Source organism: Cavia porcellus, unplaced genomic scaffold (assembly GCF_034190915.1).
Source record: "Cavia porcellus strain 051 isolate PalLab524CR breed Dunkin Hartley unplaced genomic scaffold, mCavPor4.1 scaffold_11, whole genome shotgun sequence".
Classification (NCBI taxonomy): Eukaryota; Metazoa; Chordata; class Mammalia; order Rodentia; family Caviidae; genus Cavia; species Cavia porcellus.
This window is the reverse complement of record NW_026947494.1, coordinates 80964919-81109097: the sequence shown is the minus strand read 5'-3', so window position 1 is coordinate 81109097 and position 144179 is coordinate 80964919. Positions and strand designations below refer to the sequence as shown.

General features: G+C 42.1%; 1 protein-coding gene and 1 long non-coding RNA gene across 2 annotated transcripts; one reads left to right on the top strand and one right to left on the bottom strand.

Moving 5' to 3' along the window:
* Positions 1 to 58998: 58998 nt before the first annotated feature.
* LOC100721500 (histidine--tRNA ligase, mitochondrial-like) lies at positions 58999 to 61132 on the bottom strand. Its single transcript, XM_063258527.1, is given in 3 exon segments — positions 58999 to 60130; positions 60132 to 60976; positions 60979 to 61132. Coding segments are annotated over 3 exon segments (1383 nt in total). The 5' UTR covers positions 61112 to 61132; the 3' UTR covers positions 58999 to 59725.
* A 24175-nt stretch (positions 61133 to 85307) lies between these two features.
* Positions 85308 to 121370, top strand: LOC134478030 (uncharacterized). Its single transcript, XR_010050371.1, has 3 exons — positions 85308 to 85457; positions 102584 to 102737; positions 121250 to 121370. It is a non-coding gene; the product is annotated as an uncharacterized LOC134478030 (long non-coding RNA).
* The last annotated feature ends 22809 nt before the right edge of the window (positions 121371 to 144179 follow it).

Genomic DNA, 144179 nt, shown 5'->3' with positions numbered 1-144179 from the left:
TTTGCTTTCTGTGTATGCTTTGTTTTTTATTTCTGTTTTTCTTTTTTTCCTGTGAGTTACCCTTTTTAGAATGCCATTTTGATTTTATATATAGTGTTTTTAAACATCTCTTTGCATTATTTCTTTTAGTGTTTTACTCTGTGTATTGTATCCCAAACTGATCATAATTTACTGGTTCTTTTGCCAATTGGAATGACTTGTAGAAGGCTTATCTCCAGTTACATCGCTTGCAATATACTTTGTTATGGTTGTCAGGTGGATGTCCCCCCAAAGCCTCATGTAGTCATGGGGACAGGCTTTTTCAAAGGTAGCTAAATCGAGACTTTGTGACTGGTTCACAATGCAATGGTGGAGTTAAGGGTGCTGGGATTAAGGCTGGATGATTGCTGGATCACTCCACTCATTGGATTGGCATCACTGTAATCTCAGCATTCTGGGTAAGATAAAAGGGATTGAAAAGAGACGTGCCTCTCCCTTTTGCTCTTGTTGCTTTTGATATCTTCTGTGGCCATGAACCATTGCCCCTCTGCCATGCCACCCTGCCTTTGAGCCAGCTGGTTATAGACTGAAACTGCTACAAACTGTGAGCTAAATAAACCTCTCCTCCTTAATCTTGGGCATTGGGTATTTTGTTCAGCAATGAGAAAAGCAACTAAGACACACCTGTTTTTTTAAAATTTAATTTAAAGAAAGACTAAACAAAACAGAAAATGGGTAGAAATAATACATAATTTCAAAGAAAAAATAAACAGTAAGAAATCACTAGATGATGATTACAGATTGTCTTCTTACAAATAGTTATTCAAGATTCTAAAGTGTAACATATAAAGTGGGGATTCAAACAGTGAGATTGCAACCAGTTCTGTTCAACTACCCAACAAAAACTTAGAAATATGGTTATCAATCCTGTACACTTAAACATACATGCAGTTATCCGTAGCTTCAATTACGTTGAAATTGAATAAACCCAAGCAGGCTAAGATCACTCTGAACAAAGAATAACACTATTGCTGGGTTTCACATTAGACACTCCTGGATCGGCACTGGGTATTTTAGTGTCTCTTTTTCTTCAAAGTATCTGTTCATTTCGTCATGGGTCATAAGACACACCTGTTTTAAACATTTCCCTTGCAAATGTTAAGAGCCTATCTGGCTGTTATCATTTTTGTTTTAATTGTCCTGTACAATCTAGAAAACTCATGGGAGAAAGAAGGTCTATTATATTTACCCGTATGTTTGGTTACTGTGATTTTTCTTTCCCGCTATCATTTACTTTCTGGTCAGGAAACTTCTTTCAGTCATTCCTTTAGAGTGGTCTATTAGTGGCAAATCCTTGTCCTTATTCTTTATCTAAGGATATTTTGACTTCATTCCTTGAGAATATTTCCACCGAACACAGGTTTTTTGTTTGGCACCTCTTTTCCTTCAGCACTTGGATCATGCTGTGCCATTTCCTCTGGTATCTGTGGTTTCTGATGAGAAATCAGCGATGTTTTGAATTATTTTTCCTTACAGATGAGGTGTTTTTCTTTTGGTTCTTTCAGGAATAAATTTGCTTTTATTTCTCAGAAGTATAATTATGATGTATATTGATGCTGATTTCTTTGGTTTTCTCCTGTTTGGAGATTCATTTAACACTTTTTTTTCTTTTGAAAAATTTACGAAATTTTTGCCATTACTTAGTTGGTTTCTTTTCAGGGATGCCCATTTTGTCCTCTCCAGCTAAGACTCCAGTAACACAAATATTAGATGCTTGATCCCACATGTCTAAGATCTGTTTATTATTTAATTGGCCTACTTTCTCTGTTAATCAAATTAAGTAATTTTTAAAATCTATTTGCGTAAGTCACTGAATCTTTCCCCTGTCCCTTTCACTGAGTTTTAAAATTCTGGTTATAGTCCTTCAGTTCTAAAATTTCCAAATGGTTCTTTTATTTTACTTCTTATGGAGACTACGTATTTGCTAACACTGTCTTTTCAGTTGTCCTATGCATGTTTGCATCTGTTCATTGAAGTGCTTTTATGTTAGCTGCCTTAAATATTCATCAATATTCTAATATCTGTATCACCTAAGTATTTGCATGCCCTGATTTTCTTTTTCATTCAGTGTAACATTCTCCTGAGTCTTGGTATGGTAAGTGATTTAAGACTGACAGTGAACATCTGAGTATATGTTCTGAAACTCGAAATTTCACTGAAAGCTTTGCTTCAGTCAGCTTCCTCTGGCATTATTTTGGCAGTGGGATGGGAAGGTGCTGTCTGTTCCTGCAGCTGAGGTAGCAGTCCAGGTTCTTCACTAATAGCCGTTGATCTCATTGCTCAGGGGTGTGCATTGTGTGTGTTGGGAGCTCCATCTCCCGCTAGTCAGACCTGATGGTCCTAACTGTGAGGGGTAGATCCACTCCTCAGATTGTCTTCACTGACTCATCACATTGAGCCATAGTGAAGGTCCTGATTGCCCATGAGGTCTCCTCTGATACCACCTCTGCTGATGGGGAAAGGGTAACTCATTAGTGTCAGGGGTGAGTGGGAGTCTAGTCCCTCAGTGATACCACTTTGGTGGTACGATGGGCAGAGTGACAGGACACTTTTCTATAGCCTGGGGAGGGCAGAGGTTTGGGCTCCCAAGCTGGCCTTTTTTGGCTTGGCATAGGATGAGGACATGACCAGTTTTTTTCTATGGTGTTTGATGGGAGTCAAGTGGTTATTTTCTAAAAGTTTTCTATCTGGAGAAACTGCCCCTTTCCTTAAGCTTTTTTAGGGGTCTTTTGGTCAGCACCCACTGGCATTTCCAGGTTGCCATATTCTGTAGCTACAAGTCTCAGTTCTACAATGGAAAGAGGAAATCTAGGATATGCAATATCATGTAATTCCTCAGACCCTAACGTCTGCAGTCAGAAGTTTGGCTTCTCTGTGTCTTTCTGTGTTTCATACATGAAACTGAGCAGTTCAGTTGCACTTGGTAAGAGAAGTGAGGGAAAGGACACCTCCTCTGTCTCCCAACAGGCGGAAGTCCTGTCACTAACTTTTAAATGCTTTTGCCAAAAACATATAAAAACAAATGGCCAGCAAAACATCTCAGACTTTGTTTGCAAATTCACTCCAGCAAGATCATCTCCAGAGAAGACTTTGAATTTCTTTCTCATTGTTTGTAGTGCCTCGCTTGTTAACATTTTCTTGAAGTAGGTGTCATCTAATCCTTAGAAACTTATTTTATATTAGGTTATTCTAGGACCATTGTGTTAAATTTTCTAAGGAGAGCCGAGGGGAACAAGTGCAGATTTATTAACCCACAGTCACTTAAAAGTGAATCCAAATGCTGATGTGCCTAACATTCTGGGGTGGGGGTCTCTGATCATCAAGGCTCTGGGACTGGTAGGGTCTGAGTGTTGAACTCAGACTTTATGGTTCACATTGTCAAGTACTGATGAATTTAAGTGACTGTTCTTGGACAAGACACATGAGTAGGTTTCCTGTAGCAGTTCATAATGAGCAGTTAATTTTAGACTGCTCAAAAGAGAAAGGAGTCCTCCCTGGCTTTCCAGCCCAGTTTTCAGGGAATCACTATAGTGACGAATGCTGTTATAAAGTATACAGAGGAAAGCAATTAATAAGTGCCCACCGATGATGATGTGTTGCCAGACTTCCTGTGAAATGGAGAAGTGGTGTGAAGACCAGGCCATCTATTGGCCTCTCTTGTAATTAATGATTAATGTGCTTTTGAGTCCAACTTTTCCATTTGTACGTTGTTTCTAACTAGGGGTAGAAATGGAAACTATTTATTTTTGGATCTGGACCCTAGACACATTCAGGGTTTGAGAATTCATAAAAGGAAGACTAAGACCTGATTGAAAAACTTTAAAAATGTAGATTATTTTAGAAGTTACTGATCCATTTGACCCAGAAGAAAACATTATCTTCCAAATTACAAAGAACTCTAAAACAGCAATTGAGTTTCACCAGATCCTCCACTTTTGCATTTTACCCATCAAAAAATTCATCCTTGGCAAGTAAACATCTTGATGTCTTAGTCTGAGCCCTACTTGTTTGTGACATGGAATTGATTTTTCTGACTGTCAGTTACTTTGGTGTTCCAGGGCCTGGCCCAGTGTCTGGCCCAGGATAGGTGCTTGACAAACGTTTATTGACTGAGTTGGCCATAGGGGATATCTATGCTCCATGTCTCCAAAGGAAAAGGAAGTTTGGACTTAGTTTCAACTTGGCCCTTGAAGTTGGGCTGGATTTCAGATGAGTAAAGACATTCATTTAAACTCAGGGTTCCAAGATTCTTTGTTAATAAGACTTGAGCTTTGGAAACAGCCATGGATTAGTACAGATCTTATAGCATTATCTTGCAGAAACATTATATTGTCAATAAAACAAATGTGTATCTGTATGTCTATCTATGCCTATGTCTATCTACACTTGGCTCTGTGACTGTAAGTTTTTATATTCCCTGATTCAACCAACAACAGATTGAAAATATTTTTTAAAATTATGCCTGCCCTAAATATGTACAGGCTCTTTTTCCTGTCATTACTCTTTAAATAATACACTATAACTCTTAGATAACTTTTATATTATACTGGATATTATAAATGATTTAGAGATGATTTAAATTACTGAACATGAGAGGTTCTATAATCCCAGCATTTGGGAGGCTGAGGCAAGAGGATTATTGCAAGTTCCAGACCAGCCTTTGATACACAGTGATTTCAATGCCAGCCTGCATTACAAAATGAGATCTTGTCTTACCCATCAAAAATAGAAGTGTATGAGAGGCAATGTATAAGCTATGAGTAAATATAAATGATATGCCATTTCATATAAAAGAGATGAAGCAGCTGCAGATCTGAGTATCTGTTAGGATATCTCAATTCTTCTTGGATACTTAAGGAATCTCTCTCTGTCTATACACACATACACACACACACACACACATGCACACAGATGCAAAACATACACATACTAGTATTCCTTTCAACTTCTAGGTATGTGTCACTGATTGGGGTGGCACACTGAAAGTTGATCTTGTCATATTTTAGCATTTCTCAGGGTAACAATCTTTTATGGTTGCCTCTGAAATATGCTTTATAGAGATAAGTACCAACTCAGTTTTTGTCAGTTAGGATGTGCCTGGTTGTATACAAAAGTCACATAACCTTGAAGTGTCAGAGGACTATACTTTCCTGGAACAGAGCCTGGAGGAGGAGAGTGTCTTTAAAATAGGCATGTTGCTGCCCTGACAAAATGATTATGTTGCTAGAAAAGAAAACAAAGAGAATGAATATTTGACAGTCTATATTTTCTTCCATATCGCTAAACTATGTAGTTGTATTCAGTTATTTACCTTGTACTGGGAAGTTTCCCAGCATTAATTTCTCAGTGCTTATTAGCATGAAAACACAACGACACACTCACAGGTCTTTTTGTTTGTTTTTGTTTTTTGTTCAGGCTGGCAAGAACGTCTGTGACCTTGTTTTTCTGGCCAAATCAGTCAATCAAGATGGGAATATTAATTTGTTTGAACAGTTGTATGCTGACATTGTATGGGAAGAAAGGATCATTGTAACACATATTCTTAGAGAAAAGGAATGAAATTAGGCAGTAAGAAGTGAGCCTCCGTAGATTAGAAACGATATCAGAGTGCTCAGCTATGACGGAGGTTCTAGACTCTGCTGACCACACAATTCCCCAGGACAATGCAGGATTCTTACATTGCCTTACGGTGGAAATGGGCTGAAAACAAGCTCTGCCCCCAGTCATCCACCTGGGCTGAGCTTGGGAGCTGCTTGTACCTATCAAAGCATCATTTTTAGAACCGGATGTCCTCTTCTTCTGTATTTTCATTCCCTCTCATCTACTTTGATTTCTCTTCTTTTTGATACCTTTCATTTTTTTACCTCAAGCAAACCATCCTACTATATAAACACTTAAACCCACAAAAGAAGAAGTCAGGAAAGTGTTTAAGTTTTACTACTGCCATCAACCTCTCGGCCCCATGTTCTTTCATATGAGAAGAAAAGGAACTCTTTTTATTGTTCACCAACTTTCTGTCACTCAGCTGCCCCTTTTCAGCAACTATGTCTTCCCTGTGAAAAGAGATGGCTCAAGTTATTTACTATAGATGAAAGCATTCTTGGCTAATGAATTAGAAACATTTGTTGAAATTGCCTATTTTAAAAAATGCTATTATCTCTACTTGGTTTTAAGGAATAAAAGCAATATTATTATTCTTTTACTAATTTCAGATTTGTATTTTAGATATTTTAAAATTGCTACTGTAGACTATAATACTTGCTCATTCTTCTTGAGCACTTAATATATGCCAGTTGAAACATTTAAATGTGATATCAGAATTTGTCAGCTGAAAAATCTACTTCAAAAATTAGTATTATATTTAAAGAAGAAAAAAAAAAGAAAAAGAAAAAATTGGTATTATGAACTGCATGTTTATGTTTCCTCCAAAATTTGTATGCTGGAGTTCTCACACCCAGTGTGATATTGAAAGTGTTTAACTTTCTTTTCTTTTATACAAGGGATCACAGCTAAGAGTTTATCTTAAATGTCTGAGGAGGCTTTAGACTTGGACTTTTCAGCAGTGCTGAAACTGTTAGGATTTTGGCAATTGTTGGAGATGAACTAAATTCATTTTGCATACAGGGATGTGCACAAGTCCTGCAAGTCTATGACAAAATATGAACTCCAAAGGGCATGGGTGGCTCTGCACCTAATGGCACTGTGCGTGGTTGAAGCTCTCACAGTTTCTCTCCTGTCCCCTTTACTCATTACTTGTGAATTTCCTCACATGATCCACATTCCTGGCTTCTACAACCTTCTAGGGTCTCCATTGCACATTTGGTTTCACATTCAAATCTTCACAAACTCCCCTCCTAGAAGCACACTGCCTGGCCTCCCAGGCCTTCTGATATCAAGGCAGAAGCTTTCCTGACCCCACAACTCTTTCATTCTGCATGCACCTAAAATCAGCATTGCAAGGATGATGGCAAGGTTTGCTTCCAGCTGGAGCACTATTCAAGCTTCCTTTTCTCTTGGTGGTAGGAGTCAAGTACAGCCTGAGATAATTAAAACAGAAACTTGAACCAAGAACCATTCATCACTGACCTTGAATCTTTAGGATAAAGGGCCTGGCTTGGCTGATCCTGCTCATACATTTGAGGCCAACTGGTGTATTGCCTGACACTGGTGGGTCTAAGAGGGCTTTACTCAGTCAGATACCTAGTGATTAGTTAACTGAAGGTTGAGTCATAATAACTGGGCTACCTATCTCTCTTCATCTAATAGACTGGCATCATTTTATTGAAAGACTACATGAGGGGTCCAAGAAGGAACATAAGAGAGTGCATAGCCTCCTGAAGTGAAGCTCAGATCTAGCTATGTCTGCCATATTCTATTGGCTAGAAAACCACAGGGCCAGCTCAGATTAAAGACTATGAGAAGGGCTGCAAATTCGTCAAGGGGGTTGGTGATAAAAGGCAGGGTGGGGAACTGTGACCATTTTTGCAAAGTATCTCACAGGGATGCTTAATTCAAAAATCCTATGAAGCAATTTTTCTTATGACCACTTTCTTCAATAGGAACCTGAGGCTTACAGGGGCTAAGAAACTTTGCTCCAAATCACATCATTCTAAAATGAGAGACCTAGAATGCAAACTCACACTCTTAGAATTTGTTTCCCTATGACTTTAAACTGGGCACCAAAGTCAATTCAGATAGATTTCATCATATAGTGAAATTCTAGATAGCAGTAGAGAAATAGAACAAGTATTGGTGTACAACCAATAAAAGTATTTTGAGGAGAGTTGGTATTGTAGATGGATGGTATCTGCCTCCTTAGGGCAATGAGGTTTCATGGGTTCCTGTGACTGTGCTGTTTTCCCTCTCATGCTTCCTCAGAAGCACTACCAAACATGGCTGTGTGCTGGGAAAAAAGCGATGATGCAAACTGCCAAGGCCCCTGAATGTGTGTTTGTGGTTTTCCCCAGGGAATGTGCTCCCAGATTTTTTCAGATGTTGCTAATTTGATCATAGAGAACCCTGTGGACAGAGATTTGAGAACTTAATTCCCAATTGCAACTAGTCTGAGGTTCCTCAGAGTAGAGAAGACATTCCAGGGAGAAGGTGATAAAAGATGATAGCAGAGGAGTAAGCATTTACATCAGGTATACCTGCTCATGATTTAGGCTCCTGGGACACTGCCTTGTTTCACAAATGTTGTCAGCCTCAAGACCTTGATAGTACAACAAACATAAGGACACCCAAATCTGCTGGTGGCTCCACAGAAAACAGAAAAGAATCTATTTCTTGAATGGCTGTGAAGTCAGTAGATCTCAGCCAGTAATGTTCAGCAGAGTGAAAGGAATATGTGCCCAATTTTACATGGATCATGAAGTCTTAAAGAAGAAACATTAACTTTCCTATTCCCAAACTCCTCCTCCCTGACTCCAGGCCTGGAATCCCCAGAATGAGAAGTTTTACGATATTTGAAAGTGGCTGAGGGAGGAATAATGGGGCTCTGGCAGGGATGGAAGCATTGTTTATGCTTTCCTGGTGAAGGAGTTAGAGGTAGAAGGGATCCCAACCCTTGGCACATCATCTGGAGTAACGAGTAATCTGGCACATCCTGAAAAGAGTAGATTTTCTACATAACAATAATCATCTTCCTAGGAAGTGACTAAAGCTGAGGGCACGTCCTTCAGAAGAGTCTCTGTGTCACAGTGAGATTGTGTACCTCCTGGTCAATAACCACACGTTGCTGATGGGCAATTATGCTGAGACTTTCTTTCTACACTCACAAGAAAAGAAAACAGTAAAAGAAAGAAAAACAGTAAAATTTTCAAAGCATATAGAGGAAATGCCAATGAGCAAATTTGGCAACGCCGAGAAGAATGCAGACAGTGATCACATTAAGATTGCTGAAGTTGCCGTTAGCAAGGGACAGAGAAACTTTACTGTGCTTTGCATCCCAGCCTAAGACGTGCCTCCTGGTTAGAGCTGCTGTGTAGTGCACGTTACCTACACTCCATCCAAAATAGTGATGGCATGAGTGGACCGTCTCCAGTGTTTTCACACACCTCCTCTCCTGTTACCATGAAGTTTAGGCAGAAAGGATATGGCCACTTTCCTTTCACCACTGAGGAAACAAGGGCAAAGCAGGCCAGTTTTGAGACAGGTCTAAGGTGTCTGCACTTTTTGGATTTTTTGGCCTCAAAATCAACATTTTCCCAGTTGTGTTTTGAAACACAAGCAGCTTGGAATTGTACCAGAGTAGCCAATAACCCAGAAAGGCAACAATGAATTGATTAAAGGTTGTATTTGTGGACAAGACACACTCACAAAACATGAGGAAGTGGAGACAGACTTCCTGGATCAGAGTCTCAGGCAACATCAAATTAGGAGCGTAGAGGGAGAGGGCTGTCGTGTGAATCACCAAAAGGCTGTAGAAATGAAATAATTTCAAGTGGGAGAGGGTACTTTGCATATTTTTCCAGCCAGAGATCCCATACCTAATAAATCAGCAGCACCTTCTCTTTTCCCTTCTCGAAGAACAAATGCAAGGACAAACTGTTCTCTAGCTCACTAAAGGCCAAATGAGCATGCTATATAATTCTTTAAAATGTGTGTTACCGGGGCTGAGGATTTAGCTCAGCGGCATAAGCACCTGCCTTGCAAGGAGGCAGTCGTGAGTTCGATCCCCGGTACTGATAAAAAGGAAAAAGACAAAATAAAAAAATAAAATAAAATGTGTGTTACCAATACTCTGTGTTCATCTTACCAGTGTTCACCTTGTTCAGTGTCCCGATGCTTCCATGTGCACTGGAATAGGGAGATCCCAGGGAAGAGGCAAGCTGCATGTCTCACGCGAAGCTCCCCCCATGCACCTATTTAGCTAAGTCAGGGCCAGGGAAAGCAGGGCAGACAGCAGTATTGTGAGACCTTCGCCTTGGTTAAACTTGCAACTGCAATGCTAAAAGATGTGAATATTGGATCTCCAAGCAGAAAGAGCTTTTATTTAAAGCCATGAATTTCATTGTAGAGTTAGGTGACATATCTCACTGAAGATATAAACAGATGGGCAGTCGTGTATATGTTTTCTGGAGGTGTTATACCAAAGAAGCTCTGTAGCAATGTGTACTTGGGGAATTTTGCATTAAACTGAGTAAGTTTCCTTGCTATAGGATTTCCCAGGGTAATTTTACCGAATAGGCATTGTGAGTCTCCAAGAGAGGAATACAATATGCAGAAGCCCCCAAATTCCTCTAGTTATGAGTGTCCTGTTTTTCTTTTTCTGAATCCTATAGAATGAGTATTGCATGCTGTAAGCTTCTCAGAATTTGAGTAGGACTGCCACTTAGCATTGCTAACATCCTTTTGCCTGAAATGATTGTTTTCGGTTGGTCTAATTAGAGGAATGCTTAAGAAGTTTCTTTGATGACTCAGAGGACATTCTTTATTAGCTGGGTGCAGTGCCGTATACCTGGAGTTCCAGTGACTTGTGAGGTTGGGGAAAGAGGATCTCCTGAGTCCAGGAGTTTGAGGCCAGGCTGATGACACAGAGAGGCTGATGGTGTCTCTTAAAAAATGAAGGCGAGGGGAGGAGAATAGCGGGGGGAGGAAGTTCCTTTGGATGTGAGTGATCACTGTGTGTGTGTTGGATGTGGAATTGTGCTAGATAACTTATTCTAATGATATTGTAATACGGTGAGTCATCTTGGGGAAGAAGCATATGCCTGGAGGACAGCAGGGCACAGGTAATGCCCGGGTAATCCTCGGCTGAAGTCTGAGTCTCCCCTGGACTTTATCACCCAGGAGAACTCAAATCCCTTTTACCTTAAATAAGTCTGAGTAAGATCTTCTGTGACTGGCTGTCTACATCCTCTCCACTGCTGGAGTGAGAAGCTAAAGAAGCCCAGGAGGCAGCATGTGCTCTGGGAACAGCTCCAGGCTACCGAAGCGACCTCAGCTCTGCAGTGATTGTGAGACACCTTAGACTGTCTCAAAACTGGCCTGCTTTGCCCTTGTTTTCTCAGTGGTGAAAGGAAGGTGGCCATATCCTTTCTGCCTAAACTTCATGGTAACAGGAGATAAGGTGTGTGAAAACACAGGAGACGATCTGCTGTACGAATGTGAAGCAGAAATATTTATAGCAATTGCGGAAACCTGACCACTTCTCGATTTAAAGGTGTTACAGTGTGGTGATACAAGATATTTGGCTAATGCTGAAGTAGTAACATGAAAGCCAGCTGTCAAAATATTATAATTGGTTTCTGTCTAACCCAAAGATGCTATAACTTTAAGAGCTTATCTGTGGATTTCTGCCATTCGGTAATACTCTATCACAGTTAAAATGTACTCTTGGGTATTTCGAAAGGGACTCTGGAAAGTACTGTACTAATGTATAAACAAGAAATCCCACATTTTAGTTTAAAAATTTCCATCCTATGTAAAATACCAGTCTTCACTCATCCTCATTTGTAATTTGACCAAACTGGAGTACTACTTAATAAATGGTACTGAAGTTTTACTTCCTTCTACAAAAAGAAATAGTTTGGTAGAAAGTTAGAAAAAGAAATTACAAAAATCAAGACGAAGGAAATTTTGCAATGACTTTAATGAATCTGGAACTTCAAATTATTATCCCGTCTTTATTAGGGGAAGTTCTGTAGGGGTTTCTTGTACTTCTAGAAGTCTCTCTGGGCTTTCTAACAAAGCAAAGTTTTGATTGCTCTTGACCTGGGCCATTTTTTGTGGCTGACTTTGCAGTGAGAAAACTTGAAGAACAGGGACGAAGTTTCCCTCCAAGATAAAGTGTGAGCTTGTTTACTGCTTGCTGTAAAAATGGTGGGTTCTTGCAGCTCAGAATTCCCCAGATGTGACTTAAATCCAGATTGTGTGGTGTGTGTGTGTGTGTGTGTGTGTGTGTGTGTGTGTGTGTGTGTGTAAAACATGTATTTGGGCTCCTCCATGAGTCCTGTGAGAATTAGAGCAAGGGAACTGGCATATTCATGCTGTGCTCTAAGTGATAAAATCTGTTTCTCTGATTCAAGAGTCTTGTGTCTTTTGCCAGAAATCATGGAATACAGACTGTGCATTCATTATCTTTCTGCCACTGTACTGAAATATCTGAGACGATCAGTTTACATGCAGAAAAGGTGTTTTTTAGCTTATAGAATTGGAGGCTTCATTCCACGATTCATTGGCCCCATTTTAGAAGCTCAGAGTGAAGTAGTACATCATGCCAGGAACATATGGTGGAGCAAAATGGCTCACTTTGTGGTCAGGAAACAGACAGAGAGAGAGAGAGAGAGAGAGAGAGAGAGAGAGAGAGAGAGAGAGAGAGAGAGAGAGAGAGACAGACACAGACAGAGACAGACAGAGACAGACAGAGAGACAGACAGACAGACAGACAGACAGAGAGACAGAGAGATTGACGGAGACGCCGGGGTCTTAGGATTCCCTGGGTGGGCACCCTCACTGACCTAAAGATCTCACCTGAGTCCTCACCTCTTAAGGGTTCCACCTCCTCCCAATAGCACCACTCATATCACCAAACCTTTGACAATGAGCCTTTGGGGGACACTTACAATACAAAGTATAGCTTAGGCTAATTGATTAGCTTAGAAAGAGGGTGAAAACCAGCTCCCAGACTCTTCAAGAGTCTTGACATTTTTGGTGATTTTGTGTTAGCTTCGTTTTCTGGATAAATTTTGCCAGTGCTTCATACCTATTCTTTGTGGGCGATTGGCAATTTGACTCACCGGCAGAGGGAGCCCGTGCTAATTAGTTACATGCAGGCTAGTTCTTGAGGTAACAAGTGTTAGAGTACCTCACAGAATAAAATCCACTTAGTTCTCATGCTGGTGGCAAAGCACAGGGAAACATGCAGGGTATGAAACAGTAGTATCATTTGCTTTGGTTTCAGGGCATCAAAGGTAAAGATATATTACATTTCCTAAAGGGACTTCCCAGGTAGGAGGAAGTTAGAGCGTGTTTATTGCTGACCCTCAAGTCGTTGAAATAAGTATTTTCTAAAGAACGCATTTAACATTGGGTCTTGTGAAAGGAGACATCATGAATATAATAAAATATTCATCTTTGGAACTCTAGGACTCCGTATTTCTTTTCTGCTATGCAGGTTATTAAAGAAATGTGATCCTAATTTAAAAATTATCTGACATTTACTATACTGAAAAGCTATTTATAAGTAACTTGCATAAATGCGTGTATATATGTACTAATATGTACTTTGTGTTTGTATCTTTTCTTACCAGTACCTCAAGCTGTACACAGACACATTCAGAGCTACTAGAGATGACCTTCAGCCAGGGGCTGGCTGAGATCCCTGAGCAAGATTCTACATCGGTACTTGACAGATTCATAATCCCCTGCTTTCTAAAATCTATAAAATAAAGCTCCTCTCGATCATTTTTTCCTCTGGATTGAAGCACAGAATGTATTCATTAAGGAGGCAATCAATTATAATTCAAAATTACATTTTAAGGATTGCCACACAAAAGAAAACCAAATTGAATATTATTAATGATAAGGCTGATGACAATAAAAATATGTACATAGTCTCTGTTGTCACTTTGAATTTTATTCTGAAATGTGGGCCTTCTATGTGTTATATAGTCACATTTTTCCACCTCTGAATCTGACTTTTTATTTCTACCTTCTAGTGGGTTTGGGAAAGTGGTCATTTTACTTGTGTATTTTTCATTTCATCATTAAATTTTTTTTCTTGCAAGAGCTATTTTGTTTAGAAACACCTTAGAAAATGTAAATGGTAAAAGAATAAGCATAAGACTGTTTTTCAAATCTAGTTAGTCCTTAAGGCAGGCTGTGCTCTTACAAGAAGCTGTGTGAGAGGAAGTGATGTAAGTCAGATCTAATTTTCTCATGCAGTGGTGTGAGTCAAGGGTTATTTTCTTAAACAAAGATTTAAGGCTTTGACTTTAAAGGGATAATTTAAATACCATATTGACTCAACTGCAAACGTCTACTGTAGAACTTTCTGGGGGCACATGCAAATTGGTTAAAAGGTCAATTAAGAAGTTGGTTTCATATTATTTATTATTTAGTTGATGTAAGAGAACCCCAGAAATGGAACAGATAAGGCTGGGTGATTGCAACCTAGGAGCCTTTAGAAATTTAAGAAGAGGCTGCCAGAAAAGAGTAGACAATGCAGTCACAAAGAAGAATAAGGAGGCTTGATGATTTCTGGGCTTCTCAAAAATAGGCACAATTAGGCATGAGTCACAGGAGTGACTTCCACAAGTTGGAGGATAGGAGAGTCGGTGCTTTTATCCTCTTGTTGAAGCAATAATTTGAGAGGCACCTAGAGACAAAGGTGTCTAGTGTCTCAGTGTGAGCTTTGGGATCCAGTAGAAAACTGTAAAATTTTGTGGAGCCTAAGACTGAGGAGGGCCATTTGAAGAAGGCAAAACTTTACACTGATGGGAAGCCTAGCAACTGTGATCTTGGTTACAGTCACAGCCTAAAACCCTGTGACTTGTTCTAGCCCTGCCTGACCTTGGTATGGGCATCAGCACCAGATGCCCAGCCAAAGGACCTAGAAAGAATCTGCACATCTGTGCCTCTATGGACAGGCTGCCAATGTCAGTCCAGTCTTTTGTTATGAAACAGCAGCTTGTAAACCAGCTAACATCCCTCTGAGTTTGAGAGTAGTACTGGCCTTTCAAGGAATGGTGGGTTAAATAAAGAAATTTGCTCCTCTCTGTGTTCCCATCAGTAGGCCGTCTGTCCTGAGTCCTGAAGCAGAACTGGGTGCAGCCTTGTGACTTGATTTAGCTCCCCTCAGCTGTGGTCTGGGACACACTCAGAGACTTGCCCCCACTGGTCCAGCTAGAGCGCTTTCAGGACCTAGCAGAAATCATACCTATTCATGCAACAGAAATACAACATTGCAAAACTTGTGGGATGCAGAAAACACAGTCCTAAGAGAGAAATTTTATAGTGAAAAATGCCTGCATTATGGAGGTAAGATCTCAAATGAACAATGAACACTCCAAAGTACCAGGAAAAGAATGAACCCAGTTTAAATTTAGCAGAAGAAAGGAATTAGTATAGATTATACTAGAAATAAATGAAGTAGTTGAAAACATCAAAACCAAGATTTGCATTTTGGAAAGATAAACAAAATTGTCGAAGCTTTAGCGAGAAGAGAGGGCTCTAGTAAATCATATATGAAAGAAGAGATAACTGACACTACAATAATAAAAAAGATCATGAGACTATTGTAAAAATTACAAGCTAAGACTCGGATAACCTAGAAGAACTGGGCACATTCAAAGACACAGGCAACTTTTAAAGCTGAATAATGAAGAAATAGAAACCCTAATAACGAGGAAGGAGATTGAAACAGTGATCAACATCTTTGCAACTAAGAAAGTCTCAGCACCAGATAGCTTCACTGATTATTCTACCAAGCATTTAAAGATGAATTAATGATAAGCTTTCTCAAATTTTTTCCAAATAATTTGAACAGGAGATATCACTTCCAGATTCATTTTATGAGACCAGCATTACCATGATATGAAATCCAAATAAAGACATTACAAGAAAAAATAGGCTAATGGCGATGAAAAATATTTAATGAAGTGCTGACCAGTAAGCCCAATGATACTTTAAAAGTATCATACGCTATGAGCAAGTGAGACGTATTCTTGGAATGCAAGGATAGTTCAACATATGAAAATCAATTAGTGTGATTCCTCACATTAAGAGAATGAAGAATAAAAATTGCATGATCCTCTCAATAGATGCAGCTAAATCACTCAGCAAAATTCAACACCTACTTAAGAAAGCATCTCAACTATTTAGGTACAGAAGAAATATATATCTTAATATACCAAAGGCCATATAGTACAGGCCTATGGTTAACATATTCTTCAGTATGAATTTCATTTCTTCACAGCTTTTCTTGTAAGATCAGACACTAGACAAAGATGTCCTTTCTCACCACTGCTTTTCAATATAGTGCTGGAATTTTTTTTTTACCAGAACAATTATCTAACAAAAAGAATTAAAAAGCATCCAACTCAGGGAGAAATTAAATTGTGTCTTTTTGCAATTATCACAGTCTTTTTTATTTTTATCGGTACCAGGGATCGAACTCACGACCGCCTGCTTGCAAGGCAGGTGCTTATGCCGCTGAGCTAAATCCCCAGCCTCTTACCACAGTCTTATAATGTAGAAAGCCCAAAGACTCCAGCAAATATGTAAAATTAATAAATGAATATAGTAAAATTTCAGGGTAACAAAATCAGCATGTAAAATTTAGCAACAATATATACTGCAAATAATGACTGCATATAAAATAATTATGAAAATAATGTTAATTACAATAGCATCCAAAATAGTAAAACACTTAGGAAAAATTTAACTAAGGAGGTGAAAGTTCTGTACACTAGACCTGTAAAAGATTGGTGAAAGAAATTAAGAATGATGCAAATAAAGGAAAAGTGATCCTATGTCCATGGATTGAAAGAATTAATAGTATTAAAATGTCCCTACTACCCAAAGTGATCTGCAGATTCAATGAAATTCTTGTCACAATTCCAATATCATTTTTCACAGAAACAGAAAAAAAATTTTAAATTTGGATGGAGTAACAAAATACTCTCAATGGTCAAATCAGTATTGGATAAGAAGAACCAAGCCCAAAACAGAACAGAACAGAACGGAACATAGCAGAGCAAAACAAAACAAAAGAACAAAGCTGAAAATATATTTCTTGATTTCAAATTGTATTTCAAAACTATCATGTTCAAAACATCATAGTACTGCTATTAAGACACATATTTAAAGCAATGAAACAGAACAGAGAGGCCAGAAATAGACTTACACAGATATGACCAACTAATTCTTTTTTTTAAATTTTATTTGAAGAAAAACAAAACAAAACAAAACAGTAAAAGGGTACAAGTAATACAGAATTTCAAAAAAAAATAAACACTAAGGAATCACTAGTTAATAGGTTACATATTATCATCTTAGAAATATTTGTTCAAGTTATAAAATTAAAGCATACAAAGTGGACATTCAAACAGTGAGACTGCAAACAGTTGTGTTCAACGATCCAACAAAAACTTAGTAATATGATGACCAACTAATTCTATATTTATTTGGTGGTAACGGAGATCAAACTCATGACCTCATTCATGCCTGCCAGTTAGGCGCTTAGGCCACTGAATTAACTCACTACCCTGATCAACTAACTTTAGATAAGGACACTTGGAATATACACTAGGGAAAGGAGAGGTCTTTAATAAAAGGTGTTGAGAATATTTGCTTACAAATGAAATGGGAGCCTTCATGTAGACAGTGGTGACATTCCTATCTGTTACACATGTGTAACAGCTGATTGTTATCATTGAACACTCTAAAAGATTCACCATCACTGACTTAGGCCATACACAAAAATAACTGGAAGTGAATTAAAAATTTAAGCTTGAGATTTAAACCTATAAAAGTCCTAGAAGAAAATACAGGGAAAAGCTTCCAGACTTTGGTCTTGGCATTGATTTTTAAAGATGACATTAGAATCACAAAGGCACCAAAGGCAAAAATACAAAAGCAGGATTATCTCAAACTATAAAGTTTTAGTACAGTAAAGAAAATAATCACTAAAATTAAGATAAGTGACAAAATAATAAAATATTTGCATAATTTATTCAAATAAGGAAAGGGTAAATATCCAAAATATGTAAGGTATCTATACAACTCAAAATAGAAATAAGCCCATTAAAAACAGGTCAAGGATTTGAAAGGACATTTATCCTAGGGAGACATACAAATGCTAACAGATATATGAGAATGTGTTTTATGCATTATCTACACATTAGAGAAATTCAAGTACAAACATCAGGTACCACCTCACACCACTCAGAAAGACTGTTGTAAAGGAAAGACAAATTTCAACAAATGTTGATGAGTGTCTAGACAAAAGGAAGCCATTGCAAGCTCTTGGTAAGAGTATAAACTTGTGTAACATGGAAAACAGTATGGTGTTTTATCAAAACTTACAACTATCATACAATCTGCCTTCTCAAAGGAAAAAAAATCAGAGGTAAAAGGGACGGCTACACTCCTATATTCCCTGCAGCACTACCCAAAATAATAAAAACATGGAAGCAACCTACGTGCCCATCATTGGGTGACTGGGTAAATGGAATATGCCGGGCATCTGGTAGTTGTCATGGTGGCTGTAGTTAATAGTATCGCATCATATATTTGAACTGTGTTAAGATAATAGATCTAAACTATTTTTGTCACACACATGCACACACACACACACACAAGCACACACAAACTCTGTGATGCCATAGAGTGTCCATAAACATGGTTGTGGTAATCATTTCAAAATGTATATGTATATTAAATAACTGGGTTGCAGATCTTTTTTTTTTTTTTGGTCTTTTTGTTATCGGTACCAGGGATCGAACTCACAACCACACACTTGCAAGGCAGGTGCTTATGCTGCTGAGCTAATCCCCAGCCCCTGGGTTGCAGATGTTGATGTATACAATTTTATTTGTCAATTATACCTCAGTAAGGTTGGAAAGAAGAATTTGAAGGTACAGGGAGGCTGATTTTTGTGAAGAGCAAGAAGGGGTCCAGCTCAGTCTGTCAAAGAAGGCAGGAAGTCCCTGGTCTATGGAGGTAAAAGATTCTTACTACTTATTTTCTTTCAGTCCTGAGGATTGAACACAGGTCCTCACATATACTGGGGAAGTGTCTGTCACTGAATTATACCATCAGGCCTTTTCTTAAGGATTCTTGATGGGGATGGTTGAGGCGAATGGAGCATTCTTCAAACATACTTTAAGGAACAGCTCCATCTCTTGCTCTTTGGCCCTCATCCTCCCCCTCAGGTGGAGAGGAAAGATGTGACTGTCCTGGACCAGTGCTGGTGAACCCATGCACACACGTTGCAGCAGGCTGTTTGCATCATTGCAAGCTCTGAAAGGTTTTCTGTCACTGTAGACTTCAGTGCTGTGCCTGTAGCTAACTAAACTCCGCTGCTCCGTTCACCTTGAGCTCATTATTTCTTGTTTGGCATTGGCAATGATGTTATTGGTACATGATGATATTTGCCGCTAGGTTTCTTTCTTTCCACCTCTTTTTCCCCTCTTAAGTTTTGTGTGCCCCAAAACATTGCAACATTCAGAAAAATGGAAATGAGGAAAAATGATTTAATGACCTGAAATCTTGCCCCACGCCTGGATCCCTACTGCATCTCAGCCCTCTAGTAGGTCCACTCAGTACTTTGAGATCCTTGTCTCTGGGGCAGAGAACTTTTCCTTCCAGACTCTACATGGAGACAGGCAGGCTCTGGCGGCAGTTCAGCAGCTCACTGTAGCTTGTCTGAATTTTAGATTTGGCACTTTGAAGTCTGACGTGGGTTAGTGCAGCGGTGGGAAGGCCAATTGGCTATCACACGATGTGCCAGGGAGGGTCTTGTAAAGTCTCCCTGCAGCCCAGCTACCACAACAGTGCTGACCCATAAATGACAGGGCAGGCACCACAGAGTCCTATTCATAAACTCCTGTTTTTGGAAGAAAGGTCCAGAGACTCTAAAAATGAGTAGTGAGACAGTGACATCATAATGGTATTTATTATTTCAGGTTAGACTGGCACCTCCTAAATCATTAAGGCCACAGGTAGGTTTTTCCACTTGAGGGAAGTCTTCTTTTTCCCCCCTAAAGCTGGATTACTGAGAGGCGTGAAGCACACACGTTCCTCCGAGCGCCAGTGTGGGTGAAATAAAGCCCCAAGTGATTCCATTCCGTTTTATTTTTACACATTCCCCACCCCAGTAGTTGAGCGGATTAGTTTTTATAGATCCCAGACTGGGTCAGGCTTGCATACAGCCGTCCTGGCTGTAGTCTCTGGTCAGTGTGGTCCTGAGTCAAGGATATCTCAAATGTCTTGTCCCAAAATGCCTTCTTTTGGGCTGAAATTACCACCTCACTTAGGCCTTAAGATCAAGCTTTCAAGAGTCCTAGTGACATAAATCAACATATCAGAAATACATAACAAATACAATTACTTGCATTTTATTACAGGTTAATTTGTCACATTAGTTTAACCTAGAAATTTCTGAGGGAATGGGACTGATAAATTTAGTGGGGGAAGAAGGAGTGAGTGAGTGAAGGGGGCTCTGCCCAGGGGGTGCCCAGTGTACACACAGACATAGATGTGTACATAGGCACGCATCTGTATACATGTGTGTACATGCGGGTATGTGCATATGTATATGCGAATGGGTGCACACCTACACGTATGCACTTATGTATCCATATGTATGTGTGCAGAGTAGTTGAGGTGAATGTGGGGGAAGATGGACGTTGCATCAGGTTATGAGCTGGCTAGATGTAGGTTAGGACTGGAGAAATTAATCTAGAAAGCACGAGAGAGGTTAAGATAGATCATCTGAGTACTCAAATTCCATTGTAGGTATGGGAAAATTCTAAGGGCCTTAGGCATTTATGAAATCTTTATTTTATTCCCTATGGAGGGGAAGGCTGGTCGTGGCTGGGAGATGCCAGAGAAACACAACTTTCCGAGCTCAGGAATTAGCTGGGCTTGCCAAGGCGGGGAGCTTTATTATATTTTATTTTTTTATTCTGGGACTGTGATTTTCCTCACATTCAGTTTCTATCCCTGTCTCACAGCAGCTGCATCATTACAGTAACCCGGTGCTTGAAAAGAAGGGTAAATCTATGCCTAGATTAATGATAATGCACTTAAATTTACATAACACGTCAAGCCCAGAAGGATCCCAAAGTACCATGTAAACCTCCTAGAAGGGCTGGAACGCGTCAGGCTTCCTCGGAAACCTCACAGTGCTGTGCAGGTGGAACAAACAGCGACTCAACTTCCGTTTTCTAACCGTGGTAGCTACAGCAGCAGGACCTCAGACTGGACCATTAAGAAAGGACAAAAGGGCTGGGGATTTAGCGCAGTGGCATAAGCGCCTGCCTTACAAACAGGCAGTCATGACTTTGATCCCTGGTACTGATTAAAAAAATAAGAAAGGACAAAATGGTCCACCAATGTTTCTGTTTTATGGTTGTTAGGCTTTTTAGCACTCCAACTCAGCAACCTAGAAGAAGCGGATTTCTTTCCATTTTGTGGAGAATCTGCCTGCATAGTTGAGGGCAAGAAGAGAAGCTGGAAGAACTTCCTTGGGCACCCTGCCTTTTCTTTGCTCCTCCAGTTTACCAAGCTCATTCCGCCTTGTGCACCTTGGATTTCTTTGCCCTGTACCTGAGGTTGCTGTTGCTCCAGGGTTACTGGCTAAAGTCAGAGGGATAAGAAGGGTTCCCGTGGTACCCCTGAGCTCACTGGCCCATAGTCAGTCACCCAAGTGGTGTTGGTTTTTATGATATCTCATCTCGATCAGAGGTTATAGTCCATTTTTGGCTGTACGATGTTTATTGTCTGTCTCCCCAGATGGAATATGAGAGTTGCATGAGCCAGGAAAGTTCCATTCCCTGCTCCATGCTAGGTGCCGAGGACAGGGCCTGAGACACCGAAACGTTCCATGAGATGCTGCAGATGACAAACTGTATGAAATGTCTGCAACCCTTACATCGTTCTCCTGTAGGCTGGGTCTTTGGGCACAGCCAGGGAGAGCCCTGTCTGTTGGTATTTGGATGAACAGCAACCAGAGTACGTCTAGATTCAGCTCACCTGCCACATAATCCTGTGGTTTGTGTAGAGTTGACATTTGTTGAATTAAACAGAATTCATCTTTCAGAGAGACCTCCGTTTAGTTAAGCTGAGCATTTTTGACATGTTGGACCTAGGAAGATCAAAGCTTTTTTTCCCCTTTTCCTTTTCTAAAGGAGTTTTGATACATACAAAGGCCATTGCAACAGCTTGGTGCTTTGGACTTTTTCCACTGGAAGAAAATGAAGGAATTGAGGTAGTCTTCCAAATGAAGGTAGAGCCCAACCTTCAAGAACCCTGTAACTTTTGGGCAAAGACAAAGTAACCAGAAGCCACAGTATGACCAGATATGAGGTGCTATGAAGCACAGTGCAGGTGGAGGGTGTTGTTGGTGGGGGTTTTCTCTGGTGGAGGGAAGAAAAGGGACATTATAGCAGGGGGAACAGGATGAGCAGACCCAAAATGAAAGAGCTTGTAGAAGGAAGGGAGTAGAGAGGAGCCATGGTTGTTGGAGTCAGAGTCTGGGGAGGCGATCCACACCCAACCCTGGGATATGATCTCATTACCTATGCAGGACCAGGCCTGGGCCAGCATTTTGGAAGAAGACCTCCCAGGAAAACCATGGCATTATAGAGATTGATGCTGGTGATTCACTGAATGGCAAATCCTTCTTCTGAGTCATTCCTCGAGTGTTGTTCTAGCAGGTATATTTGTGTGTGTGTGTGTGTGTGTGTGTGTGTGTGGTTGTTTGTATGAATTGTGTGTGATAATAGAGACGTCCCTGTCTTCTGGAGGAGGAAAGACTGAACCCCTTGAATCTCTAGGGAACTCTCACAGACAGGCATCCTCCTGAGGTTTCCTTCTTCCCAGTTTTCCACTTTTTGAAAAGATGCAAGTCTCATGTGTCCTGAGATACTTCTGCTACTTTTATATCAAGGGAAAATGCACACACAGAGGCTGTTTAGTGACTTAGTGTAGTGGGTGCTTCTAATATAACCTTGTTAGCCAAGTGATGATATCCAGATCCCTCCAGGGCAGGGAGGATCCATACTGGCAGCTGTCCCTGGGAAGAAGACGTGCTGCATGAAGAATCCAGATTCACTAACCAACCTGCCAATGGTCAGTGGGTCCCACCCTCGAGCACCCACTGTGTCCTGTACTAGGTCAACTATGGATCTGCTAATCTTGGATTTGAGCTGAGTGTACTGTTGCAACACATCTTCTACGTTAAGTAATTATTTCTTAATTACTTTGGTCCAAATGATGATGGTTCCAGTAAGAAAGCTCATTGTGCTTCTTAAGCAGGTGGCCCTCTGCTATAGGCTCAGCTTCTGTGCTTCCCTATCCTGGACAAGGGGCTCCTGGGGCTTGGCTCGGGGTGGGTACAAGGCATACCTGCTGCTTGCTAGGTGACAGTGTATGGGAATCCACGGTCCACTTGGGCTATAAGCCTACCCACTCGGTTGTTCCCAACAACAGGTGACTGGGAAGGAGTGGAGAAAACTGACTTAAGATCTGTGAAGTGGACACCTTTGTGTTTTAACTAAGGGAAAAGGGCACAGATCTAAATGGAAACCCTTTCTTGACCTTATCTGTAACAGGCAGTTTTTTCTTTTTCTCTCTTAAATAAATACAGATTTTTACCGCTTTATTAAGAAATAGTTTGACATGCTTTTTGCCAGTATTCTTGTAACTAAGACAGACCAGTAGTAAGTTTTAGAATGATTTAAAAGATACTTTGTGTAGGATGTGATTGGTGTACTTGTAATTCCAACACTCTGGAGGCTGAGGCAGGAGGATCATGGTGAGTTTGAGGCCCACCTGGGCTATGTAAGAGTTCAAGGCCAGCCTGCACTACCGGACCTTGTCTTAAAAAAAAAAAAAAAAAAAAAAAAAAGATATGTCTTGGTAGCTGGAGGTGGGGTGCTGCCAGTCCCTGGGAGGATGGATGGCACCAGTGCCCCATAGTGAATTGTTTTGCTTCTATGAGACCAAAGCCTCAAAACTGAGATCACAAAACGTGACATCAAGACACCATCTATGTTCCAGCATATGCAGGTCAGTTCACTGGTGCAAACACAAGCTTTGGCTGTGAAGTTACTACGTGGTATATAGATACAGGAATTTGATAGTTTCCTGCATGATTTCCACTTTGATTTTAAGATGCCAAGTATGCACAAGCCATGTTTGTGGGTTGGTAGTTAAAAGATGAGTTTTTACATCTGCTGACTCTTACATTTGAATTATAAACTATATGATGAATATTCTCACCCATATGGAGAAACATCAAGAATCCTCCATGTGGTAACTGAGCAAATGTATCCAAACTGTCTGGCGTACCCGAGTTGGAAATGTACACTGTGAAGCCTTGCCCTGGCGGTTCCGAATCTATTTCTGCATTTTCACTCAATATTGTGACTTCGCCGACTCTGAAGGTACAGCCTCCTTGCTTATCTCCGCCAGATTCCTGGCAACGCAACTCAACTGGGAAATGCTGGTCAGTGTAGGGAGGAGTCCCCTAAGTTCCAAACTGCGGCTCTCGTCATCTGAGAAGAATGAAGCCCCCCCCCCCAGCCGATGACTGGTGCCTAATCATTCCCTATACGCGCTTTATTAGCAGCAGATTCCTTCCTGTGTGGTTGTCTCTGACGTGCTCAGGCCTGCGCGTTGACTCTCACCCCTCGGACCTGCACCAAGCTGACACCCGCCTGCTTCAGCGGAAGGTTTACTGCCTCCAGCGAAGGTGTTTTGGCAGGCAAGGAGCTGGAGGAAAATGCCAAACCAAACAAGGTCTTCAGCATAAAACACCAAAGTGAGGTCCAGATAGTGCCTTTCTGAGCCCTTAATAGTCTTGAGAAACTGCTCGGCACTGAGGCTGCGCGTGGCACGGGTTTCTAAACTTCTGCCCCTGCTCCTTACACATGGGGGTGGGGTGGGGTGGAGTGTGGGGAAGCCTTCGTTAAATCCGATACCGTAGTGGACCACTAGATGTCACTGCCTTCAATCTCTTCCTCGAGCTGCCTGTAGGCTCTCAGGAGCAGGCCACTCTTCACAACAGGCCAGAAGAGCCCTCAAAGCAAGCATTGTTCTTAGGGTGAGAGGAACTAAAGGGATCCTCTGACAGCTTCAAAGTGAAGGTAGACAGAGTTGTGGATGGGAGCTCGCGTTCAGGTGCCCGTCCCAAGGGCGCTGGGCCAGAAGGGCCCACAGAGCTCAGCGTGTCCTGGGCCACCTGTCTGCACAGATGCCCACAGTGCCTGTCTGCCTGCCTCCCCTTTGCAGGGAAGGAAGCGGAGACAAGGTGCCAGAGACAGACACAGGAGCTGCTTTTCCTCCCCAGATGAGGAAGATGTGTGTGATGGCCACCGAGGGGCAGCTGCTTCCTGGGTAGAGGGACACGCAGCTTCAGGGGGAGGTTCTCAGGCCTAGGATGGAGAGGCCTTAAAACCCACAACTAATGCTACAGTTGCGGGAGGCACAAACCCCACAGAGACTCTCCTGGAAGAATCAATATGGAGAGGTAGTTCTCTAAGACAAAGATGACACTTTAGGGAAGAAGGCTGATTCCTTGGTTGAAATTGCCCAGGGCTTGTTTATTTTTCTGATAATAGTTTTGTGTTTCTCGATTCTATCAGTTGTTTTGCAGTGTTCCAGTTTTAACATCCATTTCTATTGTGTACAATTAAACTCATCTGAAGTTCGTATTGGACTGGATAATGTGAGTACCAGGGGAAGCAATCTCCATTAGTCAGTCTATATAACCCAGCTACAATGAGAAAGCAGGATGCCTACAAGAACGAGGCTTACCCTAAAGTTGCAGGTTCCACATTTTTCTTTATGTAAATGAATATGAGAGCATTTGGTACCGTGACTGAGATCTGAGCCTGTCCTTTTCCTATTTTCTAGTTCAGGATGATGAGGTAGTCTGTCAGGTGTTCAGAGAACCTGTATGTGTTCCTCTGGGAACAAACCTTTTCGCTGAGGTGAACACATAGTTAAGCCGCCTGCACAGCTAGGCTCCTGGGTGGACGAAAATTCCTTCCACTAGGGGCACCTGTGGACAGATTCCAGCGTTTCTGTTTCTACCTGAAGGAGTTAGCTGGGTGATGGATTCAAGGGTTTATCTACAGCTGCTGTTTGGCTTGTGGCTAAGATAGTTCTAAGTGGGCCAATAAGGATCCTGCCTTGCAAAGGTGGGCAGGAGCTGTGTGTTACAGTCCTGGGCAGGGCACTGTGCAGTCCATCAAATGGGGCACGTTCACAGGAGAAAAAGACGAGTTCAGCCAGGGGGAGCACACTCAAAGTAAACCTGGGATTCAGTCACCCAGTAAACATGGAGCCCAGGCTACTTTAGGCTGGGGGTGCATCAGGGAACGCAAGGAAATATGGAACATTCCTTCTATTGGGAAGAGACACAAAACAAGCCAAAGAAGCAAATGATGTATGTGGATCAGAAGAGAAGTGCCCAGGAAAAAATAAAGGAGGAAAAGGGATAAGGAGTGCAGTGTGGGACATTGAGGGAGCCTAATGGGACAATGACGTTCATGGGGATGTGAGGGAACAGAGGCAGAGGTGGCAAGGAACAGCGTCCAGGTTGCAGGTCCTGAGGTCAGAGGCTCCTGGTGTGTCTGGGGAACAGTGAGAAGGCTGTGAGACTGAAGAAGTATCCAGGAAGAGTGCTGAGATGGTTAGAGAGTCCCGCCCGGTGTGCATCTTTCAGTGGGAACTCTCTGAGGGAGTGGGAGGGGAAGAGGGGCTGGGCTCTGATTTCTGTTTAAAGAGGTTAAAGGGGGAAAGGGCTGGGCAGAGGCAAGGCGGTCAGTTGTGATGATTGTAGAGGTTGAGGCCTGGGAGATTTCGGGGGTGGTGGTAAGAAGCAGTCAGCTTCTGGATATATTTGGACTCTCTGTGGCATGGTCCATGGATGTGTTAGAACTGGCTCAGGAGAGTGGGTTGTTTAGTATTCAGAGCTTGGCCACCTGGTGGCTGAATTATCTGTGGTTTGAAATCAACCATTATGGCAATATTTACGCCATGGAAATGAACAACTGGACCCAGCAGAACTCTTTTCTCTCCTTTCTAATTGGGAGAGGAGATGCAGGGTGGCTGTGGACAGGGCAGTCATTTTTGCTGGGTTAAATTGCACTAAGCCAATGGACTCTAAGTTGATGGGCTCCAGGCGGCTACTGTGTTCCGGCTAGTCGAAATATTCTGCTGTCTGTGAAATTAGTTCCTCACTGAGTGGTCAACTTTTGTTCAGGTTGATTATATCCATTGCATGCCTTCCTCGAAGAAAATAGGTAGGAAATGTACCATATGATTAAAAGTAATCATGTATTTCAGACCACATTCTGTCTCCTTAAGATACTAGGTGGGGACTGGACCATGATTCTTAAGTTTTGTCAGATGAGCCTGAGATAGTCTGACCTGTTGGGGGATGGATATTTCTGTGATCTGTTTTGGATAAAACACACATCCTCATGAATCTTTTTCTCCAACTGCTTCTCCTTCTATCCCACTCTGTATCTCCTGACGATATCAATGAACTAAACAGTGTGGTGTCCGACATTTCAAAAAATACCGCACAGTACATCCAAAGTTCAATAGGGATAACTTTGTCATTGTCTGTGATTTTTGACTTGAGTAGATTTGGTTTACAATTCACCTTCCTTGTTATTGTGAACATCTGAGCTTCGACTTCAGGAAGAATTGGACTCTGTATATGGTGCACTCTTTAGTGTCCAGGAAAAGTCTTGGTGCCCTTTAGAATGGCAAGGTTAGAACAATTTAGAGCCCAAAGATCTGCCTGTGAGGGCCAACAAAAACACATTGGAAAGTCTACAAGAATTGATTTTTCTGTGAAGTTCCCAGAACTTTCACCTACTACATGGCCTGGCACAGACAACCCACATCCGTTGGTGTGGGCTGGTCTAGCCAGATGGTAGGGAGCTCAGGGGTGTGAGTTGACAGTGAGGGTTGAGGCATCCAGACGTCCAGGCTCTGGAGTCAGAAAGTCCAGGCAGCAGCCCTGTCTGGCCTTTGTGTGCTTTTTTAGATGGGGAAAATCAGGGTGCTCTCAGCCTCACTGTGGTTTTGTAGGATCGGCTGCTGTGAGCTCAGATTCTGCCTTGGGAGCGGGGCTGCAGCAGACCCTTCTTCCTGAGGGTCCTTTTGGAGCCTGTATCCTGAGGCCTTTGGAATAGGTGCAGAGCTTTGCACATGGAGCAGCCTAGGTTTTTGACTCTCTCTTACTAAGTCTGTGGCCTGGGCATGAATCTCATCTGCTGCCTAGAGTTTGCTTTGTCCTGGGCTAGAGTGCAAGAACAGGGTTCTGAGGGTGAGTCTTTGAGCCATACCTGGCATCCAGTTGGTGCTTGTGGAATCTCAGCAAGAAGTGTTTGGAAAAGTGGGGAGCATCTTTGATATTCCTAATGCTGATGTCATCAAGGGGTGGGAAACTTGCAAATATGCCCCAGGGGTAGATGCAGGATGGGGAACCCGCCACTGTTTTCAGTGCCATAGGAAGGAACAATACGAGCAAAACCCCCAGTTTATGCAATGAATGTGGTTATGCCTGAATGTAAAGGGAAGACAGAGGAAGGCTAGCAGTGACTTCTGTAAATCCAGGAGAGCGACAATGATCCTCTTGAGGCCTTACCTTATGTGGATTCTGAGTTGACTCAGGATAGCGGGCTTAGGGACAGGCAGGCAGATGTGTTCCCTGAAACATCAACTGTGACTGAGTCCCAGGCAGTGGGAATTTCAGGTGGAGACTCGAGGCTGGGCAGCATGAGCCATGAGGAGGTGTTTTGTAGTGAGGTCAGTGGGGACTGATCCTCAGGTAGTGCTGGCAGAACCCCGTGTTTGCACACAGTCTGTCCCCGCTCATCTGAGCGGAGGAAGTTTGGGGCTATAAGAAAATTTGCTGTTTGCTGCAGGGTCTCACTGGCGTGGACTAATGGTTTCAGGAAAGACTGAGAAAAGTGGATTCCACCAAAGGCGAGAGATGTGTGTGACTGCTTCTCTCTGAGTGGTCTTGCTGTGCTACTTACCACATGCTGCCGGTCAGCTTTATGTGTCAACTTGACTGAACCATGGGTTGCCCAGATAGTTCGTCAAACATTGTTGTGGGTATGCTTTTGAATGAGACTGACACTTGAGTCACTAGACTGAATAAAGCAGATGGCTCTCCATAATATAAGGAAAGACTCAATCCGTTTAGGGCTCAGACACAACAAAAACAGTGACCCTTCCCACGGTAACCGAGAGAGAGCTCTCCTGCCTGGAGGGCTTCAAATTGAGTCTTCCTCTCTTCCTGGTTCTATAGCAGTTTCTAAGCCTTCCAGCTCAGCTGGCGTGTCAGCTCTGCAGACCCTTAGACTTGGCTTCCACAATCACAAGAGTCATGTAAGCCAGTTCCCTCCTCCTTTTCTTTCTGCTTTTTCTCCCTCTCTCCTCCTTTTCCCTCCCTTCTGCTGCCCTCTCCCCTCCTCTGTCCTCTCCTCTCCTGTCCATTCCTTTCCTTTCTTCTCTCCTTCCCTCTCACCCTTCTTGCTTTCTGAGTGCTAAGGAGGTAACCCAGGGACTCACATATGCTGGATGAGCACTCTACTGGGCCACACTCCCAGCCCGGGTGTACTTGGTGTCACTCCCTCTCCCTCTTCCTCTCGCTCTCCCTCTGTCTCTGTCTCTGTTTCTTCTCTCCTCTCTCTCCCTAGCCTCCTGATTCTGTTTCTGTACACACACACACACACACACACACACACACACACACGTGATTTCTGTTTCGTGCCATAGAATTTTACCTTAGTATTGGGGGGAAATTGGTTCCAAGACCTTCATAAATATTAAAATCCATGAATATTTAAGTCCTTTATATAACATTATTTGCATACATCATCCTGTATATACTAAATCATTTCTAGAGCTCAATATGCTATACAAATAGTTGTCAGACAAATTGTTTAGGGAAAAATGCCATGAAAGAATTCTATTTATGCTTAGTATAGACACAATCCCCCCTCCAATTTTCCATGCATGTTGGTTGAATTCACAAAATGTGAATTTGAGGATATGGAAGTCCAATTGTTTTTCTATACCTATATCTATAATCCACACACACTTATTAATAAGATATAACTGAATCTAACTCCGTTTAGTTCTAGAGCTCTTTGACTAATGTATAAACTACAAGATTATCTCACCTGCTACAACTGTCCATTTTCAGAGGCAATGCCTGGTGATTGTTGCCTTGAAGCAGCATCTGGGAGGTTCTGGGAATACTGCTAAGCTTCCCCCAGTAAAAGAAGCTACTAAAAGAAGTAACTTTATGAGTCCTTTGAAGTTTGGGTTGCACTGGAGCACAGATGAAGGTCAACACTTTCTAACTTCTTCCTGTCACCACACTGATTGTTTAGAATAAAACAGATTCAAGATATTGTACAGATAAATAAGCTAACCTACATGCACATTTTCAAGGACTTTGAAAGAAAAAATGCTGGAGAAATATTTAGTATTACTGCTATGATTATTTCTGGATTTTACTCTACCTGTAAAGCAAATGAGAAGTAGAGTTCCATGGCCTGTATTTTTTTGGCAAAAATGTTTAAAATTTCCCCTTGGCTCAAATTGAAAAAAAATCTCTTATAATTCTAAGGTCAGACATATAAATATTCTAAACAAAAGCTCATTAGTTCTACCCACTCCACCATCTACTGAGTTAAGACTGGCTAATCCTGAGGTTGACACAGTTAAACGAAAAGGTTCATTTGGAACTGTTAACACCTTACAATAACACCTTGCGCTTATATAGAACCTTTCATGCCGAAGGATTGCGAAGTGCTTGGCAGACAGTATATAAATAGAACCCCCACTCCACCTCAAAAGGCAGCCTTCTTCCAGGCACAATGTGACCCAAACACCACTCTACAGTCTTTTTGTTGGAAGAGAAAATTGTAGACTATTTTCCCCATTTCAAACGGGCAGTTTTTCTTCACATTGATTAATTCTAAAAGTCCAACACCAACTGGGTGTCCAAGCTGTGAAACTAACTATCTGGGATTAACCCAGGCTCCACAAATTAAGCTCAGTTCCACAGAACTGCCTACTGCATTCTAAGTAGTGGGTCCCAGGTTACCCACACTTCTGTCCAGTTTGGCTATGAATTGCAATAATCCCCTACTCAGTTTGATAATTTGCTCTGATGGCTCAAGGAACTCAGGGAAACACATTATTTCCTAGTTTATTATGAAGGATACAATTCAGGAAAACGAAATGAAAAGACGCACAGGGAAAGGTAGGGGAGATGGTGTGTGAGCCTCCTGTTCCTTATCTGGGGCCCCCAGCCACCTTACCCCTTGATCTATTCAAGAACTGGTCTGTTAGGTTTTTATGGAGGTTCCATTTGTAGGTATGAGTCATCAGCTCTTGGTGACTGAACTTAGCTTTTAGTCCCTTTTCCCTCCCAGGAGTCAGAATGTTGGGCTGAAAGCTCCAGTCCTCTTACGTGGTTAGTTCTTCTGGAATCAGTGGCCAACCTGAAGCTACCTAGGAGCTCATTAATTGTCACTGATTAGCATAATTCAGGTGTGGTTGAAAGGTTCTTACAATGAATAACGAAGCTGTTATTCTCACTCTATCAAAGGTTTTAGGGGGTCTGTTCAGGATCTAGGGACAATGACTAGAAAATTATTTTCCATTTTACCACCAATATGGCAAGATGTTTCATTTTATCAGCAATGGAAATGTTGAAATGATGCCTGGGTTCTGCTGTAAACCTGTCACTACTCATGGAGGGAGCTCTGTGAAATTTTACGTGGCTTCTTCATATTTTCTTATCCTGCAAAGTGTAGCTTTTGTATGGGTACTGTCTATTAGAATTTCTGCAATGTGATGATGAAAGTGTTTGCTATAGAAAGCCCTTCATGGACTTCATGTGGTTTGATAGAGTTTATGTTTGTAATTTCATGGAAAAGTTATTGGAATTTCAATAATTTAATTCCAATCTACCACTTCCAGTGCAACCCATGGTGAGAACAAAGACACTCAGGCATATTTGTAATTGTGGGGATCCGAGGGGGTCTGAAATCCAGTCAGAACAACAGCTAACTGGAACCAAGGCCTTCATCTAGTGCTGAACCCAGGTTTTATTAATTTAAGAAAAGGGGAGTGGCTCAGGGAAGAATGACTGAGAGAAAGGTGAAAGTACATGAGTCTGTCATCACCTGTGCAATATGCAGAAAAAGCTGTAGATGGGGTATCACTGACCTGTCACATAGCTTTATAGACTACATATCAGCCCCTGGCTGGGCCCCTCTGAATTGCTTAAAACAATTGAAAGGATAAAGGCAAATCTTAGCCATCTCTATACATATCAGTACACAGAAATAGGACCAAGTTTAGCTGACATGGAGATAATAGCTCTTCTTTCAAGGAGTCAACCTGGTGATCCTCCACCTTCTAACACACATTGCACAATATGGTAGCCACTAACCATATTCTATGGTGTGAAACTTAAAATTCCCCCAAAGGCCTGTATACTTTTCGGGTCTTGTCACTAGCCAGTGATGCTATTGGGAGGTGGCTGAATCTTTAGAAGGTGAGGCTTAGTGGAAAGAGTTAAGACACTGGAGTGGCACCTTTGAAAGAGAGGATGGAATCTTAGCCACTTCCTGTATCTTTCCTTCTGGCCATCATGAGATGAGTGGTCTTGCTCCACTAAATACCCTCACTGTGATACACTGCATCTTGAGAAGCCTAAAGGCAACAGAATCAAGTAACCATAGATGTAAGCCTCTTAAACTATTAGCCAAAATAATAGTTTTATTTTTATAGTTTCACCTCTGTGCTTCAGTTCTGTAACCTATGGCATGGGGTTGGGGGAGTCAAAGGATTGTAGGGAGACTTACACCCTCAGCTACACCCTCAGCTCTGCAATGATATTTTATTATGATTACTTAATTTCAGTCAGTTTAAATTTAATGAGTCCCTTGTGTCTTGTGGCTGTATTGTGCATGGTGCAGAGCTCTACAAAAACTCTCTGGAAGGGTGAGTAAGGTCACATGTGGGGTGGCAGCTCCTGCTGAGGTGGAAGCAGTCCAGTGCCACCATGTCCACCTCTCTTCTTGGAACCATAGTTCAGAGAGAATAGATGCTGACCTCTGAAAATGTCAGTGTAGCATCCCTCCCTTCCTCATACCCCTGACTTTGAGGGTACTGGATACTTTGCCATATTTAGCACCACTGTTTATACTTCATTTTTAGGTCACTTATAATACTTAATAAAAGGAAAATGCTATGTAAAGAGTTACTATACTTCATTGTTTAGAGAAGTCCCCAACTCTGGGTCACAGACTGGTACCAGTCTGTGGCCTGTTAGGAAACAGACCTCATGACAAGAGGTGAGCACCAGGGTAGCTAGTGAAACTTCTTCTGTGTTTATAACTGTCCTCCATTGCTCAAATTGTCACCAGAGCTCTGCCTCTATCAAATCAGTAACTGCACAGAACCTACTGTGAACTGCATACAACCTGGAGGGATCCAGGTTGACTGCTCCTTATGAGAATCTAATGTTTGATGATCTGAAGTGGAGTCAAGGCAGTGATGCTAGCACCATGGAATGTAATTATTATATACCACAAACAGATAATAATTTTAAAAATTTAAAAATTTTCTTCTTGCAGTCCATGAAAAAATTGCCTTTCATGAAACCAGAGCCTGGTGCCAAAAAGATTAGGGAATCCCTGGATTAGAGAATAATGACAAGAAAAAAGCCTATGTACATTTACTACATATGTAATTTAAAAATATGCTCAATTCTTGGTAAGTTGAATCAATGGAATTCACTTGGCTGCATATTATGTTGTATATTTGTATATCCTCTATAAACAAATATATACTGTGCATATAAAATGCATTTTTTCTTGAAAAGAATTTGGAATGAAATACATAAATTCTTTTTTTTTCCAGGAAAAAATTGTAGCTTACAGCTTGTAGAGGTTTCAGTTTATAGCTGACTGGCTTCCAGGCAGAGCGCTACAGCAGAGGAGAAACAGTCCATGGCAGGGCGGGCAGGAGACAGCGAGGCAGCAAGCAGCAGCTAAAGAAGAAGCAACTGGAATCTAATTCATGAACCAACATAAATCTCTTGGTCTGGTTTGTCCAAACCTTTACAAGCTCACATAAATGTTTTAATGTGATTACTCTGAGTAGATTTTTGGCTCCTGGCATCACTTCAGCACCAAGAAAAGTACTATTGCTAGTCAGGATGGCCACATCTTCATTCCAGGCTCTGAGCATTTAGTACTTGAAATATGATGATCAGAATCTTAGACTGAGGATATTACCTCATGCTTTAACTATATTTTGATAAAGCTGGGGGAATCAGGGCAGAAGACAGGGTTGTGTCAGTTATCCCAATCTGAGATACCCAGAGTAGTGCCAAAAAGCCAACCTGGTTTTAGTAAGTGCTGAGATGTAGAAGGTACACCTTGAGAATAGAAGCAGTACATGTGAGGGTACTCTGTACCAGGGAAGATGACTGGGAACAGACACTAACTGGGTGCTACTGAGCTTCTGTCCTGTGCCCAGACACTCTCAGCACTAGAGGAAGTACAGGTAGATGATAAATGAACAGGACATTTCTCTAATCTTGCACTCATTTGGGAGAATATACAGAGCAGGTGGAAGAATCTGTTGGAGGAAATCTGCACACAAGCCATACTAGAATTATCAGCTTTCCAACCTGTTAGATTCTTGACTTTGTTTCAAATCATGAAGTTTTAAAACATGACTTCTATCCAAGGGTATAAGTGAATGAAGACAATTTATGTAATTTAATCAAATGTCTGATATTTGGGAGTTGATTTTCATGCCAGGATTTTACATTGGCTTTGGGAGGTGTCTCATTCTTCCAATTCCACTATATTCACCAAGTTTCAATCTGCACAGGCACATTCTCATCCCCGAAGAAAAGTGTTTATACCCCATTAATATTAACTAGCTGAAAAATGCCTGAATCTTAAGGGCAGCTTTTTGCAGATGGAGAAAGACTCCTCCCTTTTTTTCAACTGATGGGAAGTTAGTGATGTGTGGCCTTAAAGTGCATTGTGGTGATTCTAGGTGACACCAGGTGGGCTATTTGGGGTTAGGGTGGTATGTGGACATACCAGAGTTTCATTATGGTGATTGAAGCTTGTTTTATCCACTTCTGAGCAACTAATGATTTTGGGGTTGTTTGTGTGGTCTTCCCCAGAGGAAGATTGTCATCTGTGTGACCAAGGCCTCGATCTGACACCTACCTGTGTGGATATGAGAAACCCAGTTACAGAAAAGATGACAGTTCGCATGGCTCACCATGCCCAGATCCTCTGCACTACACGGCCAGGAAAGATTGGGATCACTGCTCAAGGACCCAAGACCCACAGTCTTCCCTACAGGTGGAGGTTGCAGGCTTATCTGAGCCTGGCGTGGCATGTGTTCTGGGAAAACTATGAGGAGGCCTCCTAAGGCTTCTGCCTATGATGGCTCTGCTCTCAGGAGGTGGGCTGTCAACAGCCCAGGAAAGCTCATAGCTCAACCCTTGGCCCAGGAAGCATGAGGTTACCAGATGTTGGAGATCTGTAGCCCAGCAGGCAGGGCTTTCTGACTCGAGCTCCTCTTTACACACACTCCTTGGGGCTTGAAACTCCTTTCACAGAGAAGAATCCTTCCAGAAGCATCAAGCTGTAAGTCTTGCTTCTTCTTTTGGCAATTTGTGAGAAATTTATCATTGGCTTCTGGCTTCCTTAGACTTTCTGAGTGTCAATAGAGTTTATTCAACCTTAAAATTATAAAAGATAACTACTTATGTTTTAGGAAAATTTTGAACTTTGGGGACAAAGAGTCTTTTAAATATTTTGGCAGTTATGTGATCCCGGGCAAGTCGTTATCATCTTTTTTTGGATTTCAAATCACATTTCCTAAAAGGGATCAATTGCACCAGAAGATTGCACAGGGTTCTTCTAGCCTCATATGTTATGATTCCCCATTATCATAATTAGAACAACAACGTATATGTTATGGGTCCTGGAGTAACACTGACTGAAAACATTTTTTTCAAATGTAAATGCTCAACACTATATCATTTCTTGAGATCAGAACTGATAGGGGCAGGTGCTCAAAAGGATGAGCAGAAAAGAGAAAGTTAAAAGTGTCAGAAATAAGTTGTACAAAGAAAGAAAGAAAGAAAGAAAGAAAGAAAGAAAGAAAGAAAGAAAGAAAGAAAGAAAGAAAGAAAATGCACCGACCAGACTGGATTAGAATCTCAGCTTTGTTGCTTACACTTTGTGTGACCTTGGCCATGTTGCTTGACCTCTGTGCTTTAGTTCTGTAACCTATGGCATGGGGTTGGGGGAGTCAAAGGATTGTAGGGAGACTTACAACATTCAGAAGAAATGAGGGAAGAGCTACTTAAGGGGCTACTACCTTTACTAATGAAAATTTCTGGTTGGACATGCCTTGGTTATCTGCAATTTGAATAAATTTCTTAATTCAAGATCAGTTCTGAGTCTGGGAGCAGAAAGAAGTGGAAGAAGAAGAGCCACTTTACTTTTGGCCTTAACAATTTGGAAAGCAACAAGAAATGCTATCTACACTGATGAATCCTCAGTCTAAGAAAGCCCATAAGCAGAGAAATAACTCATGCCTAGAATAACACTTTGAAAAAGTAGCTTCTTTCTCCTGGCTCTGTACTTTTCATGATCTTTGAAAAAGGGACTGATTAAAGACAAGAAAACAAAGCAAAAAATCACATAACTGAAAAATTGTATATTGTGTATTTTTAGGTTTTTTTTTAGTGATTTCTGTGGGTTTTTTTCCTCTTAAGGTTTAAAAAATGTTCTGATTTAGGATGATCTCAGTAAGTGTCAGCCCTAAATGCTTCGGTGATCGTTCATTCACTGATCTGATTATAGCTTTAACAATGTAACAGAGCCTACATCATCTTCAGAAGGTCTTTCCATGGTTCACCTGGGACACCACATTGCTTCCTGGAAGGATGCTACAGCAATCCCTCGCCATGCCATTCCCTCTTCATGCCACCACTCACCTGGTCCTGAGCTCTCTCTGGCCATTGATATCTCTCCCTCACCTTCTTTTGACAGCTCATCTGTGAGCCCAGGAAGTCTGTCTTGGGCTGGGGACACAAGAAGTTTGAATAAATGTAGGCTATAGGTCTTTCTTTTGTTTTCTTCTCTAGATTTATATTCTGTAGATAAATCTTTTGCAAATGTAGAAGGTAATTTAGATGTAAAGTTGCAGAGGCTAAAATCCATATACAATAGGGCCATTAAGAAAGGGATAAATTTTTTAAAAGTATGTGTGGTAGATTAACTAATGGATAACTTATTGTAACACCCAGCTGAACTGATTCAGCATGGTGCTGGCTTTGAAAGGCCCACCTGGGGATTGTTGCCAACAGCATAAAAGGAAAACTGGAAGGGAAGACGGTGTACTGCTGATTCTCCTGGAGAAGCCTATTACATTGGTTTTCCTCACTTGGACTCAGGTGTTCTGTCGTAGCAGGAGCTCAGGTCCGCACTGTCACTGAGAATGGCTGTGATTCTTTTGTGGGGAGTGCTGGTCCTTACCTTGTGTGTTGCTTCCTGCCTCCAGTACAGCCTGCTGGCACAGATCCTCCATCCCACTGGTGCAGACTTTCTAGCTTCCACCACTGACCTTTGGGCCTTCCCAGTGCAGATCCTTGATAGAGACTTGCATGAAACATTGTTGTGAGCTCTAGGCTTCCACAGGGACTCTTTGAGGACACTGCCATGGGCTGTAGGTCTTCGTTTGGACTTGTGCAGGACATTGGTGTGGGATCCAGGCTCTCAGATGGATTCTTTGGGTCTGTATTGCATGGACAGATCTCCCACACTCTTTTGCATTTGACTTTTGGTGAATATTATAAAATAATCCTAGAAATTGTGTCCTATATTAAATCTGTACCCTGACTACAACAGTAAGGAAGGGAGAATGAATTACATTCTAGAGATACTTGGTGTTCTTGGCCTTAATTTAGCTTTGAAATGGCCAGTAACAAAGATATATAGATAAATAGATATTAAAATTAATGAAACACCATGAATTACATAATTTCCCTTATATTGTGAATAAAGTAAACCAATTTGAAACATAAGTTTGGCTCTTAACTCTAAGGGGTTTAACCATGTGCATCTTTATATAAGGGATGTTGACCACAGACCTGGTCACAAGAATCACATGTCATTGAAGTAAAAATGTCACAAAAGTTCCTGGACTTAGTTCTTCATATGCCAATTTCTTCTATGTTGTTTTTGCCTTTTACCTTGAAAAGGGTGGTTTTAATCCAGTACCACCTACTCTAAGAGGTAAGATGATTCAAAAGTGGTGAGAAATGTAAACGAAAACTCAGTCACTTGGACATTACACGGGGCAGTACTGTGGACCTCGTGAGCCATGACACTTCCATCCTGCCTTCTAGGTTCTCTTATGTCTGCCTTCTCCTCCTTCCACCACTGCACCCACTTTAGGGTGGTTTGAATGGTAGCTGGAGGGAAGCAGAGGTCAATGTAAGGTGTGGAGATACGGAGAGGCCACCAGCAGGTTTTGGTCTTTATTTGAAGAGCAATGGGAAGCCATCAGAGAATTTACTTCCATTTGATTATGTTATGTTGTATTTATTTATTTACTTTTTTTATTTATGGTACTGGGGACCAAACTCATGACCTGGCGTTTGCTAGGCAGGTGCTTGGCCGCTGACCTACATCCCTGGTCCCTTGTTATGTTGTCTTTAGCATGAGAAGCAGAAACTAAGTTTGTGTTGAAGCTATTGTATGTGGAGGGAGCAGGGCAAGGGCACATGTGGCACCTTAAGGGACGAGTGAAGGACAGCACTGGGTAGGAGGAGGCATTGGGAATGCAGAGAAGCAGATGGATTGTTTGTTTGGTACTGGGGATCAAACGCACAACCTCATGCTTGCCAGGAAGGTGCTTAAGCCAGTGAGCTAAATCGCCAGCCCTGAGCAGATGGATTCTTGGAAAATTGGCTGGTGAGGGTCAGGACATGCCGAGGACTACTCCTAGATTCTAGAATGAGGCATTAGAATGCCCACGAGACTGCTGGGGGAGGACAGTGAGCTTTGGTCTTGAGTGTGATCCTGAGTCCTGGAAGGAGCCCTCTTAGCGTGAGTTTCTTGTACACTTCCGGATTTGGAGGCAGCGTTTGAGATGGAAGATTTAGATGGAAAGCTGTCAGCATATTGATGGCAAATGGAGGGAGAGTATGGTGTGATGAGCCAGTGGCCTTGAAAGGGGAAGAGAAATGCCCTGAGTGCCAATGCCAGCAAGGCAGTGTTAGCAGGGGTGGAGAGGGCTGAAGAGAATCTGAACTTGGGGAAGAGGAGCTTCAACAAGAGCGCAAGAGTTACTGTGCACTGCCCAGAAGTCAGGAGGAATTAGGAGCAAGCAGGGTGAATCCTCAGGGATGCCGTGGTGAGGGTTGCTGTGGTAGAGAGGCAGGCGGTAGCTGAACTGGGAAGAGGAGGGCACACTGGCATGAGAAAGTGGGGAAGCTGGGGATTTAGCTCAGCAGCATAAGCGCCTGCCTTGCAAGTGTGTGGTTGTGAGTTTGATCCCCGGTGCCGATAAAAAAGATAAAAAAAAAATTGGGGAAGCAAAGGCGAACAGCTCTAAGAGCAACATAAAAGGGAGATGATAGGAAACAGGGAGATAGATCTTTTGCAAGAGAGAAGGGCACCAAGAAATGGAGGGAAGGGAAAGAAAGGGGAGGGGAAGGCATTGAAAAAGAATTAGGATGTGTTTTGTACATGCATCAGCCCCCCATGAAGAATGTGATCATTATGTACTGTAAATGTGCTAAATAAAAGTTGAAAAAATAGTTAAAAAAAACCCAAAAGAAGACACAAAAACTAAAAATGAGATGGAGCCAGAGACAGGAGATTGTGCAGATAGTTAAATGTGATGGTGGTGGGGAGAGGGGAAGAGTTCCCTCCCAGAGTGCTCATCACTTCAAATGTTTTCTGAATCATTAACAAAAAACAGGAAGTGTGTGTTCAGCAAAACGAAGAGAATTTTGATGAGTGCTGCTATCGCTAATGAATTTGGGGGACAGCTTTGATTGACTTGTTAACTTTAAAGCTTCAGTATTTCCACAAGTATTGCTGTGGGTTGATAAGGAGCAGTTGCCTTATAGAACAGGAGGGGGACAAGACCAAGGAAATCGGAGCAGAGGAAACGGAGCAGCTGAGACGCCTGACACCTCTCATCCAGGTAGTGTAATACACACTGTTCTCTCCAACATGGTTAAATCCACTCCTCCAAGTGTAAAAATAGTGTCTAGTCTCTGCCCTCCAAAGTGTCCAGCACTGTCTGCTTCATCACTTGGACACACATTGCATGATGGGCTCCTACCGTGGAGCACATGTTCTGTTTCTGTCTTTGAATGTACCCCGAGACACAATGGAGACAGTGTGAGCTCTTTACCTCTTTTCCTTTCTTTCTCTCCAAATCATTCCCAGAAGGGCAACCCATCAAACTACACCTCAGTGGCTGGACCCAGCGATGGCCCAGGCAGCCAGGAGCGCAGCAGAGCCAGCCCTAGACAACGAGCCCTGCCTCTCAGCGGGAAGAGGAGCTAGTCCAGAAATGCAGGCGTGGGAAGAGTGTGTGCCTGGGAAAGGGATAAAGTGTGAGGTGCCTGTCTGCCAAACACCCCACTTAGCCATGTTTTCCAGGGTAGTGCCACTGGAGTTGACATGAGAAAACATTCAGAGTACTCCTGTGTTCAAAAAGCATGAAGGCTCACTTTCTCAAGAAACCTGTGATTTGTAAGACTTTAGTTTTCAATAGTTAATGGCATTGTTGTGCTTCCAAATGGAGTGGGTTTATTTTATTTATTTCCTGCAACAAGAAACATTTTGTATTTACCAAGGATTCAGCTGTCAGCCAGGCAAACAGATACTATGTTTAGAATAGTCAAGAAAATGTACCTTGTGGTTGTGGTTGTGGGGATGATCCTCTCCCAAACCCTTGAATCTAATTGCTTTTATTTCCAACAGTCTTTCACTAACCAAGCATAGATGAGGGACAGGTGAAGCATATACTCTCTGTGGACTCCTTAATGTCTGCAGACCTGGCCTGACAACCCTACCTGGTGTGCTAAAAGGATTTATGTTTGCCAGATTCTGGGCATATATGGAAACATCTCTGCTTCAGTGAGATAAGGGAAGTGTTAATTAAGTCCATTACTGAATGTGCGCCTTGAGTGTCTTGGTTAACAGATCCATTACTGATTTTGAGAGGAGTGTCTTAGTTAATTTTCTTGTTGCTGAGACAAAATACCCAACACTCCCAAGTTAAAGGGGGAAAAGTTTATTTCAGCTGACAGTTTGTAGAAGTTTCAGCCTGTAGTTGGCAGGTTCTAAGGCAGGGCAGGATGGCAGGAAGGCATCACAGAGGAGAAATAGTTCATGGCATGGTAAGCAGAGGGCAGTGAGCAGCCAGCAGCAAGCAGCTGCAGCAAGCCTCCTTTCACTCTTATCCACCTAGGGTGTCACCCACACCTAAGACCTTTCCCAGCATCCATATCCAGAACTATGTTAAATTAATCAGTGGGATAATTTAATTATCATGCCTTTCATCTACATTCACACATCCTAGATTCTGTCACTCCCTAAAAGCCCTCTGCTCACTTTGAGTGAATGAGACTTTGGGGGGACATCTAGATATAAACCATGACAAGGAGTAAAATGACAGAAGGAGGAGAGATTTTATCCATGAGAATCATCGGGGGGAGTTGAGTCGTATACATAAGAACCTCATTTTAATTTTCACATATGGACGTTGTTGATTTCAGGGATTCACTCATGATGCTGCCATTGTGACTGGCCAACGTGGTGCTTATTACATTTAGCTTGAGTGCTCCTGTCTTGTCTTTTGCTGTGGCCTTCCAGGGGTGAGAATCTCTGCTTCTGTAGAGAGCAATAGGAGGTGCATGAGGCTTGGATGCTGCAGGAATATTAGGCACGGCCATGGAGAAGACCAAGGTCAATATTCATAAGAATCAAATCAATGGGCAGACATGTGCAGTGGTAGTTATATGATACTGAAGGCCAGAAGAGTGGCAGCACCTTAGCTCAGTGGGGTCTCTGAGGAATAACTTGCCTGGTAGTTTAGAGAACAGTGCTTAGGGTCTTAGAGAATTCTGGTGAGCACTAAAGTTTTACTTACTAGTGTATCTATAGAGGAAAACTGATTAATTAACCAGTCTGTTGAGATTGTTTTTTAGTCTCTGCTCTTTAAAGTACAGCTTGGTGGCCTAAGCATGTCAGAAGTGGCTACCTCAGAAAATGATCTTTGATTCTGAAGTCTTCCAGTTAGAACCAGAACTAAACACAACACTGATACCAGGCCTCATCTACCAATGGGGAGAAACACACCCTTGGGGATGGAGCTGATGTGAAGATAGCTATTGACTTAAAGCAGCTTAGCATGTTCAGTTTCATGACAGTCTGAGAGTGGTAAGCTTTCATTAGAAACCATGCTCCAAATCTGAAATTTGGCTACCAAGTTTGGGTTAGTAGTACTCTCTTGAGGTTCTGGATAGCAGCTGTAAGCCATGCCTCCCAATTACCCATGTGATTACGAGGGTGAGCAGGTGAAATTCTAGTGTCTGGTGTTGCTAAGCTGTGATGTTTGCTTTATTAACTATATCCAATGTATTTTTGATTTACAATATTTTCAGCTTATAATGAAGTTGTTAGGATGTAGCCTTGTCATAAGTCAAGGAATATTGTATATATTAGCAAAATAAGAAGGAATGAAAATGTGTATGCAAGTCCTAGAGCAACTACCAAGAAAATAATTCAAAAGACCATTAAAAGAATAAAATGTTATACTAGAAACTATGCATTTAAGCAGCGAAGGAGTAATATAGAAAGAGAACACGAGACAAATAGGCTTCATAATATAAAATGGAAGATATAAATCTAAGTGTTTTCATAATTACATTAAGCATGAATGAATCAAACAATCCAATTGATTAAACAGTCCAAAAAAAGAGCTTCTTATACTGAATAAAAACATAAGATCTAATTATATGTTCTATATGGGGAATACAATCTGCATTCAAAAATTCAGATTGATTGAAAATAATATAATGGTAATTATATTTCATGCAAATAATAACCATAGAAGAGTTGGAGTCCGTATAATAATATGGGACAAAATAGACTTTAAAACAAACAAACAGAAAGCAAACTGTTGCTAGAGATAGAGGGGCAAGGGCCAACTAATGAGAAAGATATACCAATTGTCAATATAAATTGATCTGAAAAGTCTGGGAGACCTCAGATGAATAGGAGAGCCTCTACCATCCAATACTGAGTTTTTTAAACATGCATCTATGCAAAGCAATATCCTTGTAAAAGTGGTAGAGCAGCTGAGAGATTCCAGAAAGGCTGGCTGGTTGGTTTCTTGTTGAATCCTCCCGGTCCCAGTATGGTGCATGGATTCCAACTCCAGGAGTTTTAATGAATTAAAAAACTATTAAAGCCATGTTTGTCTGAAGAAGCCAGTGAAGTTACTGATTGGTTGAAAATAATTATGTGCACAGTAGGTTAAAAAGACTCTTACCCAGTGGTGTTGCTGTTTGGTTACTAGTACCGTTTCTGCAAAGCCTGTGGTCAGTACATAGGAGTGTGCATAATGAATTTCCTTGCAGCTAAAGCAACGTAGAAGCATGGCACAGAAGATGGAAAAATTTAAGAAGAAATGCTCATGTTGATATATTAAATCAAAGAAGAGTTTAAAGAGTAACACCACAATGAAAATGAATGTGAACCTATTTTCCAAGGAAATTGATGCAAGTAGCTATTCATTATGATGCAAAATTCAAAATACAGTTATGGGTTGTGAAAGTTAACCAGCTCTTATGGACTACCTCAGTGTAGTTACCATAATCTACCCCTGTAATAAATACACTTTTTAATGCAGTAAATTTTCTGTTATTTTTCACTATTTTAAATCACCAGCATTGGTTTTTATAATTCATTATGATAAATACTATATATTATATTTATAAATATATATTTATATATATATATATATCATCATTACATTGTTTCCAATATGGGAGGATAAGCTGTGTAAAGACGCTTAGAGAGTTTTAATTTGCTATATGCCTTTTTCCCTCCAAATTTGACTTTGCTAAAGTATGTTATTGCAATGTTGACTTTGCTTACAAGCATTGTGTATATATGTCAAGTGTTGAAACTTGGTTAATGCAGATGTGTCCTTTCTTCCATGCATTTGTTAAAGAAAATATCTTGAGACCTTGGCTTTTCGAATGACTGTGTATTCATTGGTAACTGTGGTTACAAAACTGGTACACACAATTAACCAACCAAAGCAATAATATGTTTTACCTTTTTCTTTATACATGTGTTTCATCTACTCAAGACTTAACATCTGTGCAGCTATTGTTAGCATACCTGAGTGTTTATGGGAGTGAAATGCATATATTGTTTATTTTACTGTGTGAAGTGACTTATGAAATGTCTTGCTGGGCTTGGTGGTACGTACCTATTTTAATATGAAGCAAACTGAGGCAAAAGGATTGCTGTGAGATTAAGGCCAGCCTGGGCTCTATAGTGAGTGTAAGGCCATCCTGAACTACATAGCAAGACCCCATCTCAAACAAACAAACACCCCCTCCCCAAATTTATTATTATTACTATTTTTTTGTGTATGGTGTTGGGGATTGCACACAGGTCCTTCTCACTGAACTACAGCCCCAGCCATTTTTTATTTTTCATTTTCAGATAGGGTCATTAAGTTTCCCATTCTGTCTCAAACTTGAGCTCTCCTGCCTCAGCTTTCCCAGGTACATTAGGAGGTATAGCTCTTGTCTTCTGGGAATATATCTTTTGGGATTATGGGAAAATCGATGAAAACATGTATCCGCACAAAAATCTGCATATGTGATTGTATGGTACTCTTCAAAAAATCTTTATATGTGTTGCCAAAATCTGAGAGCAACCAATATGCTCCTAAGAAATGATTAAACAAACTGATTTATCCATACTATGGAGTACAATTCAGCAATAAAAATGAGTGAACTGAAAATCCATGCACCCTTTCTGGATCATTCTTCAGAACATTCTACTGAATGAAAAAAGCCAATATCAAAAGTTCACATGCTCTATAATTTTGCTTATATAACATTCTCAATTGGCAAAATTATAGAGATAGAAAATAGATTAGTGGCTGCTAGGGACCAAGGGTGGGGGAGGGGTAGGCATGATTATAAAGCACAAAGGAGATCTTTGTGGGGCTGGAGCGATTGTAATTCCTGATTGAGAAGTGGTTACATGAATCTGCACATTAGATAAAACACAAAACTGGCATACACGTTGTACCAATGTCAATTTTCTGGTCTTGATTTTTTGTTGTTATGATGTAAGAGGTAACCACAGGGCATAAACTGGGCAAGGGTACAGGGACCTCTCTGTACTATCTTTGCAACTTTCTGGAAATCTATAATTTGTTTGCATAAAAAGGCTTTTGTGGAGTATAGTTGGCAGCCGATAATGTACTCCCATGATCTCTGTCTCCTGCTTTCATTCCCTAGGTGACCCCTCCCCAGGAGTGTGGGCCCAGTTTAGTGACTCACTTGTAATGAGCAGAATTTGAACAGAAATGACACTGGGTTACAGGACCTGCAGTTTTCTTCTCGGTCCGCATCTTCATTTCTCCTGTTTCCCTCTGAGGGAGGCAGAGCACTGGACAGCAAAACTGGGTGATGTCTCCAGCCAAAATCTAAGAAGGACAACAGCTCAGAGAGTCCAGTTTTGAGGATCAAGCCCAGTTAATCCCAAGACGATGGCAGCCCCAGCAACACCACGTGAGCTGTCCCTGCCAGGACATTCAGAAGCTCTGTTTCCTAACACCCAGGAAGTAGACAATGCATATTGGTTGTTCTCAGCTACTGAAACACACAAACGAAACAAAGCAGCAATAAGAAAAGCTATGAAGTAGAAGCATGTGAGGTATACTTGGAGAAAATGGATAGGCCCATCCAATGGACGTTATCTTTCCAAGAAATCAGTGGGAAGTTAGATGTCATGTGTAATGTGATGACCAAGTCAGAGGACTTCTGTCCAAGTTACTTTCCTTGTGACTAGAACAAAATACCCTACACCTACCACATAATAGTTTATTTTGGCTGGCAGTTTCAGAGGGCACAGACCACACATGGCCAGCTGGTTGTAAGGGAGAAACTGTATGGTTTCTATATGGTTTCTGTAGCCCGTAGGAGGAAAGCTGCTCAGCTTAGGTGGCCAGAAGCAGAGAGAAAAAAGGAGCAGGGGAGGGAGACAGACCTTTCCAGGTCACACCCAGTGACCCACCTCTTCCCATCAGGCCTCGCCTGCTAAGAGCACATTCAGCTACGGGTGCCATGATCCGCTCGTCTCATGCCCCACCTGTGAGCACATGATGGTTTGGGGGCATACTGGATCTAAACCGTAACAGCTGCAAATTCAAACATGAGAAATCAGGACTCCACTGGAGAGCAGCAATGCTACTGCCTGTGAGGAGCAATGTGAGGAAAATGCTCTCTTTAAGAAACCAAGGTTTGAAGGGGACCTGGGCCAGATTGGAGTGGGGAAAAGCTTGGCTCCAGCAGTTCGCTGGGGAGGCTGCTTCCGTGGCCAAGGAGAGGTGAGAGGGCAGTGCTGAAAAAGGAGGAGACAGAACACAGACTTCCAGGGGCACACAACAGGTCCAGGTTGTAAAAGTTAATTGAGTTTGTGACATGAACACTATTATTATTGAGTTATTATTACTACTCTTGAAGTTATTAATAAAATGAGAGCGCTTCATGTACACTCACCTTGAAAGAAAACTTACAATTAATTTCTCACTTCCTGTGATGGTTATTCACATTGACTCAGCTGACATCCCGCATAAGGGCATAGCTTAGCAAAGCTGGCCTTCTGGAGAACCTGCATCTCTCTGGGGCTTTCTGGGTTTGGAGTGGCCCACTCTGCTCCTCAGCACCCTGCCTGTTTTACTGATGAATCAGGATGTTCAGTAGTAAGCAGCCTAAAGCCATATGGAATTGTTTCTCATCCGTACCTGGACTCTAACATCTTCAGGGTAGTTTTCTTGACTGCATAATAATTGAGTAGTCCTATCTTTTTAGGAGCTCTATGAGTGACAAAATTGCTACACCCAGCTTCTGGTGTGAACAGGCCCTCAAAAATGGTGCTATTTGGACTATTAATCTACACAAAGTGTGGGTCATGGTGTTACATTTTGTTTCCTAAGAAAAAAATTACATGGATGGTGAGGACGATGTGAGAACAAGTAGAGATACCGAAAAGAGTCTGATAAATGGGGACTGTGGTCTGTACCTGATTCAGCATAGATGAGTCTTCAGAGAGATTTCTGTCTGTCCTTCCTGGAGAATAGTTCATGCTGACTTGTTAGAAATTGATCATGGGGACCCTTGGAAGTTCTTAGAGTGCCACATATATATGTGTATCAAGGTTTCAATGTCACTCCCTGAAGTACAGTATGTCACATTAAATGACTAATGATTTCTGTCCCTGGAAGAAGATGAGAAATAAATCACTCAGTAATAAGATAGTTGGATAATAGGCCTATTGCATTTTTATTCTGGCTCTTCAAGCAAAAACTTGAAGGAGGGACTCCTATCATTTATTGTTTATAAATAAATGAAGAATTTGGCCCTGAAAGAGCCAACTATTTGTAAATCCCCCTTGATTTCATAGGGACTACAGGGGAAACTGAGCAAAACTCATCATCCTGTTGGCAGAGTCCTGTGCTCTGTTCCTTTGCTTAGTTTGGAATCAGAATGAATATTTAAAACTTTTTTTTATAGTACTGGGGAGTGAACCCAGTGTGCACTGAACTACATCCTTACCTGTTTTTATTTTTATTTTAAATTTGGAGGCAGTATCTTGTTATGTTGCTCTGGCTAACTTTGAATTTTTGATTCCTCCACCTTGACTTCCAGAATAGCTGGGATTACAGGTATGTACCACCATGCCTGGTGAGAATTTAAAATTTTTGATATTCTGTATATTGCATTGACTATTTGAGTATTCTCATATGTATGAACAGTTCCTCAGTAATGAGTAAATACGTCACATAATTAATAATGTAGCTTTTGTCAGATATTTATTGAGTGTTCTCTCGGTCTCTCTGTCTCTCTTTCTCTCTTAATTTTGCTAGATACTTAAGTTAAAATTTAAAACACTAATTAGACATGGTTCAGGCTTTGAGAACTATACAGTTTCCTGAAAGTCGAAGTATATATGTGGAGGCTATTATAAATAATATTAAATAATGAGGTGTGATTCAGTGTAGAAAGGAAAGAACACTTACTATGATGTTTCAGAGGCAGAAAGATGATATTTTGGGGTGGGAGCAAGGAAACTTTCACAGAAATGCATTGGATTTGAGCTTGCCAACGAGGCTGGGAAGAATCTGGACAGGAGGGAAGAAGTTAACTTTAGTGGCAGTGGGGGGGGGGCATGTGACACAGCAGGGTATGAGGATGAGTAGGGGAAGTGAACTTGTTGCTGTCAATAGAGTTTGGATGTCGGCCCATGGCTGTTAGATTTTATTTGTCCAGCCATGAGGAACTACAGCGCATGTTTGTACATCAACACGTTGGGTGAGGTATTCCAGGATGCTTGTGGCAGCGGGGATTGGTGAGCAGATGATGCCTGTCTTAGAATTCTCAGGCCACCATCACAAAGCACCACAACTGGTGGCTTTCACCGGAGTTCCGGAGACGGAAGGTCCAGTGTCAAGGTGTCAGTATCATTGGTGCCCAGGGAGTGTCTCCTTTGGGTTGAAGATGGCATCTTCGTGCTCCCTTGACCGTTCCTCTACAATTAGATAGGATGAGAGGGAAATCTCAGATACCTCTTCTTATGTGGGCACTAACGTGGCCCTTCAGGACTTCAGGGACTAAGGCTGAAGGTGAGGAAGCCAGTGGATCGCAGTCGTGATTACCTAAGGAGTGAGCCTGATTACCTAAGGAGTGAGAAGGCAGAGGCTATATCCATGGGCGTGAGCCCTCTCCCTGGCCTTTCTCCACTTCTTCAGTCATGTGTCCCTCAGGACCAGGCATGCAGGAAGCCACTTGGGGGTGTGTGCAGAGTGAGGGAAGGGGAGGGTGCTGTATGCCTCACGCTGCATGGAGAATGAGATGGAATGGAAATAGTTCAATATTTTACTTCTAAAGCTTTGCTTTAGAGCTTGGATATTTATGCCAAGAGGTGTCCAGAACTGCTGCACCATCACAAATGGAAACTTCCTTTCACAACTGAGATCAGAAAACTAGCTAGCCGGGAAAGGTAAGTCTTATTACTTTTACATCTCTTTTTAAAAGAAGGTAACTGTTAGCTTTGAGATCATTGCACTACCCTGGGAAGTTGCATGGAAATGCATAGGCGGCTGCTCCATCCAGCCTTCCTCACGTCTTGTATAAACATAGGACAGTGTGAACCAGGAAGTCAGCATTGTTTCTACCCCTGTAGTGTACTCAGCTTCCACTAGTTGTGTACACACTTGTGTTTGTGGTGCCACGCGTTGTCACTGTGTATCATTTTGTGCATTCCTCACTATAGTCTAGATACTTCAATGAATTATCACCACTGCCAGGTAGATCATACCAGCCCTATGCTTCCATCTCTGCCCATAACTCCTAGGAACCAGTAACTAGTTTTTCTTCTCTGTAATTCTTTTCTTTAACAAGTGTTATACAAGTGGACTCGTGCAGGATACTTTTGAGATCGGCTCCCCTGCCCAAACTCAGCATAATTTCCTTGGTGTACCGTCTATGTTTTTTATGTAGATCTATATATAGGCTTTTACATCTTTATGACTGAGTAATATTTCACTGTCCGCATGTGTTTATAGAACCTCTTATTCCTTGAAAGATATTCGGTATTTTTTGAATTTTGGGCTATTATAAATAAAGCTGCTAAGAATACTGGTGCAAAATTTTCTGTGTGAAGATTTTTTTTCCTATAATAAATACCCAAGCATGTTATCATAGACCATAGAGTTAACTCACATTTAAACTGAAAAAGAATTGAAGCTGGGTTTGGTGGCATCTGCCTGCAAACCCAGCACTTAGAAGACTAGGCAGGAGGATCACCATGAGTTCAAGGCCAGCTTGGGCTACATATTGAGTTCAAGCCCAGCCTGAACTACACAGTGAGACTTTGTCTTGAATGAATGAATGAATGAATGAATGGAACCGAAAAAATATTTTCCAGAGTGGCCATAGCATTTATCTTCCCAAAGCAATGCATGAATGATCCGATGTCTCTTACCCTTGCCACATTTGAGTCAGTATCACCAGTTTAGTTATTCTAATGGGTGAGCAGTGATAGCGCACGTGGTTTTAATGTGCATTTTTCTAGGAGTCAATGAATGATGACAGTCATGCGTGTGTGTGTGTGTGTGTGTGTGTGTGTGTGTGTGTGTGCGCGTGTGTGTGTGAACAGCCTCTTTGGTGAAACTCCTTTTCATGTCTCTTCATATATATTTCATTTAAGCTTTGAGAGTTCTTTAGACACACAGAGACACATTCCTTGTTGGGTACATGGTTTGTATCCCACCCGTAGCTTCTTTTCACCCTTTTTACTAGGGCCTTTTGTAGAGCAAAATTTGAAATTTCTCTGAGGTCCAATTTTTCCTCTTTTACCTTTGTGGCCATGCTCTTGGGGTTAAATTAGAGACGTGTTTGCTTTGTAGCACGTTCCTAAGTTTTTCCCTAAATGTGCATGTTTTTCAAGAGTTGGGCACATATGTGTGCGTACACTTCTGGTTCTTTATTTTTGTCTCACTGATACGCATCTGTGCTCTCATCAACCTTGGTTATCATAGCTATATGATAAGCCTACTAATCCCTCCTGCTTTATTTCACGTTTTTAAAACTGATTTGGCTCATCTTGCACATCTTTCTCTGTCCATATACATTTTTCTCTGTTTACATTAAAATACACCAAGGTTTTGACAGGAATTTCATCAGACATGTACATAAACTTAGAGAAAACTGGTATCTTTGCTGTGCTGCGCCTTCTAATCCATGTACACAATATAACTATCCTTTAGTTTACTTTATCAAGATTTTGTAATTTTTATCATAGACCCTGTATAGATATTATTAGATTTATAATGAAGTATTCACAAATCTTTGAAGAGGTTGTAATTGCAGTACATTTTAAAGTTTGGTTTCCACATTTTTTCAGCAGATGAAAGTGCAGTTCATTTTTTGTGTTAATTGTGCCACTCGAAATCTTATTGGACTCACTAGTTTTGTGAATTTTTTTTGTAGGTTTCTTATGATTTCTATATAAACAGTCATGTTGACTGTAAATAGTACTTTCTTTTTCTTTTTTTTTTCTTTCCTCATTTCTTTCCTCCTTTCTTTCTTTCTTTCCTTTCCCTACCTTCTTTCTATTGTACATCTTTTATTCCCTTGTGTTTCCTCATTGCCCTGGAGAGCACTTCCCGAGCTATGTTAAATAAGAGTAATAAGACATCCTCATGCTGCTCTTCATCTTGGCAGGAAAGACTTTTCCATTATTAAAGATGGTGTTAGACATAGTATTTTCTTTTTAAAAATTTTATTTAAGGATAAAAAAACCAGAAAGCATTCAAGTTATACAGAATTTCAAAAAAAATAAACAGTAGGAAATCACTAGTTAATAGATTACATATTGTCATCTTAGAAATTGTTGTTCAAGTTACAAAATTAAAAGCACATAAAGTGGACCTTCAAACAGTGAGACTACAAATAGTTCTGTTCAATGATCCAACAAAAACTCAGTAATATGGTTATCTATCTTATACGCTTAAATATACGTGCAGTTATAACCTTTAGAGCACTTTCTTTTCCTTTCTTTTGTACAATGACAATTATACATTTTGGCTTTTATTACTCCCACAGTTCTTATTACTTTTTTTTTTTTGAAGAGAATAAAACCAAATGTGACATCACAAAACAGATTCAGTCAAATCAAAAGGATGGACATAGTACATAATGTAAAATCAGAATACAGGGTGATCAACAGTGGTTACCATAATGCCTCCTGCTATCTTAAAAAGAATTGCCTATATCATCAGTTATAATAAAATTTATCAAAACAGTAAAGAATAAAACCAAAACATTGGAGACATTACAGGACTTCAAAAGAAGATAATAGTCAAACCAGAATGGGCATCATAGTGAATCTTATTGTCTTCACAGTTGTTGCCTATACTCTCAAACTTGGTACTATCAAGTAAAACAGAACAGAGGAAAATCAGTCAAAACAAGATAGTGGGAGTAATACAGGACTTCAAATCAAGTTAATAGGAAATCAAAGTGGGTTACTATAATATATCCTGCTATTTTTTATTTTTCCTTTAATTAAAAAAATAATAAAAAAATAAATAATAAAAAAGGAGATTAAGATAAAAGAGGACATAACAACAAAACAGCACAGGTCAGAACATAATCATTTAGTGTTTCACCACAAGACATCCCAACATAACAGTAGTTACCACAGTGTCTCTTTCCTTGAAATCTTTGAGTATAACTTTGTATAGTGTAGCATCAAACATATCAAGACAATGTAGAACCATTCAAGAGAATGACAGTATTACAGGGTATTTAGAACCAACTAACAGAAAATGAACAATGTTTTTGTATTATCTCCTTGTTTATAGAAGTTTTTGTTTATATTATCACATATAATAAAATCCAATAAGATACAACCTGTTAAGACTGATGGAGACAGAAGAACAAAAGCTTGATGGGACTTCAAAACAAGATGATATTAAATCAACACTATCTATTATAATGTCTTGTTTTCTCCAAAATAGCTGTTCATACCATCCAACCTTCTCTGCCTCATGTCTGTTGAACTCTTTTTCTGTCATTAGTTGTCAGTTTGTCTTCTTCATTTCACTTTCTGCTCCATTCATTGTGGGCTCTCTGCCACTGTTTCTGGAATCTTGGTATTTTTCTCTTTTAGAATGTCCTTCAGTATTCTCTGTAGAATTGAATTGGTGGTTGCAAATTTCCCTAGTTCCTCTTTATCCTGGAAGCACCTTGTTTCTCCATTAATTTCTAGGGACAGTTGTGCAGGATATATCAATCTTGGGTGGAGGTGATTGTCTTTCAAAGCTTGAATTATTTTGCCCCATGTTCTTCGTGATTTGATGGTTTGTGCCGAGAAGTCTGCTGTAATTCTGACGGGTGTTCCCTTGTAAGTGATCTGTTTCTCGTCTCTGACAGCTTTTAATATTCTGTTCTTACATTGGATTTCTGGAATTTTGATTATTATATGCCTGGGTATAGTTCTGTTTGGGCTGTAGGTGGCTGGAGTCCTGTATGCCTCATAGATCTGAGGATCTTTACTTTTTCCCATATTAGGGAAGTTCTCCTTGATTATTTTTGTGAATAGCCTTTGCAGTTCATTTGTTTTTATCCCTGCTTCTTCCTTTACATTCTTAATTCTTAAGTTATAGATCCTCTTATCATCTTTTAGCCTTTGTATTGTTACTGCTTGTTTCCTTGTTATTTTAAAGATGTTTTTCCTTTCATGCTCCCACATTACAAATCTGTCCTCCAGTTCAGATAATCTATCCTTAGTTTCTTTCAAGCTGTTATGCCAGCTTTCAATAGAGTTTTTAATTTCCTGGTAATCTCTTTGAACCTGCTTCATGTATTCTACGTTTTCTCTATTTTCTCCATCAAACAATTCTCCCCTTTTTTTCTGTTCTTCCATTCCACCATCTGTTTTTCTTGGGCGGTGCTTAGCATTTCTTTAACTATTCTACTTATATCTTGCTTTACTTCACTTGTAGTGAAGTTAAATACTTCACTTTTGAACTTGTCTATGAGGCTCCGGAGATATCGCTTTATGTCTAGTGGTACCGTGCCTGATATTGCATGTTTTCTGTCCTCATTTTCCTTTGCATTTACCTTTTCTGGATCAGTGTTCTCAGGATTGGGGACTGAGGACCCTTTCTTGTTGCTCCCTCTTCCCATACTTTTTGTTCCTTCCATACAAGCATATATAGGAGGCCCAGTTTCTTTCTTTGTTGGTTACAGTTTGTTTGAATTGTGCTGGCTATGTGTTCCCCCTGCTTAGGACTCCCCACACCACACTATTCCTGGAATCTAAGCTGCCTATCTCAGACAGCCTCTGTAGCTGCTGTTATCTATCCGCCATGTTCTCTGGGAAGTCCCTAGACATAGTATTTTCATGGATGTTCTTCATGAAGTGGAGGGGATTCCCCTTATTAATAATTTGCTAGGTTTTAAAAATTATGAATTTATATTGAATTTCATAATTCTCCATAGATTGGTATAGGCATCTAATATTTTTCTTAGATTGGATTATATTAATTGATTTTTGATTGTTGAAGCTGTCTTCAACTTTTACAATAAACCTCACTTGATTATTGTATGTATTTTCATATATATGTATATATATCACTGAATTTTTCTAATAGTGTATTAAGAGTTTTTACATCTGTGGTTATGAATGATATTCATCAATGGTTTTATTTCTTGTACTCTGGTCTTAGCATCAGCAAAATACTATTTTTATGAGTTGAGAGATATATATCTCTTCTATTTCTTCAGGAAGATATTATGCACACTGATACTAATTCTTCTTTGAAAATTTGATATAACTTTCCAAGGAAATCATGTATTAAGAGATGTCTTTCTTGAAGTTTTAGAATTATGAATTCACATCTCTTCCCTGAGTATACAATGATTTATTCCGTAATGGGTGAATTGTAACAGTTTGTACTTTTAAAGACTATGGTACATTTCATCTAAGTTTTTAGATTTTAATGTCTAGCATTGCTAATAGTAAGATTTCAGAAAAGATTCTTCTTTTATTTTTTGGGAGAGTTTGTGTGAAATTGTTGCTAAGCTTTCTTAATGATCTCAGCCTGGAGATTATTCTTTTGAGAATTTAAAAAAATTGTATGTTCAGCTTAATAGTTGTAGAACTATTTAAGTTATTTGGTTTAACTTCACTGAGTTTTGGTGGTTTGAATTCTCCAGAAATTGGTAATTTTCTTCTGAATTGTTTGTAGATATAAAGTTGGAAACAATATTCCTTTGTTATTCTGAAGAATCTTTTGTAAGTTCTGATTTTTCTAGATTTTAAGAATTTGTCTTTTCAAAAAAAAAAACATTGTCAGCTTGTTTAAAGATTTATTAATTTTACTGATTTCCCCAGGGAACCAACTTTTTTTTAAAAAATCATTTTTTGCATTTTCAATTTCATTGATCTTTGTTTTTGTTATTTCCTTTTGATTGCTTTTGGTTTATTTTGCTTTTTTGTGTGTTTCATGAGATCAAAACTTAGATTTTTAAATTTGAAATCTGCTCTTTTTCTATTAGAACCATAGAGCACTGTACATTTCCCTCTTAGCACCACATCTGTTTTATTTTCATTTTCACTTAGTTGCAGTTGTTTCTAAAAAAAAATTCCTATGCACTCTTTCTTTGACTCATCCATTGTTTAAATATGTCTTATTTAACTTCAAAGTGTTTGCAAAAAATTTATCTTTCTTTCATTTGTTTCTCGTGTGATTACGTTGTTGCCGGAGAATGTACTGTATGATTCAATTGTTTTAAACTTGCTAAGGTTTGTTTTATGACCCAGCACTCTTAATGGTTATTGAATGCACATTTTGCTGTCATTAACTATGCGCTGGAAGGCACAGTTGGGTCCTGTTGGCTGATGAGGTTGTGGGGTCCTTTAGCTCCTCTTAGCTTCTGTCCAGTGGTTCTATTGATTGCTGAGAGTGGGCTATTGAGGTCCTCAACTGCAATTTACTTCTTTTCAAGTCCATTAGTTTAAGCTGTGATATTTGATGCCTGAAGCATTAGAATTGCTATGGTAGATATGCTTGCCGTCAAATATCCCTCTTTGACAAAATATCTCCCTTTTTACCCTTTTAATTTTCCTTTACCTGAAATCCACTTTATGTGATATGAATGTTCCCAATTCTTGCTTTTTAAAAATTAATGGCATAACTTTTAACATTCTTTTACTCTAAACTTGCATATATTATGTTGCAAATGAATTTAGAGAATGTGTCTTTTTTTTTATTCCTATGTCAACCTGTGTGTTTTTATTGGTGTATTTAGGCCATTTATATTTAAAGGAACTTTTGCTATGATAGGATTTTGATCAGGCTTTATATTATTTCTTTCCTATTTTTTTCTCATTTCTCTATTTTTACTCCTTGATTTTCTGTCACTTAAAGAATTTTTTGGTTCCACTTTAGTTTCTTTATAACTTAGCTTCTTTGAATATTTCATTTTGTGTACTTTCCATTCTTGTTTTATGTATGTACTATACATACCCATAATGTATCACACAGTCTTACTGGTTTTGATATTTTATCACTTTGAATAATCTGCAGAACTTATTTCCATTTCAGTCCTATTTCCTTCCTTAGTTTTAAAATATTAATTATCTTAAGTATTTCCTTCATACACATTAACATCACTTCAAATATAATTATAGATTTTACTTCAACCATAAAATGTGATTAAAGTAACACATTAAAGGATAATTTATCATATTTGCTTCCATTTTTATTTTTGCTTTGTTCTTTTTCTTTCTTAAAATTTTCAGGCTTCTGTTTTCATTGTCTTTCTGCTTGAGTACTTTCATTTAGCCAACATTTAAAGCAAGTGTGCTAGTAATGAGTTAGAGGATTTCTTTTTTCCCTCTTTATTTCTCAAGGATAGTTTACCTAGGTGTTGAATTCACAGTTCTTTACTGTCAGCACTTGAACGTTATTGTATCATTTTTCTGTAGGCTCTGACTTCAAATGAGAAATCTGCTGTTATGAACAGATTGGAACGTGTCAAGTCTCTGTGACTGCTTTTAAGATTCTTCCACTTTGACTTTCATAAATTCAATGTGATGTGTCTTTCCAGAGTTTTTGAGTTTATTGTATTTAGGATTTTCTCAGCTTCTTCAATCTGTAAGTTTACATATTTTTTCAAATTCGGCAAGTTTTTAGCCCCACAGTCAAAAGGACAAAAGTCCTCTCCTTTGAGACTCTGAAAATATGAATGTTAGATTTTTTGTTATCTTAAAAATTCCTACTACTCTGTTCATTTTTAAAGTTTCACTTTTCCCTACTACGCTGTTCATTTTTAAAGTTTCACAGATTAAGTCTATTGATTTGCTTTCAAGTTTGCTGAACATCTTGTCATTTATCATTGCTGCTCTACGATTGAGTTCATAAATTAGTTTTAAAATTTCTGTTGTTGTATTAAGTTACACAATCTCCATTTGATTCTTTTTAAAAAAGCATTTCTTTCCTGAGATTTTGGTGTCTATATTTGTTTCAGGAGAAGTCATAATTGAATGTTGAAGCATTTTTTATAATGATTGGGTAAATATCCTTTACCAATGATACCAGTTTCTGATTCTTTTCCCCATTTGTGCTAGCAAATTGTCTTTATGTACTAAAGTGAAGGTTCTATTGGTTCTTGATATGACATTTTAAAAATTATGTTAGGAGATGCTCATTCCATTTAAGTCTTCTGTTGCAGCAACAAGTCACCTTGTGTGAACTTAGTGTTTAATTTTGCTCTACTTTTGTTGGCTCTAGTTTCATATTGTTGAGTTTTCAGAACAGTTGCAATGCCTTTTTGATTGAACTCATCTTTCCAGTCCTTCTGGGGCCTCTTTCAATTTTTCCTCGCAGTGCCTGGAGGGACAAAAGGCACTTCTCTGGGCTGCCTGTGTTGCTGGCCCATTTCTGTGTCTGGGGAACAGAAGCTCAGAAGCTGCTGTAGTGGGGTCTCCATGTACCTGTGTGGAGGGCAGGCAACAGAGGATGTGCCCCACACTGACCCTGCAGGGGCATCTACCTGATTGCTGGCTTCCTGGTTATACAGTAGAAGTTGGGGCTTCTACCAGAATTCTGTAGGACTTCTTCCTTCTTGGTCACTTGGCTAGAGAGAACAGATTGGGAGAAATTCTTTGTTTGTTTTGTCTGTATCTGTTGACTGTTCGGAGTTGCAGACTTGTCTGGTCCTTTTGGAAATGCAGGGAACCCCATTATCTTCCAAGTCTTGAAATCCCTTCCTTTGAAGTCTACTGTCTTTCCAGGTTTTGGAGTTCCTTTTATCACTATCTGATAAATAATAATAATAATTTTAAAATAATAAAATAATAATTGTTAAAAATAATAATAATTTTCAGGATCATTTAGTTGCATTTAAAGGAAATTAGCAAGGAAAAGTGGATCTGTGCCATCTTGTTCCAGATGTGGAATGCATAATTGGATTTTGAATGACAAAATATTACTTCACACTCGCAATGAAGTGTAAGAATTGCTCTGACTGTAGTGTGACACCAAAAAATACAGGTCCACTGTGTATTTGTATATAAACAGAAATCCCACTTCTTGTTTTAAAATTTAACAACACAGCTGGGGATTTAGCTCAGCGGCATAAGAGCCTGCCTTGCAAGCAGGCATGCATGAGTTCGATCCCTGATACCGATAAAAAGGAAAAAGACAAAAAAATAACAACACAAAAAAATATATAAGCCATCCTGACATTATTTGTGATTTAAAAATATTAGTCATTTCCGCAAGGAAATGACTGCCTACTTGTAAGTATTGTATATAAGTGTTCGCTTTGTCATTTTAGATTGAATTTATTAAGAAACTTGATCAAATCTGCAGCAAAAGTTGATTTCCAAGGCCATTTACCATTTAATAATAGGGTCAAGGGTGGGTCTTCCACAAAGCTCATTCTTAGATTTGACTGTATAAGAGCAGGTTAGGGTACCTATTTCTGCTCTACAACAGCTTTGGCCAATGTTGTGCTGGTGATTATGTTACAGGTAACTGAGTTAGATAGAAATATTATAGGCAGTCAGACAGGGCTGGTCTCTCAAAGAAACCAGTGCAGAAGACCAGATACCTTGTAACTGTGGGGGAGACAGACACCTCCCTATGGGCCAGACCTCAAGATGAAAGCTAAAACAAATACACCTACATACTTCCTAGGGATAAACATCAGGGATTGATATTCTAAATAGATCTCTATCATCAGAGGAAAGCAGGAGTCACTAATCCAACCCCCTACAGGCAAAGGCCCTGTGCTCTAGTCATGCCTGCTTTCTTTTTTTTTTTTATACTAAACATTTTATTTAATATATTATCCAACCACTTCTAGAACAGGCTTTATGGCAAGATACGGAAAGTTAGAACAGTAATTCTACAACAGGAAATAGTCTTCAAAATCCTAGATCTCTATCTTGCCAAATCACCTATTAAGTTCAGTGGTCCAGATTGTTAAACAGCAGCCCTGCCCTAGTATTGTTCAGTGCATGGACTAAACAGAGACCAAATAAACATAGGCATTGCCAAGCCCCAGGAATTGTACAATATTTCTGTCCCCAAAGCAGACAGTTGTCACTGTTCATCTTTGCTGTACTCTCGAAACTCCTTGGACAAGCCAAAGGCTGGATGTTGACAAATTTCCCAGACTCTGGTTCCAGACTCTGGAAAGCTAAGTATCTGGCTTCTGATCTCAGGGGTTCAGTATCTTCCATCTGGAGAAGACTCTTCCAGAGTTTTGCTCACAGCAACAATCTTAGCACCTCTAGGTGGCATTCAGTGGTGCTTCCAATATGCCCCTTCGGCTACAACATGTCTTTTTCATGCCATCTGTCCTCATGAAAAGTAGGTGTTTACACTAGTCCAAGAGTCCCCATGTCCTTCAGTATTCAAGAAGAGAAGAAATTGAAGGCACTTGTCATTCATGCTGGCCAGCTGCTATAAAGTACATCAGGAACTCAATGCTAAATAAAAACTTTTGTATGAAGAGCATCAGATGGAAATCAGGCTAGGATCAAGGCTGAGACACTCACCTCTGAATTTCAGCCACAAGATGTTCCTGTTTAATGACCTCCTCCTCTCTGGTGGCCACTGACCAGAGCTTGATGACCCCTTCCTGCTGTTCTTGCTCACCAATAATAACCACCAGGGGAATGCCTGTGTTCTCACAGTAATGCAGTTGGGTTAATAATTTGGGGTTATTCTTGTATAGCATCTCTGCCTTGATCCCAGCATCCCAAAGCTCTGCAATTAGCTTTAACTGTTCTTGGAGAAAGTTCTTTTGGAGTGTGGCCACAAATACCTGGGTCTCTGTGGTATGCACTTTCTCACCAAAAGCCTTCATCCTCTGTTCCACAATGTGGAAGATTCGCTCTACTCCAATGCTCAGGCCTACACATGGCACCTTATGGCCCTTAGGGTTAAACATGGCCAGCCACCAGCTCATCATAGCGCCCACCAGCAGCCACACTGCCCACATGCAGGGGTTCTTCTCCAGCAGCTGGAGGTTATAGCAAAACTGCTTCATAGATTACTCCCATATAGTAGTCCAGGCCTTGAGCAAGACTCAGGTCAAAGGAAATCTTCTCAGTGATTCTAAATAAAGTCAAGTATTCAAAAAGAAGCTTCAGGGGCTTTAACCCCTCCAAGGCCTGCTCGCTTTGGGATAGTCTGGGATCCTGGAGCATCTGCTCTACCAGAGATATACCACCATGATGTTGGACATAGTCCCCAATTCGATCAGCCACCTCAGGAGCCAGGCCTTTCTTTGCCACCATTTCATGTCTCACATCTTTCCAAGATATCTTGTCTAGTTTGTCCATTGAAGCGCAGATAGTATGGAACTTGCTTTCAGGAACACCACAGACAGCAAAGATCCTATCTATAATCCGACGGTCATTGACCTTAATGAGAAAGTCTCCCAGCTGCAACCCACTGAAGATTTCACACATGATCTTCAAATATTCTGCATCAGGGATCAGAGGGTCAAACTGACCAGCAATATCAAAATCACACTGGTAGAACTCCCTATAGCGGCCTTGGACGATAGTTGGACTCTCCCTTCGCCACACCTTTCCAACTTGGTAGCGTTTCATCTTCTTCAGTTTATTCATAGCCAGATAACGAGCAAAAGGGACAGTAAGGTCATAATGAAGGGACAACAGCTCTCCACCTTGATCCTCCAGGTCATAGATGAGCCCAGACTGCTCATTATATTTCTCAGTGAGCGTTTCTTTTAGCTCAAATGCTGGTGTATCCAATCCCTGTGCTCCATGACGTTAAAGCAACTGATAACCATATCAAAAATTTTCTCCCTCACAACCATCTGTTGGGGACTCAGATCCCTGGTGCCCTTTGGGGTCTTGATGATAAAATTTGGTTTCTCTTGATGTGGTTTCAGTTGGGATGTTAACATTACCTCTGCAACAAAATGCTTGGTTAGGTGCCAGCACATAGCGGGTGCTCATTAAAACCAACTGCCATAATTGTCCATATCTTCAGACCCAGGGCTCCTTCCCCAAAAGCCCTGAGCTATCTCCGTCATGCCTGCTTTCTATGTGACTTGCTTCCCCATTTGTCCCCGATTTAATCAACTTTACCTGAGCAATTAATCTTATCTAAATCACCTCAAGCCCATCTTGCAAGTTCCCAAGTTTTCCCCATCTTGCACCTGCCTCGCCTTGTGGTTTAGCTCTACTTTTGTCCCTAGAAAAGATGAAGTCTTTGACAACCCACCGGGACCCCTTCTGTCTCCTCAGACAGAAGGTTTCCTTCTCTCAATAAACCTGTTCTGCTCTGTTGTTCCTAAAATTCATTCTTCCAGCTTTAGAGAACATGAACTTGTACCAGACATCCAGTAGGTTGGGAGTTTCTTACCCTAATGGTTAGATCTCTGGGGAACTGAAGCCCGGTTGCTGAGTTTACGGTTTCTGTGATGTAGACTCACACTACAGCTGATTTCAAGTGAGGTGGTGTGAAAAGATGCGCAGAGTTGTTCTCTTAGCTGGCATGAGCAATCTCTAGCACACGTTCATTCAAGAGACTTTAGGGACCCTTTAAGAAAACTGTAGTATCGCTACCACACACGTTGAATAGCTGCTGTGGGCATCAAACTTCTGACAATTGTACACCTAACATTCTCCCACCTTTAAAAAACACACCTACGGAAACATTGCTTTCTGCACGATTTCATTTTAATGGAACAGAACATGGGAAAGAAATAAATCAGATTTTTCCTTTTCTTCACTGGACTGAAAAACTGGTTTCATTAACTGCACTGTTTTCTTTATAAGTGAATATTTACTTTTCGATTGATGAGCCCTGCACACCTTGTAGTAGTTAATATCATCTTTTAAATGATATTTCTTTGTTATTTACAAGGCATTAGCCTGGGTTTAGGTTTCAAAAAAAAAGGCAATTTTTGTTTCAGATAGCTTTTGAAAGAGCATCTGTTAATATATCAAAGCAGTAAAGAAACCCACTCTTTAAGGTTTGAGATACTGAGTCAGCTACTTTCGTCACTGCTGAGAACAGATGCACGCCCCCTCCATCAGTAGGGTCTTGCCTTCTTGGATCATGTGGTGATGACTACCATCTTCACATGTTTCCAATTTCCTGAATTTCTGCCCTATGTACTCCTGCAGCCCATTTTCTGCACTCTACTATACTAATGGTAGCTTAGTACTTTGTATGTGTTCTATGGACTTCCACGTCTCTCTACTCAGACCTGCACCCTGGAAGATGGAACTCTACCAGGACCTACCCTTTCCTGCCAATGCAAACTAATTTCACTTGTGTCTCGTGGTATGGAAACTCCCATGATAAAGAACGAGTCCAGATTAGGAATCTAACACAGCTATTATACCTCCAAGGTAACTGTACTATTAATCCAGAACTTTAGCTGGGCAGGGAGGCACACAGCTGTAATTCTGCCTCTCTACAAGGCTGCAGGAAGAGGATGGCAAGCTTGGGTCCAACACAAGTAATGTACTGTCTTGGTGAGACCTTTACTCAAATTTTAAAAATTCAGAAATAATCCAGGTGTGATGGTTTATGTCTGTAATCCCAGCCCTCTGGAAAGCTGAGACAGGAAGACTGCAAGTTCCAGCCCAACATGGGTGAATTAGCAAACTTTATCATGATGGAATTTATATAAAACATGAAACTATATAAACACACAGGCAGTGACAGTTTTACTGACAATTATAAAAACACTTTTCATCATTTTGTTTGGTGTAAAATGCGTTGTAGTTTTCCTGTTGGACTTCTTTATTTAGTTCTTTTAGAAATTAACTCAGTAAACATTCTAAAAAGTTTTTAAATAAGAAAATAAGAAAAAGACAGAGCATTTTGATTTTAGTGAATGTTAGAAGGGCCGGATCTAAGAAAACTGGTAGCACTGTCTTTCAGCCTGGATTTTCACAGCAGCTGTTGACTTCTGTTATTCCCAAGGCTGACCAGAAACTTTATGCCAGCCAGGTAAAGAGATGCAATGCTCCCTGTCACCTTCATTATAAACTGTCCACTCTATGAGCCAAGACAGAGCACAGTCCCAGGAATGAGGAGGTTGCATTTCATCCCATGGCCTGTCATTGACCCAGGAGTCTACTGAACTTTCTATACTAGCTTTTTATCTTGTGAGATGGGACAGAATTCCATTTGTGGGAGAGGATTTGAAAGCCCTTTGCCACAGCCTTTTGTTCGCAACCTGGCACTGGGTTAAGGAATTATCTGCAGGGTCAGTACAGGGAGTACAATGGATGTGGCAGGACAAGATCAGGACCCCCAAGTAGGTGATCATCTTTGAGATGTTGAATTCCTACCCCATCCTGAGGTACACTCCCCCTTGGTGCTCCATCACTGATGTTCATAATTTGAGAGTTTTTCCTTCTCCTTAAAGGTATGTTGCTTGTGGAATGCAATCTTCCCAGAAGGACATACCATTGTTTTTCAGGATGATCAGTGATTGAGTTTTAAATAACATTTTAGTTCATTACATTCTTTTCTGGAGACTAAGGCCAAAAGGAAGGGAGGAGGGCCCAACAGAGAGGGAGAGGTGCAAGAGTTAGGTGGCAACACAGACCTGTCTTATAATAGACAAAGATCATTCATGTTGTTGCTTCTGGTCAATCCTTAGTGGAGCAAAAACACATTAACTATTTCAGTAAGAGCTGTATCAAAGGGATAATGAATGTGAGCATTCACAGGGGGAAGTTAGTAACATATCTACCTAGATGACCCTTAGTTTCAAAGAATGTGAATTTTACTCTGACTTTGGATAACCACAACCTTCTTTGCTAGCATTTACCATACTAAAATGTCAAATATCAGGAAGGCAGAATGGAATTTTACTGGAAAAAGAGAAATTTGCTTTTTAAGAGATGTCCAATCATGAGTATCTCCAAAACCCACTATAGTTTTCTTCACATAAGTGTATACAGTGATTTCTTTTTCAGAACATTGTTTCTGAGCCATTTCAGGATTCTGACTTCTCAAAGGAAAGTTGAAGCATGTTTATAGGACTGTGCATGAAGAAGCTAACATTTATCAGTACCTGCTTAAAGTGGGAGCTTTGCCTGAGTTCTCATTTAATCCTAGCTATGGTTTTGGCTGCCACAACAGAACACCAGGACTGGGTTCTTTAAACAACAGAAACTTATTTCTCGGAGTTCTATAGGGTGAGAAAGCCCACCAAGATCAGGAAGGATGCCAGCAGCTTTGTTGTCTTCTTGGCTTAAAGATGGAAGTGTCTAGCTGTATCCTCATTTGGTAGAGAAAGTGGGAGATTTGGGGTCTCTTCTAATGCCACCATCCCAGTTACTTTTCTCATTGCTAAGACAAAATACCTGATACCCAAATTATAGGAGGAAAAGTTTATTTCAGCTCACAGTTTGTAGAGGTGTAAGTTCGTGGTTGACTAGTTTCAAGGCAGAGAGACATGGAAGAGAAGCATTGGAGAAGAAAAATAACTCATGGAAAATCAGGCAGGAGGTATCAAAGGAGCAAGCAGCAGCAGCAGCAGCAAGTCTCCTTCTTCTTTTTATCCCATCCAAGCTATGCCACCCACACCCAGGTTGGCCCTTTCCATTATCTACACCTAGATCTATGCTAAACCAATTTAGTTGCCACATACCCTAATCCAGCATCACACACCCATGATGTATTCACCTCCCCAAAACCCCCCTATGAGTTCATGAGGCTTTGGGGGGACATCTAGATACAAACTATAACATTCTACTCCTGACTGCTGATAAGAGGCTCATATGTAGCTCTTTGTGCAGAAGGCATGTAGTCTATCTCTAAGAGGTGCCAAAGTCCTAATAGTTTCAGTATTGCTGAACAGTTCAAGTCCAAAGTCTCCTCTGAGATTTAAGGCAAATTTTTAACTCTAAGTCCCTCTACAAATGAAAAGAAAGTTAAACACTTCCAACATACAATGGTACAGCATTACCTTTCCAAAAGTTATAAACAAGGAGATAGAAACTAAAGCAAGTCCAATATTTAGCAGGGTAAACATTAAATCCCCTAGTTCCATATCTTGCATCTGGTGCAATCTGTAAACTCTGAAGTGCTTAGGTGGCTCTGCCCCTATGGCACTCCTGATTGTTGTAGCTCTAATGGCTTTTCCCTTGGTCTGGCTTTGATCAGTCCTTGTCAGTTTCCTTAGATGGCCCATGTTCCTGGTTTCTCCACCCTTCTGGGGTCTTCACTGCACCTTTGGCTTCACCTTTACAGCTTCTCACATTGCCTTCTCAGAGGCATACTGCTTGGCCTCCCAGGTTTTCTTTTGTAACCTGGGTGGAAGTCTTCCTGAGCCCACAGCTCTTGCATTCTGTGTGCACCTAACACCAGTGCCACATGGATGATGACAAGGTCTGACACCGGCTGGAGCTGTAGCAATGCTTTTTTCTCTCTTGGCTGTAAGGATCAAGTGTCTGGATTAATGAACACTATGAAGAGCAGGAGAGGTAAACTTTTTCTTCTTGGAGCCTCCTTTATCGGGGCATTCATTCAAGTATAAGGACAAAAGTCTTGTATTTTAATCACTTCTCCAAAGGCCTTACTTCTTAATACCACCACTATGGGGATTAAGTGCAACATTAAACATTACTTTGCAATAATGTTGCATAACATTGCAACATTACTTTTACAAGGACATGTGCTCAAATCTAACCAACTATGGTCACCCCTAAATTCATGTCCTTTTCATATGTAAGCTATACTCATTCCATTCTGATAACATCATACAACTTTAATTTGTGCTGTGACTTGTACCTAGATGTTCTCTCAAAGCCTCATGCAGTCATAGGTGGGGCTTTTTCAGGGGTGGCTGGATATAGAATGTGTGATGCTGGGACTGACTCATGATACAATGCTAGGCTCAATCCTAGGCTCACACTAGGATTAAGTATGGGAGTGCTACCTGCTCTAAATAACCTTCATAAAATTTAAGGAGGAGAAAGAACTGTGGTTGTCTTTCGTTGCTTTTTCTACTTGTTGTCCACCATGAACTATTTCTCCTTTCCATTGCCACCCTGCCTTGTGTCCAGCTGACTTTGAATTGAAACCTCTACAAATTGTGAGCTAAATAAACCTTTCTTCCCTTAATCATGGGTGTGGTGTATTTTGTCTCAGCAACAAGAGAAAAATTGCTATGCCAATTTGTTTTAGCATCAACATCAGTCTTATCTAAATGCCATCTAAGACAGAAACAGTGAGACATAAGGTCCACTTCATTTGAATACAAATTCCCCTCCAGGTATGAGCTCATGAAGTCAAACAAGATATGTGCTTCCTCTGTACTATGGTGGGACAGGCATAGAATAGGTGCTACTATTTCCAAAGGGAGAAATAGGAAGAGAGGAGCAACAGGTCCCAAGCAAATCCAAACAAAACTAGGAAAATGACTTTTTAAGGTTTTAGAATAACCTGTGACTCTATTTCTTGTGTTCTGCACACTGGGGAAGCCCACCCAGCAGCTTTCACGGAGAGAAGTCTGCAATCCTTTCCCTGACTGCGACTGTACTCTGGTGCCTCTATAGCTCTGAGGCTTCAGAGCCACTGCCACTCTTGTGGTGTTGCTGTGTCAGGGGCTTTGTGTGCTGGGCTCTGAGGCTTTCTGTGGCTAAGATCCAAAGTCTGATGGGTATAGCTGTGCCTCTGCAGACCAGGTACTCTGTGTGCTGCAGAGCTGGTAACACATGAAGGCTGTCAAGGTTCGCAGTCTGTACTTTCCAGAGTACAGCCAGAGCCACACTTAAGACAGCTGAGGAGCTGTGAGCCAGAATTCACGTAATAGGTAAGCTTCATTGTCAGCTTGATTGACTTGGGAGCTACTTAGGGCATTAGTAAAGCCCTGGATGTGTCTGGGTGGGTTCTGGAGGCATCACTTGGCATTGTTCCTTTTATGTCCTGGATGCCACCAACTAAGCAACTTTGTTCACCATACCTTTTGCCATAACGCTCCTGCCTTGGAATCAGGTAACCAGAATCTCCTGAAGCCATGAGCCAAATTAAACCTCTCTTCCTGTAAACTGTGGGTATGACTCAGTCACGGAAAACTAGCTACCAGTGTGACAGAAGAGACTTGAGGTGGCCTTGGGCAGAAAGCCCTGAGGGCCCTGGACCCTTCCCTCAAAACCTTTCTGTCCCCAGTATCCCAGCAAGTGCTGGCCCTGTGATAGAGGTACAGTCTGGAAGATCTCTGACATGCCTTGGGGGATTGTATCCATCTTCTTGATGAATAGAGCCTGGTTTTCCTCCTTCCATGCCAAAGCGTCCTTGGCTACACCCTTGGTTCTCTTTCTAACACACATTTAAATCACAGTAACTGCTGTTGTGGGCTGGGGATGAAGCTCAGTGGTAGGAAGCTTGCCTGACATGCACATAGGCTCTCAATTCTGATCCTCAGCACCACAAAAATAAGAAAAACAAAGAAAAAATGCTACTGATGTGGAATTTCCTAAGAAGAAAGCATATGATTTCTTTAGCATTGATCTTCACATGGTTGTTTTGAAAAACTTACTGAATCCTCCCATGAATTCTGTAAGATGATTACAAATCTCCATTTTACTGAAAGCTAATAAGAAACTGCCACAGGTGAATTCTTTGGGCAAAATTATAAGAACTATGATGGAGCTAGGGTTCCAACTCAGGACACCACCTAACGCACCCTTACCTGTGCTGAGGTGTCAGAGCAGGATGATTAGAAGGATTCGACCTTCACTTTCAGTCATTCATTTCCCACTCCCTCCTTGAGTAGAGTAGTTTGCAAGCACATAAAGTGTGTGGCATTCTGGTACTGGAGATGAGTGTTGTAGTTAGGGGTTGTGCGGAGAACAATTAGAATCAGGACATGGAGTTTATAATATTACTCTATGATGGTCACCCAGAGTTAACATAAGAAAGTGCAGGAAATCTGTCTGCAACACCAAAGACATAGAATATTTATCCAAGGACCTGAATCCCATCACAGTGTCCCACATGAGTCCAGATGAAGACTCAGAGCTCATGACAATGCCTCCTACGAGGACTCACACCAGTCTCTTTTACGGATCCGTGTTGGGAAGGCCAAGAGGTCAATGGTGGAAGCCAGGAAGTCTATGCCAGCAGGGTGAAGGAGCTGTGCTGGTAGGTTGAGGGTTCTACTCTGGAGCTGAGAAGTCACACTCACAACAAAGACCAAGGCTGTCCTGAAAAACGCCACAGCCATCCTCAGTGACACGGAGGCCCCGAGCTCCTCCAATGACAAGCACAGTCCAGTACTTGCCAGGAAGCCAGTGTGATGAGTTCATCCTGGAGACCAAGCAGCACATGTGTTCCCCTCTGGAGCCAGGAAGCAATGCTCGATGTGAGGACCAGAGCTTCCCCAGGAGAACCAGTGGCTCAAACAGCAACTCGTAGGAGAATCCACAGTGCCTCGATGCCTCAGCATAATAATGCATTAATGCTTTCCTTCTCCACCCCTCTATTTATGCTGGCAATTTTCCTCAGGTGGAGCATTTATGCTCAGTGCCATGCTGATGTAATCTAGCTGGCATTGTTGACCACCAGTTCATAATCCATAACAATGAGGACGTGAAAATACAGCTATATCCTGATGCTCAGGGCTTAATTTCCTTCTGTGAGGCTGCCGGGTAGGAGGCCTGGTTGTGTAAGTCTTCTAGATAGGCCCAGTGTTGTTGTTTTTCATTTTACTTTATTATTTATTTTTTCACCTATTTTAAGACAAATGCATGAACCTCTGCTGCCTGAGTAGATAGTGCCACAGAAGAAATTAATGAAGTGGTCATCCATTTGCAGGATTTGCAGCTGTAATCAAAAGAAACAGTTAATCTGACTCTCATTTCATGATCCACATGGTTATTATTGTACTGCATGATAGTGAGACATAAATGATTGGCAGTTAATCAAAATAACCATAAACAGTACAGCTTTTATACAGCAAGTCCTTATCCAAATGTTTTTTCTTATTAGGTCTCTAGCTCCAGACCTGGTGCCATTCTGGCTTTATTAGGATGGTATGTGGTGCAGCTTACCACCATGCTTGGCTCACATATGGACACAGAACTGAGACTTCATCTGGGCTCTGTTCATTTGGTTCTTCCTCTGCCCAAACATCTCTCCTCCAGGCTCTCTGCATCTTCTTTCCTGTTCCCAGTGACCCCCTCCTTTCTTCTCCTTAGCTTGGGTTACTTTCAAAGCTCAGTCCTGGAGTCAGTGTTGCAAGGGGCAGAGAGTCTGGGACTGTCACCCAAGGGCACTGGCTAAATGCTTCTCCAGCTATTGAAATAACCCAGGTAGAGTATAGGAGGGCAGGGGCCAGGGTGAGAGATGGCTCAGGGTAGGGTGAGGAGAGCCATGATGCCATGTCCTTTTAGATCCAGGCACGCAGGAATCCTGGTGTGATTTTAAGTGTAAGAAGGATTTATCAAGAAATCCTCTCTTCAAACCAGATATTCTTTTAATAAGACACAGAGTTTCCATTTAATGATTAAAGATAAAAGTCTAAAAAATACAAATCTCTGGGGAAGTACCAATCTGGTTGGGAAATGGTCAATTTCCATGATGAATATACTTTGATTTAGAAAAGAGGTAGAAAGCTGGACACTCCAGGGGACAGAGAGGGCAAGGAACGTGCCACTGGGGAGTAAGACCATGATTTGACACCCTAAGATAGTTGGTCAAGTTTGAGCACAGTTGCCTGCTTTTCTAGATCTGTTCTAGGCCCATGGGAGTTGTTGGGAAGAGTGTAACATGTGTCCTGAGATGTTGATCTCTGTTGTAAGAAGTTTCCATGAAGTGTAATTCTCAAAAAAAAGAAGACATGCATCAATAAAGAGAAGTTGGATCACAAGGGAGTTACTTAACATATCCTGCATTGTATTTTAGGGTAATTTTTGGATGCTTTGGGTGGAGTTACAGGCACAAAACCAAGGTTGAATGACTTTAAGCCACCCAAGTGGAATAATCTTTGAGAAGAAATGAATGGCCTGGAGCACAGAGGCAGCCAGTCAGCCAGAAGAGAGTAGGCACAGCCTCCTTGGGGTAGAGGTTGTCTGGGGCAGTGGCCTGGTGGCAGGATGCTTGGTAGGGAGCTGCAATGGGAAGAGCACAAAGTAACCAGGTCTACATTCTGCTGGGGCCCAGGAAAGCCACCACCCAGTGAGGGCCACCCCAGACAACCTGCAGTTGGATTTACTAGGAATGTGGGAGGAATGAAGGTCAAATGGTAAGATTCTAAGCAAGTCAGAGAAGCAAACACACAGTCCTTCAGTTTACTTTCCTTTCATCGGGGCTTCGTCAGAATAGCAGAATTGCTGGTTTCAGGATTAGGCTGATTACTGTGGGTGGCAACACACCCAAAAAGAAACCAAAGACAGATGGCTTACTTTGAGTCATATTTTTTCTCACACAATGTTTAATGTCAGAGAAAGTAGAGAAAAAGAGAAAAAATAAGACCCAGCCAGATCAGCCTGGTGTAGCACATTCTCTTGCCATGATGGATTTGGTAGCCAGGACTTCACTTGGGAGGTTGGTTGTTCTTTTGGAGGACAGTTGAATACTGTCATCGAAATCAGCATTTCTCAGCAAAATGCTAATCCCAAGGAAAAACATTTGTCCATCTGCAAAGTGTTTGTTCTCATAGCCATCTGACACAACTTTTCCTACCAGACAGAATAACCTGTTGCTCGTAGCATTGTAATTAACAAATACCATGTCTATGTTTGTGTTATATGACTACGTATGTCAAATATTTCATATCTGATTGAGAATTGTTCTCTATAAGGAAGAGAGTGGAGGTTGGTCCATATGACTGGACCCTGGCTCTAGAGATCCATATTGTAGGCAGTAGAGTGACCTCTTCCAGACGCCCTCTCTCAGTGGGTAGAGGAAGCACAAGTAACCCGTCCTCCAGTCGCAGAGCTCACAGGGACATCTACCATGCAGCTTTGAATAGTTAGGACATGCATAGAAGAGGACATCAGAGGCTGAAGGAGTGAGCCTGCGTCATCGGGAGAAATTCCCTTCCCACTTGGAGGATGCACAAACCTCTCACCTATTCACAGTTTAGGCCTTTTGGGAAGATGGGGATGGTTTTTCAAATGAATTATCAAGATTTATTTCTCAGAATTGTTATTGGATCTGTGGCTAATGTCTAAACACATCACTGAACACATTCTGTCATCTTTGTGAATCTTTAATCAATTCCACCTGCAGAGGATTGCGAGTGGTTTTCTACTTGTGTGGACTCAATCCTGGTTCCACCAGCCCTAACCCAGGCAGTTTGTCCACCAGCGAGTGCTCCTTGACCTACTCTCTCCACCAATGCTGGACATTTCTTTAGCCATCTTCTCAGTCCAGATCACCTAACTTCCATCCCAAGTGAGATAGTCACGAATGCCTGGTGAGCACTCACAGTTCACATCACTTGCTGTTCCAGATGCTTTTCAGATATTAGCTCATTCCATGTGCTCAAAATCGCTACAAGACAGATATTATTAGTATCTTCTTTTCACAGATAAGGAAAGCAAAGCCCTGAAGTCCCTCCAGTTTCTGCAGGTCCTATAGCTTGTCAAAGTCATAAGGCAAAGTTTTACAGCTGCACACCAGATGCAAGGCTCCTCCACTGGCTTGGCACTGAGGGCGAGCATCTCACAGGGCAGCAGAAACATGGACACACACTCTACCAGTGGGCCTGGTTTCACGTGAGAGCAGTGTGACAGGCCATTCAAAATAAGAAGGTCCTGGGCTTCTCACTTGCTTCAGATCAGAGAATCTCTTCAAAATGCCTCCAGTGCTTTGAAGTGAAGCCATGTTTGGGGAACATATTTCATTTAGTAGGAGCCAAGCATCAGTGCAGTACAGGTATTTGATGACTATCCACCAAAGGAATGAGTGTATGTGTGTGCATATGTGTACACACACACCCATGTGTGTGCACAGGCATGTGCATTCAGCTTGCCTGGCAGAGGCCTGAACATTGGTTGCCTCAGGAGTACAAGAACCTGGAGGGGAGGATGATAAGCCATAGACAGGTAGGAGCTGCCACCTCTCTTGCCAGATAGGCAAAGCCCACAATGGCAGTTCCTATGCATGCATCAAGAAAAAATTTACTTTATTTAAAATCAAGAGTTCTAACCGGAAGGACAGATTTCTCCCAAAGCGTGTTTCCAGTTTTGTCATTTGCCTAGTTACAGAGCATCTAACATAACTAACAAATAATTGAATGTGGTGGGTTGAGGGTGACTCCTCAGGCCTCTGGGAAGCCGATGGTCCTCAGCGGTGATGCCGGTGTTCGCATCCTTGAGGGATGAGGCTGAGCCACAGAATCTGAAAAAGGAAATGGGTCATTCTCTCTTGGTGGAGATACAGTTTAGATTCTATGGAACCATCTGCCCCACTTGTCCAACAAATAAACTCAGCCATGTGTTTGACGGCTCTTTTTGGTCAGGAAGACAATCTTCTAAGCAGGATTGGCTGTTCCCAGTGAGTGAGGGTCACTGCAGTCCTTCCCAGCCTGCTTAATATAAATCCCTGCTTCCTGCAAGCTTCCAAGGGTCACATCCTTTTTTTTTTTTTTTCTTTCTCACATCAGACCAAAAAAAAAAAAAAAAAAAAAATCCCAGGGTAGCAAACTTTTAGGATTAATTTCCCCTTTCTCCTCTTTCTTTTGGCTCTTCTCCTCTAAGGGTTAAGTATGTGGAGGGAAGAATTGCTAGACTTTGTGTCTGTGCTTGGTGGGAACTATTAAATTACTCCTGGATGTTTCTGATTATACCACACATCGGTGCCTGCGCGGTCCTGGGGCCACATGAGCCCCACTGGCCCGCCTGCGCCTGCGCCACCCCACAGCCCACACTCTCTCGTGGGGGCCCCTCAGTGGCACTGAAACAGAGTGGGTTTTTTATTTTGAGCACAGAGATGGGAGTTAGTGCTGGCAAAGGGGAAGGAAACGGGCAATAAAACCGAGAGCTGAGCGGCTTACTGGAGCCAGGACGCTGGGGTTTGCTTAATTGCTCTGAAATGAAAAAGATTCGGGGGTTTTTGTGAAATCCCATAGGTACACTTGCCAAGCCTCAAATATTAGATTGAATTACAGCTTCTAATCCCTCCCCTCTTCCCCGGCCATGTGTCTTTTTTTTTTTTTTTTTCTGGCGATTTGTCCCCAACTTTAGGGCTTGGGAGTTAAGGGGCCTTGCTCCCAGAGGGGACCCCACCACTCCTATTTCCCAGGCTGCGAGTCCATAAAAACCCACACAGCAGTGTTCTTAGGGGACCCTCGCCGGTGCCAGCCAGCCAGCACCCAGCAGTACCCAGAGTTCTGGAATCATTTAGGAGGAAGTTCTTCACCCTCAGTCCACAAGGCTGCTCCCAGGCCCCGGGGTGATTGTAAATGTGTTCCACCATTGTTCTGGGGCAGATCCACATCTTCTATGGGAATCTTAAAGGAATCTTCAACAAAAGAAAGTTAAGAGAGGCACTGATAGAGAAAACAGAAGTATGACAATACGGTTAGGGGGTCTCCTGGGGAGGGGATAACTTTCAGGAATGATGAAAGGAAGAAGGGGGAGAGGAGCTGGGGCTGCTCAAAGCCAGAAGGCGCCGATGGGAGCAGGCGCTGGATGGTTAAGTGCGGGAAGCATTCCTCATCTGACCTCACTCAGTGGGAAGCGTCTCACTGAGTAATTGAGGGAAGGAAACCTGGCCAGGGTCGAGAGGATGTAGCAGGAACACCAGCCTGATGAGTCATGCGACATGAAACGCTGGCTATAACCAGTGCAAAGGATTGTTAGAGGCAAGCGGTAGAGAGCGGGGAGGGAGATAAGGACCGATTGTACAGAAAAGCAGAGTGTGCCAGGGAGCTGCCAGCTGCCACTCAGCCACACTTGCTCCATGCTCTCTGGGACAAAGAACCAAAGGGGGAGACTGAGATTCCTCAGGGTGAGCTCAGGCCAGTGCCGTGGCTGGGCGAGGAGGACTTGCTGGGGCTCCTCTGGAACCCAGCTATCTTGGTTGGGTTCCTTTGCCTGCTGGTGCAGATTCTGTATTGAAACCACCTGTAGGGCTCCTGCTTCTATTGGAGCAGACTCCAGAGAGAGCTTGTGTACTGGATGATAGGAACTCTTAAATCAGCTTTTCAAAGCTTTCTCAGAAAAAGCAACACTGATGTCTTAGAAACTATCCTTTTTTATGTGGGATTTAGAAAATTCAGTTAGTTAAGCTTTGAGGAAATCTCCAAGAAAAGTGATAGGAAGAGGCATAGTGTGAGGTCAAGGAAGCTTTGGAGGTCATCAGGATTGATGTACAAGGATGGCAAAGAAAACCCATCCACGTATAAGCTGATGGTCATCACCAGCCTGAACCAAAAGTGCTTGCTGTTGCAGTTTCTAATGTACTGAGTAGGTGACAGGGAGAGCTAGGTTTGGAGACTTGTCCTTTCTAATACTTGCACCAATATGTGGCTTACAGTGGCTTCAGGGTAGATATTTGCTCCTACTTCTGGATGAGGCCTCTGTGACTCACATCTCAGATGCACTGATCAATGTGGCTATGATGACATCATGGGGTCCTCTGTTTCTTCCTGGATCTCCAAAGGCCTTTGCTATCCTGTTTTCTGCATGTTCATAACTGCATGCTGCAAGTTTTTCCTAGTCAGTTCTATGTGGTCTTTTTGTGGCCTGGCCAGGTGAAGGGTATCAGTGCTAGAAAGAATGAGGTCATCCATCCAGGGGGCACTGTCTCCCAAGGAATGGTGATAGTTCAGCACCCCGTCAGAAAGCTCCCCTGTGGCAGACACGAGAAAATGGGAGTCTTGTGGCACACAGTGCTCAGGAGCTGACTCTGTGTGTGTTTGTGGGGTGGGACTTGTTTTCCCAGCACATCATAGTCCTCACAGTGAGGACACAGCTAAGCCTCAGGACGATGAGCGCTTGTGCAGACAGAATCAGGCGGTCCATCTGCACACCTTTGTTTCCAGCGTGACATCATGTGAGGATGTGCCAGCTTCCCGTGGGAGAAGGGGGATTGCAAGCTGCTCTTCAGAAGAACAGTGTGATGGTTTAGATCTAAAATGTAAAGTCTCACATTCATAGGTGGGGGCTGGTTAGAAGGGTCGGTCACAGGGGCGGGGGCATGGCCTGGGAAGGTATATTCCCTTCCAGGCCTCCTCACTTTTCTCTCTGCTTTCTGAATGCTGTGTGACTAGCAGCTTTCTTCTGTCATGTTGTTCTGCCTTGGAGCAAGTAGATCATGAACTGAATCCACTGAAACTGTGAGCCAAAATAAATCTCTCTTCCTTTAAGTTTGGGTGTTAGGTACTTTTGTCCCAGGAAAGTGATTAACATGAATGGCATGATCCTTAGTCCTGGACTGGCTGGCTATTGTCTTATTCACGGTCATTGGATGGCTTGGGATTCCTTATGTTCCTTCAATTACTAGATGGATGCAAGGCATAGAGAAGCAAGCATCCTACTTTGTAGGTACACCATGGGTCTTTCTCATATATCATCCTATTTAAGCCCCACGTTATTTGAACTCTTTTAAGTGAGGAAACTGAAGCTCACTAGCTATGATAACAATAAGCCATCAAATGTACAGTAAATCCTAATGGGCTTTCCAATAGTCTCACCTCTTTCCCAGGAGACAGTTCAGGGAATATGGCCCTTACTCTTTGAGACTTGTCATTTTCTACTCTTGAACTGTGTTCCCCTTCACCCCTCCCGTAAAGGTGATTTAAAATTTGGTTTGAATGTTATTTTAGATCTGGAATAAAGCACAGCAAAAAGTAAGACAAACTCATGTTTTAGTTAATAAGAAATTGAAACTCAGGGAGTTTAAGGAATTAACCAATGTCTTCAAATTAGGTAATATAAAATTAGTTCATGCATCAAAGCCATAGATGCTAGTGAAAATTGGTTCATTGGACAAGTGAAGATCCTTTCATCCTCTTAATAAATTAAAAAATAGAGAAACCACAAATTCAACTCATGATGACTCATGAACTCAGTTCATATGTGTAGTCCTAAGACAAGGTTTCAGTGTTGTTCTATAATCTATTGGTATGAATATTTTGATAAATAAAAGGTAATGCATGTAGCTATAGCAATCCTTATTTTTGAGTAACGTAATAATTATGTGTGTTGTTAGTGTACAGTATGATATATTGATACATGCATATAATTCTGTGATTAACATTTCAATATTCTTATAATTTGCTTATGCTGGAGCCTCTGAGCTCCTGTCTTTTAAATCTACATAAAATATATCATAGGCTATCCTGAATTACAGTCCTACTCTACTAAGTAGCCCTAGAACTTTATTCCTAATGTTGGTGTTTGGAAACTGTTATCCAACCTCCCACCTCCCATCCTAGTCCTGGGTAATCACTATTTTATATGCAGATTGATTTCTTTTTTAGCTTCCACCTATAAAAGAGAACATTCAGTATTTTTCTGTTTGGTTTATTTCACTTACTACATAAAGACGATTTATTCTGCTGCAAATGACAGTAAAGTAGTATCCCATTTATTCCACTTTTCTTTATCCATGCATCTATTTTATTTATTTATTTATTTTTTTTGTACTGGGAATCAAACTCACAACCTTGTGCTTGCCAAGCAGGCACCGTGTCACTGAACCATATACCCGGCCCTATGCATGCATCTATTAATGGGTACTAAGTTGATTTTTTATCTTGGCTGTTGTGCATAATGACAAAAGTAATACCTGTGGTCACAGGCGGTTATGCCTTTTAAGGAAATACCATTGAGTTTCTTTTTTCCCGTCTACTTAAATTTTCGCTTATCTTTCAAAATACTTATTTCTCTCTGACTGGTGAAAAGTATTCCCAACAGGTGGCAAGCAAAATTTCCTGATTCACTACCCATGGGAAGTATGAGTGTGCTTTGTTTTGAAATTCCCTATACTCTGCGAAGATGTGGTGTGGACCAGTGCAGGAAAGCAGGAGAGCAAATGCCCTGCGAGCTTCCATTTGGCTTCTGAATGACACAGGTGGAAGGCAGGTTTCAAGATTGAGGATGCAGTGCCAGCTATGAGGGAGAGGAAACAAAACAATGGCAAAAGGCAAGGCGTGATTGCTTTAACGGAGAGCAAGTAAAGAAAAGATAGGTTACATGTTATCCGTGAATTTCCTTTTACCTAAGACGCAGACTGAAATTCTTTTTGGAAATTAAAATCTAGCTTTGCGGCCTCCATTGCAGAAGGCCCATGGGTCATTAGCTGGATGTCTCTACTGGAAGAGGGATGAAGATGCTGTGCAGAACCATGCAGCTGGCCAGAACGAAAATCTCTAATTTTTGTCCATACTTTCAATTTCTACTTCCTAACACCAAACAAGGAGTAAAAGAAAGAACAGTAACATGGAAAAACCCCTCAACAACAATAGCATGTGATATGCAAGAGAGCCCTGGAAATGTCGATCTGTTGATGTTAACACGAGCAAGACTAGAATCCTGATTGGTGGTTCTGAGTACATACAGGGCATCTTTGATGAAGTCGGGTGCTACAGAGCCAGGAGTTGTATGCAGCTTGTTAAGATCATCATCAAATAGGAATGTTTCCTTATTTTATTTGTACATGCAATATGTCATGTTGGCATCATGATTTTTTTTAAGTGAAAGACATAATTGAGAGAGAAAATATGTCATTTGTTTTAAACACTGTGGGTTTTTTAAAATGACAAATCTAAGCAGTGAAAAACTTAAAAAAACAAAATCCCTGTTGAAATTGCTTGAAAGTTTTATGGTCTTCCAACAATTCTCCTGCATTTTCCTTTAAGTTAGATGATAGGAGGAAGAGTGGGTTTGTGGTCCTTCCCCACGGCAGTTGAGGTCGTGTATAAATCTGATGTTTGAATCATTTGATTCTTACTAACTGTTCAGAGCAAAGTTGAAACAAATTACATCAATTTCAAATCAATTAATTTCCTGAACTCTTTGGGAGTCTCGAGTGATTTTAGCAGTGGAATTTTGGTGCTAATATCAACACAGGCAAAGCAAACAAATGGAAAAACAACAATCCCACCACATGATGGCTTGTGTTGGAGAACTCTCAAGTACAAAAGAGTACTGTAAACCATCCTTTTCTAAATGGCACTGGCTTGGAATATCTGACAAGTTTCACTGTAATGCTCTGATAAGCTTCCTGGTAAAGATGCCTCCCTTTTCTACAATGAAGTTATATGTGTATAAAATAGATAAGATAAAACATTTTTTCTTTGTTATAGAAGTTTGGTGACCAAGTGCCTTATTTTACTTTTGAAAACTGTGTTTTATTTTCCAATTTTACTTGGTTAATGATACTGTTTTTGTTGGGCTTGTTACTATAAATGTGCAATACTTTTGGCTTCTTGGGGACTAAATGAAAAACCTTCAGTTTCTAGACAGGAAGAAAAGGACAACCTGTGCATGGCTGAGAACCACCGGACCCTTGCCCTGCCACAGCATGGAGACATAGGCCTCAGGCTCTGTGGTCTCCGCCTGTCTCCTCTTCCTCCCAACTGTGAAAGCCTCAAAGGAACCTCCTGGTAGCTGAATGATCCAGTCTAAAAACCTCGACACTTGGATGTCCTGGAGAAGACTTTTGAGCACATTTAGAACAGAACAAACTGCAAACCCAACTGTGTCTAGAAACAGTCTGGTGGGATGAGGGTTTCTGGAATGTTTTCTAGCGTCTATTCAGCATGTTGTCACATTCAGAGTCGGCAGAACACTCCCTTTAAAACAGGTCGTCTTCTGATTGCTGTTCTGCTTTTATATTAAAATACTTTTATATTGGGGGAAAAACCCTTTTAAAAAGTTCTGTATTTTCTCCAGTACTGCAAGCAAATGGATAAGGTGTTGGAAATATAAATAATATTGGAGCCATTTTTGGTACAAGACATTTTTAAAAACAGGCTGGAGATATACATCAGTGACAGAAAGCCTGCTTCACATATTCAAGGCCCTGGGTTTTGTCACCAGTATTAAAAAAAAACCCAAACAAACAAATACTTTTAAAAAGTATAAGATACTCTGAATACATGGTTTCTCCTGCTTCCTCCCACCACTGCTGTCTTTCTCTTACTAGAAGACTAGTCACAATGGGCACCTGGGTACGGTTCTGAAAGAAAAGTCTTTTCCTCTTAAATTCCAGTAGTTTTTGAACCCCTGGAATTTCACAGGAGGTGTAAGAGGTGTCAAATTTAGCTGACCCCAAAGTTTTCACTTGGATAGAAACAGAAGCCTGGAGGGGAAATGCCATGCTGTGTGCTGGGGATGCTTCTCCCAGAGGAAGGGGACAAGGGGCAGTTTTAAAGGATCTTGTGAGAAACATTATGGTCCTCAGGGTAATGTTTAACCCTTCAGGAGCAGGGGAAGGTCAGACTTTGTGGAGAGTTATTGTGGTATCTCAGTTAGTAGAAATATTATTTTAAAAACTGATATATATATATATATATATATATATTTGGGGGGGGGCAGGACAAACCTAATACCTTAACCTATCTTTTCTTCCTTCCATCTCTTCTAAAGAGCTATTTATTTACTGATTCTGTACTTAAGGGTGCCGATCATGGGTCTACAAAGGACTGAAGGTAAATAAGATGCAGATTTTATTTACAAAAAAACTATTCTGAATTTTATCATTTTAAAATTAGAGTGCTATGTCTGACCTTTCTTTTTCTTTTGAGGTGCTGCAAATTGAGCCCAGGGCCTCATATATGCTAGACAAGGGTTCTACCAGCCAGTTACACCCTTATCCTGAGTCTTAAGTTCCATGAAATGATCAAGTGTTACTGATTGACTATCTTGGATATTTGTCCTACAAGGTCAGATTGCTATTCCAATTAATACCAGCTGCCTTTTGCTGTTTACAATTTTGTTCACAGCATAGGTCCTACTAATCAAACTTTTCAGTGTTACCACGGAGCAGAAGATGTGCTAGGCTTTCCTTAGAAAACTGACCTAGAAAACTGAGAGTGTAGTCACACAGGAAACCATGGACCGACAGCCCTATCAAGAGACACACGTTGAGTGTGACAGGCTGAAAGTTCAATCATGAAGGTTCAGCCAAGTGATAGAGCCATACTTGGAGGTCTCTGGAGAAGGGGCAATGAGCATTGACCCACAGGTGATCTGGGGAGCTTAGCTCAGAGATGATGCAGGACATCTGGATGTGAGCAGTGAGAGGCGCTTTTCCAAAGACACAGGTGGTTGAGGAAAGGGGTGGAGAAGGGCACGGAGAGCGTGGGTGAATGGGCAGAGTTTTAGTGGAACAGGACAGAGATACCTCCTCTGGGGCTCAGGGCTGGGGTTCTTCCTTTTGGGCCAGAGCTGCGTCTGCAGCTTCCCAGATCTAATGTCCATGAAAAGCTGTGATTCACTTGCTTGACTTTGGGAATCAGCCCCAATGAGTGCCACACTAGTAAGATGCACTAATTCCCTTAGAGACACTGAGATTCCAGACCTGCCTGTGGAATCTGATTGCAGCATGCCTCTGTGATCAGAAAGAGGAACGGTGGCTGCTGTTTCTAAAAGAATCTCTCTGCTAACTGTGGCACACTTCAGCACACCTGCACAGAAGCTAGGTGAATTCTACTTTAAGTCCTGTAGGCATTTTAGGCTGGGGTGTCAGATGCTGGGCTGGGCTGAGTCCTGCCAAGGACATAGCCACTGGTTGGTGGTGTGGTATGAGACTCTCTGTCCACTGTCCAACTCTGGTCTGACTGTAGTCGGAATTTATACTCTTATGATTGCACCCAAAGTAAACTGTCTATCAGACAGCAGAGAGATACTTTTGCCTCTCCTGGCATATAAAATTGTATCTCCAGAGATCTCTTTTACTTATGAATAATTGTAGATATAGAGAACTTTTGCTGTTTATCATTTTGCTCACAGCTGTCCTGGGGGATGTGCTCTTCAGGTTCAGCACAGAGCTGGCTGTGCCTGGGAGGGGCTTTGAAGTAGGCTGCTGCCCTTTCTCCTCAGCAGCCAAGATAGACTCAGCTTAGGGTCATGGAGCTAAGAGACACTGGCTGTCAAGAGCCCACCGGGCACATCTCATCTTCCTGTGTGGCAGGTGTGAACTGCTCCTTGGGTGGACTGTCCCAGAGTTGCTGGAACTTGGGGTACCCAAGTGGCAGGGAACAAAGCAAGATGATTTTCACTGTTTCTAGCCCCTCAGTTAGTACCTGAGATGACTTCAATCAGTTCCCCTAGATGCCCAGAATGACTCACTGTGAAGCAGATGGCACCCTGAGTGGAGCAGGCCACCCTCCCCACAGAAGAGGGCTGTACTAGTTAGCATTGTGTTATGAAAACGAGCTAGCTGAGGCAGTTAACTTATAAAGAGGAAAGATTGATTTTGCTCACAGTTATGCAGGTTTTGGACCAAGGTCAGATGGTTCCAGTGCATTGCATTTCTCATGAGAGTAGCATATGCTGGGAATGCATGGAAGGGCAAAGAGCTCACCTTATGAATCAGACAGTGGAGCAAGAGGGAATGATTGGGTCCTGAAATGTTCTTTGGTACACACTCCCAAAAACCTAGGTACCACCTACAAGACTCTCTCTCAAAGGTTAAGGTACTTCCAATACCACCTCCCTGGAGATCAAGGCTTTAGCAAATTGGCCTCTGGCGAATATAATCCACTTTCAAGCCACAGTATAGGCTATAGAATTAGATGGTATTAGTGTAGTCAGAATATTAATAGCATGTGTATGATGTTATATATTGTTATAGATTAAGAACTGGTGGTCAACTGAATGCTAGCTGGATTACATCAGCATGGCACTGAGCGAAGATGCTCCACCTGAGGAAAGTTGCCAGGATAAATAGATGGAGAAGGAGAAGCAGGTTGTTAAGGTGTTGAGGCATTAACACGTTGTTGTGTTGAAGCATTGTGGGTTCTCCTCCATGTTGCTATTTGAGCCGTTGGTTCTGGAGAAACTCTGGTCCTCACATCAAGCATTGCTTCCTGGCTCTGGAGGGGAAGACTTGTGCCATTTAGTCTCCGGATGAACTTGTCACGCTGGCTTCCTGGCATGTACTCGACTGTGCTTGTCGTCGGAGGAGCTTGGGGCCTCCATGTCGCTGAGGATGGCTGTGGTGCCTTTCAGGACAGCCCTAGTCTTTGTTGTGAGTGTGACTTCTTGGCACCAGTGTAGAACTGTCATCTCACCAGCACAGCTCCTTCACCCCGCTGGCATGGATTTTCTTGCTTCCACCGCTGACCCTTGGGCCTTCCTGGCATGGATCCATAAAAGAGACTGGCGGGGCTGGGGATTTAGCTCAGCGGCATAAGCACCTGCCTTGCAAGCAGGCGGTCGTGAGTTCGATCCCTGGTACCGAGAAAAATGAAAAAGACAAAAAAAAAAAAAAAAAAAAAAAAAAGAGACTGGCACGAGTCCTTCTTGTGGTCTCTGGACCTCCAGTTGGACTGGTGGGAGGCATTGTCATGAGCTCTGGGTTTTCGTCTGGACTCATGTTGGACATTACTGTGGGATTTAGGCCCTTGACTAAATATTCTATGTCTTTGGTGTTGTGGATAGATTTCCTGCATTTTCTTGTATTAACTCCTGGTGACCATTATAAAAATATTATAAATTTCATGTCCTGATTTTAGTTGTTCACCACACAACCCCTGACTACAACATATGTCATGAGGAAATCACTCCCCTCCACCCATCTGAGTTTGGATAGCACTCCAGGGCCATTCCTCCTCCCACTGTCCTAAGAGAAGTAGGACGTAACATAACAAAACCATGGTAAATCTTTGAAACTCTAGGTTAGAGCATACATTCAGTCTCCACAACTGACCCTACTCAAAGTTTATTAAGAGTTCATGCAACATGCACTACGTCTTAGTCCATTTAATGAAGATCAGAGCAAATTCTGGAACAGATATGCATGTTGAGGGCCCCTAAAATGACTCAGCAGCCTGTCAATCATTGCTGTCGATGGGAGGCATCCATTCAGAAAGTCTGATTTATCTGGGTGCAATACAATGCTTTTTATCTTCAGCACCTCTTTGCTATCCATGCCATATTTTTCTTTTCTGTCAGCACAGATTTACCCTGAGCACATCCTTCCACAATCTTCAATGAATGTGGCTGCTTTTCACTTGCCATCAGGTATACGCTTTGCAGTTCTTTGCTCCTCATACACAAGAGCTGGGGTCTATCAGCTGGACCCACTGCGCAGTAACAATACGGCTGCACACTGGCTTAGAAAAGTGACCTCAGTGGTGGTACCAAAGTGTGGCCCCATTTCTGCTGCTCCTAGGAGACACGGGGTAGCTGATGAGGGGCCATGTAGGCTGTCTGCATGCCTGAGGTGAGCTAGCACCACGAGCGAAGGCACATTTCTGGATAATTTGTCCCTTTTCCAAACTAGTGCATACATTCCATTGTGAATCTTCAGAGCTGGCTGAGTCTAGTCCCAGTATCACTCTGTTTACCTGACCTAGTTTAATGACATTTAAAAAAAACAAGAAACTGAATTTGTAGCTTCTTTTTAAACCCTGGCATTATTATGCATTAGAGCTGGGAGAGAGACTTCTGGTTCTTAGTTGCTGCATTTTGCTGAGCAGTTGTGCAAGCTGAAGTAGAGCCTTTGGAAGTCTACCACCAGGTTCCAAATCCCGGCTCTTAACTGTGTGAAAGGCACAAGCTTTGCAGTCGTGCTTTCTTCCTTTCCAGAAGGGGAACTATGCTTACCTACTCGAGTTGTAAAGACTGTATGAGGTGGCAGTGTCGGAGGCATGGTGAATTTTCATCACTGTCTTTATTAATATCATAATTTACCTTAGGTAATAGGACACAGGGGATGTGGCTTTTAGCACAGATCCAGCAGAATGAGTGACCTGCGCTCTCCTCCCAACTGTGTCACGTCTCACCATGTGACCTGGACTAGACCCCAGATTTATATACTACACCGCCATCGTCACGCACTCCATACTGTAGCAAGAGCTCTCCGAGGATTAGATCTATAGCCCCTTTTTTTGTGTCATATATTTGGTCACAGAGGTGAAGAAAACAAGCATTAAAAAAACCACAGACCTAGTACTATTTTGAAGCTAGATTTTGCTCCATTCCTGCAAAGCCTGAGGAATGTCCTTACTTTCTCTCAACCTTGTTTGTCTCATCTGTAAAATGAAGGTGACAGCACAGCCTGCCCCTATTAGGAATGAACTCGTGACCCAGCAAAGAGCCTCATGCAAGGCTGGGAGGAGCCAGCACTCCTCATGCATGTTTCTGGCTGTATCTCTGTCACCATTCGAAGGCGTGTTGTGAGGAATCCACCTCCCTGTCGTTTTCCACGTGGGTGCTGGGACTCTCAGTGGTCACAGGCTGTGGTCGCTGGTCACTCACAAAGTGCTTCTTTCCACGTTTCTCTCCTGGTCCTCAGAGAAGGCTGCCTGACTGGCTTTGTGAATCCCAGCTGTTTGCCTTTCCCTCTTGGTTCTTGGCTCCTGAGCCAGGCAAATAATAGATGCTCAATACAAATTTGCTGAATGAATGAGCGAATGAACAAATACAGAATAACGAACTCAGTGGCCTTCCTCAGTTATCTCCTTGTGGGTTGGCTGAAAGAATGTGGTCCAGTTATAACCTCGGGTTCAAATCACCTGCGCCAGCTTGGCTTTTGGGTCCTCAGCACCTAATGTCCTCCACAGCTGTCTCAGGGCAGCTGTGGCCCACGCATTTCAGCAGCTTGCTTTTTTTTACGAAGATCTTCTAGGGGGACCAAAGTAGCGTGTGGTAGTTTTTTTTTTCAATGATTTTAATCCTTTCTGAAGGGAGGATGTGATGATTAATTGGTGGGGTCTGTATAAACTATGTGTTACACACAAATACACCAACCACTAAACCCAATTAAAAAACACTTCTAAAAACTTAATTAGTTCAGCTGTTCAGTTTGCTTCGTTAGTGGTTCAGGCAGTAGAATCTGGTGCTTTGGTTAAATGTGTTTGCTGTGTCTGTGTCAGGGTGGTGTCCTCACGAATCTGTGGGCTCCTATGTATTGCTGGATGGCTTCTCTGTTTTGCTTTATTCCTTTACAGTTTGTCAGCCTAAATCTGACTCTGCCTTGTTTTGATTTTTTGCAGGGTCACCTGGATGAGAACACCTTCCTCCAGAATAGGTATCAGCTGGCGTTTAGGACTCTTCTCTAGAGGCCATTCTCCAGGAAGTACCTCCGAATCCCAGGGTGCCATCTAAAACAGGCGCCATCGCTGTACTTGGCCCTCCTCACTCACGGTTGTAAGTTTTACTCCATGCTACTTGGTGGCAAAGTACAGGCCACCTGGTCCTGGTGCGGATCCGCCATGGGCCTCACCAGGCTCCCCAGCAGCTGGGCAGTCTGCCTGGGAGGGGCCTGAGCAGCCGGGCTTTAGCCCAGCGACTCTTACTCTCCTTTCACAACTGAAACCGAAGGTCTCAGGTACACAGCACACAGGGCCACTCTGAGGAGCAGGTCTGTGACACTGTCCCAACCTTTCTGTTCTCATGGCATTTCTGCGGGTGTTTTCCCAGGGCAGGGCCCCCAGGCGGTCACTGGACCCCAATTGCGGACAGCCCGAGGCCTGGTCCTCTAGAGCTACGAAGGCTTGGACCTCAGATGTGACTTTGTTTGCTTCGCCAGCAGCACCTCTCGCACCCTCCCGGCGCGAGGCAGGGAGCAGCGCAGCCTCCGTGCGCAGGCGCGTTGGAGCAGCCCGCGCCCCCCGTCGGCCCGCCCGCCCCGGCTCCGGGCGGTCCCAGCAGCGCCCCCGCCCAGCCTCCGCCCCTTGCCTGGAGTCTGGGTCCCCGGCCCCCCCTCCCCCCCCCCCCCCGCCTCCACCTGCCGCCGCCGCCCCCGCGCTTCGCTGGCGCCAGCCGCTCGATGGGTCCTGCACTTTGATTATTTGTGTTAACAGTTAATTTAGCACCGCGGCCACGTGTGCCAAAGCTGCCTCCACTTCCTCCGGGCTCCCAACAAATGGCACTTTTATGAGGTCCTTTCAAAGCGGCTCCCAGGTCGGCTCCGCGGGCTCGCTGGCCTCTGCTTTTCGGGGCGCGGACCCCGTTCCTCCCCGCCTCCGCCCTCCGCCCAGGCGCCCCCTCTCCAGCGGCCTTGGGGAGGCTGCGGTCTTTGCGCCGTTGCAGGAAAGAGGCCGGTTCTGGCAGCCCTGTCCCTCCACCCGCCCTCAGGCTGATCTAATGGAGATTTATGGGGGAGGCTCTGCGCTCACGGGGCGCTTTCCTGAGCGCCGGGCTGTGCCTGTGCTCCTGGGGAGTGGGAAGAACCCCAGGGCCTGGTGTCCCCAGCACAGCGCCCACAGCGACGGACCAGCTCCCCACCCTCCGCTGGCGTGGTGATTCCAATAAAATATTGCTACATTCTCATGCAGACTGTTTCAGATCCCTTTCAACAAATCCGCTAAGGTCCCACTGAAGCCCCAGATCTGATTTCTCTCAATTTCCCCTGTCTCTAGAGTTCTGGCTGCCTGGGGTGCCGTCAAGCATGTGTTTTAACTTTATGTCCTTTCACACCGAGCGCTTCTTCTTACCAGGTGAAAGATAACGGCTTCTCCAAAGCCTTACAAAGAGAAGGCATTTGATGTTCACCAGCACGTTCTGAATTCTGGCTGTTCTTTGAAGGAGTTGGATTTCCCCTTTGCTTAGATTTCTAGGATAGCTGGTGTTCTGGTCTGTTAATAACACTGAAGCTTTTACTTGAGAAGGACGCACTAGCCATGGTTTCAGTAAAATGTTGCTACACTCTCAGGAGTGCTTGTCCTCCTGGAGTGGCACAGGAAAGGATTAGGAGCATTGTGGCTGCGTTTGAAGACGCAGGAAGGGCTTTTTCCAGTGGCAGGAACCCAGGCCAGAGCAGGTATTTTCTTTCTTGAAGGATTATAGTCAGCCTGGGCTGATTTCAGTGTCATGTGGGACTTCCACTCTGCTCCTCATCATCCCCAAAAGGTGGATGCCCTGAGTCACCCCAAATCCCTACATCCCTGGGAACCTCACTTTATTCTTGAGTGCCTGGAGGCTGAGGCCCTCTAGATTGCAGGGAAGATCACTTTCAAGAGAGAGAGACAGCCCTCTGGTGGAACTGCCTTCTGTGTAGGGCAGGGGCCTTTTGTGAAACGAGGTGATGCTTTTTACTTAACAGAGAACCTTCCATTTGCTCTGACCAAATGTGTGTTCCAGTGGAAGGGTCTACCATCAGATCCAGACAGAGCCAACCATCCTTTTGCAAAAAATCCTAATTCTTCCTTTAAAGCAAATACATTTTGGTTGACTCCTATCCCTGAAGATAGACAGAGATATTTATTTCTATATGCAAATGTAAGTTTGTGCCTTAAGCTTATACTTCTATATGGTGGTGTCTGGCTAGGAATAATGGGACATCTTCAGGACCAACAGTTCTAAAACTACTTTTGTGAGGAAACAGACCCCCCCACCGTTTGTCAAATTCAAGGCTTCAGCCTTCATCCCTTGTTCTCTTTAAATGCTTAGAATACAGTAAATCCCCGACTTAGGAACGCTTGAATTTTGAACTTTAGTGTGTGTATTGTGTAAGATTCACAGGTGTACGATCTAAGAGTCACTTTGCCAGATGATGAAAGAATCCGATTTACAAACGTTCTCTGGAGCAGAACTCGTTCATAAATTGGGGACTTACTGTACTGGACAAAGTTGTGCAGTCAGGCTCTGCTTTTACTCTCTGTAATTACAAAGCATTTCTGCATTTTTCCTCTACTTGTACCTTCTAGCTGCAGACGGATGCAAATCTTCATCTCCACCACTGCCTTTCTGCAGATGACTCCAAATTGTAAACTTTCAGTGTTAAACATTAGGAATATATATATATATATATATATATATATATATATATTTAAAAACTAAATCGGACATTTATAAATGGTTGAATTGCTATGATCTGAGATGCAACATGTTCACTTAAAATGGTTTAAAAATGTGAAGAGCTTGCTAGTCTTTGTTTTTGCTCTTGGGAATACAGTAGTGGAAAAACTAAAACACTGACATCCCTGCCATGATGGGGGCCGGAATTTTAGGTGCTGTCCAGCACTTTTGTAACCCTCGACTCTGTGAGCAAACACATGTGGTCAGTTCCATTTTCTACTGTTATTTATCTCTTTCTTGATCAAGACCTATTGGTTTTTCCTCCACAATCTTTCTAGTCTGTTCTTCCTTCTTACTCACCTTCATTATGCTCCCCTGGGATCATGGCTCTGAATTCTTCTACTTTCTTCAAATCGCCACCTCTACAACTTTGGTTCTTCTCTCTCTGCTGTGCTAGATTGCTGTTCAAAAAGTACAGATGTTATGAATTCAATTATTCATTCAACAAACATACTGAGATTATTCTGTGTACCAAATGCTAGGCCAGATGCTGAGGTGACAAAGAATAAAGGAGATCCTTATAGCTGTCACCATCCATGTGGTAGCACCTGCACTGAAAGATGTATTAAAACATAGTGTGATAATTACTAGGGTAGAAATATGATTCTTGATCAGCTACAGGATTGGTTTATCATTTTTTTTTTTAAAACGAAGTATCCAGATCTCTTCACCACCTGGGCCCAGCTTGGCTTTCAACATATCTTCCTTTAACCTGCTTCCTGTCTTCATGGCCACACTGTGTTAAATGCCTCTTCCGGAGTGTACCCCACCTTTCCTGCCATTCTGTTCCTGCCTCTGCCTTTTGTCTCTTTGTGGACAGTGCCCTCCCCTTCACGACGCATTGCAAACTCTCTATCCTGTAAAGCCAAGCTTGAATTCCGGGTTGTCCATGCAGGTTTTAGTCGGCTCTCCCCCAGATGAAAATCCTCTCTCTTTCTCAAACTCTCACAGCAGTTTACGTACATCTCTTCCACCTTCCCCTTCCACTGCCGAGACTGCCTAATACTGAAGTTACTTGGCACCCTGCTCCACTGCAGGGTCCCCAGGGGCAGGGCCGGCGTTCTGTGTCTTGTCACACTCACGCCACAGTGACCACACAGCACACCAGCCGACAGGGGCAAGTGGGGAGTGTGTGTGAGTTGATGGTTGATTGAGGGGGCACATGGAGTTCATACAGTGATCAGTGCTAGGATTACTGATGTGAAGAGCAAAGACTTCCTGAGCAGGTTACAGAGATGTAAGCACACAGAGTGGACGCTATTAACAGAGGAAGGACACAGCAACCTTATGGTCAGAACAGAGCTACTTTGAGTTGGAAAGACCCAGTCTCTCCACTGAAGGTATTTTCAATAGGAATTCAAGTATGGTTGCATCTGGGATTCCCAGGGGTAAAAGACCTTAGTTTAGAGGGAATGACTCCATTCAAATATCAGAGTGAAACTAGAACAAACCAGTCTGTAAAAGCAGTGTACCAAGGACTAAGAGGAGGAAATGGTAGAAACTTCTAGGAATTTGCTTAGGTTTTCAAACCTTTTAACTGAGTAATGCAGCTTCTTCTGTAGCCCTTTCTGCTGCACATTTCCTGAGTTCTCCGTTTGCTTTTGTAAACAGAGAGAAAGGCAGTGAAAGGCTGGGACCCAGGAGTAAGATTTTCTGTGTAGGAGCCTGAGTGTGACACTTCAAAGGCTGATCACAGGGACTGTGCACAGACAGCGGAGCTCCTCATCTTGAGGAAGAGGAAACCAAGCCCTTACTAGCTTAGTATGACAGAGCAGGTCCTTTTGCTGCCTACAGTAAAAGAGGAATAGTGTCCAACAGGCAGACCTTTGAAGATAGTTTTGCATGCAAGCAACTGGAAGTCCCGCTTCCTTAAATGGAAAGGACAAGTGTTCCTCACATCTCTCAAAGCCTGGAGGCAAGACAGGCTCCTGGATGGTGGTGGCTTCATTTCTTCATGGTTCACCTATAGGCAGTAGAGCCAAGAACAGGGGCTAGTGAAGCAAGGTTCCGCCTAGTTGTCCTGCCTCTGGGCCATCTTTGACTGCCCTCAGTCCTTAGTGGCTACCCAGGTTGTCTCTTGTAGAAGGGAGCCTCCCAGGGCCCAAAAGTGGCATGAAAAACAGAGAACAGTTCTTTAGGGGTCCTCAGACAGATTGCATATGGAAGCCGCATAGCATCCCATAAATCGCCAAATAAATTGCTTGAGGTTGACTGTATTTCAAGGGTAGATATTTTACTTCTTAAAAATCACTAATGGCTTCTTAGATTGGCCGCTGCACTGACTCAGTGTGGGCTGCCAGGCTGCTGGGTTCCCTCTGCCCGCATACGCACTTCACAGCACTGATAACCCGTCAAGGATGTCTTGGTGTTTTCTTTGTATCTGTGGGTTCCACATCTGTGGATTCAATCAACTGAGGGTTAAAACTATTCAGAATAAATATTTCAGAGAGCTTCAAAAATACAGCTTGAATTTACCATGTGCCAAACATGCAGAATCAATGAGACATATGTACAGATATTGTGCAAAGTATTACAAGTAATTTAGAGGTAACTTTAAGCCCATTAGAGAATGTATCTTAGATTATACACAAATACTACAGCATTTTCTATAAGGGATTTGAAGATCCCTGGAGTCTGGTAGGAGAGTCCTCAGACCAATGTTTTGTGAGCATGAATGGACCTTGTCCATGTTTCCCATATGAGGTAGCTGTCCTGGAAACTGCACAGTGGAACCATTTGACTGCATTCCTCACTGGTCAAGACTGGTAAGGGGCAAGTTATGTCTCTAACATGTTTGCACACATGGTTAGACACATCCTAGCTGGTGTTCCTTCGTGCTGACACTCGCATGGTTGAGAACACTGTGGTCTCACAGTATTGCCTTCATGCCTAATGAGCAAAGCAGGAAAGAGATGGGGAACTGCCTGGGGTGCTGTTTTACTTTTTGCAGTGTGTGATTTATCAAAGCTCTTGTGTACACTGATGTTGCGTATGTATGCTGTGAACACAGAGTTGTCCTTCAGTATCCATGAGGGATGGCTCCCAGGATCCCTTTGGATGCCAAAATCTGAAGATGCTCAACTCCCTTGTATAAAATGGCATATTTGTATAACATCTATACACATTCTCCCACATACTTTAACTCATGTCTAGATTACTTATAATACCTAATAAAACATATGCTATGTAAATGGTTACTCTGGGGTTTGATCCTCAGCACCACACAAAAAATTTATCCTATCGTGTTGTTAGAGAATGACAAGAGAGAAAAATCTGCACGCATTCAGTACAGACACAAATTTAGATCTTCAATCTGCAGATGTCAAACTTGCGAATATAGCAGGCTGGCTGCGCATGGTACAGACAAAAGCTCTGCCATTAAAAAGTGTATGTCCAGTGCAGAGAGAAGGATCTAGTTAGTGTTTGTGCATCTCATTGTGGGTGTACACCAGAGATAGCTTCCACTCTGCTTCCTGATTTGAGTGACCAGGGACAGCATAGTTTTATAAACTAAGAAGCACAATCTTCTGTTTCATGTTCTCCTTGTAGCTTATGAGCTATTCTATATCTTTCCAGTACATTTTCCATATAATTTCAATTGTGAGAATAGGTTTTTGAAACCTGAAACTTTAGGGAACTGATACTGTAAAGAAATAATGGCTCAGAAAGCACACAAATGTGATGTTTGAAAACTTGATTATCACAGGCAACATGAAACTGACATTTACAAACTGACACCTGTGTCTGAAGAATGAAGAAGCCATTTGGAAGATTTGGCCCTGCAAGTCATTTCAGGATACATTGTTTAGATCATTCACTCTACGATGAGGGCACAGTGGAAACAGCTTGTAATAACAGCCTCAGAGTTATCTGTTGGGCTGTTTCTTGCTTTCTTACTAGGATTGATGTTTCTAGCTGCTACCTGGGTCTATGAACATGCTTGCTTACCTGCTATAAACTGCCTCTCAGCCTAGAACCTCTACGTGAAGGTGTAGTTATAAGCAAAGACAAAGAAGAGGTAATCACTTTTGAATGAGAGTCAGGGACGAGATTTAGAGAAACATATTTGTGTCTCTGAGATACCAGAATTTCTTCCCTCCTTTATTTCTTCTTGTACATAACAATCAGAGGACCTATTCTGAGACTTTAGTTCCCAATGTGGCCCCAGGAAATACCTGCAGGCATGGCAACTCTGCTTATAAAGCCCATAGGATTTTCTTAGATGTTGGGGATGAAGTACCTCAGCGATCAGGCAGCCCACTCCCCTTGGTGAGGGGAGAAGCCCAGAAAGTGGGACTGAGGCGAGGTAGTGCCCAGAGCCAGCCACCTCCATGGGGGTCTGTCTGGTGATCATTCTTGCTGTATTAAGGTCACAGGGGTCATGGCTCAGAGGGGTGACCTCGGTATCAGGGTCCCTCTACTCAGAAGTACTTAGAAATATGTGATTCACTTGAAACAAACAAAGTTGAAATAAGCTCATTTGATCAAAAAGTGATGATCTGAGTGAGGGCTATGTTCTCCAGATGCCCTGATGGGGTACTTGTCCTTGTGACACGCTGTCCCTGGAGGCCACACTATTGTGTGGGAGCAAATAATGACGTGAGGCTTTGGTCCACTGAGAGAATATCATAGTACTTATCAGACTATAAACAGACTAAAGGAGGCTATGGAAGAAGAAATATAGTTTTACAGTGCAACAAGCTGGATTTATAAGCATGAGAGTAGAAATACATTCATAAGAAATTTGATAGTTATGGTTAGTTATTTCAGTGAACAGATCCTTCCCCAGCCTTTCCAGTTACAGTTTTTGTATTGGTGCATGGTATTGTTTTGTATTTTCTTGGTTTGAAGGGGAAGTTCTCCCAATTTTGTTTGAATTCAGATGTTGGTGTTCATTTGAGGTAGGTAGCTGCTGATGAAGCGGTCACTGAACAAGAAATCCAGGATCGTGCCAGCCTCAGCTGCCTTACAGTAAGTGGACAACAAGACAGGAATAGGGTGGACAGAAGAAATCAGCCAGTTCTTTGGCTTTCCCTCATCAGTGTATGCTTAGCGACCTTGGTAAGATGTACACTTCTTTCCTGGAGGTTTCTTCCACTCGTGACTCATGATTCTGTTTTAGGTGCTCAGCTGCTGCCCAGGATAGGCTAAGTGAGTAGCTTGAACCTGTACTTAGACTATGCCAGGTTTCTGTCATTGTGACAAAACAAAACAAAACAAAACCTAAGATGAACAATGCAAAAGGGAAGGCTTTGTTTTGACTTATGATTTCAGGGTTTCAGTCCATGATCACTTTGCTTTGAGCCTAATGTCATAGTACACATTATGACAGGAACAGGTGGCAAAGGAAGCCTGTTCACCTCATGGTGCGAGGAAACGAAGAGCAACAAGAAGGAGCTAGAACCATAATACCTTTCTTTTATGTGGATACATTCTCAAAGACGCAGCTCCCTTCCAGTAGGTCCACTTCCTGGAGGTTCCACTGCCTCTTGCTAGTGCCGTAGGCTGGTGACCAAGACTGTTACACAAGCTAGATGCTTTGATTTAAGAAAAAATCACAGGCTTTTTACCACCCTGGGGAAATGTTCGCTACACCCTCATTTCCTGGTGAAATTAAGAAGCACAGTGCAGAATACTAAAATTTAAAAAGATTTTGAATTTTTAAAAATTCTAGCCTTGATCTCGAAAAGGCTAACAGGTGTGGAATGGAAATGCTGGCAATGCCTTGTGCGGCAGGCAAGTTTTTGCATCCACTCAGACAAATGCACCCCTGGGTCAGTGGGAAAAAATGGGCCTTCGCAGAGGACCTGGACCGCTGTCACTGTGATGCTGGCAGCACCCAGTCCTGGCCTGGGCCAGAGCTCTCGGAGAGTTAACACAGCCCTCACATTCCCATTTAAATACCAAATGGAGTTAAGAGTGTTTTGATTTTCTCTGTCTCATTTTTTGGGGGGCGGGGACCAGGGATCAAACTCACAACCTCACGCTTCCTAGGTAAAGTACTGTGTCGCTGAGTTACATTCCTGGTCGAGTGTTTTCTCCAGACTAATTTGTAAATAGTGAAAGTAATACTGCCTCTTGCTAAACCTGCATAACATTAAGCTAAAGTCCCTCATAAAGGTGGGACAGAACCTAGAGAAGGACATGAAGACATGTGCTGGTGAGCTCCCGGGCCATCTGCACTCCCATTGTACACAACCTGTCCTCACACTCCACAAGCTGACACCTGGGCTTGATTCCTGCAGTCACTGAAGCCCCTGTGGACTGCAAGCGGTTCTGGCTAATTCTGTGTTCCCCCCAGTGAAAAGAAAGTGTCCTTCTATTTAATGGGGGCTGGGAACCTTGTTGCTCTTTGGGGTGGCCTGGCTGCTGGGCCTGTGGCTGCTACTCAGTGACTCTTCTGGGTGCTGCAGATGTATTAGGTGAATCAAGGGTTCTACAGCCGCCTTAGAGGATGTTGTTCTCAGATTCAACCAGTATGCTTTCGGTTTGACTAGTTGCATTTACTGAGATATGTTCTAGGTCCCGAAGTTGCTCCAGATAATGGCATTTCACTCATAAGGCTCTTGGGAGGAAGAGATGGGCTCCTTTTGCCAGAAAAGACAACAGAGGCATGGAGAGGATAGGCAGCTGGTGAAAATTTAGTATCAAGGAACTGGTACCTGGCTATCCTGCCTCTCAGGTATGATAAAAGAAGCATGAGAGAGGAATTAAATGGTCAGATGCTTTCCCAAAAGCCCTTCCCCATCATTTGAAGTGATGATGATAATGTCAACATACTTAGTGGGCAAATAAGGCAAAATCAGAGAAATAAGAAATATGATGACTAATGTGAGAAAAGCTGGGGTGGTGTCCGGATGGTCAGTGATTCATTTGTATTTCACTGGGACATCAGATGGCTTGGTGCCCACGAGGAGCACATGCGACTTCTTCCGTATGTGGGAGCACAGAGCTTGCATGTGAGGTTTTCTACACAGGTGATCCTCGCAGTGACTTTCAGTGGCTCTCAGGTTGAGAACCCACTGTGTATATTGTACCCGTGTGGAGTGTGGAGCCATGACCTCACTCAGGCTGAGACCACTTCCAGCTGTTTTATCCCCCAGCTGTGAGAGAACCTGTCACAGCCACAGAAATCTGACTCACTCAAAAGCTGAAATGTGGGTCCCATTTGCCTCACAGCTCTTTCCTAAGATCCTTTTATCTGTGCCAGATCAGCCCTTGAGTATCCTCCAAGCAGAGATGAATAAAATTTTGCTTCTTTGGTCAACATCCTCCCCCATTATATCCCAAAGAAATGATCTAGGAAGGAGTCCGTATTTACAGTGAGAAAATCCATCATATTATGATGCAGAAAAGTGTGTCCCTTTTCAATGCTGAATTTGTTACAGAAAAGCAAAAGAAGGAAGGAAGGGAGGAAGGAGAAATGACAGTGCCCCTCTCCCCAAGCCCAGCACACATGCATACAACTCCAGCCCTGGTATGGGCTGTTCCCTGTTGCAAGCAAAGCTGCTGAGAAAGCACACACCAGCCACAGTGGTGAAGTCATGCAAATGCTATGCCCCCAAAGGCCACAGGAATTGTGGAAAGATTTGTGTAAATATCTCATGCATTCTTGTGATCTAAGGTTTATGGAAATGAAAACCACAGTCAAAAAGCCAATGCCACATTTATTCCTCCCTCTTCCTTTTTTGCTTCAGAATAAATTCATAGAATATTTTTCTGGAGTGGCCAATAAAATAAAATTATTTCAGCTTTATTACCAGTAATACATGAACCAGTATGGGCAGTGAGATAAACCTAAACAGGATCCATTTGGGAGGCAAAGACAGGAAGTGGCTGGAGCCTGAGACAGGAAGACAAGAGTGACTCCTGCTCTGAGCTTTGGACTTCCTTTCTTCTCCTCGTGTTTCTTTACTCTGTGGTGCACTTTGGAGTTGGGATGTCTCACACAGAACACAGCTTGGACAGTCAACTTGCTGAAGCTTCCCTGGCACCAAGTTTAAAGAAACCACCGAGGAACACATGGTTTCCCACCCAAACTCCAGCCGGGCACGCCCTCCCGCTAGATCCCAGCAGCAGCAGGCCTCCCAGAGTCCTGGGCCTGAATGTAAGGAGGGGCCCCCCCTGGAGAGGTGCCCAGGACACTTTGGACACACGCAGCCTTCCCTCTCTTCCTCCTTCCATTGCACAGCAGTGAAATCAGGACTATGAGAACACTTTCCAACCCCAAATTTTTAAATGCACCTGTGTTCAGTGCTAAAATTTCCATTGAGTTTGTGTCCCAAGTTTTCTGATTTATGGTTTCTCTTTTCCCTGGCTTCTAGTCCAGTTGCTCATGTCATCCATACAGCGAATGGACTTGACTCAAGAAAATGCAAGACAGGAAATGACCCAATTTTCATTCATCTATTGATGTTTTCTTCATTGCTCCTAGCTTATATTGTGGACAAATTTCATAGCTTTTCTGTTCATATTCAAGTAGTGAAAGTTTAGCTTGAACTTAAAAAAAAAAACCTTTAGTTTCTCACGTTATTGAAAGTGTCCTCCCACCCCCACCCTATCTCAGTGCTGATTTAGACTTAGGACTGAATCCAGGGGAAAGAAAACATTTCTCCATCTTTTCTTCCTACTCTGGAGTTAGAACTGGGAAAGGAGAGTTGGTGGCAGGAAGATCATATTTGCCTACTGTAGCTGTCATTGACACTGACATCTCTCCAGAGGCTCTGATTCTGGCTTTTCCTCACATGAATGCATTCCTAGGTTCTTGGGAGAACACCCATTTCAGAGGAAGATGCTTGCATGGCTCAGCTAAGTGCTTTGACCTGTTCTTGACTTCTGCTCTGACAGCAGCATTGTGGGGGCTTGCTCATGTGCTGTGGGTTATTACCTGACTTCCAGATGAAAGTCAGCTTCCACTATAGTTATGGGAGCTCATTGCAGACCCTCCTGGTTAGATTTTTTTCAGTGAGAAGCAGGCACATGCATCCAATTGCCCAAGGCTCTGCATTGTGGCACAGGACCTGGTCTCACTTGGCTGGAGACATTATTATGTCTTTGGATGACTTGAATACCATAGTACTCCTTCCTCTCCATTAGAACAAAAGCTATTCCAAAACATCTGTCCTCATCAGGGTAGGTATGTAAAATGGCAGAGTAGGAAGCTTCTATTTCCATAGAAATGTTGAAAAATAAGCAGACACTTTCAGAATTTTGGAAAACAGTTAAAGGTCTACAGTGATCAAAAGAATGCTGAATCAGGGAAAAGGCAATTTAAAAATGACAAAGTTTTGTGACATTTTAATTTGGCCTTACTCTATACCCTTTCCAGTTTAGTGGTGGTCGTGAAGAAAGTAGCCTGTATTGCCAAGAGGGAATTATGTTATTGATCTGTTTTAAAATGTCTAGGGTTTTGCTAGGGGGATGCCTACAAGGTCTTATGTCACTGTTTTGGTCAATTCTGAAGTTACTCAGAGTAGAGAAGCAATGGTCATTGCTTGAAAACACTGCAAGGCAATTAATGTGACTTCTGGATAGAAGATAGACAGATGTACAATTGACCACATAAATCTGGGGAAGGAAAGTTGGAGTTTCTTTGTGAATTTACAACTCTCAAAAGCACCCAGTTATACTGGGAAATTCAGAAATCAAAATGATACCAAAGATAGGAGATACACACAAAAAAGCCAAGAAAATCTAAGCTTTCATTTGCTGATTTACAGGCTTGGTGTAAACACAGAAGGAAGGCAGGATTGTGAACAGATTGACAAAACATTGAATTTGTACCCTAGCATAGAGTGAACTTACAGAGATTACGAAAGAGTTTGTTGTTTAGTTGGTTCTTAAAAATTTAGATCTGGTATGCAAGGAAATCGCTACTGAAATACTAGCTGAGAACAGACTAAAGGAAGAGAGCTTTCACTGACTACCCAAGACAATGGAGTATAAACTTTGATGAATACAGTCCTCAGTGACAATCAGCCTTTGGCAAGGTGGATTGACTTTATTTTGAGTTGCCACATTATAATATGCAAATGCCCAGCTCTTACCCAAAAGTCATGCACAGAAAGAGATAATTATGGGTGTTTTATTCAAAGGATAAAATAAATAGAAATTATACTCAAGGGAAGCTAACATTGGACATATTGGGCAAAGATATGAATCATCTGCTTCAAATATGCTTAGACAGCTAAAGGAAAAGACAAACAACTAATGAGAAATGAGATGGTGATCTAAGGACAAAATGAGAGTATCAGTACCAATAGAGAAACTAGAAAAACTAACTAGAAGTTCTCCATCATTGTGTCCATCGCTATGATGCAATACCTGAGAAAAGTCAACTTAAAGCTTTACTTTGGATCGCAGGTTTGGAGGGGTTAGTCTGTGACTGCCTGACCTTTTCACTTTGGACTTGTTGAAAGGTAAAACTTTATGCTAGGCAGCACATGGTGGAGCAGGGCTGCTTACCTTATGCAGCCTGGGAGCAGAGAAAGAGGAAGGTCCCGGAGATAAGATGTGCCTGTCTGGGATGCGTCCCCAGTGACTTCCCCCAACAGCCTCCACTTTCTAGTTTCCACTACCTGTTAAAAATGCACCAAATTAGGAATCTATAGAAGGATTAATCCACTGTTGAGATTAGCACCTTGTGATTCAATCATTTCCAGTAGGACATATCTCTGAACACTGTTGCAATGAAGACCAACTCTTTAAAACATGAGCTTTTGTAGAGCATTTCAGATCCAAACCATAATATACAGTAATCAGAATAAAATATTCATTGGAAGGATTTCATCAGAAGATTTAATTAGGCAGAAAAAAATAACCAGTAAATTTAAAGACTGAGATAGTGCTGTCCTTAGAATAGAAGAAAAAAGGAGCAAGAAAAAATTAATATAAGGGGCTTGCAGAATGCCATAAACTAATGTAATATATATATATATATATATATATATATATATATATATATATATATATAATTGGCATTCAAGAAGGAGATAGAGAAAGGGGCAGAAAGAATATTTGAAGAGCAAATAGCCAAATAGTTACCAAATTGAATAAAATACATGAATCTACAAATCCAAGGAACTAAAAAATATTCCACCAGAATCTATTCAAGTAGTTCTGCACTAGACACATTGTATGGTTTTTGAAAGTCAAAACAATGAGAAAATCTTTACAATAGAGGGAAGCAATGAGCTATGACATCTGAGGGCTCCCAATTAAGATTAGCAGCCAGCTACAGGAAATCATCAGGCAGAGGGATGGCATATTTAAAATGTGGAAGGAAAAGACAGTCAATTATGGATTCTAAATTTGGAAAAAATTAACCTTCAAAAATAAGGGTAAATTTCAGATACTCCCAGATAAAAAAATGCTAAAGGAGTTGTTTACTATTATTATTATTTTGTGTGTGTGGTACCAGTACTCAAACTCACAAATTCATGCTTGCCAGATAGGTGCTGTGCAACTGAGCTGTATCCCCAGTCCTTAAACAAGCTTATTGGTAATAGACCTGTGCCCTAAGAAATACTAACATGAGTGAAATAGAGGACAATAGACAGTAACTTGAAGCTATATGAAGAAATAAAAACCTCTAGGCAACTTTACAGGTAACTACATAGGCAAATACAAAAGCCATCATATTATGAATTTGGTTTATAATTTCACTTTCAATTTCCTACATGATTTTAAACAAAATGCATAAATGTAATTACAAATCTGTTATTGGGCACACACACAGACACTATATATATATATATATATATATATATATATATATATATATATGTTTTTTTTTTTTTTTTTGGTAGTGGGGGTCAAACTCAAGACCTCTTGCTTGCCAGGCAGGCACTTATGCCACTGAGCTAAATCCCCAGCTGGGCACACAATATGTATACATGTAATTTCTGAAAATAATAAAATAAATGGGAAATGATTGATATCAGCACAGAGTTTTTATGTGATATTAAGTTGTTAGTATCAATTATTATTATTAATTAAGGTGTTAATTATAATCCCCTGGTTATCAAAAGAAAATATCTCTAAAAATCTATGAAAAGAAGTGAACAAGGAATCAAACTGCTCCACTGTAAATAGTTGCATAAAACAGACAGCAATGGTGGAAATGAGGGACAAATGGCGTAAGACATGGAGGAAACAAATAGTAACGTTATAGACCTACTTTTGCATCAATAACTCTTCCTTCCTTACATTTAATTATGTGAAATTCTAACAGATTAAACTTTCCACTTCAGATGCAAGATACTGACAAAAATCGATGAAAAACCATGCTCTCTCAAATGTACATTTTCTATAAGAGACTCACTTTAGAAGCAAAACTGCAATAGATTGAAAGAAAGAGGATGGGAAAAGGTACCTCATGGAAACAATGGCCGAAAGAAACTTGGCTACACTAATGACAGATAAAATAGACTTCTATGCATAAATCCACAAACAAAGAAAGGCATTAGACATTGAAAAAAGGCTCAATTGATCAAGAAATAAAAATTAAAAATGTATACATATATAGCCCAAAATACATTGACAGAAATGAAGGGAAAGATATTTCTTTTTTAGTAAGGTACTTTATTTATTTATTATATGCTTGTGATACATAATAATTACATAATAATTACCTTGGAAATTGATATATATATATACATCTCATATCTTGATTAATAATTCTATATTAAAAGCTGGAAACTTCAGTAGTGGTAGAATAACTATAAAGAGGGTCAGTGAAGAAATAGAGGAGCTAAATCACACCAGAAACTAAGTAAACTTGAGACATATAGAGAGTACTTTGTCCAACAACAGGATAAACATTCTTTTCAAGTGTATGTGGAATATTCTTTATTATAGCAAATAGGTTGGACTGTGTAACACGTGGCAGTACATTTAAAAATGTTGAAATCATAAAAGGTACGCTTTCTAACCACAGTGAAATGAAATTAGAAATCAGTAATGGAAATAAAACTAGAAAATTTACATAAGTAGAAGTTAAGCATGTTTAAATATTAAATCGTCAAGGAAGAAATCATAAAGAAGATTAACATGTACTTTGAGGTGAATGAAAATGAAAATCGAGCATACCAAGATTTGTGGGATGCAGTAAAGGCTGTGTTCAAATGAAATTTGTAACTATAAAAGCATACATTAAAAATAATCTGACTTTATTCCTAAAGGTGCGAGAAAAAAGAAAACCTAACCAAACTCAAGATTAGCAGAAATAGAAACAATAAAGATTAGATCAGAGATAAATAAAACACACAACAGGAAACAACAGAAAATTTCAAAGAATCCAAAAGTTGGTTTAAAAGAATCCAGAAGTTGATTCTTTGAAAGTATTAACAAAATTGGCAAGCTATAAGCTACATTTAAAAATAAAAAAGTTGCAAATAACTAAAATTAGAAATGAAACTGGGACATTATTACAGATCTTGTAGAAATAAAAAGGATTATAAAAAGGAATCTTATGATCAATTATCTGTTAACCAATTAGATTATCTAACTGAACAAATTCCTAGAAACACACACACACACACACACACACACACACACACACACACGTGCGCGTGCACAATCAAAACTAATTTGTGAAGAAATAAAAATTTCAAGAGACCTATAACAAGTAAACTGATTGAATCAGGAATATAACAAAGTTTCAAGTCAGATGGCTTCATTGGAGGGTTCTAGAAAACATTTAGTGCTATGCTTATACTAAAAATCATTGAATTATATATTATTATATGGTATAAAATTATATCTCAATAGAGCTGTTTGTATATTTTTAAAAATCACCTGGATTTAAGCACAGCTTGTTAGTGGCAGGTCAGCTCTTCAGCTCTCTTACCACCATCCTGAGCTGCCACCAGGAGCCCCAAATGACTCTGTCAGGTTAGCTCTGTCTTTGGCAAAGACCGATGTGGATGCCTGCTTTGATCCTCTGCATCACTTGCCTGTGCAACAACTTCATAAGTTCACACCTACAAGACAGATTGTACTGTGCATTTTGTGTGGGGCTTCATAGTCCAAGTGGCTGATACTGTAAACAGGAAACCAATTGTAGGAATGAAGATGGTGCTGTGGTTTGGATGAGTATCTCCCAAAGGTTCGTAGGTAAAGACTGGCTTCCTGGAGGTATTAGGAGGTGTTGTAGACCTTTATGAGATGGGGTCTTTTGGGTAATTAGGGTCCCTCCCCCAAAAGGGATGGTGAGGCTCCTGTCTCTTCTATCTCTGCTACCTGACCGCAGCTGTGATTGACCCCTTTGGCACACAAGCTCCTGCCATGCTGTGCTGCCCTCATCCGAGGCCCACATTTGTGGGCTAATTGTGGACTTGGGCTTCTAGAGTGAATCTATCGTTACATGTTAAGAAGCCTGCATCAGGTATTTTGTTAGTGATGGAAAGACGACTAACATAGATGGTTTTGTAACATTGCTCTGTGAAAGTGTCTAATTTTTAAATTCTTTCTAGGCCATGGCCCCCTATTGGGAAAGTGCTTTGAACATCTGTAGGAGAGGCCATGTGTGATGAAATGGAGAAGGACATACATGTCTGGTGAGGTGGCTACATCACTTCTGAAGCTACTTGGATATGAAGCAGATGGACAGGGCACAGAACTCTCTGGGTAAGTAAATTTAAGAAACATTCATGAGTTACTGATAGCAAAGCTGAATTGGTATGAACAGCTTTTCCAAAGTTTGTAGAAACCCTGTTGGCCCAAGCTTGTTTTCAAGTGTGATAAAATGGCCTTAAGATAAATGGCTCTGCGGACTAATAATGGTCGTATAGATGAAGGGCCAGGCTGCTCGATGTGTGGCCACATTTCTACCTGAGGCTCCTTTTAGGAGGAATTCTCACTTGCAGGCCAGATACAGACTTGGGAATTGGAAAGACCTCTTGGGGATGTCTTGCCTCCCCCAACAGGACTCTGCACAAAGAAACTGCCTCTGGTGTTTTTGTGGTGATGGGTTTGGTTGGTTTATTCATCTAAAGCAGAGGAGCCATTATGAGTGTCAGATGATTTTCCTCTAAATAGCTGCTTCTTTGTACCTGTCTCCAACACATTTCCTCTTCCCTCCACCATTACTCTGCAGGCAGCTGCTGTGTTCTCCTGACCTTAGTTCAGTGGTCCGTTGCTTATTTTATCTCCCCAAACAAAACAAATTCTCTCCATTTTATCCTACTTCCTACCAGATAGAATCTTTTGTTTTCACTTGCTGCCTTGTCAGCTTCCAAGAATTTTTTTATGTCTTAGGACCTGTGGAGACACCAGGGTTCAGTGGTCTGCACCCGGCTCCAGCCCAAGGTCAAGGATTCCCTCCTTTTCCTTCCCTGTATTGTCTGGCATCCTGCGGAGCTGCTGTCCCAGGCCACACCACCAGGACAGTGCCGCCTGGTACAGACCCCTCCTGCGGCCACGGGCGCCACCAAGCCCTGGACACACCTCACCACTGCCGGAGGTGCCTGGGCCCTGAGGAGGATGAGACAGGCAGGCGTGGACAGTGGATTTCTTTCCCTCTTTGGCTCTCTGCCCTGGTCTGGCAGCGGCAGGCTACACTCATCAGAAGGGGTGGCCTCATGCACGGGAGCAGCACCGTGTCTTCCGGCAGACCACAGAGTACCTTCTAGGTAGTAGACTGTACCAGCACATCAGGGGTTGCTGATTCAGAGAGTATTAGTTTAGGACAGTGAGGAATTATCACAATGCCTTTTCAAACAAAAAAGAATTCTCTCTCACAATCTTCCCAGACTGAGTTTTCATCTTAACCATAGACTTAGTCATGTTATGTTGCTTAAAAGTCCTCCTTGGCTTCCATCACCTCAGCTAACCCCCCACACAGGTGCTGCCTCCTGCCCATGGCTCTGTTTCTTTGAAAACCCTTATTGACCCTGTGATGTTCATGTTCACTCCATCAGGTCTCCAATGGCCAGTGTCTTCTGTCAGACTCCTTCCAGTTTTCTAGAAGTCAGCATTAGTGATGACACAGCACTTGTCACAGGGCACTGTGAACCATTGCATCCCTATCTTTCCCTTCAGTTTATGGAGGCATAGACTTCAGCTCAGCATGTGTTGGGTTCATGGCAGGTCATCAAAAACATGAGTTTGTTAGAGGTCTGTAAGATGAAAACTGAAAGGCCTTCAATTTCATCCAGTGCACGTTCTTTGAACAGGCAGTGGAGTAATATAAAGATGAATGAGAGGCTGTGCCTGAGCAAAAAACAAAGGCTAAGTGATCACTCCAGTTACCAACCAAGAACAGCAGGGGCAGCTGATAGCATCTCAGTTGTCAGACTGGTTGCTGCTTTTGAATAAGGAGGACTGATGAGATGCCTACTGGGGTATAACACAGAGAGAGAAAGAGACAGAGAGACAGACAGGGAGAGAGAGAGACAGTGAGAGAGAGACGGAAAGAGACAAGAGAGAGACAGAGGGAGTGAGAGAGAAACAGAGAGACAGAGAGACACAGAGAGAGAGAAACAGAGAAACAGAGAGAGAAAGAGAGAGAGAGAGAGAGAGAGAGAGAGAGAGAGAGAGAGAGAGAGAGAGAGAGAGAGAGGATCCTGATATCCAAATTACACCTAATTAGCTAAGGTCTCTTTCAGATTGCAACAGTCTTTTAAGAGGATTATCTCTGTCATTTCTATTGTGGGTGCATGACTTTGCTCAGATAGTCAAACTGCATTTTATCTGAGACAGTTTAAATCAGTTAGGCTGAAAGTAATTCAAGAGCTAACGGCATTTTATGGGAAGAAAACTTAAGAAAACACATTGCCCATTGCCCTTATTCAAATCCCCCTCTTTAGAGGTGCAGTGACTTAAATGTGGTCCTGGCTGGGCAGAGAGTCAGGATGGACACTGTCCCACCCTAAGTATAACGTTGATAACAGCGGGTAGTTGGATTATTAAAAATGCATGTTTCTCCAATGTGTTCCACAGAATGCCAGCCTCTGTAGAAAGTTTCTAGATATTTCATAGGGAAAAGATGCTTGGAGTCCAAATATATTTTAGGAATGCTGAACAGGTTTCTTTCTTGAAGAATCTCTACAGTGGTTATGGAGGATGCCCCATTTCCAGACTCATAAAAATCATGACAGAGCACACATTTTGGAAATATTGATGTGTTTAAAAGAAAAGAGACTTTGCAGTCAGTAGATGTGAATGAATTTCTCCAAACAGCATCAATCTGAGCTAGGAAATGAGAGTAGAGCTCTGCCACTGTCACAGGCTGTGTGACGGTGTCTAGAGATTAGGGAAAGATCGGCCCCCAAAGGTAGTTCCTGATTCACACGCAATCACTTTGTTCCTACTTCGAGTAATAAACCTCTGTAGTCAGATTGAAGTTTTCCCTAGATATGTGAAGGGAATCTAGTACCCACATGGATTCCAAAATCCAAGAATGCTCAAATTCCTTACCTAACAACATTTGCATTGAACCCACACATATTCTCCTGTATACTTTGACTCACCTCTAAATTATAATATCTAACATACTGTAAGTGCTATGTAAAATCTGTTATACTGTATTTTAAAAGCTGTTGTGCTGTACTATTTAGGGACCATTGACAAGAAAAAGTGTACATGTTCATAACAGATGCAATTTTTCCCCGGTGTTTTCTACCTGCAATGATTATACATGCAGGTGGAAGCCTGCAGGCATAGAAACAGGCTATGTTTACTTATGTGCCTACTACCTCTTCAAAAGAATACACAGTTGTCAAGGAACCTCAGCTGTGGAATGAGGGGAAATTACCAAAGAGGCAGGAGAATGAATGGGAATTACCAGAGAGGCAAGGAATACGTAAAATGTGAAATCACCTGCTTGCCTCCTGACATCATGACTGTGTTTGCTTAGAAAGTGCCCAAAGGTTGGGAGTGGTGTGATAACAGGGCAAACTTGACTCTTCATTTATCCAATCAATCTCCATGGGGTTTTTGCTGAGTTGCAGGCACTGCTTAGAAGACATTAAAATATTACAGTGGAAAAAACTGACACAATCTTTGTCTTCACTGGATTACTGAGTGTGTGCATGACAGGCTCACCAAATAAGCAAAACTGGCAGATTTTCTGTGAAAGGTCAGACAGCCAAGACTTCAGGGGTGGTGGACCCTGGTCTCTGTCATAGTTACCCATCTCTACTGTTACAGTGCGCAAAGAGTTACACGACACACAAAGGCAAGTGCGTGAGTGTTCCAAGAAAACCTTATTACAAAAATGGATGATGGAACCAGTTTTGATTGTGGGCGTTGGTTTGTCAAACCCTGGCGAAAACTGTAAATAGACCATTGCAACGCACTACTATATCAGGAAAAGATGTGTGGCATTGTCAAAGGATGTGGAAAGGAACTCAGTGTATGACTTGAGATTTGAAAGATAAGAAGAAATTAGGCGAACAGAGGAGAAGGCAGCGTGGTTGGTAGATGGAGAGGATGAGGAATACAGTGTGAGGTGGAGCTGATGAGGTAGGGCCGATAGTACTGTTTGGTGAGGCTCAGAACTTTTATCATGCTCCAGAATAACAGAGTTACATGTGTGTAGTTATGGCTTTGGAGTCACCCTGCTGGGCATGTCCTGGAGGATGGATTGGTGGTGAGGGACCATACTGTAGTGGTTCTGAAGAAGATGAAAGAAGCAAACAAAATGGCTATTAAGTTGGAAGAAAGCAAAAATTCAAGCAATTCCTCATGAGTAAAATCAAGGTATTTCATGCTGGATTTAAATATGGGGCTATAGATGGGTCCAGAGGGACTCCTGGGTGTCTGACTTGCTTGATTGTATAGCTCTATTGTTTCTGAGACAGAAAACAGGAAAAGGAGATATCTTAGCCTTTTAGGATATTATAAAATACAAAAGACTTACTAATTTATGAACAGAAATTTATTTCTGTTATTTCTGAAGGCTGAGGGGATTAAGATCAAAGCACAACAGGTCCCATGTCTTGTAGTGACCTCTTCTTTCTGTGTCCTCACATAGCAGAAAGGCCAAGTAGACTCCCTCAGGGCTCCTTTATCAGGGCACTAATCCTATTCATGGGGGCTCCACCCGCATGATCTAATTTCCTCCCAAAAGCTACATGTCCTAAAACCATCATATTAGAGGCGCGAATTTCAGATTAATTTGAGGAGACACAAATACTCAGTTTAAGACCTTCCATCCCAGCTCCCCAAATTTGGCTTCAGACATAAAATAATTTCATTCCATTCCAACAACCCCCTGTCTTAACTCATTTGAACTTCAACTTTAAATTCTAACCCTATCTCAACTAAGTGTCATCTAAATCTGACATGTGTGATTCATTTTAAGGCAATGTCCCCTCAGGTATACATGAATCTGTAAAGTAAAACAAGGTATGTGTTCTCAAAATACAGTGGTAAGACAAGCTGAAGATAAAAAATCTCTTTCCAAGAGGAAGAAATCGGCAAGAAGGAAAGGGTTAACAGGTCCCAAGCATTATAAAAATCCAACAAGGCAAACTATAAAGCCAAGGCTTGAGAAGACAAGGGGTGAGTTCTATCAGGGGACAGAGTCTGCAGAGGGAGAACTGGAGTTGGAGCTCTCTTTGTACAAATCACTAGGTCATCGAAGGGGACACTGCAGTGTAGAGGACACCACAGTACTAGGAAACAGCATTCCCAGGACAAGCCTTGCCTGCTCTGTTCTCCAGGTGCACCAATAGGATGGTCAGCCTTCTGGACCCACTGGGGTAGCAATATAAACTCCACAGGCCTTGATGAGCAAACAGTGAGCAAGGAGGGAGGATGGGTTAGTGAGGTCCAGGGGCAAATCTGTTACTGCAGAGTAGAGGGAGACCTTGCTGTTCTGAAAGCCCCCACCAGCTTCAAAGGATTCAGCTTAACACTGCTGTGTGTGTGCGTGCACTTGTGTGTAAGTATATAACGTATACAGAACAAGCATTCAGAGTGGGAAGGAAGTAGGGGGCAAAATGGCCTTGAGAGATGCGTTCCTAAGTGTTTGCAGAAAGTCTTGGGCCATTCCCGGATTTCTTCTATAGGGGAAAGGATGAAGGCAGGAGATAATATCATCTACATCTGAAGGAGGAGGGAGTCCCCAGGTACCATCTTGCTTACTACGCTGAGTTAAGGGAAGTGGGTATTGATTCACTTTTCTCATCATCTCTCCCCACTGGGGCACAAGTGTTATGATGGTAGAAATTTGGTCTGACTTATTCAGGCTAAAGCTCCTTACACCTAGAGCTGTGCCTAGCACAGGGAATCGCCAAGTTCTTTGAACAGGAAGTAGAAATAGAAATGATGATTGCTACCGTTTTATAGGTAAAGAAACTGAAGGTAGCAAGTCAAGGAGTTGGCCAAGAATCCAAACTTCTAATCTGTAGTTTACGTACTGGAGTCTTCCTAATTCTTAGCTGCACGGAGGTCCTGTCCTGTCCTGGGCATGTTGCTTCCTTTGTGCCGAGGTGTGCTCTGCACTGCGGTGTCCTCTTTGATGATGCAACAATTTGTATAGAGAGAGCTCCGACTCTAGTGTGACTCTAGTGTCTCCCTCTGCAGACTCGGTCCCCTTGTAGAACTCACCCCTTGTCTTCTCAGACTTCCCCGCCATGCTTGTTATTACTGCTTTCTTATTAGAAAATTGCTTTTAACACACCTTTCATAAAAGCTGCACACACTGTCAAGTGTGCATAGAAGTGAGGGAGTGTGAGGCAGAGATTATCTTCTCCGAGTGCTGAATCTTCTGTGGTTCAATCACAGTTATCAGCAGTTGCTTGGCTAGAAGAGTGACACGAAGGAAGGCCTTGCCTGAGTATTGTGCAGAATATAAAATCAGGGTTTTTTCTTTACCTGATTGACAGAGTTTGCTAAAATCCTTCAATAGTTTGACTCTTTAAAAACCAGTCGAATTTGTAATCTGTTCTGCAATTTCAGCTTCCCAACAGGATTTTTCCCACTGCTTCCTGCTCATAGGAGCCCTGCACCTACTGGTGATTGTGCGGACAGGACCTGGCCCCATAAACCAAGGGCTGTCCTGCAATGCTCTGTGGAAACCCTCAGGCAAGGTCCTGAGGTGATGGGCATGGAGACTTACACTGTAGCGTTGTTTGTGGGCATGGGAGTTAGGGCAAGCTCGGTGTTGGTCTCTGAAGTCTGGATGGGGAAGAGCAGAGCATGAAAACACAGGTCAGATGTGCGGTGGTCAAAAGCAATGGATTTAGTGCACGGCTAGTGGCACAGGCAAATTTAAAAACATCTTTGCACATCTGAGGGGGATGGTTCTGGGATTCCCTCTGTCCTCATGATACCAAAATCTGTAGATGCTCAAGTCCATTATATAAAATGGCTCTACATTTGCATATAGTCCACACATGTGCTTTCATGTACTTTAATCTCTAGGTTAGTTTTAATGTATAATAAAATGCAAATGCTATTTAAATAGTTGTCATACTGTATTTTTTAAGGGAGTAATGGCAGGGAAAAATGTCCTTATATGGTCAGCATAGAAAAATTTTTTTCCCTGAATATTTTTGATCAAAGATTGAATGAATTCATGGTTATAAAAGCTGTTGATAAAGAGGGCTTGATTTCTTCATTAAAATAAGAAATGTGGTAAGGTAAATTATATAATCATTTACATACATCAAGAATTTATGCACACAAAACTGTAAACCATACTTTGTGAGGACACGTTCAAATATGAAGACATAAAATTTTAAAATATTGCCTTTGCAGGGGAAAGGAATGGGAGTGTTATATGGGATACAATGGAATTAAAAATTATAGCAAAGACGACCTTGTATATATTCATGGTAGTGAGCCAAGAACAAGGGATATGACTAACTCAGCGCTCTGTTGTGGATGTTTAAAAATCCTCCCAGGCCTTTTTCTTCTAAAGTCCAATCCTTAAATCAAGTGTTGGTGAAAATACGGAGAAATTGGTACTATTCTTTCCTGTTGATAGGAGTGTAAGATGAGACAGCTGCTTTCAAAAACAGTATGACAGCTTACAAAAAATTAAAAGTGGAATTGTCATATAATCCAGGTATCCCCCTTCTGGGTGTGTTGTCCAAAGAAGTGAACACACAGTCGTGAAGAAGTATGTATCTTTGTGGATAGCAGCATTATGCACAACATCAAAGAGATGGAGGCAGCCCAACTGTCCGCTAATGGATGAGTGGATACATTCACAGGAACATCCTAAGGCCAGGCATGGTGGTGTACACCTCGAATGCCAGTACTCTTGAGGCTGGGGCAGGAGGATCACTGTGAGTTTGAGGCCAGCCTAAGCTACGTAGCAAATTCAAAGACCCCCTGAACTATATAATGAGACCTTGTCTCAAAACAAAAACAAAAACAAGACAAAACAAACAAACAAACAAAAACCCATTCAACCCTAAAAAGGAGACTCTGATTCATGTGACAACATGGGTGTGTGCCTTGAGAATATCATGCAAAGTTTTTTGAAAGCCAGTCACAGAAGAGACAAATGCTGTTTGATTCCACTTTTATTTTATTTATTTTTGTCTTTTTGAGATAGGGTCTCACTATGCAGTTCAAGCTGGCTTTGAGCTCACTTTGTAGCTCAGGCTGCTCTCAAATTTGCAGTGATCCTCTTGCTGGGACTTACTGTGTGCTGAGATTTTAGCCATGTATCACCATGCCTAGCTTCCACTTTTAAAAGTTACTTAATTTTTGAATTCACAGAGACAGAAAATGCAGTGGCAATTGGCAGAATCTGGGAGGAATCAGGAGTTAGCGTTTACTGGGTACAGGGTTTCAATGTTGATGTATGAAAAGATTTCCAGACTTGGGTGGTGGTGATGGTGGCACAATAATGTACTTAGCTTTGCTGCACTGTACATTTAAAACTAGTTAGGATGGTAAATTCTATGCACATTTTACCATAACAAAACAGGTAGCCAAGCTGAATGTGGTGACACAGGCTTGTAATCCCCCAGCTCTCAGGGGATTGTGCAGGAGGGTTGCACATTTGGGCTCAGCAGGGCCAACTCAGCTAGCAAGAATTTGTCTCAGAATAAAAAATAAAAAGAAGGCTAGGGATGTCCTTCAGTGTGAAAGGCTCTGGGTTCAGTCCCTACCATCACCACCACCACCACCACTACCACAAGAACAGAAGCCTTAACATTTAGCAGGGTTTGTGGTCTGGGCCAGGCTCACCCCTTCACCCTCCTATCTGTATCTCCTACCTGCTCCCTCTACTAAAATCTGTCCAATAATTCACAATTTTTCTCTAGGCCTTGGCATGCTCTTCCCCTTGTCTGAAATACTTTTTTCTCCTGTCTGGTAACGCATAAAATGTCTACATTCTAATCCTACATCCCAGCCTCTTTCGATCCCCAAACTTGTTTTGGTTTCTCTCCTTGGCTCTCACAGTGGATCCCCACAGTGTGCAGAATGCCCTCATCTTCTACTCCCTTGGGGAGGAGGTTGACAGCCACCAGACACGTCACCTCAAAGCAGGCCTCCTGGGTGTCCTCTGTAAAGGAATGTTTTATTTTTTAACGAAGCCCAAATATTTAGCTGCTTAGGATGCTCATTATCTTGCTTTCTGATAAATTCTCAAAGGAAAAAAAATAATTTTGAATGTTCCCTTTCAACCTGGAATTTCTTTCTAACCCTTAATATTTGCTCACAGCCCTGTGTGTGAGTGAGCCCCTCTCCGAATCTCCAGTGCTCTGTGTTGCTTTCCACCGTGTGGGGGGATTTTCAGTGAGTGGCCCATAATCCTTGGGGCCTCCTCTGCAGCAATCTCCACGTGAGAAAGGCTGTTCACTTCCTCCATCAGGGCATGCTGTCATAGTCTGCCTCTTCTTTCAGATCTAGAGATCTGAATTCAGCATGCTCCTCATCTGGAAGCACACAGCTGACTGTCTTCCAGGGTCTATCCCCAGTGGCAAGGTTCAGACTGGCCCTCTCTCTGAAGGGCTTCCTGTTTTGGTGTTTCTGTCACTAGGGGTATCTGCTCCTGAGGGCACACGACTGGGTGGGGCTGCAGGAATGGGTGCCTTTGCTCAGCAGGAGCTTTGGTGTCCCCACGCCTGTGGCACCTACCCCACCTCTGAGTGGTGAGACCAGATCCCCTCCCCACTCTGCCCAGTGTCCTCTAGTCATCTGAAGCAGCTCTGGTGGCCAGTGAATCTGGACCATAGCTTCTGGCCCAAAACTCTGGGTCTGCCCTGAGGAGTGGTGGTGGGCAGGGCTGGCCAGCAGAGGACACGGTGGGCTCTCCCACATTTTCATAACAAACAGCTATGAAAGGCTCTGTCCAGTGGCTGTACTGGTCACTGTGGACGGTCTCCTGCCCCAGCCCAGCTAATGTGTCCTTCCTTGAACACACAGCTCATCCACGATCGCCAGGTCTGGCGACCTTTGAAAGAAGACTTTCTTTCCATTTTGGCAACTTGTCTCTTGACAGACACTCTGTTCTTTTTATTGGATGGGCAATCATTTCACAAGTAACACTTTTACTTTAGTAACAAATGCCCTGCCCTGTCTTCCTGCCATCCACCTCCCAACAGAATTTCCCTCTTATCTGATCTTTTTTTCTTGGCCTCTGGTATTATGGTAAGGTCAAAGTATAAGCTCTCCAGGGGATCCCAGCATTGTAAGGACTTGACTTAAGATCAGAAACAAATTGTAGCGAAGCAAAAACATCAGGGCCACAGCGTGGAAAGCTGTGAACTCCCCGAACGGCCGCCATGTGTGCCGCTCGGCCGGCTGGCGCCCAGTCGGCTTGGCTTGGCAGCCTCTTCCTCCACGCTGTTTTCCTTGCGGGGTGGAGGGTGGAGGAGAGTGAGTCAGGGAGGGGGGCGGGCAGAACCGGGCAGCTCCGTTGCCCTTTGCCTCGTGATTTATATTTGGTCAGAGTAGCCTTGTTCCGCTCTCTTCTGGCGGGAATGTCTTGGACATGTTGTTTCAATATGAGACAATCAGCTGGACCCTCTGCGGAATGTCCCCTGAGACTGGAAACGACCTCCCAACAGGGTCATTTGTTCAGCAGAATTCTAAGTTGCAATCTCCAACATCTGCATTCTATTAATACCTTCAGAATATTTCCATCGGCTTTGGGAAATCAGAAGAGATGTTCAGCTCCAAATCCTGGAGTCTTTTGAACACTTCTTTGTGACTGTGTTTTGTGGGTGGATCTCTGTTCCCCTCCCATCCCTTTAGTTTGCTGGGGTGCAGGTGGCTGGATGTTCACATGCCCCAGTAAAACCCGAGGTTAGGGTGAAATGAGTCGGGTGGACTGCTGTGCATAACAACCCACAGTGAAAAGTGAATTTGTAAATGCACAGAAGAGAAATGTACCTAGTCAGGGCCAGGAAGGATGGTCCGGACCACTTGTTGAATCCTAGTGGGAGAAAGTCCATGCCTTGAGGTCCCCAGGGCTAAGTGAGGGTCCCAGGCGGTAAGGGATCTTGTTGGAGATTGAGCCTTGTCGTGCTCCATTGGGGGATGTGGACCTTAAAGGAAAGGCGGGGAGAGAGGAAACAGGGGAAAAAGGAGTGCAATAAAGAGAGAATAAAGAGAGATTTCTTTAAGAAAAATAAAAATATCTAGATGGAACAGAAATGAAGCTCACATCAGAGAGACCCACACTTGGTGAGAAGGTGAAATAGAGATGCAGCTCTGGTCTTGTAGGCAGCTGAGTCTGAGCCCTGAACGGTGCAAGGAGATACCAAGGATGTCACTAGGGTACAGGGCATCCTTGGGGAAATGCCGAGGACCCTAAGAAGGTACACTCTATCCAAGGGAGCACTTAATGAGTATTTACCTAGGGCATGAAGCTCATAGCCCATCAAGCAGACTTCAGGGCCAGAGGGATTCAGATGAGGAAGTGAGTTGGACTGAGGAGGAGCCTTTCAGGCTGCCACCCTCTCTTCTCACAGGAAGACGTTGAAGCCTGCCTGACATTTAAACCCTCTGGAGATCTGCAAGGCACTGAGCCAGAGAGCAGCAGGCCTTAGTCTGCTTAGTAGCAGTGGCCGTTACCCAGTGCTGTGTCATGGCAGATGCTGAACACGGGAAACCAAAAATATATATTCATAGTTATCTTCAAAGAATGGAAAAATAAGTGTCTGCTACCAACAACCACTAAAAGCATAATTTTATCCAACATGTACTTTGCTGCTTATGATTCTAATACACAGGGTCAGATGAATGAACGATTAAGTCTTAGCAAAAATTATGGAGCAACTTTCTTGGAAATTCAGAGGAATGCCAGTGTGTGATAAGGTCTCTGATAATGATAAATGACTTCCTGGTTGTGCGACTCGAAAAACACTCCTCTTTGCTGGCTGGAGTTAGCTCAGGAGGCAGGCTGAAAGCCCTCACTGGGCAGAAAGAGCGGCTACATAATGGGGCTAACCGTGTTTCCTGTGCTATCCGTCTGTCTGTCTGTCTCTGTCTATCCAGGAGAGAGCTCTGACAGACACTCCTGGCTTCCTCTGTCAGGGCCTCCTGTTCTGCCTCACCCTTTAGCCAGCAGGAAAATTCTGAATGACAAACTAACGCCTCTTTGCCCAGGGTCATGAGTGTGCTCTGTAAGCAGACACTTCCAAAGGGCAGTCATATACATTTTGGCTTTAATGCCTACTTTCCCTTTGTCCAAATTATGCAAAATATCCTGGAGAACAAATAAACAGATACAACAAATAACTGGAGTCAGATCTTTGGCTCAGGAAATTCCTGAGCTCACGTGTCTGCTGGGAAGAGGTTCTCACAGCCTGGCCCTTATTTTTTATCTATCCCCACAGGATGTACTCCTACTCTTTCTTTCAGGGTCCTCTGCTTCCTGTCCGTGTTCCCACAGCTGCCGAGGGCCACAGCTCCGGCCAGTATTCAGAGGGTCCTTGCAGTCTGTGTGAGATGGTGGCTGCTCATACAATGTGGCAGATGTTCAGCATCAGGAATCAAAACAGCTTTCACACCACGCAGCACATTCTTCTCCCAGTCCCGTTCATTTCCTCTTGGCGGGATGTGGAACAATTTCCCTCATCTGCTGCTCACTCAGTGGGTTTGGGATTTTGTGAATTTTACAGTGATACTTAGATTCCTCCAGAATCTGTTCCAAGAGAAGAGAAGGGAGACAGAGGGGAGGGGGGGGGGAGAGAGAGAGAGAGAGAGAGAGAGAGAGAGAGACAGAGAGACAGAGAGAGAGAAACAGACTCATTCCCAGCCTCTGTTTCTACTTGAGGGGTTTCTGCTTTTTGTGAGATGCAAATGAAACTGAGAAGCAAAGGAAGGAGATCAGAGACCACATGGAACTTCCTAGTCCTGAGTCCCCAGAATACCCTCCACTGATCTCTACTTTTTGCAGAAAACATGACAAGCCTGCAAGACTAAGGGGGAAATGTAAGGCAGTTTCTGTTCGTTGCACACTGGACACATTCCAAACAGATTCTGCTATACTGAATTGCCATAGAGGACTTTCTGGAGGGGACCAGAGAAGTAGGCACTGTTCCTGACTTTTATACTCAATGTAGGATTAGGGTCAATGGACTCTGTTTGGAAAATATGCTTACTGCAGTGCTCTCCTTCTGGATTCCCTGGCTATGTGCAGGTTTCTTGGCTTAAAGTCTGTTTTCCATCTCTTCCATTAGAAACCAGGAAAGCAAACTCACATTTGCAGCTCCTCGCTATGGACCAATCAGATGTTTCCCATTTGAGTGTCACAGTGCTGTGTAAGTAGTAAGTAGTACTGTGCCCATTTTACCGATGAGGAAACTAAGCTCAAAAATACTAACTCAGCTTGTCTGAGGTCAGCTGGAAATGGATGCAGCTGGGATTCAAAGCAAGATATTCATGCAGCCTGATTGTTTTACTATACCAAGTTGATTTCATCAGAAATCAACATTCCTGAAAAATGCTGGCTGGGGAAAGAGGCACATAATGGGAACTGAAGATCTGAGGACTGTTATTATTACTGTTGTTATTATTATTATTTTGGCTTCTTGTCACTTGAGAGAAATGGTCAGTTTTTCAAGGACCTTCATTCTTGCTGCTTGGTTTCCTGTGTCCCAGTAGTACGCTGGATTTCACAGGACCCTCTCAGTACCTGCCCTAACAAGGTGTAAGGGTGCCGAGGGGAATCGAGGCATCCATTTATGCTATTTCTGCAAAGGCAGAGCCAGGCAGCAGACACTGACAAAACCTGTCTGCTCCCTGAGCTTTCAGATTTGTGTGCAACTCAAATATTTACCCGAGCTCACGGCTCTGCTGGACTATATACTGGGAAATGGTTATTGACTCTTTTTGCGTTCTTAAGACAACTCTGTGAAATTATTCTGTTTCCCTGGCCTACTTTAAAGCTCTTGAATTCTGCCTCCCACCCCCATTGACACAGCTGGGTGAGCTCACCGCCTCACAGCCTGTCTCGGGGTGGCAGGCGGCCTGCAGGAACCTATTAATAGCCCTCATTTCCAGTATGTGCCTGTAAAGTCGGGCCTCATTTTTAGCAGCTCACTGTTGCTCACAATTCTAGGAAAAGTTCCCTTTGGATGTCTTCCTGCCGGAGGATGGTTCGACTCCCTCTCCCTGTACAGGGAAGAGGAGAGGAAGGAGCCCACAAATACTTGGTGGGTGAGCCATTCAGGGCAGAATAGCTCTAGCTGAAACCCCTCCTGTGGAGGGAATTCTCTCTCTGCTTTGAGAGTGGCTTTGGTAAGCTCCCTGGGATACAGTGAAGTCTGCATGGCCAGGCAATGCTGAGGTCTTGCTGGACTCACCCCTACCTTTCACATTGCTTGTCCAGTCCGTCGGACACTTAGGTGGCTTCACCTCCAAAATAATCCGGAAATCAACTCTCTCTCATTGCTTCCAACTTTGCTTGGTTGTGCAAGTTGCATCCTTCTCTTGCTAACTTGATGGGAAGGTCCTTGTCTGAGTCACCTCCCTCCCAGCTCCTGCCATCTGGTCTCTTGAGAACTGACAGAGGGTTCCGAAAGCTCATAATCCTCAGCTTGACCACGTCAATGGCTTTGTGTCTCACACTGTGCCAAAAGCCGAAGTCTTCAAGTGGTCTCTGTAGCTTGCAGGACTTGCCTCTTTCTCTTTCTTGGCTCTTGTCTTCCATCACTTGCTTCTGCCCCTCTTGGGCTGGCCACACCAGCCCTGTCCCTTGCCATCGCTCTCTCTGTGTTTTACATACGCTAACCCTCCGTTCCCCCATCTGAAATGGCTTTCTCCGGAAAACGTAACAACATTTCTACTGGTTTCTGCCCAAACATCCTCTCCTCTGAAAAGCCTTCTGAAACCACCTTAAATAAGATAGCACCCTCAGCACTAACCACCTGTGTTCCCTGCTATGGTTCGAATATGAATAGCATCCCTTAAAGGCCACAGACACCTAGTGGATGACCCATCCTCAGAGGAGCAACTCTAGCCAAATTCTCCCCAAGAAGGGAGTCTCAAGTGTGTTCCCAGGGTGGCAGTATTGAGAGGCGCTGTGAGCCTTAGTGGGACCTCAGAGGAGATCCTTAGGTCACTGGAGGTTGTACTAGAAGGAGATCGAGGGAGCTCAGACCAGCTTGTTCTATCTCTGCTTCCAGGCCCACATTTTGAGCACGTATTCTGAAACATACTCCAACCATAGTGTGTCTCTTTCATGAGAGGTCCAGTTAGGGCTGCCTGATCTTGCACTTATGTTTTCAGAGCCATCAACGAAAATAAACCTCTCATTGCTACACAAGTGGCATGTGCCAGGTACTTTGTTATAGTGATGCAAAGCTGACCATTCACTCCTGTTTGGCTTCTCTTTTTTTTTTTTTTTTGTCTTATTACTAGCTGGTAGATCATCTGTTTGCTGTTTTACACCACTGAAAGTCAAGCTCCAAGAAGGAAACAGAGCATGTTGCCCCAAATAAGAATATAATAAATGTCTAATCAGGGAGTAGTATTGAGTAAAAGTGACAAAGTATGGCCAAACTGCCTTGCATTGGGAATGCAAGTGTTCGGGGAGAGGGAGAGGGAGGAGGAAAGAAGAGGGCATGCAGAGGGGTGCTGTGACCAGGGGAAGTGTCTGCTGGCCCTCAGGAATGAGATTATCCAGGTAGGGCTTTCTAGGTTGGTCTTCATGTGCTAAAACTTTATTTGTGCATATAGCTTTCTTTTTCCTTGATGAGAAATAACTAAAGAAGAAGATGGAGCCCCACAGTGAAGTGATGACTTGCTAGTTCACACACACTGGCATCAGAGGGCAGAAGAATATCAGCAACCAACATCTGACTATTCTCTGAAATCTTTGTGATGGCATTAGCTCTGCACAGAGCATTAGGACATAAGCCAGTGTGGTTCAAATTTTATGGGTTGTGACTCTGGTTTACCTATAGATAGACTTTTGGGAACCCCAATTATCTTTTATTGGAAAAGCCCCAGCTGACTCTCAGGTCAACCTCAGGACAAAAGACAGAAGAAAACATGGAGTCAGGAACGTGAAGTTACTGTAGGGGAGAATATCAGTGAAGAACCACTAACCTCCTCGCCATGGACCTTAGCATTAAAGGGAATCTTAGAGTGTGGCTCATCGGCTTGCCCCCCAGCTTGAGCCCCACGAAGCTGGAGCAACAGCTCCTTATGCTGGTGGAGGGAGCCTTCAATATCCATCCCTGAAGGGAGGGCAGAGAGACTGGTGGAAGAAACGGACTGATCTGCCTAACAACACAAGTCAGCCTCTTGTTGAGTGTTCCTGGAGAACAAGTGTTCTCTCTGCCAAGATACCGTGTTCTTTTAAAGTAGCTAAAAATTATAAACATTAGAATCAAAAATAAATATTCAATATGAACCTTTCACGCAGTGTTCTTGAGTTTGTCTCTGACCTATCAAAGAACAAACTTTATTCTGCTTTTACTAATAGATTTGTTGGAAATCCATGGTGCCAGCCATAACTGTTTTCCAGTAAAACAGATTGTGACTAAAAGTGCTAACACATTTATTGTGAGACCTAATTATACATCAGGTACTAAGACATAGCAGGATTGGTACATCTCTGAAGTTAACCTCTCTTCAGTGGAAGAAGTCCTGACCTTAAGACCCAACATTACAAAGATACCAGTCTAGGCAGCAGAATATTTAGTGCAACCCTAGCTGTGAAAATACTGATGTCGCATTAAAGAAAAGATTCCCCCTGCCAGTTAACAAAGAATGGTGAAACAGCTGTGGTAACCCATATTCTTGTCTCATTTCTGTCTTGCTTGCCTGTAACCAGACGGTGTTTGAATCCATCCCAGCTTCTTTGTGCATCCCTCTGTGCTACTGGTCTTCACTTAAAGTCTCCTTTAAGGACTTTATCTCCCTGCTAGGGTTGGCTTCTATGCTGCACAGTGGCTTCGGGAACTCAGAGTGCCCTGCACCCTGCCTTTGCCTGTATCTCCATTTGACTCCAGCTCGTTGCTTATGCCTCTCAATCTGAGTAAGGTCAAGACTCAGCTGTCTATACCAGTTGGTAGAAATAAAGGGTCAAAAGCAGGAGGCTCTGGGGCACACAGAGAGGTCTGAATGGTCTTGAGATGCTGCCAAACCAGGTCTGAGGGTCTGATGGCCTGTGGGTTCCCTTGATACCTCCCAGGAGTTTTCTGGCAGGGACGTTATTCCTTTACCAGTGAAATAATGAATTACACGTGATGAGGAACAGTAGAATAGAGATCCATGCAGTGCTTCTCTTCCAACTCTTTCCTTTTTCTTTCCACCTTCTTTTCTAGAAACAAACAAACTAGAAACAGTTGAAAGCTCAAACTTAAATCCTTATAAGGAGGCAGCTTTACTAGCTGAGAATTGCAGGTCTACAGAACAGTTCCAGATTGCTGTGGACTAGGGTTTGTGAAGGGTTTATGATTTCTTTGTTCTTTCCCTCATGCTTGTATATGGAACCTGGAATCCAGTCCATAGGAATGGCCTCTGTGCCTGCAGTGGGCAGTGCCCAGAACTTGGAGTCAACCAGGGCTGTCAAATCACCTTTTCAGGGAGCTCTGAGGGATACCCAGCTGAATATCAAGGCTCTTTACCAAACACTGAATGCCAGCTTTCCTCACTGACAGAATTGTGCTTGTTATGTGGGCATCTACAGAGCCCTTTACATGGGGGCTTTGCATGGCTTGGGTTCTGCCTGGTGAAACCTCTATAGTCTTCTGGAACAATCATGGCCTCGTTCTCCAATTTAATAGGAGAACACAGTGAAATAAACCAGATCTTGGCATCTGGCTTTGTGTGGCTATTTCCTGATTTTAGAGCCAAATGAAAGGAATCCCTTCTTCTGTAAAAAAAAAAAAAAAAAAAAAAAAATTGTCCTTAGCTGAAGGAATCCACAGCTACTGGTAGGTTAAGACTTATGCTTCAGGGATGGCTTTTAATGTTGCTGGAGTGAACATCTAACTAAATGCAAGCTAGGACAAAGGTTACATGGAGTTCGGCCTTACAACCATCTAGCCTTTCTTATGAAAACTCGTATGTCTGCATGCTATCTGGTTTCCCTTCTTTTGCAGGTTCATCCAGCAGTTGGGTGCTGGACTAAAGCCTTCAGGACATGGCTTTGGACCCTGCCACTGTCTTGTCTTGGCTTCAGATCCTTTAATCAATATCTCCAAGATTTGGATTCCTCTTTAGTTACCTGGCACTAGTATTGGTCTTATGAGCAGCTCTGGGTGCCACATGAGATGATTCCTGTGCATTATGGAGCACAGTCCAGGATCATGCTAAATGATCAAAAATGTTGGCTCTAGCCCAAATCAGTTTTGAAAAATCTGAGCAATGATGTATAAGTTTCAAAATGCAAAGAAAAATCAAAGTTTTTCTAACTTCTTTGTCATTGCAGAGAAAAAGGCTGCCTTGACAAATATAATAATATTTATCCAGAATCAAGAGGACAAAAAGTCTTCTAGGAGAGCGACTTGTTTTTTGATGGAAGAGAATGTTAACCCTTCTTCCAGCAGCATTTAAATTTGAACACTTCTTTGGTGACAATCTTTTTGAAATATACCCTTCAATTTCCTGCCTTCTTATGCAAAGTTTCCTGAACATAATTCATCAGTTTCCTTCTGTCCTTGGTTGTCACTATCTACATCGATTTTGCTGTACTGTGTTTTAGATGGGGACAGTGTGGGAACAGGACTTAGCACGAGTGTCACTTGCCTTCCTGCTTTTCTATGCAGTGAACACCCACCTACTCTGCTCTGAGCAGCTCGGTGGGCTCATGGCTCTGCGTTCAGACCTCTCTCACATGCGCCTCCAGATGCTCCTGACACCTCTGTGAAATGCCCGGCAGGAGGTAAGTTGTGCAGGTCTGCAACAGGTAGTGAGCTTTTTTAGAACTTTTGGTGACTTTCTTTTGGGCTCGGGATAATGCATTTGCTTAGGACATCCTGAGATGCAAGTTTCTGGGTCCTGAGATTTTATTTTCTTTGCTGACATCATCATTAATCTTGCATTTACCAATTTTATTTTGCTTTTAATCTTTTCTTGGAAGGACTAAACCTCTACTGAATTATCTCCATTCTTAATAGATCCACTTGTGTTGGATTTGGTGCTTCCTATCAAATGTTTCCATTGTGAGTGGACAGTGGCTCTGTGGGTAGGAAGAGTAGTTCCTCCCTAGCTAATGGGTGGACACAGTCCTCAGGAGTTCACAGACTTCCTTCAAATGCACAGTAAGCGGAAACCCAGGAGGGACCTGCGTCAGACAGTTCCTCACCCAGGGTTTCTCCTGCTCCTTGGCAGTTCCTTAGACTGAGCCCATGTTCAAATTTGAGGAATATTTGGAAAGTTACAAGAATAGCACCAATGCTTTGTACTTAAATGACATCACACATGTGTGTTCATGGCAGTGTCTGCATGGATTTGATGTTCTGTCCCTAGGATCGTTCAAATAGTAACTAAATTCAAATATTTGAAACATGAGTAAAACTCTGATGTAAAAACAAAATGCTTTGCCAGGAAAACACACACGGGTGTGCACACACACACAGAAAGAGAAAGTGAAAGAGAGAGAGAGAGAGAGAGAGAGAGAGAGAGAGAGAGAGAGAGAGAGAGCAAATTATTCCTGTTCTTGCAGTTAGAATTCTGTTGAAGTCACAAGCTGGATTATTGGATTTCATCAGTGCCCCATAATTGAAAAAGCATCATGCAAGACACATGTATGTGCAATAATATAACCCACCTTGTCTCCATGTTGCTTTAAAAACATAGCACACAAGTTTATTTTGCAAAGACTGAGTGAGATAATACCAAGTAATACTTCCAGTGGTATCTGAGAAGAGTGCCTGGTTTGACTTAGTGGAAGCATGTCACTGATGAAGATCCTGACATCTCTCTCCAAAAATGCCAGCTTTCTTTGTGAAATACCCTCTCAACGCTAACATGTGATATCTGATATTCTAAATTATGGCACAGGGGAGGAATGACCTCATTTCATTCTCTGTAAATGAATTGATAATAATATGTGTCCATGCCTGTGATAATAAATGTTACCTTTTCCTATTTTATTGTGGTCACTACTGTGCACTGTGACCCTTAGCAAAGAAATGCAGAAATCTGCCACTTCCTTCAAGGCGCTTACCCATAAAGCTATTGAAGAAGAGTTCGTTATGAGGCCTGGGGGTCACCTTGGCTATGCAACAGAGCCCAGCAACTCAGGCTGTGGCCAAGCTGGGGGCCAAATGCTAGTACTGCCCCTTGCTTATTTCAAGACCTTTGGAAGTTACTGAATGTCTTTGTGCTCCCACCTAAGATATGAAGACAATTACAATCACAATTATTTTTAAAAGCAGAGTAATGCCTGGCACTTAGTAATACCTCTATCTCGAGAGACAACAGTATGGTCTAGAGGAGACAAGAAAGTCTCCTTAGAAAGAGTTATGTGACGAGGTTACGGGAACACTGAATGACGCGTAGGTTTGGGTGGTGAGGGGACTGATTCAAGAGAAGCCAGACTTGGGTTTTTGTGGAGTGTGAATTTGAACAGGGTGGGTTCTGGAGGAAGTAGGGTTCTGTGGGACCTCTAGTGCTGGGCAGAAGGGAATCATGGGGGACTTTGCCACTGGGGAAGAGTATGGGGAGGGAGCAGATGTGGGGACAGTGTGATGGCAGCCTAGCCATCAGTTTCTGAATCTGTCCTTGGCTGACCACATGCTGGGGCTCTACTATTCAGGTTCCCAAGTTTGGCTGCACTACTGGGAACTAGGCAAGCTGTGCCAATTAGGTAGTCTGTGCACATCCTCAGGGGATGTGTTCCAAGACTCACGGTGGATTCCTTCAGCTGTGGGTAATATTGACCCCATTGGGCTACGTGTTTTCCTACATGCGCATATGATAAACTTGCACCTTTTCTCCTAAAGAAAACATTTACGGCTTCTCTTGAGCATACACAAATTGCCAGAATTATTACTGTGGGGGCATTATGAAATGAAATAAGGCTTCCCTGAACATAAACTCTGTAATACCTTAGCAGTCAGTCTGTAACTGAGATGGCTACCAAGTGGCTAACAGCAGGTAAAAGATACAGAATGCATATGCTGGGAAAAGAGATGATTCATGTCCTTGGTGTGACAGACCCAGGTGGCAAAGACTGCCTCACACACTTGGAAAGTGTCCATTTAAAAACTTACTGTTTATTTCTATAATTTTCTATTGAATATTTTTAGACAACGATGACTACTGTTACCCGAAACTTCAGAAACAAAACCTTGGCTAAGGGTGGGTGTCTGCGGCTTCTCCACCTCCCTTCTGTCCTCATCTTCATCCTGCACACAGGTTGGCGTTCTTACTTTCTTCTCGGTAGATGTGACACGAAGACCTGTGGATGACACCATCTAGCAGCCTTGTCAGAAGAGAAGCTTCTGTGATTTGACAGCCCTGATGCCCAGAGACATGCTCCATGAGCGAAATGGCTTGGTCACATTCCAGGAATGACTTCCTGTGGGTTTCATGAAGGAACTTTCCCCTTCAGTGTTGGGAGTATTTGTCCAGAAACAGAAGCTTACAGGCCCTTTGCATTTCAGCAGTGCAAATAGCTGCGAGAGAAGACCCAGCTGAGCAGCAGCAAATTAAAACCTCTGCACACGTGAAATGAATAGTCCTTTTTTTAAAAAATCATTTTCCAAGCTGAAGAATGAATGAAAGATAAATAAATAGTGGTACAAATAGTAAAAACCAAATTAGATTTGAGGTTTCTCCCCCTTCCAATCAAATAATAAGTAATCCAAACAGTTATCATTTGAGAGAGTAAGGAAGTGATACTATAAAAATAAATGCCTTTCTCTGCGGAAGCTTTGTCCCTGTGCATTACTGCAGGAGGAGAAGGGTTTGCTGCCTGTAGTCCTGCTGCAGGGTCTGGCGAGCTCTGGGAAGAAAAGACTTGGAGAAGCCAAGAAAGCATTAGTTACATGGGAAAGGAGGTCCTTTCAGCCCAGCGTCCCCTTGAGAAAGGGAGAGTTGGGAGGTGGAAGATGCCTGTGTTCCCAGATCCACATCTGAAATGACAACCAAACTTCTGTCTTTTATTCTCGTTTGTTTACTCTTTTTAAAAAAAGATTTTCTTTTCTTTTTTTTTTTTTTGTTTCTTTGTTTGCTCTTTTTAAAAAAAGTTCTTTTCAAAATGAAGAATGGACTTGTGCATTTTTTAATTTACCTTTTTTCATTGAAAAATGAGTTTTTAACATGATGAACCCCCAGGACAGTGCTTACCAATCAAATTTTCCGTCGTGAGATGTCTGTCATTAGCCTAACCTGCAGATAAGCTAACACGCTTGGGGCAGATTTTAAAAGTGTCTGAGCGGTAGGTTTGAGTTCGGTTCCACCCTCTCTAGGTCCTCCTACTTGGCTCAGCAGCCTGACTAGGAAACGGCTCCAGTGCTGCGTAGGCCCTTTGCTCCAGATGGAGGTTCTGGGAATTCTAGCTGTGCCTTCGTGGAGGCTCTGTGGTGCTAATCCAGGGCAGGCTGGCCTGTCTGTGGCGAAGGAGGGAAACAGACTGGAATTCCTCTCCCAACGTTTCTCCAGAGTAGTCCCTGGGAAAATGAGATGTTCACCATTCTCACCTTAAGAAATAAGTATTTCTGCTTCTTAACAATAACACAACCCCCAAACTGCAATGCTGGAATTGTGGTTAAAATCTTCTGCATTGAAACCTTCTTTTCATAGAGCTTTCTTTCCCTTGCTGCAGCTGAGAGGTAGGCTTTAATTTTTTTTTAACTGATTTTTACAACTGATTAATTCAGTCTGATCAAGATTGAAAGATAGAATTTGCCAAGAACATTTGCAAATGGTATTTACATGGGGTGAGCTTTTGCTTTACATATAAATCTCTGTTCTCCATATTTTGCAGATACAGAAACTAAGATTTAGATGGGTGTCCAGGTTAGGAAGTGGCAGAGGTGGGGTTTGAACCAACTATGTTCCCACCAGGGACTGCTGCTCTTTCCCTAGGTGCCACCTTCCTGAAGGCAATTTAGAGACAGAGAGAAACAGGATCCCCTTCTCACCATATACCTCTCCTCACAGTATGCGTGCCTTTCAGTGGATCTTTTTTGTTATGACCAAACATAATTCCCTTTAGATATTTTTATTTTTCGCAACGACTTTAAGAGTTGCTCATAAAGCTGTAAAGACTATTCTGTGGGTCCTTGGCGAAATTATTTCCTCTGACCTTCAGATCACTGAGTGGTTATATTTGCAACAGGACTGACCAAAATAGACTGAAGGCAGCACATTTACTTGAAAATCTGAAAACACTTGTGGGTTTGTCAGAATTCTGCTTTGGGTCACTGTGTGTGTGTGTGTGTGTGTGTGTGTGTGTGAATATATGTGTGTAATTTCAAATTGATCTGAGAAGCAAAGCCAAGTTTTTTTTTTTTTTTTTTTTTTTACCATCCTTATCTCTCTTTGACAGAATTCCAGTCTTATCAGCTAAAAACCATACACTTCCCAGGATGCCTTACTGGGAGTTGACCCCAGGACAATTCTGGCCATCTGAGGTGGCAGAAGTCAACTGCACATGGTTTTGGCAAAATTGCTTCAAAAGGGGGTAGAGTGCTGGTGGGCGCATTTTGTCCTTCCTTGCTTTATTCCTGAAGAGTGTGTGTGTGTGTCATGGTTCAGGATTGAGGGCTGGCTGAGTGCTGGGCTTACCTGGGAGGATGAGGATGGTCTCCCAGGATCACCGGGAAGAAGATCGAAGTATCCTGAGACACTTTGCTATGCTGAGCTGGTGCCCCACTCTGGAGGGACTGCTACAGGTGGTGACAGTGTGAGAAGGTTCTCTGGTTGGCTGAAGTCTTACTTTCCTCATCTTACATGAAGCCGAGGCAATATCTACCCCAAACACTTATGTGATGCCACGTAACTTTTAGATGGCCACTCTGGAAGGTCCATCTTGATTCCATCACATTGTTGCCACTCACATCAGTTGGACTCTAAGAGGTGGTGTTGGGAGATGTCTCACAGCAGCCTGCATGGTAGATGTGGTCGTTTGTGCATCTCACCATCCTTTGAGGTTCTGTTCAGCTTTCCTGTTAAGAATTTACTAGGGGCAGGCAAAAAGTCAGTGATCATGGACTGCCTCATTTCTTCAGCCTACAGAGTGTGGCTAACAGTTCTCACAAGGAGATTCAGGGGACTGGTCCAGGAATCCTGTGCATGGTGCAGGCTTTTCTTGGAGACTCTCTTTTCATGGGGAGAATGATGACCTGAGTGTCTCTCACTTGAGACTGATCTATTGACTATTCCTAAAGCTGGCTATTTGAGGATGGCCAGAGTGCAGAGGGACAGGCCGCAGGCATGCTTGTTCGGTCCAGATCTGTAGCTCGGAGTCCCATTCTCTGAGTGGATGCAGCATGGTAAGTCAGGATGCAGCAACTCATCCAGTCCTTCTCCAGCTGTGTCTGTAGACTGCACAGTAGGTGTGCTTGAGTTAGGAGCCCTCAGCTCATTCTGGGACAGAGAAGTTCTGTGTCGCCTGAGATCTTTGTAAATTTCAGTTGCCAGTGTTCTCTGGGATTAGCTTAGAAACTAGGCCTGTACTGGGTTCTAATGAGGGAAATGTATATTTTTTCACTCCAGTGAATCACAGGATAAGGTGACCTGAATGGGATGACGCTTTGTTTTGTGTGTGCAAATTCTTAGGGGTGCCTCGCTTTCCTTTACCATCAGCCTTCTTCTTCTGAGGGTTAGAGAAAGAGGGGTGGAGAAAGCATTACGCAGCACTGCATGTTATCACAGAGACCCTCCAACCCACAGCGCACACATGAGAAGGTAACACAGAGGCAACCTGGGGAAAGGGAAGCTTGAGTAGCACAGTGTAAGGTGTGGAAGAGATTTTGCCTTTCTAAATGGAGATGTTCACACTGACTATCAGCCGCAATGACTCAGGCCAGAGCGATCTTCAGTCAAAAAAGCTCAAGAACTCCATGAATTCAACAGACTTCTGTTTCCTTATGGACTTCTTAAACTACAAGAATGCGTTCAGTGGCATTTTAGAGATGATTTGTAACTCATGGCCCGTGCCTACATCCTGTTAGGGAGTGAGGAGGAACCACAGAGATCTACATAAGTGTTTCAACTTTCTCAGACCTCCTGTGGATGAGGCCCCCATTCTTGCCACTACAAACATCACAGCTGTAATGAAAACCTTCGCCAGGATAAAGCCAACATGGAACGCTAAAAATACAAAGGGCATATCATGTATCTATTTCTTTTGCATTCTAACAGGCATCATATTTTTAGTAGCTTTATGGAATTTCTTTTACATTTACTTAAACTGAAAATGATATTGACCTAGAACAATGACTTAACATCCAGCATGATTTCAGTTTTTTCCATAGCATCTTTCTATCATTTATCCATGTGTTTATGTAACATTTATGAATACAAGATGTATGCTAAGCATGGTGGTGTGCATCAGGGACATGGAATTGGACAGTGTGTGAGTAAAGAGGCTAGGAGAAGAATCTCAATGCTAAATCTAACAAGCTTGATCCTACTTACAGTATAAGGGAGGAAAAGAGGCTTGCTCTTCTCTGTTTTACTCTTGTTGCTTTGCTATCTTCTGTTGCCTTGAAGTGTTGTTCTTGTGCCATGCCATTCTCCCTTGGAGCCAGCTGATCATGGACTGAAACCTCTACAAACTGTGAGCTAAATAAACCTTTTTTTCCTTAAGGAAGATGTTGGGTATTTGGCATTTTTTCTCAGCAATGATAGAGAAATAACCAAGATGAAGAATCATGCAGATGCAATACATTCTTAAAACTGGTGGTGGTGGTAGTTACTAAACGTAATTAGTTTGAAGTAAGGGGAGAATGGGACCAAGGAAGTGTCTTTGAGCTGAGGTCTGAAGGCTGAGTGAGGTATGAACTCACTTGGGGAGCAGTTCAGGAACAGGAGGTCCTTCCAAAGCAGGTGGCCTGGTAATGAGAAATGGCAAATGGCTGGCTATGTTAACTGAGTAAAATGGCCTGATGAGAAGGTGAGGGAAGACTGGGGAAAGTGTAGGATAGGGCAGGTCAGCAGCAGCAGAGGAGTAAGCAGGGGGAGAAGACCAGTCCAGAAGTGTTACTGACTACTCCAAAGTCTATAGGGTAAAAGAGAAATACAAGTTAATGTGAGGATAACAGAAGATACCGGGGGGGGGGGGTCCTAAGTGTTGTGGAGAAGGAAACCTGGGCTTGGTAAGGGCTTTCCTTGGAGTCTCCTTTCTCCTTTGGTGATGGTTTGGACATAGAGGAAAGGGCCTGAATCATGGAGGGCCTCAGCCTGTGGATTCTGGAGGGAAATGAGTTGCGTGGAATTCTTCACCTGGGGATGAACTGTGGCATGTCTGAGATACCTGCTGGATAGCTAAATGTCCACGGGGTGACAATGTGTGTCAGTTGGTTGTCAGCATGGTCACACATTTAGGCATTCTCAATGTGTAGAGTGTCACTAAAACTATGAGTGGGGGAGATGGCTGAGGTGGAGAATAAAGATACTCAAAACGTAATTAAAGGTCTCTTTTGCACATTTACAATGGTAGAAGTGTGAATGCTGTGTCCCTCCAAGCAGGTGGAGGTCTTAGGTGGCTGGTTCCTAATCTGTCGTCCTCCTGACACATCCACACACATTGCTGATGTCACCAACCTTGTAATGGGATGGGGTAGGGAAGTAGAAACAGTCTTCCCATCCTTTTATTGCAGTTTAGTTTGGATGAAAGCTGCTCATTTCAAGTCCAGTCTTCAGCCAGAGCCAAGAAGCTGCTGAGTGGGTTCTCAAACACTGGAACCCTCCCCATTTTGCTAGGGGACTCCATATAGTTGCTGATGACACCTGCCTTTTATGTCTTTACACTGACTAATCTGTGGCATTTAAATTTATTTTAAAGCTGGAGAACATTAAAAAAGAAAAATAAAAAGATCCCATCCCCAACCAAAAAAGCCTGACAGCAAATGCCCAACTGGACTAAAATCAAGCAAAATTAAAAGAAAGAGGAGGAATCTGGCTAGGTCAGCATGGACAGTCCATGCCTGCCTGTGGCCATGTGTCCGGGTCCAGGGAGGCCCCTTTGGGGAGGCATATGCAGGAAGCCAGCTCCCCAAAGCCTCCTTCCCAGAATGAAGGGCGTTCTTTGGGACCAGGCTGGCCATGGTTACATCCAGATGAGCCCCACCCTGACCCCAGGCAGCTCCACAGGACCATGGCAGAGGCTTGTCCAAGAGGCAGCTTTCCTCACACTGTTCACAAAAGATGCCAAGGTGTGAGTCTTGTCCAAAGCTTCTGCATGAAGCTGACCTGGGGTTTTCTTAAGAGTGTTTGTGAACACCTCTTTGCTGCCTGTTACAGGATGTAACGAGTTACACAGAGGCGGACTCTGAAGAGCAAATCACAGTCACTGCTATGAAAATGAACTAACCTTGGGTCAAGACATGAAAACAAATATCCAGGCCCATGGACTAGGCCCAAGGCTGAAATGATTGACTTACATATAAAGACTTCATTCAAGCCTTGTAATATTGGATTGCAAAACCCTCAGGATGCAGACCAGCTAAGGGGCCTGGTAAACAAATCCAAGACATAGATACAAGGGGCCCTTGCTTCTCCACCTCTCCCCACCCCAGCCACTGGCCCCAGTTCCTTCACAGCTGACACCCCTAGCAAGGACTCAGAACAAGGTATTTTGAGGAAGAACAGAAAACATTGAGTGTGAATAATATTTGGGTCACAGGTATCTTATTGGATGGGTGGGAGCTATGGTGCTTCCCAGGACCTGTTGTAAGCAAGCACATGTGTGAGAAAGACACAAAGGGAAGGAAGCCTGTGGGCCCCGTCCTGAGGGCAGGGCTGCTGACTATCTAGACATTGGCAGGTCCAGCATTTCTGTCATAGTGAGTCGGGATCTTCCCTAGATAAAGACCCCACCAGGATGTCACTGGCATGAGTGCTTTGAAGCATGGTCTTGGGCATCTGGGAACCAGATTCTTGTCCATTGCAGAAAGGACGAGGGACATCAGGGTTCCACACAGTGGCAATATAGAGGCCCTACAGGGACCTGAGCATCCCCTGGGGGAGAGAATTGGCAGTGAGGAGCTCAGTGAGCTGGAGATACTGACATCTGGGGGGGACATCCCTTAAGATGAAGTCAGCCAGAGAATAAGAACAACTGATAAACTGATCTATATTTTTTTTTATCAGTACCAGGGATCGAATTCATGACTGCCTGCTTGCAAGGCAGGCACTTATGCCGCTGAGCTAAATCCCCAGTCCCCCTGATACATATTTTTAGAATTAAAGGTATTCTTTAAATTTAAAGTCCTCTACCATTGTAGAGCCATGGTTTTTGAAGGGTTGATTCAGGGCTTCTTGAAACACAAATATTTGTATCTCCAAATTACTGGTCAACCATAGACTTTTAGGATACTGCCTTAGAGAATGAAGTTTAAATTCATGTTAAAGAAATAAGAGTTTCAGTTTGGGCTTCCGAGATTTTTCAGATTCTTAGGTAAAAGATAAACCTAAAAGTTAACTCACTTATGTGATATGTGTATAAGATGTTGTATACTTACTTAACCGAAAATTAAGTTTTGTCTATGTATTATGTATCAATCTATCATGTATTTATCTATTCATCATCTATCTATACCATGTGTAAACATGCATTTATGAGATTAATTATTATGAGAGGAATTATTTCACCTATTTAAATACAAGAAAATAATTTTTATCAGTCATAAGCAACAATAAGAAGTGGCAAAAGATTTCTTTACTTTTTATTCATAAATAATTTCTACAATACAGAAGAGTGGAAAGAAAAATACAAAGATCTCATTCATATTTCTCCTATTTTTCCAGTAATGCACATTAGACAGAAATGCTGAGGTCCAGAATTGTACATTACACTGCTATTCTATCTTATTTAACCTTCTATCTGAACAGTTTTTCAGTCTTCCCTTGACTTTTATGGCTTGACATTGTTGAAATTTATTAGCTAATAACTTTATAGAATGCTGTTCCATTTGAGATAGTTCAGAATTTTCTCATGACTAGACTCAGATTTTATATATTCAGACCAGAACATCACAGAAACAGTACTGTTCTCTCTGTATTTTATCAGTTGGCAAACTGCTACTGATTTTTGTCATGACTGTGGCATTAACTATGCCTATATGTTGAAGATGCTGTATGCTGCCCCTTCCCACCATGAAGCTGCTTTTGATTCCTTTTATAGTATTAAGTGTTCAGTGTGGAGATAACTTTGAAACTGTCTCATTCCTTAATCACTAGTCCAGTTATGTTTGGCATCTATTCATGCCAAGCCAGGGTAACTCAGTAACTTAGTGAGATACTGTCTTAAAATTTAAAAAAATTTTAAAAAGGATCGAGGATGTAACTCAGAGAGAAGACCGTGAGTTCACTCCCTAGTACCACTTGGGATGTTTCTTGCCAGAAAAACAAATGACTGCTTATGACTTGGTGATTTTAGCTGTCATTTTCTCCTGTACTTATCAGTTGGGCATTATATTAAAAGGAAGAACATTTTCTGTTTAAAAAAAATACATATATACATAAATGCACATTTTCAAAAATTACTAATGTGGGGTCTTGTGGATTCTTATTTTTCTTGATGAGCTATACATTAATTGCTATCATTTTTGATGTTCAACTTGTCTGGATTCAACCACTGAGATTCCTTTGGTCTGGTTTTGTGTCATTTTGGCATGTCCCCATCATTTCTTTGAGCGTCATTATTTCATAACATAACAATATACTCTAGGCCCATCCTGTACTTTCCTGCACTAGAGTGGATGAGCTATTATCTGAGTAGCCTGGTTTCTTTTAGTAGTGAAAACTTTATCTGTGGAACCCAAGGTCTGGACTATAGCTGGAGTCTTGCTTCCTGTGGTGCTCCCATTCACAGACAGCTTTGTGCTCTCACTAGGGAATGTATTCTCTCTTTCTCTTTACATATGTAGACTCACTGATACATTTATGCGATCTGTGTCCATGCCTCTTTCTACATTTATCAGTGTGTAGTGCAAGCCATGAGTTTACACCAACACCTCCCAATTGAGGCCAGCATTATGCATTCACTCTCTTCAATCTAATCTTTGCCTCTTCTATATTTGCAACCTTGTCCTTCACAGTGAAGGACCTGGCTTTCCTACCCTCAATTTATTCACTTAGTTACTCAGTTTCAGCCCCCATACCCACACTTAGGGAAGACCCCGATCTACTGGGCAGCCACCTACGCAGACCCTCAGGACTGCCCAGGCTTCTGCTGGATTGCTTCACAACTCTGTTTTTGCCTCCTGCATTTTTTGTTGTTTATTTTTAATATGGAAATTGTGTTCCATTTAACATCAGAAAGATTTCAATAGGAAATAATATTTTCCAGTATTTTAAAATCTTAAAAATCTAGAGAAAGCAAGAGCATCAGGAATACAAAATTAAGTAAGAAGGAAGCCTTGTCAAAAACAAGTAGACTTAGATGTTGGATTTCCCCTGTCAGAATGGCACCTGAGTTTCCTGCTGGTTGTGCCTTGGGGCCCTCCAGTCCCTTCTGAACTTTGTATTGGGATTTGTATTGGGATACATGCTCTGTATAGTCTCATTAGCAAATATAGGTGAATGATAGTTTGACTAAGTCTTAGTATTGCTTAATTGATAGATACTGAGCCCATTAGGGTCTGTTGCATTTGAAACAGTGTGTATTTTTGTCATTGTTATTGTTTTTGAGACAAGATTTTGCTACAAAGCCCAGGTGAGCCTCAAATTTGCTACAATCTTCCTGCATCAGCCTCCTAAGTGCTGAGATTACAGATGTGTGCTGCAGTGCCATTTTAGTGTGTATCTGTTGAATCATATAAACTTGACATACTTAAGCATGTCATAATTCTCTTTATTTCTTTGTAAAGCACATGCGCTATGTCGTAGAGACCGCACAGGTGGTTGCTATGGTCAGGAATCCAGGGCCCTTTTCCATGAACCCTGGAGAGGTCTGTCTGAGTAGAAGCCCAGACTTCAGACAATGTACATAATACCTTTTCTAAAATAAAACAGGGAATTCAAGGTGATGGTGCAAGCCTGTAAATCCAACACTGTGGGAGGTTGAGGCAGGAAGACAGGAAATTCAAGTCCAGCGTGGGTAACTCAGCAAGCTAGCAAAATCCCAGCTCAGAACAAAAAAATTAAAATAGGAAGCTGAGGTTGTAGCTCAGAGTAGAGGCCCTGGATTCAATCCCTTGTACTGTAAACAATTAAAAATTTTAAAAAAAGAGACATAAACTAAGGTCTAGCATGCAGGTCTCACAAGGTAGAGGGAAGAACAGGCAGACACAGGCTGGCTTGGACCAGCAGAAGCCTGAGTGTAGGGCTGTGCTCTGATCCCTGTTCCAGAGGGCAAGCAAAGGCTCCCATTGTCACCAGCCCCCACCTCTAGGGAAGGCCAGGGCTGCTGCAGTCATTTAGAGTAGAATGCAGGCACAATTTAACAGTGACAGCAATAGCCTCCCCAGGGAGACTCAAATGAGTATCTAGTGGTTCTATAATTAAGAGCCTTCCCACAGCACAGGAGGAAAGAATATAGTGCTTGTGAGGGAAAAGGTGAGACAGACATGCCTGAGGGTGTTAGACTGTTCACTGGTGCCTGCCCTATTAAAGTCTCCAGTGAGTCCCCGAGCCAGCCTAGGCCTGGTGAGCACTGGGAACACACCAAAGCAGCATCTGGGTGCTCAGGCCAGAGGTCTTGGGGAGACATGGACACTTGTCTGATGTCCTTATTAGGGGTATGGGCTGGGGAATTTCTACCATGGTGTAGCTTTTGATCTTGCTGCTGAGGGGCTCTGTTGCTCATGAGTCTCAGCTCTGGAGACACCAGGAGATAAGAGGTGGAAGACCTTCTGAAGCAGGTCCCTGTTAAGCTTACTTTGAATTTGTTGAGGCTCACTTAAGTGGAGCATAGACTTCAGCACTTGTTGTGGCTTATGTTTAAATGTCCCACAAAAGCCTCATGCAGCCATAGGTGGAGCTTTTCAGAGGTGGCTGGATCTATGGTGTGTGAGCTGAGATTGATTGATGGTCTAACTAAGTTTGGTCTAAGTTAGTTAGACCAAACTATGGTCTAACTAACTAATCCACATGAGGATTGACCCTAGGCCTCAGAGTGGGGTGGATTCTTTGTATTTTTAGGTCAAAATAAAAATCAGGAAGTGGCTTTCCAGAGACTGTGTCCAAACCACAGGAGAGTACATCCTTACAATATAGGGAGACTGGACATAAAGAAAGGTTATTTGCTGATCAATAAAACAATCAAACTCCAATACTAGGCTGCCTTCCCCTAACCTCTGTGTGTGTGTGTGTGTTCAGTGGTAAAATATGGCCTCCTCTACCCAAGAAGATGAAAACCTGTCAATTATTAAAAAATTATAACTTTGCACAAGAAGGTTACAGATAGATAATGTCATGGCATAATTTTCCCTATATTTTTGATTAGGATAGATAAATTAAACTCTCAGTATGAAAGACAGAATGTGCTGATCAGTGGAGGGGATAATCCTTTTCAGACTACTGAATATGAAGAAGGCTCACTCATCATGAGGGATGGTCTTCAGAGAAAAGATGGGAGTCTCAGGGGTGTCACAAGCAAGAAGAGTTGGCCTTGTGAAGCCATGGAGAGGAGACTTCACTGGGTCTTATCTCAGGGACAGAGATCCTGTGGAGCCTTTCCCTTCCTTCTTGGAACACTAAGAAGTAGGGAGGATTTCCTGACCATTGATTGTTTTTGGGAATTCTAGCTATTGGGTAAGTTCAAACTTGTAATTCTCTGCTCTATTTAAAGAGGAGGGAACACTGTTCTTGGTTAATCATTTGCAGTGCCACAATCTTGATGGATAGGGTGAAGCAGGTCTGAGAATATTCTCCTGTGACTGTGGCTGGTGATGTGCCCATAAATTGGTTGGAGGATCTGTGATACGGAATTGGAAAGACCAGTTTTGTTAATGTCCCCAATGCCAGGCATGTTAAAAGAGGGATGCCTACAACGAGAAGGCAATATGACTGAAAAGGTTGATTTGAAGGGCAGAATGAGGTGCTGGCTTGAGGATGACTACCCAGTAGGGAAATCTCCAGCTCCCACGTTGGGCAGGATGCACTCAATGCTGTGCACACATGTGGGTGACTCGGTGTGCATGACCTGAGCATTAGCCCAATTCCCTTAGTGAACCAGAATAGTGACCTGTGCAGAGAAACTGACCCTACCCAAACTCTGCGGTGGTGCTATGTCCTGGAAGGTGTGGATCCATTCCAAGTATCCCAGCTCACATGATGTGACAGTCCTTATCTGTCAACTTCATTGGGTTAAGAAATGCCTAGCTGATCAGTAGAGCATGCTCCTGCATTTGTCTGAGTCTGTCACAGAAGAATGGCCTCAGGTACTACACTCCTCACCCCTCCCCTCTCTGGCACTCTTTCTCTGCTCTGCTTCTTGGCCATCATGAAGCATGCAGGTTTTCTCAGCTATACTTTTCTGCCATGATGTTTCCATCCTTGTGGCAACCGACCATGCACTGAATTTCCCCATACCATGAGCCAAATTAAACCTTAGGGTTATGGAAACTGTGAGTGTTGGATAATGTGACCAGCAACAGGAAAACTGATTAATATGTGTAGCATCTCAGATTCTGGGAAGGGCAGATAGGCAGGCAGTGTGAAATTCCTATAGGAATCTGGTGACCAGGTTGTTCTCTGTGACATTAGGAAGGAAAAAAAGTTGAAAATATTAGTATGGATACTTACATCAGGTTATAGAAGGTACCTGGCAATCTAGACAGGGTAAAAAAACCCTACCACATTTATGGATAAGTTCTCCCACAGGATGGGGAAATCAATTCATTCTTTAGACAAAGACAAAGATTGTGTATTCTTGATTTACAAGGAGCCACAAAGCAGCTTAAAGGCAAGGCCAGAGTCTGAGAACCCATGGGGGCACTCTACAGTCTTTTAGTGAAATAACATTTCCTTCCACACTTCCCCTTTACCACGTGATTAAACATAATACGTGGGAAAGATTTTCTTTCCTTCCTTTTTTTCTTTTTCAGAGTTGGGATTGAGCACAGGGTCTTGCACATGCAAGGCAAACATTACTACTGAGCCATCTCTCAAGCCTACCAGATTTCATTTGTAACACTTAGAAATTTGGATAAATTCTCTTTAAGTCTCCAGCATATTCTAAAGTTCTCAGGCTTCACAGGAAGTGACATTCTTTACTTCTGTGAGGCTGGGAAACTGTAAATCAAGCACCAGATAAATCTTCCTAAAAGGAGTTTGCATTATCTCAGTCCCTTGAAAATATCTGATCATATTTAACTCAATGGCCATCTTTTTCAAATAAGGCATTTCTGGAATATCCTCGTTTATGTCATCAATGTTTTTAGTTACATCCTGTTACAAGAAAAGAAAGATTATTATGGGACATAGACAATTGTATAGCCATGAAAAATACGAATATTCAATATGAATTCTGAATTCTGGAGCACTCAGGTGAGGAAAATAAGATTCACTTTTAAATGTTTTGTTGCAGCTTCAAAAAGCAGTGTCTACTAAATTATTATGAGTTACAGACAGCTTAAAAATAAAGCAAAAGAACTAGTCTTATGTCCCCAAGGCATAGCTCATTAAAACATCAGTGACATCCAAACACAATCCCTATCACTCTTTTAAATTCAGTTATTTCAGATAAATAATGTGTCTTCTGGTAGGTGTTGGGTCAGCATTCTCATGAGTCTATCTGAATGGAATTCTCATGCCTCCAAGACCAACTGGACAGAGTTCTGGAAATTTCTACTCTGCTGAATGGTGCAGCTGGGCAATGCCAGAGTGGTCACATACCCTCAGGCACCTGGAATTGTCCCTTGATTGGGAGTGGGGATAGTTCTTGAAAGATGACGCACTCTGATTTGTAACTGATTGCACAGATTTCAAGGATATATGAGAAGGATTTTTAGATGACAAATAAGGATCTTTAGATGACAAAAGATTTACAGAAACTTAGTTAGCAATTGCTAATAATTTTCAAAAGTAAAATGTCTGGTGAAAGTTCATAACAAGAATAGTTCAACTGAGTTGAGAAACTTGGTTGCTGCTATGGAATGCAAACCAAGACCATAAAATCACTCTGAAAAACTTAGACAGATATCTATACACTAATAATCCTATTTTCTAAAAGTAATCCTATTTTCAAAGCAGGATGGTTATTATGTGTGATTTACTTAAATGCACAGTATGCTTTTTATAGTACAAGTACATTTAGTTATAACACAATAATCCTGATATAAAATGAATCTGCTAAACATATGTTAAAATATATCAAGAATATATGAAGTACATCCAGTTCCAGAGGATCAGGAAGGTTAGAATGGGCTCTGGGTGTCTGAACATTAATGCACTTCATAGATAAGGCGTCAAACCCTGTAGAAAACTAGTGGCTGAGACAATGCTAGATTCAAATTGAAGAGAGATCGTCATAACCAAGTTGGCATTTAAAACAGAAGTACAGTCCAAAGTGACAGCATTGTTCTGTTGGATGGCAGCAGGCAGCATAGCAGCAGGGCTCTGACTAGGATCAGTACACATCAGGGACTAGCCAGTCTCTGAGGACTTCTGGTATGCACACTCTTTATGAAATCCTTACGTTGACAACATTTTGCCTAGACGAGGTTAACATAGGAGAGCAGACACATCTCAGGTTTTGACAGTGCTTCTCACACAGCTTAATGGTTACAAATCAAATAAACCTGGTTATCTCTAGAGTCTCTCTTTTTAAGTTGATATGCACTAATTGCACATATTTGTGGGGTAAAGTAGGTAGTTTTCTAAAGGATGCATTGATTAAATCAGAGCACTTTAGGATTCTTTATTCATAAACATCACTTCTTTCTGCTGAGAAGCTTCAAACTCTTCTAGATATTTATAAAATATTTAATAAGTTTTTGCGAACTGTAGTATCTTATTATGTTATAGAACAGTGGAGCTAATTTCTCCTACTTAACTGTATTTTGAGACCCAGTATCCAATCTACTTCTATCTGTTCTTCGCCCTTCTTATTGTCTTATAACCCTTACTTTTATAAAGCAAAGGAAATCCTTTGTGATTTTCCAGTGGTTTCTGGTAAACATCCAAGACAGCTTTATGTGCAAAAGTTATCATTTCAGATCTGATTTAGAAAAGCAAAAGATTAAAAATTGTTAAATGACTTTACCAAACACTTTATTAAGATACAATTGTGGTTTGCTAAGCAACAGTACTTGGCTGACCACTCAACCAAAGTGACACTAAATTTTCTAAAAAGAAAAATATAAGTGGTAACCTGACTGTAAAGAATCACAGTGCTTTCAAAAGTGAGACTGCTTGGTACTTTTAAATATCCAAGGACATGATAAAATCAACAAGAAGCACAGAAGGTTCTTAACAGACATAGTATTTTTGCCTTTTAGACAGATTATTAAGATGGTAAAGGAAAACCTTTCACAGTCTCTTGGTGAAAGCAGACCAAAAGCCCAAGAAAAATGTAAACACGTGTTCTTTTTGACAACCTTGTAAGTAAGGCCACTAGACCTTAGTGGAGGGGAGCATTCCAAATAAAACTCCCCTTCCCAGAGCCTGCCACATCTTTCTTTTCAGTTTTGCCTTACACTTTTCTCTTTCCTATTCTAGAGCAATCAATCATTTTTATTTGGAGACTAAACTATTCTCTTTTCTCTTCAACAAAAACATATCTTTCATAGTTTTCATGCAAAGTTGTTGCTGTAGAGTCTCTCTCATGAATATCAACCTTAACTTTTAACCAAAGCAGCATCTTTAAAAGCTACCTCAGAAAGCTAGGAGGTAGATAACTGTGAATGGTCACGTGATAGCAAGTGTGCATACACATACCAGAACTTTCTATTACCACACATACTGCTTGCATGACAACTGCTTGAAGATGCAAAAACAAACACACTCATCAATAAACCCAAGTGTATACTTGGTATACACTTAAACACTTAAAAATTAGGCTTAATAGTTGATGTTCCAGATTTCTCTTATTTAGAAGGGATCTTGATGGCTAATGGATATTATCCCAATTTTAAGTTACCTGGAAACTATCTTTCAATTGACAAACTAAAAACATAATTACAGGTGAAGTAAAGTTTGTCAAAATAATGTTTTAATTTGATTAGGCACAAATTACATTTTTAACAATTATAGATATTCAAAAGAAATAATGCTAGCTTATTTGGTAAGTACAGCTGTATGGGTAGAGTAGAAATATTTTTGTAGACAGTTGTTTTTATTAAATCAATAATATTAAATTAATCTCATTTGCCAAGAGTTACTGACATTATGTGAGCTTGAATTTGTAAATTTAAGTTGTTTCTCTAAAGATACTTAAAAAAATAAATTGAAAATAAGAAAGGTCAATTTCAGTTTCTGGAAATTTTAGAAATATTGAACTTATTTCTAATTATCTTTCCCTAAACCAATCAGAATAGAATCCCTTTAAGAAATTTTACAATCTAATTTGCTAAAGCCATCTGGAAGTAAGAAAATATACACTCATAAGTAGAGATAAAAGCCTTTTGGAATTATGGACATATAATGAGAGAGAGAAAGAGTCAGAGAAGGAGAGAGAGAGAGAAAGAGAGAGAGAGACAGAGACAGAGACACACAGAAGGACGGAGAATGCTACCACTGAGCAACATATGTTTTGAATGCCACCCTGAGCATATGCTTTGGAATATCTAGACCACAGAGAAACAGAACTCAAAGGACCAGAGCGCCTTGTCACTTGGAGAGTCAGGAGTCTTATTCAATCACAGCACCAATAACTGATGCAGACAAAATGCATAGAGCAGGGAGGTGATTATGTTCAGTTACTCAATAGTGGAGATGTTCATAGTTAAAAACACTTAAAGCTAACTTACTTAGAAATGATTTGGGGATGGTCAAGGCAGGTGGAGCAGGGCAATTCAGAGTTTCCGTAGAGGAGCTAGACTGCCCCGAGACAGAAGAAGCCTGGAGGTGGAGTTTGGTGCCTATTTCTTAGAGCACTTAGCAGGAGAACTGGGGTTAACGCTCAACAATGTTCTTATCTTCCAAATGAATAAAACTGCATTAAAAATAGAAGTTATTTTTGTACTGAATCAGGACTATATTTTGCTCACTGATCTATCAATTATTTGTGATGCTATAAAGTCCTTGTGATCAACCATTTTATATAATAGAAAGAAAAACTTTAAAAGCTACTCATTAATTTTAAAGCAATAGTTTCTTGTTGAAAAGTATCTTTTATTTACAGAGAGATTTGCTACCTCAAGGAAAAGGACCCATGTTGTAGTCCAAGTCTTGAGTTCTCTCTCTTTAGCAGATCTAGGGACAGTTGATTGCTCCCTAGGTAATAGTACCAAAAAGAGATTCTCACTATTAGCTAGACTCTTAGCACAATTCTATGATTTTTCAAAGAAAAAACTACATCCTAGGATATTTAAATTTCTCGCAATAAATTTAGATTTTCAGAAGTAAACCCAACTCCTTACTTGTAAGTAACAGCATCTCTATAGCGTGTAACTTTCCCACTGAAAGTATTTCATCATTATGTACTCAAGGATTTCATAACCAGATTAAATTATGGAAATTCTTGACTTTAACAGTTAAATCATTTTGGGAAAATTTGTTAAATATTTTTACACTAGTGGGGCGTAACAAATTAAGATACATAATGGAGATTTCTGGGAAAAAAAAAGCCAGGGGAGTAAATCAGTTCTAGGTTTGGGGAGGGAAGGTGCCCTGTGCTGATTGGCAGGACGCAGCCCTGAGGTCTCTGGGACTATCTTCTCAATCTTCCGACAGTGCAAGTTCTCAAGGTGCCTTGTCCATGAACCTTTGCGGTTCCTGTACCCCTTCCAGGAAAGAAGCAATAGCTGTGGGCAAGAAGAGCACAGCAAACATCTTTCCCCCTGGAGGTGTGCAAGGCAAGATCAGTTTCTGCCTGTGAAGCCAAACCACCCCACTCTAGGGTTTGCTTCAGGCAGGAAGACCTGTGGCATTTATGGAGTGATATTAGAACAATGGAAGAAGAGCCTCCCACTCCCTGCCTGTCCCATGGAGTGAGAAGCCAGCAAATGCTCTCTCAGAGCAGGAGCAGCAACAGTTGTCTTTATCCAGAAAGTAGGGACTTGACTAAAACCTAAGGGACAACATGGCCACAGTGCTGGCCTCATGGCAGAGGCTGAGGGTGTCAGGGAAGAGACATGTCACTAGTGCCACTGATGGTGCTGGGAGGCCAATCTAATCCCTGGACTGCACCAATTTTAACTGTGTTCCCTTGGGTGAGAATGGTGAGGTCAGATGTAGGTCAGCAGAGGCATACTGTTATCTACTACTGTTACCTACTGTTAGAGTTTATGGTCAGCTAGACTCACAGATCCTGGGGGAGAGCGGACTGGAAGTACTGGGTGGCCAGGAGGCCAGGGAGAGGATACTCTGGGCCAATACTTTTATTGCTTAGCTTCCATGGGGAGGAGCAGGTCAGGTGAGAAGGACCCCTTTGAGCCACTTTAGGGCCTGGCACATAGGAGCCCTCTCCTGTGGGCCTGGTACTGGCCCCTCAGGGGAATTAGGCCTGCATGTGGACTTTGGCCTTTTATAGAGGGGGATGCTCAAGTGTGGGTGCATTTTGCTGTCAAAGTAGGGGAGCTAAGTGGCTTCAATACTGCCTGAAAACTGGGTGAAGACAGCATTTATAAACATGGAACTTACAGAAGTAGAGGTTACCAGAGGAAATAGTGGTTACCAGAGACCAAGAAGGATGAGAAAGTGGCTGGAGGATGGTGGTTAGTCATTCTAGGAGTGTTTGGGGAGGAGCAATGGTGCTTGATTTTCTACAATTCAGAGAGGTAACTATGGTTACAGTGATGAACTGAGTGTTTTAAAATAGCTAGTAACAGAGGATTTTAAATGTTCTCAACAAAAGAAATGATAGATGCCTGCGGTGATGGGTACACTTATTACCTGGATCTGATCATTACACACGGTGTACATGTGACACATTGAAATGCCATACTGTGCCCTCTAAATGTGTTCACTTATGTGACAATTAATTTAAGAGTATATATTAAAATACAAAACCAAATCAAAACCAAATCAGTCCATATATATATATATATATATATATATATATATATCATTTTGAAGGTAGTAAAATACAACAGAACAAGACAGAATAAAAGGTTCAACCAATTGAGACAAGGCAGTTAAATTGATACAGAACTTTACAGCAGGATACCGGGATAACAGTAATAGGTGCCATAGTATATATCATTATCTTCACAATAGTTGCCCATTCAACCAGGTATAGTGAAATCAAATAAAAAACAGAACATTATAAAACCTATCAAAACAGAATATTGAATAGCGCAAAACAATCAGAACAAAACAGTGAACACAATATTTGCCTTCAAAGAGATGGTAGAAGGAAATCCCCCATATTTGCTACATTGCATACGGTCATCCTCCCAAGACATGCTCAGACCTCTGTTTCCCATTTGCTAAGGGAGAGGGGAGGGAGGGGAGAGGTGTTTGATTCTCAGCCCGCATGCTGGTAGGCTCATGGCTGCCTACCAAGGAAGTGAGCAGGTTGCTTTCTTGCCCAGCGCCCAAAGTTCCAGCATGGTACAGATCTCTGGAGATGCTGGCTGCCTGGTTTTCTCCCCAGGTCACCCATACTCGCTCGAGCCACGGCTGCTTAGCCCTGGCTGTTTCTGGATGGCTGTGGACTCTGCAGTGTCTGATCCTGTATGAGATCAAGAGTTGAGGGCTCTCATTTAGCTCTAATCTCTTCATAGTGTGCAAGAAGACCTTGAGCTATCTAACGTGGAGTTCTAGTGTCTTTTAAGTGTGGGAGAAATGATTTGGGCACTAAGGAGATGAAAGAGAATTTTTCTTCTATTCTCATTTTGTTTATCATTTTCCCTTTTCCACTCAGTTAGACACCATGTATGCCACCATGTCAAAATCAAGTCAGATCCACAGTGTATGGGTAAAACAATCAGCCTTCCACATGACTAGAATGGAAGTTTCTATATTAGCCTGTTTTCTATTGCTATAACAAATACCTAAAGCTAGGAGATTTGCAAAGAAAGAGGATCTTTTAGACCAAAAAAAAAAAAAGGCAAAAGGGGCTGGGGATTTAGCTCAGCGGCATAAACACCTGCCTTGCAAGCAGGCAGTCGTGAGTTCGATCCCTAGTACGGATAAAAATGAAAAAGACCAAAAAAAAGAGGCTCTTTTTAGCTTAGCATTCTGGAAGTTCGTGAGTACAACCTTGAATGTGCTCTAGAAAGGGCCCCCTTGGCACTGCCACCACATGGAATCAGGGCAGGTGAGCGTACAAGAAGCAGCAATCACACGGCAACACAGGAAGCCAGAGAGGGGCTGGACTGTCTCTTACACAACAGACCTCGGGAACTAGCGAAAGCCCAGGGAGAGCTACCCCAGTCCTCTCTGAAGGCTTTTCCCTTTGGCCTATAGATCTCCTACCAGGCCCCATCCCTTAAAAGAGCCACCACCTACTTCATTCACCACACTGAA